The sequence below is a fragment of the Entelurus aequoreus genome, linkage group LG19 (assembly GCF_033978785.1).
Source record: "Entelurus aequoreus isolate RoL-2023_Sb linkage group LG19, RoL_Eaeq_v1.1, whole genome shotgun sequence".
NCBI lineage: Eukaryota > Metazoa > Chordata > Actinopteri > Syngnathiformes > Syngnathidae > Entelurus > Entelurus aequoreus.
In genome coordinates, this window is record NC_084749.1 from 8298234 (window position 1) to 8415733 (window position 117500).

Sequence of the window (117500 nt, forward strand, 5' to 3'; positions counted from 1 at the left end):
ACATAGTTTGTCATTACTGGCATATTACTTAAAATAACAGGGGGATTGTTTATTTACAGATAATGTCTTCAATTCTACAGTTTTATAAACTATTTTTTTAAAAATAGAAAAATTACAGTAGAAATTTAGAGTAAATTAACCATAAAAATAGGATTTTTTTTTTACAGTGCACTGTACAAAACACAAATACAACGTTGAAACAACATGCTCTTTGACAACGTTTAATCAATGTCAGGTTCTGACGTTGATTTGACCATTGAAATTTGGTCATTTTCTAACCAAAATTCAAAAACACAAATACAACATTGAAACAACATGCTTTTTGACAACGTTTAATCAATGTTGGGTTCTGACGTTGATTGACCATTGAAATATGGTCATTTTCCAACCAATATTCTACAACACAAATACAACGTTGAAACAACATGCTTTTTGACAACATTTAATCAATGTTGGGTTCTGACGTTGATTTGACTATTGAATTTTGGTCATTTTCCAACCAAAATTCAAAAACACAAATACAACGTTGAAACAACATGCTTTTTGACAACGTTTAATCAATGTCAGGTTCTGACGTTGATTGACCATTGAATTTTGGTCATTTTCCAACTAATATTCTACAACACAAATCCAACGATGAAACAACATACTTTTTGACAACGTTTATTCAATGTCAGGTTCTGATGTTGATTGACCATTGAAATTTGGTCATTTTCCAACCAATATTCTACCACACAAATACAACGTTGAAACAACATGCTTTTTGACAACATTTAATCAATGTTGGGTTGTGACGTTGATTTGACCATTGAAATTTGGTCATTTCCCAACCAATATTCTACAACATGAATACAACGTTGAAACAACATACTTTTTGACAACATTTAATTAATGTTGGGTTGTGACGTTGATTTGACCATTGAAATTTGGTCATTTCCCAACCAATAGTCTACAAGTCAAACATAACGTTGAAACAACATGCTTTTTGACAACGTTTAATCAATGTCAGGTTCTGGTCAGGACCATTGAATTTTGGTCATTTTCCAACTAATATTCTACAACACAAATCCAACGATGAAACAACATACTTTTTGACAACGTTTATTCAATGTCAGGTTCTGATGTTGATTGACCATTGAAATTTGGTCATTTTCCAACCAATATTCTACCACACAAATACAACGTTGAAACAACATGCTTTTTGACAACATTTAATCAATGTTGGGTTGTGACGTTGATTTGACCATTGAAATTTGGTCATTTCCCAACCAATATTCTACAACATGAATACAACGTTGAAACAACATGCTTTTTGACAACATTTAATTAATGTTGGGTTGTGACGTTGATTTGACCATTGAAATTTGGTCATTTCCCAACCAATAGTCTACAAGTCAAACATAACGTTGAAACAACATGCTTTTTGACAACGTTTAATCAATGTCAGGTTCTGGTCAGGACCATTGAATTTTGGTCATTTTCCAACCAATATTCTACAACATGAATACAACATTGAAACAACATGCTTTTTGACAACGTTTATTCAATATTGGGATCTGACGTTGATTTGACCATTGAAATGTGGTCATTTTCCAACCAATATTCTACAACACAAATACACATTGAAACAACATGCTTTTTGACAACGTTTAATCAATGTCAGGTTCTGACGTTGATTTGACCATTGAAATTTGGTCATTTTCTAACCAATATTCTACAACATGAATACAACGTTGAAACAACATGCTTTTTGACAACGTTTATTCAATGTCAGGTTCTGATGTGGATTTGACCATTGAAATGTGGTCATTTACCAACCAATATTCTACAACATTGAAACAACATACTTTTTGACAATGTTTAATCAATGTCAGGTTCTGACGTTGATTTGACATTGAAATTTGGTCATTTTTCAACCAAAATTCAAAAACACAAATACAACATTGAAACAACATGCTTTTTGACAACGTTTAATCAATGTCAGGTTCTGAGGTTGATTGACCATTGAATTTTGGTCATTTCCCAACCAATATTCTACCACACAAATACAACGTTGAAACAACATGCATTGTGACAACGTTTAATCAATGTTGGGTTCTGACGTTGATTTGACATTGAAATTTAGTCATTTTCCAACTAATATTCTACAACACAAATCCAACGATGAAACAACATACTTTTTGACAACGTTTATTCAATGTCAGGTTCTGATGTTGATTGACCATTGAAATTTGGTCATTTTCCAACCAATATTCTACCACACAAATACAACGTTGAAACAACATGCTTTTTGACAACATTTAATCAATGTTGGTTTCTGACGTTGATTTGACCATTGAATTTTGGTCATTTTCCAACCAATATTCTACAACATGAATACAACATTGAAACAACATGCTTTTTGACAACATTTAATTAATGTTGGGTTGTGACGTTGATTTGACCATTGACATTTGGTTATTTCCCAACCAATAGTCTACAAGTCAAACATAACGTTGAAACAACACGCTTTTTGACAACGTTTAATCAATGTCAGGTTCTGGTCAGGACCATTGATTTTTCGTCATTTTCCAACCAATATTCTACAACACAAATACGTTGAAACAACATGCTTTTTGACAACGTTTAATCAATGTCAGGTTCTGACGTTGATTTGACCATTGAAATTTGGTCATTTTCTAACCAATATTCTACAACATGAATACAACGTTGAAACAACATGCTTTTTGACAACGTTTATTCAATGTCAGGTTCTGATGTGGATTTGACCATTGAAATGTGGTCATTTACCAACCAATATTCTACAACATTGAAACAACATACTTTTTGACAATGTTTAATCAATGTCGGGTTCTGATGTTGATTTGACCATTGAAATTTGGTAATTTTTCAACCAAAATTCAAAAACACAAATACAACATTGAAACAACATGCTTTTTGACAACGTTTAATCAATGTCAGGTTCTGAGGTTGATTGACCATTGAATTTTGGTCATTTTCCAACCAATATTCTACCACACAAATACAACGTTGAAACAACATGCTTTGTGACAACGTTTAATCAATGTTGGGTTCTGACGTTGATTTGACATTGAAATTTAGTCATTTTCCAACCAATATTCTACCACACAAATACAACGTTGAAACAACATGCTTTTTTGACAACGCTTAATCAATGTCAAGTTCTGAGGTTGATTGACCATTGAGTTTTGGTCATTTTCCAACAAATATTCAACAACACAAATACAACGTTGAAACAACATGCTTTTTGACAATGTTTAATCAATATTGGGTTCTGACATTAATTTGATCATTGAAATTTAGTCTTTTTCCAACCAATATTCTACCACACAAATACAACGTTGAAACAACATGCTTTTTGACAACATTTAATCAATGTTGGTTTCTGACGTTGATTTGACCATTGAATTTTGGTCATTTCCCAACCAATATTCTACAACTCAAACATAACGTTGAAACAACATGCTTTTTGACGACCTTTAATCAATGTCAGGTTCTGACGTTGATTGACCATTGAATGTTGGTCATTTTTCAACCAAAATTCAAAAACACAAATACAACGTTGAAACAACATGCTTTTTGACGACGTTTAATCAATGTCGGGTTGTGACGTTGATTTGACCATTGAAATGTGGTCATTTCCCAACCAACAACGTGGATCCAACGTTAGACGTCAACGTTGTCTCAATTTACAAAATTTTGCAACGATGTTTCAACGTCAGTTTTAAAGGACATGTACGTACAATCAACGTTGCATCAATGTCTTGTGGGAATTTATTATTTGGTATCATAATTTTATTAAAAGGTTTTTAAAACCTTGCATAGGTAAAAACATATTTTTAAACATTGATTCTTATCCCCAAAAATATAATAAAATAAGAATGTTTCAATGGATTGCATGATAATAATGATAATGATAACGAATAGATGATGACGTGAACATGAGTTAGTACATTCACAGTCACAGATTAGTTGTTACAGTATTTTATAAAGAGGAAGGGGATTCGCGTGGCCCCATTCGTCGTGGTTTACCTGACACATGAAACGTGACAAATTGGGCCGCGCACACTTTAGTTGCGAGATGGCCGTCGAGTGCTGAACATATTAAAATGTGTTCGACCTCAGCGTCAGCTGCTGTGTCGAGTGGCGCTTTCCATCATTTTCAGCAGACCGCATTGCAAAACCTGAGCCCCTCCCCCACCGTACTTCATGTGTTGTATGTACAGTGTCAGACTCTTGCCCTCCATCAACTGTCACTGTGCTTTTAATTAAAGCAATTTGCTCCGGGAACAAAATGGCGGGCGACACATCGGGGAATAAAAGTGTGTTTGTGTGTGTGTGTGTGTGTGTGTGTGTGTGTGTGTGTGTGTGTGTGTGTGTGTGTGTGTGTGTGTGTGTGTGTGTGTGTGTTCCTGTATTTCTACCCTCCTTGAGACGTGACAATCATTGGTACTTTAATCTTTAATCTTAATGAAGAAGGAAAAGTATCTTCCATATGAGGAGGTGTGAACAAGTGATGACATCAATCATGGTCCCAATAACATTGCATCTCATTTAAAAGTGCTCCCCCTCTGGTCAACATGTAAAATAACAAGTGTGTGTAAGAAATTGAAATGCGCCCCCTTTGGCCAAAATGAATAAAACAAAATAAATAAATATAAATATAGAGACATACTGTAATAACTTGAAGTAAATAATGAAGATTAAAAACCAATTACAGACAAAAAATAAATAAAAAATTGTCTTTTTCTTTTTCTCCCCCTCTGGTCAACATATGAAATAACAAGTGTGTGTAAGACATTGAAATGCGCCCCCTTTGGCCAAAATGAATAAAACAAAATAAATAAATATAAATATAGAGACATACTGTAATAACTTGAAGTAAATAATGAAGATTAAAAACCAATTACAAACAAAAAATAAATAAAAAATTGTCTTTTTCTTTTTCTCCCCCTCTGGTCAACATATGAAATAACAAGTGTGTGTAAGAAATTGAAATGCGCCCCCTTTGGCCAGAATTAATCAAATAATTATGTATATAGAGACATACTGTAATAACTTGAAGTAAATAATGAAGATTAAAAACCAATTACAAACAAAAAATAAATAAAAAATAGTCTTTTTCTTTTCCTCCCCCTCTGGTCAACATATGAAATAACAAGTGTGTGTAAGAAATTGAAATGCGCCCCCTTTGGCCAAAATGAATAAAACAAAATAAATAAATATAAATATAGAGACATACTGTAATAACTTGAAGTAAATAATGAAGATTAAAAACCAATTACAAACAAAAAATAAATAAAAAATTGTCTTTTTCTTTTTCTCCCCCTCTGGTCAACATATGAAATAACAAGTGTGTGTAAGAAATTGAAATGCGCCCCCTTTGGTCAAAATGTATCAAATAAATATGTATATTGCCACTCACACCGGTGAATGAATGTTGAATGAATGATAGGTGGTGGTTGGAGGGGCCGTAGGCGCAAATTGGCAGCCACGCTTCCGTCAGTCTACCCCAGGGCAGCTGTGGCTACAAAAGTAGCTTACCACCACCAGGTGTGAATGAATAATGGGTTTTTAACATGTAAAGCGACTTTGGGTACTTAGAAAAGCGCTATATAAATCCCAGGTATTATTATTATTATTATATAGAGACATACTGTAATAACTTGAAGTAAATAATGAAGATTAAAAACCAATTACAAACAAAAAATAAATAAATAAATATTATTTTTCTTTTTCTCCCCCTCTGGTCAACATATGAAATAACAAGTGTGTGTAAGAAATTGAAATGCGCCCCCTTTGGCCAAAATGAATAAAACAAAATAAATATAAATATAGAGACATACTGTTATAACTTGAAGTAAATAATGAAGATTAAAAACCAATTACAAACAAAAAATAAATAAAAAAATAGTATTTTTCTTTTTCTCCCCCTCTGGTCAACATATGAAATAACAAGTGTGTGTAAGAATTTGAAATGCGCCCCCTTTGGCCAAAATGAATAAAACAAAATAAATAAATATATATATATAGAGACATACTGTAATAACTTGAAATAAATAATGAAGATTAAAAACCAATTACAAACAAAAAATAAATAAAAAATTGTCTTTTTCTTTTTCTCCCCCTCTGGTCAACATATGAAATAACAAGTGTGTGTAAGAAATTGAAATGCGCCCCCTTTGGCCAGAATTAATCAAATAATTATGTATATAGAGACATACTGTAATAACTTGAAGTAAATAATGAAGATTAAAAACCAATTGCAAACACAAAAAATCCCCCCAAAAATAAATAAACTAAAAGCCGTCTTTTTCTCGCAACGTGTCGACTTTTTTCTTATAAAATTGGGAACAATTTCTCATATTCTTTCTGTTTCTGTAATATTGCAATATTTTCTCATGAAATTATAACTTTTTTTAATGTAAAATTATTACTTTTTAATGCAAAATGGTGACATTTGTTATATAAAATTCTGACATTTATCCGAATATTGCCAATATTGTTGTTTTTGTAAAATAGTGACATTTTTGGAGTCGCATGATGACTTTTGTCATAATTTTGCCAAGTAAAATTCAGATTATTGTTATGATATTGCCAAAATTTAAAAGTTTTCTTATAAAATTGTGACTTTTGTTGAGTAAAATTACGACTCTTTTCATAAAATTGCCAACATTTGAATCTTTTCTTGTAAAGTTGCCATTGTTATTGAGTAAAATTCCAACTTTTATCATAATATTGCACAAATGTTCAGTTTTTCTTGTAACATTTTGACTTGCGTCGAGTAAAATGACGACTTTTATTATAATACTGCCCAAATTCTAAGTTTTTCTTGTGAAATTCCAACTCATTTTTCACCACAAGCTTTTTTATATTTGCATAGTATGTATATATTATTAATGTTGTAAATACACATCTTTATATATCTAGAAAGGCTGGTCCTAAAGAGGGAGGCCTTTTTCTCAGGTCTTAAGAAGGTAACAAATACGTGTGTGTGTGTGTGTGTGTGTGTGTGTGTGTGTGTGTGTGTGTGTGTGTGTGTGTGTGTGTGTGTGTGTGTGTGTGTGTGTGTGTGTGTGTGTGTGTGTGTGTGTGTGTGTGTGTGTGTGTGTGTGTGTGTGTGTGTGTGTGTGTGTGTGTGTGTGTGGGCGTGATGCGGCTATAACCAATCAATAAAGCTGATAATGAGATCTGAGGGGTGTCATTATGGTGGCCCCTCAGGCGTGCCAAGGCTCTTCTTCCATAAAGAGCATCCTTGTCTTCCTCCTCCTGACTTTTCCACTCAATACAAACATTTACTTCTCTCCCATGTGTCCTGATAACTAGCTTGTTTTTTTCTCTCTCTCTCACTGAAATAGGAGTGAGAACCTGATAGTATTTATTTACCCTATTTTCCGTACTATAGGGCGCACCAGTATATAAGCCGCACCCGCTAAACGTCGGAAGATAAATATTTGTCCATATATAAGCCTCACCGGACTATAAGTCGCAGATATATATGTTGTGAAATGAGTTATTTGCACAGAAATATTTTATAAACCTATATATTTCTATAATATTTCCAAAAGGTGTCTATAACAGGGCAGTAAAATGGAAGATCCAACAAAACAGAAGTCATCGTCATGGACGCACTAGCGGCGCAAGTGATCCCGGGCGCGGCCACCGCTGCTGCTCACTGCTCCCCTCACCTCCCAGGGGGTGATCAAGGGTGATGGGTCAAATGCAGAGAATAATTTTGCCACACCTAGTGTGTGTGTGTGACTATCATTGGTATTTAACTTTAACTTAATAACAGGGCAGTAAAATGGCAGAACAAACAAAACAGAAGTCACTAGCGGTGCAAGCTAGTTTTCAATCAGAAGAGGAAGAAGAACAACAAGAACAAGAACAACAAGAACAAGAACAACAAGAACAAGAAGAACAAGAACAAGAAGGACATGAAGAACAACAAGAACAACAAGAACAAGAAGAACAAGAACAAGAAGGACATGAAGAACAACAAGAACAACAAGAACAACAAGAACAACAAGAACCACAAGAACAAGAAGAACAGCAAGACCAACAAGAACAAGAAGAACAGCAAGAACAAGAACAAGACAAAATAGAAGAAGAACAACAAGAACAACAAGACAAACAAGAAGAACCACAAGAACAAAAAGAAGAAGAACAACAAAAAGAAAAACAATAATAATAAGAAGAAGACGAACAACAACAACAACAACAACAACAACAAGAACAGCAAGAAGAAGAAGAAGAACAAGAAGAAGATGAAGAAGAACAGGAACAAGAAGAAGAACAAGAACAAGAACAAGAATAACAAGAAGAACAAGAACAACAGCAAGAACAAGCAGAACAAGAAGAAGAACAAGAAGAACAAGAAGAACCACAAGAACAACAATAACAAGAAGAACAGCAAGAACAAGAAGAAGACGAAAGAGAAGAACAAGAACAACAAGAACCACAAGAAGAAGAAGAACAAGAAGAACAAAAAGAACAACAAGAACAAGAACAAGACGAAAGAGGAGAAGAAGAAGAACAACAAGAAGAACAAGAAGAACAAGAAGAACCACAAGAACCACAAGAACAAGAAGAACAAGAACAGCAAGAAAGAAAAGAACAGCAAGAACAAGAAGAACAAGAAGAACAAGAAGAAGAAGACGAACAACAACAACAACAACAAGAACAGCAAGAAGAAGAAGAACAACAAGAAGAAGATGAAGAAGAACAGGAAGAAGAAGAACAAGAAGAACAAGAACAAGATTAAAAAGAACAGGAAGAAGAACAACAAGAAGAACAGCAAGAACAAGAAATAGAAGAAGAAGAATAGCAAGAATCATTGGTACTTTAACTTGAACTTAATAACAGGGCAGTTAAATGGCAGAACAAACAAAACAGAAGTCACTAGCGGTGCAAGCTAGTTTTCAATCAGCTAAACAGACTTAATAATTAACTGAATTTAATGAGGAATTTGAGAAAAAGTGAAACAATACAAAAAGAATGTAAGTTAATAATACTAACACAGACACTCGTAAACATGTTAGCATATTAGCTAATGCTAACGACGCTTGCTTGGTTTTATTAGGATGACTCGTACAAACATGCATGACTCCAGACGTCACACACGGGACGCTTTAGTGAGTGTGAATAGTTTTAGTTATATTGCAAAACTTACAAACGTTGCTTGGAGCGACCAATGAAGAATCTATACGAGTAGAAACGCTATGGACGGCCAGAAGACGGAACAGCGCTTGCACTTCCGGTTGAAAGCTCGGTCTAAACAGAAGGGAATGCAGGCACGTCAGACAAAAGGTGCTACAGTGCTATTACCATGTGGTGTAAGTGTGTGTGTGTGTGTGTGTCTGTGTGTGTGTGTGTGTGTGTGTGTGTGTGTGTGTGTGTGTGTGTGTGTGTGTGTGTGTGTGTGTGTGTGTGTGTGTGTGTGTGCGTGCGTGCGTGCGTGCGTGCGTGCGTGCGTGCGTGCGTGCGTGCGTGCGTGCGTGCGTGCGTGCGTGCGTGTGTGTGTGTTGGGGGTCAATTTCATGGCATGCTTGAAATCTCTTCACTCTTCCCCGAGGCTCGGAGTCCCCGAAGGCTGTAATCCATCCCATAATGAGCGGCGACAGGATGGATGGCGACCAAAACAGAAGAAAGGAGCTAAAGTGATGGCGCTCGCTACATGAAAGTCATCAACACCCGCGGGAATAAGAGTTGGTGTGTCGCCACTGACCTTGCCAGGGCCACGTCCCTTGTGTAGCCCTTTGTGTGTGTGTGTGTGTGTGTGTGTGTGTGTGTGTGTGTGTGTGTGTGTGTGTGTGTGTGTGTGTGTGTGTGTGTGTGTGTGTGTGTGTGTGTGTGTGTGTGTGTGTGTGTGTGTGTGTGTGTGTGTGTGTGTGTGTGTGTGTGTGTGTGTGTGTGTGTGTGTGTGTGTGTGTGTGTGTGTGTGTGTGTGTGTGTGTGTGTGTGTGTTGCTAGATTGTACGATGCCGGCGTAGGACAGAAGTGTTAATGATGATTTTATTCTGCCTTGCCGAGTCAGCACATTTCAATGCAAACACACACACTGTGCCTGAGTGGAATATTTGGAGCTTGAAATCCTCGAAGAAGAAGAAGAAGAAGAACAACCAGATGAAGAACAAGAAGAGGAGGAAGAAGAAGAACAAGAAGAACAAGAAGAAGAACAAGAAGAGGAAGAAGAAGAAGAACAACAACAACAAGAAGAACAAGAAAAAGAAGAAAAAGAAAAAGAAGAAGAAGAAGAAAAAGAAAAACAAGAAAAAGAAAAAGAAAAAAGAAGAACAAGAACAAAAAGAACAAAAAGAACAGCAAGAAGAACAAGAAAAAGAAGAACAAGAACAAGTAGAACAAGAACAAGAACAAGAAGAACAGCAAGAAGAACAACAACAAGAAGAACAAGAAAAAGAAGAAAAATAAAAAGAAGAAGAAGAAGAAAAAGAAAAAGGAGAAAAACAAAAACAAAAAAAGAAGAACAAGAAGAAGAAGAACAAGAAAAAGAAGAAAAAGAAGAAGAAGAAGAAAAAGAAAAAGAAGAAAAAGAAAAAAAGAAGAACAAGAAGAACAAGAAGAACAAGAACAAGAAGAACAAGAACAAGAAGAACAAGAACAAAAAGAACAGCAAGAAGAAGAACAACAAGAAGAAGAAGAAAAAGAAGAAAAAGAAAAAGAAGAAGAAGAAAAAGAAAAAGGAGAACAAGAAAAAAAGAAGAAGAACAAGAACAAGAAGAACAAGAACAAAAAGAACAGCAAGAAGAACAAGAACAAGAAGAAAAAGAACAAGAACAAGAAGAACAGCAAGAAGAACAACAACAAGAAGAACAAGAAAAAGAAGAAAAAAAAAGAAGAAGGAAAAGAAAAAGAAGAAAAAGAAAAAGAAAAAAAGAAGAACAAGAAGAACAAGAACAAAAAGAACAGCAAGAAGAACAAGAACAAGAAGAACAGTAAGAAAAACAAGAACAAGAACAAGAAGAACAACAACAAGAACAGCAACAACAAGAAGAACAAGAACAAGAACAAGAACAAGAAGAACAGCAAGAAGAAGAAGAAGAAGAAGAAGAAGAAGAAGAAGAAGAAGAAGAAGAAGAAGAACCAGATGAAGAACAAGAACAAGAACAAAAAGAAAAAGAAAAAGAACAAGAAGAAGAAGAAGAAGAGAAAGAAGAAGAACAAGAACAACAAGAAAAAGAAGAAGAACAACAACAAGAAGAACAAGAACAACAAGAATAGCAAGAACAAAAAGAACAAGAACAAGAACAAGAACAACAAGAACAGCAACAACAAGAAGAACAAGAATAACAACAACAAGAACAACAAGAACAGCAACAACAAGAAGAAGAACAATAAGAACAAGAACAAGAACAAGAACAACAGCAACAACAAGAAGAACAAGAACAGCAACAAGAAGAAGAAGAAAAATAAGAACAAGAACAAGAACAAGAACAACAGCAACAACAAGAAGAACAAGAACAAGAACAAGAACAACAAGAACAGCAACAACAAGAAGAAGAACAAGAAGAACAAGAAGAAGAACAACAGCAACAACAAGAAGAACAAGAACAAGAACAAGAACAACAAGAACAGCAACAACAAGAAGAAGAACAAGAAGAACAAGAACAAGAAGAACAGCAAGAAGAAGAAGAAGAAGAAGAAGGACAAAAAGAAGAAGAAGAAGAACAGCAAGAACAAGCATTGTAGCTCATTTTGGATCATTTAAACCATGAACATTCATGTCTCTATCTTGTAAGTATATCAACTCTTCTGCAGGAATGTTCTAGTTATTATTATTTGTGTTTCCTCTTTCTTTTCCTTTGCAAACCTGTCAAAAAGTCAGACTGATTTGCAGGTGTGTCATTTGTTGTGAGTTCATGCACTGTGTTGCTTTTGTTGTTTGAACAAGGTGATGTTCATGCACGCTTCATTTTGTGCACAATGGTAACACTTTAGTATGGGGAACATATTCACCATTAATTACTTGCTTATTAACATGCAAATTAGTAACATATTGGCTCTTAACTAGTCATTATTAAGTACTTATTAATGCCTTATTCTGCATGGCCTTATTATAACCCTAACCCTCTAACCCTAACCCTAACCCTAACCAAATAACTCTAAATTAAGTCTTTGTTACTTAGAATATGTTCCCCATGCTAAAGTGTTACCAAAAACATATAACTTTGTCTTGAATTTGAAAAAAAACAACAATTAATTTTTCACTAAAGAAGGGTTGGGTGAATGCGCATAGGAAACTGCTGGGGTTCGGTACCTCCAACAAAGTTAAGAACCACTGCCGTAGAAGAAGAACCTCTTCTTCTACGGAGGAAAATGCATTTGGCGGCTGCTTACCATAGTTGCGAGACCTAAACTTTATGAAAATGAAGTTTAGGTTTGTTGTGGCTCAATATTGGTCCATATATAAGGCGCACCAGATTATAAGGCGCACTGTCAGCTTTTGAGAAAATTGGAGGTTTTTAGGTGCGCCTTATAGTGCGGAAAACACGGTAAATTTCCCCAAAATATGCGACTTATACTCCAGTGCGACTTATATATGTTTTTTTTCCTTCTTTATTATGCATTTTCGGCCGGTGCGACTTATACTCCGGAGCGACTTATACTCCAAAAAATACGATAGTCAGGATGGTAAATAACAACAATGGAGCCCAAATGCAGGGTCTGATGGACAAATGTCGCTGGGAGCGCCATCAGCCATACTTGTCAACCTTGAGACCTCCGATATCGGGAGGGGGGGGGGGCGGGGGGGCGTGGTCGGGGGGGGCGTGATTGGGGCGTGGCTAAGGGCGTGGTTAAGAGGAGAGTATATTTACAGCTAGAATTCACCAAATCAAGTAAGTGTATGAAATACTTGACTTTCAGTGAATTCTAGCTATATATATATATATATATATATATATATATATATATATATATATATATATATATATATATATATATATATATATATATATATATATATATATATATATATATATATATATATAATTTTTTTATTTTATTTTATTATACATATAAATAAAATACTTGAATTTCAGTGTTCTGCAGGCTATCCAGTAGATGGCAGTATTGTCCTGTTTAAGAGTGTCACAACATTGCTGTTTACTGCAGACAAACTGCTTTACGGTAGACTAAACGTGACTGCTGTTGATGTGTGTTGTTACCGCGCTGGGAGGACGTTAATGAAACTGCCTAACAATAAACCCACATAAGAAACCAACAACTCTCTCTCCTTGTTGTGCACTCTACTCTCTAAAAGCCGTAGATGTTATGACGTCATTGGGCCGGCAAGCTGTTTATATTGTGGGAAAGCGGACGTGAGAACGGCTGTCCCCACTCAGGTCCGCATTGAGCTGGAGGGGGCGTGGCCTCCAGCTCCGGCTGAATACCGGGAGTTTGTCGGGAGAAAATCTCTGCCGGGAGGTTGTCGGGAGAGGCGCTGAATACCGGGATTCTCCCGCTAAAAACGGGAGGGTTGGCAAGTATGCATCAGCGCACTAAAGAGCAGACGCCGCTGAAGACCACCCATTAAATATTCAGAGTTGCCTTAACGCTGGCGGTAGGAATGCAAAAAAAAGGAGATAAGCAAGCATTTTTTGATATTTTCCTCTCAGTTTTTAATTTCCTCCCTTTGCATATTTTATCATAAGACCTCTCGCCTCCTTCCTTAATCTGCCCCCCTCATCTTACTTCCTGCCCTCGCCGCTCTCCATCACGCCATCTGACTTTAATAAGCTCCACAGCAGAATAGGAGCCATTCATCACGAGGCCCGGGACATTGCCTTGCTGCACATTTCATAGGCCAGTAAGCCTAATGCCTCTATTTAGTCCAGCGGGCCGGTCCGGGACCATCCGTCACGGGCCCGAGTGTCACGCACTCTGTGATCCGCAACCCGCTTCTTGGTAAACATGGCCTGAGACACTTGTTGAAAGGACGGACGAGAGGCGTTTACTGACCATCCAAACAGGTTTCCAGAGGTTTACTGACCATCCAAACAGGTTTTTAGCCGACATGTTGAAGGCCCGGAAATGAGTGTCGCTAATGGAGGCTTTAAGGAGGTGTGAAGGCGGAGTGGGAGCCAAAGTCTGCAGGGACAAGGAAGTCAAACAGCATTCATGCATGGCTTGGAAATGACTGAAATTATTCTTTCAGGCCTTGTGGGGACCCTCGGGAGGATGAAATGTGTCACCAGGACTTTGGTGCACCTCGGCTGCAAAGACCACTTTCTCATGAATGTGTTTGAAGGTGTTGGTCACACAAGAACCTGACAGTGGAACTTTAGATTGGAAAAGGTGGAGAGAGAGAAGAGGATGAAGAAGAAAAGGAAGAGGTGGACAGAGAAGTGGGAGATGGAATGAAGAGGAAGAAGAAGATGAAGAAGTAAATCAATGGAAGAGGAAGGAGGATGACAATGTAGAAGAGGAAGAAGGGAGGGATAGGAATATGTGGAGCAAGGGGATGAATAAGTGGAAGACAAAGAGGGAGAAGTGGAAATAGAAGAAGAAGAAAAAAACTGAAGAAAAAGAAGATGATTATAAAGTAAAAGAAGAAGATGATGACGACGAAACAGACAAAGGGGAAGAAGTAGAAGAAGAAGACTAAGAAGAAGAGGAAGAGGAGGAAGAAAAGAAGAAGAAAAAGAAGAAGAAGAAGAAAAAGAAGACAAAAACGAAGAAGATGAAAAAGAATAGTAAGAAATAAACAAGAAAGGGTCTGAGGTCTCAGCACACTCCACGTGGGTCTGTTCCTCCACTCTCATCTCTTCATTCACGCGTGTTACGAGTCCTCGTCCTTTTCACGCCGCACTCGTGAATCACCTTCGCCTTTCTCTCGCCCGAGCGGCTGGAAGGAAGTCTTCTCTCGCAAGCTCATCAGCCGCCCCGCCTTGCCGAGGACCGAGAACAATAAGAACTCCCAGATTCCTCCCAGGACTTGCGGAAGATTAGATCTTAATGATTAAATGTCCACAGTCTACCTGGAAGCACTTGGCGGCTGTGACTGATAGGAAGTAGTGGCAGCGTGGAAAGGTAATCCACCTGGACTTAAATCTTCATTACCGCCATCGATAGGCTGGGAAGAACCAGCAAGCCATCCTGGTCGTCCTTTGGCCCCAATCCTCATCCTGATTTAGTCCCAAGGATGAATTGCCACCTTTGGTACAGCCATCTGTCACGTGGTCTGCACACGGGACCTTTTCAACCACATGCCGGACTTAAGTCAGGATCTCTGCTAAGGTTTTAATTCGGGGCAAGAACTGAATCATGGATCCAAAGTGAAAATGGGACTGACAGACTACGACAAATAACTTCAAAGGACTTTACACTGAGTCAGAACTGGGGATGGGGACCGTTCGCATTTGAACCGATACAGTACCTGGGAATCGACGCCGGTCCTCAACAGTACCAGTTTCCGGTACTTTTGTGGTTGTTAATACATATTCATCCTTTTTGATAGTAAAATGTTTATTGCAACATTTACAAATGAGCTGATTATGCTAATTGCTGTCCAGCTAAATCTTGTTTTATTCTCACATTTCTTATTTGCAAGTACAACATTAAAGTTAAGTTAAAGTTAAAGTACCAATGATTGTCACACACACACTAGGTGTGGTGAAATTTGCCCTTTGCATTTGACCCATCCCCTTGCTCACCCCCTGGGAGGTGAGGGGAGCAGTGGGCAGCAGCAGTGGCTGTGGTGATTTAACCCCCAATTCCAACCCTTGATGCTGAGTGCCAAGCAGGGAGGTAATGGCTCCCATTTTTATAGTCTTTGGTATGACTCGGCCGGGGTTTGAACTCACAACCTACCCATCTCAGGGCGGACACTCTAACCACTAGGCCACTGAGTAGGGCCTCGTGGTTAATTAAGTTGCAAGTCCAAGACATTAGGTGGCAGTAGTGTTCTGGGCTGTTGGTTAGTCACTTCTGTTTTTGCTAAAGTTAGTCTTTTGTTGCACCCTAAAAAGTGTTAATACTGTAAGTATTGCACTTATTACGCATCAGCTGTTTGATGGCAACGCACATTTTAGTTGTAGTTTCCATTAACAAATTTGGAGGTGTTGAAATCGCTTTGTAAAATCACTAATGCTAATCCGTAGCATGTCAATAGGAAAGCCAATGTAAATTAGCATCAAGCTGGTACATTTTTAGACGGATTTAGCTGGATTTGACATAAATCAATGCCCAGAAGGACCGGCGAGATTACATCGCTGACAAAAAAAATACCGGATTCGATACTTTAATGTTTTGTTTTTTTAATGTTTTGGTTCAACTGCTCAAAAAAATGCTGTAAGAAAGAAAAAAAATCGATTCACATCTGATATTTTATTCTTATTTATTACGTTTCTAAAAAAAAATCCTAATTTTTAAGAATCACTTTTTAAAAATATGTTTAAGTCTTTGCACCTTCCATTCATTCGTTTTTCAATACGAAAACCAATATTAAAGAAATGAAACAATTTATTTTTTTCAATATTTGTTTCCAAACCCAAAATGAACTAATGGATAAGGGATCATTTAATTTTCCGGTTTTGTTCACGTTTGTAAAATAGACAAAACGGATAACGGGCAAATAACTAGTTACTTGCCAATTGCTATTTGTTACACGCGCCGCACCCTTGACATCGCATCGCGCCCCCACAGGGAGTCCCGCTCCACTATTTCAGAAGAACTGAAGTAACGTAATAATAATGTACAACATTGACCTCAACTCGGGATTTGAAATCCTTTTTGGATCTAATTGCCGTCTTCCCGTCTCATTAGATCCATCATGCACAATGAGCCTAGTTACCGAAGAGGGAAAGCTGGTCAACAAGTCTGGGAGAACATTAACAATTTTCATAACTTTGGGTCCTGGATAGCAGTTAAAAGAGCAAATATTTATAGTTATGCTAACTCCCACAATCAGAGTAGTGGGGACATGAGTTTTCAGGCGATGTGCTCGGAGGGTCATACCTTTCCCTAGGACTGGTTCGGCCTAGGCTGGGTAGCAGAAGGATTGGATAAGAAGGACACTGCCGGTTCTTCGAGGTCAAGACAGGAGTGCGACAGGGTTGTGTTCTATCGCCAATTATCTTCAACTACGCCATTGACTACACGCTCAACACAGCGTTCCAGGATTATACGGACGTAGATGTCGTGAAAGGGGTCGTGGTGCAGACGACGTCGTCCTGATAGGATCCACAAGTGGCGAGGTGCAAGGTGCTCTTGACAATCTGCACAATGCCGCTACCGCGGTTGGTCTCAGAATCAATGTAGCCAAGTCAAAGGTGATGACACCATTGATCCCAGCAGATGCCAGGCACCCAATCTCTCTTGAGGGTGTCGACCTGGAGGACGTGGAGTCCTTCGCCTACCTTGGGTCATTGATGGTTCCGACAGGACAGGGTGCAGCTGAAAACGTGTGTTGCAGAGTTGCTACAAGATCTGCTTTCGGGTGTCTGTGGGACAGAAGGGAGATCGCCTTGGTGACCAAAGGAAAATCTACCCGGCCATTGTTCGAAGTATCCTCCTCTATGGCCAGGAAATGCAGCCTATTAGGGTAGCTGATCAATGAAGGCTGGAGGTCTTCGACAATGACGGCCTTCGCCGCATCCCTCGGAGCTGAAGCATTGATCTTGTACTTACCGCCTGTCTCTGACAACGCCTGAATCTACAACCTCTTCCTTCTCTGATGTTGCAACGGTGATTAAAATGGTTTGACCATGCGGTTCGACAGCTGGAGGGTGAGATAGTTTGCGATGTATTCCTCCTACCCCCACTGCTTCACTGGCACAAGCACGTTAGACAGTTGAAGACCCGGGAAACGACAATTGAGGATGACCTCTCCGAACTCTTGGGTCTGCAGGTGGTCGGCCTGCGTCGGTGGAACCGAGATTGATTCGCCATCTCCTACGACCTCACACAGAACCGTCGTGTGTGGGCCGCCATGGTTTGCGATGTTGTCAGGGCCAGAAAGTACCAGACAAGACAAGAAGACACTGCTGGTTCAGAGCCCAAACTTTACAAGTCATGCTCGTAACTAAAAGCAAACAAAAAGCAGAGAGACAGCTTGTATTTTAAAATATTCATAAGTTGGGGTATTATATTAGCATGGATCCACTGTGCTCATCTTCAGGAGATCAAATTCTCGGTCAAGGTCTCCTGTTAATGTGGTAGATTCAGCAAAAAACTCCAACGTTTTGTTTTGTCCTTTTTTGTCAGCAATGTGCTCATCCTGCTGTAATAAATTCCCTTCTCAATGTTTTGTCAGCTCTGTGATCAACGAAGGCTGGAGGTCTTCGACAATGACGGCCTCCGCCACATTCTTCTGCGCCAACGCATTGATCGTGTACCTACCGCCTGTCTCCGACAACGGCTGAGTCTACGGCCTCTTCCTTCTCTGTTGTTGCAATGGCGATTAAAATGCTTTGACTATGCGGTTCGACGGCCGGAGTGTGAGATAGTTCACAATGTCTTCCTCCCATCCCCACTGCTTCACTGCACGTTAGACAGTTGAGGACTCGGGCAACGACGATCAAGGACGACCTCTCCAAACTCTTGGGTACTGCATCGGTGGAACCGAGATTGGTTAACCATCTCCTGCGACCTCAAACAGAACCGACTTGCGTCGTCCGCTATGGTTCGGGATGTTGTCAGGGCCAGAGAGGAAGCATTGATCGTGTACCTGAATCTACAGCCTCTTCCTTCTCTGTTGTTGCAACGGCGATTAAGATGGTTTGACCATGCGGTTCAACGGCCAGAGGGTGAGATAGTTCACGATATCTCCCTCCCACCCTCACTGGCGCAAGCCTGTTAGACAGTTGAAGACCCGGGCAATGGCGATCAAGGACGACCTCTCCGAACTCTTGGGTAAGCAGGTGGTCGGCCTGCGTCGGTGGAACCGAGATTGGTTTGCCATCTCATACGACCTCACACAGAACCGTCGTGTGTGGGTTCGCGATGTTGTCAGGACCAGAAAGGAAGCCGGCTCAACCCGCCCAGGGTGAATGCCGTCCCAAGACAAGACAAGAAGACACTGCCAGTTCAGAGCCCAAACTTTACAGGTCATGCTTGTAACTTAAAGCAAACAAAAAGCAGAGAGCCACAGCTTGTATCTCAAAATATTCATAAGTTGGGGTATTGTATTAGCATGCATCCACTGTCCTCATCTTCAGGAGATCAAAATCTTGCTCAAGGTCTCCTGTTAATGCGGTGGATTCAGCAAAAAACACTTACTGCCTTAAACTCCAACGTTCTGTTTTGTCCTTTTTTGTCAGCAAAGTGCTCGTCCTGCTATTTTTGTCCGTGATGTGTAATGTTTATTGTTTGAATGTACGGTCAGTGAAAATGAATTTCCCCACGGGGACCAATAAATCTCAATCTAAATCTAATCTAATAAACTCCCTTCTCAATGTTTTGTCTGCTCTGTGATCAATGAAGGCTGGAGGTCTTCGACAATGACGGCCTCCGCCACATTCTTCTGTGCCGACGCATTGATCATGTACCTACCGCCTGTCTCCATTGACGCCTGAATCTACGGCCTCTTCCTTCTCTGTTGTTGCAACGGCGCTTAAGATGGTTTGACCATGCGGTTCGACGGCCGGAGGGTGAGATAGTTCACGATGTCTTCCTCCCACCCCCACTGGCGCAAGCCTGTTAGACAGTTGAAGACCGGGGCAATGACGATCAAGGACGACTTCTCCGAACTCTTGGGTAAGCAGGTGGTCGGCCTGCGTCGGTGGAACCGAGATTGGTTTGCCATCTCCTACGACCTCACACAGAACCGTCGTGTGTGGGTTCGCGATGTTGTCAGGACCAGAAAGGAAGCCGGCTCAACCCGCCCAGGGTGAATGCCGTCCCAAGACAAGACAAGAAGACACTGCCAATTCAGAGCCCAAACTTTACAGGTCATGCTTGTAACTTAAAGCAAACAAAAAGCAGAGAGCCACAGCTTGTATCTCAAAATATTCATAAGTTGGGGTATTGTATTAGCATGGATCCACTGTCCTCATATTCAGGAGATCAAAATCTCGGTCAAGGTCTCCTGTTAATGCGGTGGATTCAGCAAAAAACACTTACTGCCTTAAACTCCAACGTTCTGTTTTGTCCTTTTTTGTCAGCAAAGTGCTCGTCCTGCTATTTTTGTCTGTGATGTGTAATGTTTATTGTTTGAATGCACGGTCAGTGAAAATGAATTTCCCCACGAGGACCAATACATCTCAATCTAAATCTAATCTAATAAACTCCCTTCTCAATGTTTTGTCTGCTCTGTGATCAATGAAGGCTGGAGGTCTTCGACAATGACGGCCTCCGCCACATTCTTCTGTGCCGACGCATTGATCATGTACCTACCGCCTGTCTCCGTTGACGCCTGAATCTACGGCCTCTTCCTTCTCTGTTGTTGCAACGGCGCTTAAGATGGTTTGACCATGCGGTTCGACGGCCGGAGGGTGAGATAGTTCACGATGTCTTCCTCCCACCCCCACTGGTGCAAGCCTGTTAGACAGTTGAAGACCCGGGAAATGACGATCAAGGACGACCTCTCCGAACTCTTGGGTAAGCAGGTGGTCGGCCTGCGTGGGTGGAACCGAGATTGGTTTGCCATCTCCTACGACCTCACACAGAACCGTCGTGTGTGGGTTCGCGATGTTGTCAGGACCAGAAAGGAAGCCGGCTCAACCCGCCCAGGTTGAATGCCATCCCAAGACAAGACAAGAAGACACTGCCAGTTCAGAGCCCAAACTTTACAGGTCATGCTTGTAACTTAAAGCAAACAAAAAGCAGAGAGCCACAGCTTGTATCTCAAAATATTCATAAGTTGGGGTATTGTATTAGCATGGATCCACTGTCCTCATCTTCAGGAGATCAAAATCTCGGTTAAGGTCTCCTGTTAATGCGGTGGATTCAGCAAAAAACACTTACTGCCTTAAACTCCAACGTTCTGTTTTGTCCTTTTTTGTCAGCAATGTGCTCATCCCGCTGTAATAAATTCCCTTCCCAATGTTTTGTCTGTGCGGGCGTGACTGCGGGCCAAAAGTTAATGGCCTTGTTTGACACTCCTCCAGACAACTTATGAAGCAGCACATGTCTGCTGAGGAGCAGCCAGATATTTACAGCCAGGCTGCATCTTCTGCACGGGCTAATAAGGCCACTAAATCCAATGACTTATCAGACCGGCGGACGGGAGAGGTAAGCAAGCCGAGCCGCCATGGAGGGTGGCCAGAGACGCTGGCCGATCGATACAAACAACATTTGCATCCATTGTTTAGCCTCCTCTCAGCAGAATAGTCGCTCTCGTAAACTATCTGCTCGCCGCAATTAGACTCCGCGCTGTTTGGACGGACCAACGGGATGTTGATGGAAATGAACATTTGCCCGCGATTGGATTAAAAGTATTTATTTTAGCAAAAAGAAAAAACTTGGGTATTAAAACTGAATCTGTTCGTTTGGTTTTGTCTTCAGGGTGAACAGGCAGACTTGGAGCACTTAGAACTGTTGGAACAAACATCTTCCCCACAGAAAATACATTTTGCTCCGACAAATAAAAAACTAGCGCAAGCAAACATTGGAAGAAAGTTTCGGCGTCACGTTACCTCATCGAAAAACTGCATTTTTGGCGGGGTTAGAAAGCATGTTGGACAGTGCAAAATCTTCACACTAAAGTTTGAGTACCGTCAATTCCGGACTGTAAGTTCCTTTTCTTTGAACCCTGCGGCTTATAAAAAGGTGCGGCTAATTTATGGATTTTTCCTCGCTGACAGCCGTTACACAAATCATTTTCATAAAACACATGCAAAGACACTTCAAAGATAAGTTATTGTTTGTGCTATGGCGCTACCTTTTGCTGCTGGGTAAATGGGAATTCCTGCTGTTTAAAGCTTTGAACCAGAAGTAGAAAATACCATTCCATCTTTTATCCGTTCATATCGTTACTACTAGTATGGATTCTCCATTCATCACTCCAAGCAATGTTTGTAAGTTTTACAATATAACTAAAACAATTCTTACTTTCTGAACCGTCCCCATGTGGTGACGTCTGTAGGAGTCTTTTCATGCACATTTGCATGTGCTATTGTAATGTAATTATGCTAGCGCCGTTAGCATTGGCTAATATGCTAACAAGTTTAAAAGTGTCTGTAATAGTACGTTTGTATTATTATCTTACAATGGCATTCTTTTTGTATTGTTTCAGTATCGTAAATTCACCAAAACATCACAGTGGAGTTATTGAGTCTGTTTAGCTGATTGGAGAGCTAGCTTGACTTCTGTTTTGTTTGATCCGCCGTTTTACTGCCGTGTTACAGACACTGTTTGTTAACAATTAAGGTATGTAAATAAACATTTACAAAATATTTCTGCGTGAATAATTAATTTCACAACGTATAAATCTGCAATTTATAGTCTGGTGCGGCTAATATATGGAAAAATCATGTATTCTAAAATTTAGTGGGTGCGGCTTGTATACCGGTGTGTTCTATAGTCTCAAAAATACGGTAATTGACAACGGCGTGGAGCCCTTTTGAAGCATAGTTTCGAAAGAACATGACTATTTCACTCAAGTCATTTTAATTCACTTTTTCAAATTATTTATTCTTGATTTTGTTTAGTTCTATTTATTTATTTTATACTTGTATTTTGTCATCTGTTCTTAATCATAGTTCTTAATATTTGTACGGCTCCTTTGATTGTGTTTTTTTCACCTGGTTCCTCTGTATTCAGAGAAGCGCGTTATAAAAAAAATTTGATAAGGTCAGCAAATTTCTTGAAATTGTAAGATTTAAACATTTTTTTTATGGGTTTCGGTTATTTGGGATCACCCCCGTACACTGCAATAACTGAGGTTAAATATCTGAAATTATGGTAAGAAAAATTAGTACCTTTGACAACAACTAAATCATCAAAAATGCCAACAAACTCAAAATAAGGCACAGCCTGGTGTGACAAGCTGTGACATTAAATTAACAATATGATTAGCCTGAGGGGCTGGACAAAATGTAAAAAAATAAAAATAAAATAAAAAGTTGCTCATTATAAAGTTCCCGGCCAGTGTATATTTTATTCATTGAATTTTATTTTTATAAGTGGGGATTGAAAAATTAATATATATATATATATATATATATATATATATATATATATATATATATATATATATATATATATATATATATATATATATATATATATATATATATATATATATATATAAAATGTATATATATATATATATATATATATATATATATATATATATATATATATATATATATATATGTGGGATTTTGGATCATCTAATTAAGACATATATATATATATATATATATATATATATATATATATATATATATATATATGTATGTATGTATATATATATATATATATATATATATATATATATATATATATATATATATATATATATATATATATATATATATATATATATATATATATATATATATATATATCAATGTTTTGTTTTGTTTTATTTTATTTTGAAACAAAAAATAATTTAAATTGAAAAGGAAAATTATTAAAAGATTTGTTTATTCAAATTTTATTTTTAAACACAAAATATAAAATTTAAATAAATTAATGAAAAATATTTAAATATTTAAAAATATTTTAATTTTCTTTTGAAACAAAAAATAAATTAAATTGAAAAGCAAAACAACTAAAATATTTCTTTATATGAATGTTATTTTTAAACATAAACAATTAATCAAATAAAAAAGAAAAACAACTAAAACAATTGTTGATATGAATTTTATTCTTCAACACAAAAAATAAAATAAAAGAAAAATTACTGGTTTATTGGAATTTTATTTTGAAACAAAAAATAAAGCAAATCAAAAAGCAAAACAACTAAAAATGTTGTTCATATGAATTTTATCCTTAAACAAAAAAAAATACAATATGAAAAAAAACACTATTTTATTTGAATTTTATTTTGAAACATAACAAATTAAATCGAAAAGCAAAACAAGAAAAAGTATTGTTTATGTGAATTTTATTCTTAACTACCCCCCAAAAAAAGTAAAAAAAAAACAAACTTATTGGTTTATTGGAATTTTATTTTATGTAAAAAAAATGTCGTCTATGTTTTGATGTTATTATTGTGTAATTATTCATAACCCGCCACATAACATAATCAATCAATCAAAGTTAAATTATATGGCAAGTGTCTCAAAGGGCTGCACAAGCCACAAATGATAAAAACTATAACAGTAACATTAAAAAGCGTAACGGCACAAACAAAAAAGGTGTCAGCAGAAGAATATTTGAGTATTTGCAGCGGTAACTTGACACGGCTGTGAAAGAGATGTGAGGACGTGGCGGTGACGCGCATGAGTGCACACACACGGAGAGAGACACGGGCGTTACATTTGCAGAGTAATGTGGGGCCTGGGAGTGTCGGCACGTCCCGCACGTGTCGGGACGCCCACGCCGCTGATCAGAGCCCTCAGAGACATTACTGCCGCATTAATGACCCTCGCCTGCATGCTCAACAAGCTGCTATCTTCCTTCCTTGCATCAAAAGTCAGACCATTTTGTTGTATTTACTTTTTTCACAGCTCTCTGTTGACGAAACTTGAGTGATGATATGGCAAATAACTTGAAGTAAATAATGAAGATTAAAAAACAATTACAAACATACAATTCAACAACAACAACAAAAATGAACTTTTTTCTTATAAAATTGGGGGAAAAAATTCATGTTCTTTTTGTTTCTGTAATATTGCAATATTTTCTTTTTTTTATGTCAAATTATTACTTTTTACGGCAAAATGGTGAAATTTGTCATATGAAATTCTGACTTTTATCAAAACTTTGCCAATTTTTTTGTTGTTTTTGTAAAATAGTGACATTTTTTGAGTAAAATTATGACTTTTGTCATAATTTTGCAGAGTAAAAATCTGATTATTATTGTAATATTGCCAACATTTTAAAGTTTTCTTATAAAATTGTGACTTTTGTCGAGTAAAATTACGACTCTTTTCATAAAATTGCCAAAATGTGTAACTTTTCTTGTAAAATTCCGACTGTTATTGAGTGAAATTCCAACTTTTATCATAATATTGCGCAAATGTTCAGTTTTTCTTGTAAAATATTGGATCGCGTTGAGTAAAATGACGACATTTATTATAATACTGCCAAACATATGAAATAACAAGTGTGTCTAAGAAACTGAAATGGCCGAAATTAATTAAACAAAAATAAATAAATATGTATTTAGAGACATGCTGTAATAACTTGAAGTAAATAATGAAGATTAAAAAACAATTACAAACATACAATTCAACAACAACAACAAAAATGAACTTTTTTCTTATAAAATTGGGGAAAAAAATTCATGTTCTTTTTGTTTCTGTAATATTACAATATTTTCTTTTTTTTTATGTCAAATTATTGCTTTTTACTGCAAAATGGTGAAATGTGTCATATGAAATTCTGACTTTTATCACAACTTTGCCAATTTTTTTGTTGATTTTGTAAAATAGTGACATTTTTTGAGTAAAATTATGACTTTTGTCATAATTTTGCAGAGTAAAATTCTGATTATTATTATAATATTGCCAACATTTTAAAGTTTTCTTACAAAATTGTGACTTTTGTCGAGTAAAATTACGACTCTTTTCATAAAATTGCCAAAATTTGTAACTTTTCTTGTAAAATTGCGACTGTTATTGAGTGAAATTCCAACTTTTATCATAGTATTGCACAAATGTTCAGTTTTTCTTGTAAAATATTGGATCGCGTTGAGGAAAATGACGACATTTATTATAATACTGCCAAACATATGAAATAACAAGTGTGTGTAAGAAACTGAAATGGCCGAAATTAATTAAACAAAAATAAATAAATATGTATATAGAGACATTACTTGAAGTAAATAATGAAGATTAAAAAACAAATACAAACATACAATTCAACAACAACAACAAAAATGAACTTTTTCAAACAATGTGTCGACTTTTTTCTTATAAAATTGGGAAAAAAATGTTAAGATCTTTTTGTTTCTGTAATATTGCAATATTTTCTCATAATTTTTTTTATGTAAAATTATTGCTTTTTACTGCAAAATGGTGACATTTGTCATATAAAATTCTGACTTTTATCACAACTTTGCCAATTTTTTGTTGTTCTTGTAAAATAGTGATATTTTTAAAGTAAAATTATGACTTTTGTCATAATTTTGCAGAGCAAAATTCTGATTATTATTATAATATTGCCAAAATTTTAAAGTTTTCTTATAAAATTGTGACTTTTGTCGAGTAAAATTACGACTCTTTTCATAAAATTGCCAAAATGTGTAACTTTTCTTGTAAAACTGCGACTGTTATTGAGTGAAATTCCAACTTTTATCATAGTATTGCACAAATGTTCAGTTTTTCTTGTAAAATATTGGATCGCGTTGAGTAAAATGACGACATTTATCATAATACTGCCAAACATATGAAATAACAAGTGTGTGTAAGAAACTGAAATGGCCGAAATTAATTAAACAGAAATAAATAAATATGTATATAGAGACATGCTGTAATAACTTGAAGTAAATAATGAAGATTAAAAAACAATTACAAACATACAATTCAACAACAACAACAAAAATGAACTTTTTCAAACAATGTGTCGACTTTTTTCTTATAAAATTGGGAACAAAAATTTAAGTTCTTTTTGTTTCTGTAATATTGCAATATTTTCTCATAATTTTTTTTATGTCAAATTATTGCTTTTTACTGCAAAATGGTGACATTTGTCATATAAAATTCAGACTTTTATCACAACTTTGCCAATTTTTTTGTTGTTTTTGTAAAATAGTGACATTTTTTGAGTAAAATGATGACTTTTGTCATAATTTTGCAGAGTAAAATTCTGATTATTATTATAATACTGCCAACATTTTAAAGTTTTCTTATAAAATTGTGACTTTGGCGAGTAAAATTGCGACTGTTATTGAGTGAAATTCCAACTTTTATCATAATATTGCACAAATGTTCAGTTTTTCTTGTAAAATATTGAATCACGTTGAGTAAAATGACGACTTTTATTATAATACTGACAAACATATGAAATAACAAGTGTGTGTAAGAAACTTAAATGCGCCCCCTTTGGCCAAAATTCATAAAACAAAAATAAATAAATATGTATATAGAGACATGCTGTAATAACTTGAAGTAAATAATGAAGATTAGATATCAATTAGAAAAAATAAAATAAAATAAAATAACTAAAGGCAGTCTTTTTCTCACAATGTCTCGACTTCTTTCTTATAAAATTGGGAACAATTTCTCATATTCTTTCTGTTTCTGTAATATTGCAATATTTTCTTGTAAAATTATAAATATTTTATGTAAAATTATGACTTTTTCGCTGCAAAATGTTGACATTTGTCATATAAAATCCTGACTTTTATCACAATATTGCAGATTTTTTTTGTTGTTCTTGTAAAAGTGACATTTTTTGAGTAAAATGATGACTTTTGCCAAAATTTTAAAGTTTTCTTATAAAATTGTGACTTTTGTCGAGTAAAAAGCGACACACAGTCAATTTGAAAAATCCCTCCTTTTTGGGACCACCCTCATTTAATTGACAAAAAAATCCTGACTTTTGGAGCAATGTTCACAGCTCTCTGTTGACGGGACTTGAGTGATGTATGAAAATGAGATAAGCGCATATGACTTTGGCCGCCAGACGCCGAGCCGTATCAGATATCAGATATCGGATGAAAACACTGTTAGGCTTTATGAAAGCAATAAAAGGGAGCGCGTCCTCAGCCGAAGGCCAGGGGAAACATTCAGCCCTTACAAACGCAACTACAGCATCAGCAGGCGAGGTCTGAATCCAAACTAAAAGTGTCGATTTAGCGAAAAGAAGCCCCTCTCGCCCAGAAAGGAGCGCGGCTGCTTCTTCAAAACAGATAAGGAACTGGCCAAAACAGCTCTGTGAGCCGACAAACAAGAGCCCTTAAGACAGGGGTGTCAAAGTCGTTTTCATTGAGGGCCACATTGCAGTTATGGTTGCCCTCTGAGGGCCGCATTTTAACAATGAGTAATATATGAATATACATGTACAGTATATACTGTATAAATATAATACATTAACAATATTTTTTTTTTTAGGGATATCCGATAATGGCTTTTTGCCGATATCCGATATTCCGATATTGTCCAACTCTTTAATTACCGATACAGATATCAACCGATACCGATATCAACCGATACCGATATATACAGTCGTGGAATTAACACATTATTATGCCTAATTTGGACAACCAGGTATGGTGAAGATAAGGTCCTTTTAAAAAAAAAAAAAAAAAAAAAAAATAAGATAAATAAATTAAAAACATTTTCTTGAATAAAAAAGAATGTAAAACAATATAAAAACAGTTACATAGAAACTAGTAATGAATGAAAATGAGTCAAATTAACTGCTAAAGGTTAGTACTATTAGTGCAGTGGTCCCCAACCACCGATTGGTACTGGGCCGCACAAGAAATTAAAAAAAAAATAAATTAAAAAAAATAATAATAATTTATGAAATCAACATAAAAAACCCAATATATACATTATATATCAATATAGATCAATACAGTCTGCAGGGATACAGTCCATGATTGTATTTCTTTATGAAAAAATAAATAAATAAAAAAAAAAACATTTTTTAATTTCACAGTCTACAATTTGATTGATAATTTGCAGGGATGTGCGATAATGGCTTTTTGCCGATATTCGATATTCCGATATTGTCCGACTCTTAATTACAGATACCAATATCAATCGATACCGATACATACAGTCGTGGAATTAACACATTATTATGCCTAATTTGGACCACCAGGTATGGTGAAGATAAGGTCCTTTTTAAAAATAATAATACAATAAAATAAGATAAATAAATTAAAAACATTTTCTTGAATAAAAAAGAAAGTAAAACAATATAAAAACAGTAACATAGAAACTAGTAATGAATGAAAATGAGTAAAATGAAGTGTTAAAGGTTAGTACTATTAGTGGAGCAGCAGCACGCACAATCATGTGTGCTTACGGACTGTATTCCTTGCAGACTGTATTGATATATATTGATATATAATGTAGGAAGCAGAATATTAATAACAGAAAGAAACAACCCTTTTGTGTGAATGAGCGGGAGTTTTTTTGGGTTGGTGCACTAATTGTAAGTGTATTTTGTGTTTTTTATGTTGATTTAATAAAAAAAAACACACAAAAAAAAACGATACCGATAATTTCCGATATTACATTTTAAAGCATTTATCGGCCGATATTATCGGACATCTCTAATTTTTTTACATAAGCTGCAAAAACAATATAAAAAAATGCTACTTTAAAAACTGTCAGCTCAGTCACCAGAATTGTACAGTAAAGGCAGAAGGGTTTTTTACAGCATATAAAAAAATGGAATAAAAGGAATGGTATAGAAAAACAATACCACTGTTTTTAGCGGTAAAATTCAAGCAATAGAACTTACTTTAAAATATTGTTGTTTTAATGTTTATTTTTAAAATATTTGTAATGTTTTAGTGTCTTACTTTATATGGAAAAAACAGTACCAAAGTTGATTTTACGGTGTAAAAAAAAACTCAGTCGGCGGAATTTAACCGTAAAATCTACGGTCAATTTTACAGTCTACAATTTGATTGATAATTTGTTTTGAAATCATAAGTCAAGCAGATATTTAAGTACAGTATTTATCTTTATTTTAACAACACGTAGTTTTGGAATACATGATAATATAATATTTTGATTTGGATAATATTGCATTTTAAAATATATGCAATTGCAGGCAGTACCTGATTTTTACTGTCAAAAGGGAAAGAACAAATATATTTAGTAAGAAAAGATGAAGCATTTTATTAACTCCTATTATTTCCAGGCTTTCGCGGGCCACATAGAATAATGTGGCCCTTGAGTTTGACACCTGCGCCTTAAGACGAAACAAAGAATTTACTGGCGGACATAAGATAAAAGCAAAAGAGGTCACCAGAAAAAAAAAACATGCTTTAAACGTGACTATGGATTAAAAAAAGAACACTTAAAAATATCTCATTCTCAAAACTACTAGATTTTTCAAGTTTAGTTTGCTAACGTTAGCATAAAAATGTGTCTCGCGTAATTCGGATTTTTAAATGCAATTCATCCCAAAATTGCACGTTCTAGTTTTTTTGTCTGTGATATTGTACTTCTTACACTTCTTTTTTTTTTTTTTTTTTTTCAATTTGTCGCACTTTTATTATTATTATTTTTATCCTGCAAATTTTTTAAAACTTTTTATTCGACCCCTTTTACCGTATTGCATTTGCACTATCTCGTTTAGCACATTCATTGTTTATGTTTTTTATTTTTTATTTTATTTTTTATTTTATTTTTTTTTGCTCCATGCTTTTTTAACCTGTAAAGCACTTTGGTTCAATCTAAAAGTTGTTGAAAACCTGCTATATAAATAAAGTTGACTTGACTTGACTTGACTACACGCCGGCTGTTTGATTGTGAGGTGCATCTCAGTTGTGGGTTTCATTCGCAGAATTGGAGGTGTTGAAATCGCCATGTAAAATCGCTCATGCTAATACTAGCCTGTCTATGGCGAATCCAGTGTAAAATAGCATCGGGCTAGTGCTTTGTGAAAGGCTGAGCCTTGTTGTACTTTTCAGCAGCTTTTTCTTTCTTTGTTGGCAACATTACGTAGCGGCAGTTTGCTACAAACACGCATGTTTGCAACAAAGGTATTGACATATGGTCAACTTTGATTTAAAAGTAGAAAAGTAACAAATTCGGTACCATCCTTAATCAAGTGTCTCTGCGGCAGCCAAAGTTTATTGAGTTGGGATCATATACCATCTTTTACGGACTTTAGAGTGCATCGGTAGATAAGCCACGCCCACTACATTTTCGAAGAAAAACAAATGTTTCCATATACAAGCCGCACCGGACTATAAATCACAGATATATATACGTTGTCAAATGAGTTATTTACACAGAAATATTCTGTAAATGTTTATTTACATACCTTAGTTGTTTCCAAACGGTGTCTGTAACAAGGCAGTAAAACGGGTGATCAGACAAAACAGAAGTCATGGTCATGGACCCATTAGCTCCAGAAGCTAGCTCTCCAATCCGCTAAACAGACTCAATAACTCCACGGTGACGTTTTGGTGAATTTACTGAGGAATTTGTGAAAGTGAAACAATACAAAAAGAATGCAAGTTAATAATGCTAACACAGACACTCGTAAATGTGTTAGCATATTAGCTCATGCTAACGACGCTGCATGAAAACACTCCTACAGACATCACACGTGGGACGGTTTAGTAAGTAAGAATTGTTTTAGTTATATTGTAAAACTTACAAACGTTGCTCGGAGCAATTAATGGAGAATCCACATGAGTAGAAACGCTATGGACGGCTAGAAAGCGGAACAGCCCTTGCACTTCCGGTTCAAAGCTTTAAACAGCAGGAAACACTGTCACGGTTCACTCAGCTGCACTTGCAGTGAGCAAACTCGTCCAAAAGATGGCGCCGTGGCACAAACAATAACATTTCAGTGTCTTTGCATGTGTTTAGTTACACTGTTTTTAACTTTTAAACCTCCTTTTATCAAACTGATTAATCCTTAAGATAATGTTTGTAAAAAATATATATTTTACCTTTGTTTTAAATATGTTTTAGTTTCTGTTTTGATATGTGTTTTGTTTGTGGTGTACAGCTATTTGTTTATCAACAGTGGTTGTTTTTAAAGGGTTTTACAAATAAAGTTTGGTATGGTATGAAAACTATTTGAAATTACGGCTGCCAGCGAAGAAAAATCCTTAAGTGAGTCGCGCCGCTATGTGAGCCGCAGGGTTCAAAGCGTAGGGGAAAACAATGTACAGTAATGGTATTGTAACGCCATGTTGCAATTAACATAATTTGCATGTTTTGCTCCTTGCCAGACTTGAAATGACTTCATGAGAGGGAAGCGGGAGACAGGGGGAGATGTTACAGTTGTTGGGTTTCCCTCATTGAAATGACTTCATGAGAGGGAAGCGGGAGACAGGGGAGATGTTACAGTTGTCGGGTTTCCCTCATTGAAATGACTTCATGAGAGGGAAGCGGGAGACAGGGGAGATGTTACAGTTGTTGGGTTTCCCTCATTGAAATGACTTCATGAGAGGGAAGCGGGAGACAGGGGAGATGTTACAGTTGTCGGGTGTCCCTCATTGAAATGACTTCATGAGAGGGAAGCGGGAGACAGGGGAGATGTTACAGTTGTCGGGTTTCCCTCATTGAAATGACTTCATGAGAGGGAAGCGGGAGACAGGGGAGATGTTACAGTTGTCGGGTGTCCCTCATTGAAATGACTTCATGGGAGGGAAGCGGGAGACAGGGGAGATGTTACAGTTGTCGGGTTTCCCTCATTGAAATGACTTCATGAGAGGGAAGCGGGAGACAGGGGAGATGTTACAGTTGTTGGGTTTCTCTCATTGAAATGACTTCATGAGAGGGAAGCGGGAGACAGGGGAGATGTTACAGTTGTTGGGTTTCTCTCATTGAAATGACTTCATGAGAGGGAAGCGGCGGACAGGGGAGATGTTACAGTTGTTGGGTTTCCCTCAGACGACAGTTAGAAGATGTAAAGTAGGGCACTCGCTTAAAAGGAAGTGACACTCTATTGTGTGGAGTGTCATTTGTGTCACGAGAAGAGCATCACGCTTTGACGCTCACAAGTACTTTCCTTCACGCCGATGCTTCCATACGTTTCACGGCGTCTTCGTTTTATTCTGCTCCGTTTTTTAGTCGGGGAAATGTTGTTGTTGTCACTCAGCTGACGTCTGAGAGCAGCTGCCAGCTTGATGGCCGACCTCAGCCTGACGTCTGCTGAGACCAAGTGTGACACTTCTGTGGCCCACTTCTGTGCCCTGTCACACCCCCCGCGTGTGTGTGTGTATGTTCTTGTATTTCTACCCTTCTTGAGACATGAAGGAAAAGTATCTTCCATATGAGGAGGTGTGAACAAGTGATGACATCAATCAATAACATTGCATCTAATAGACAATGTCTCATTTGTGGTGACATCTATCAAAATGAGGGTGGTCCCAAAAAGGTGGGATTTTTCACATTGACTGTGTGTCGCTTTTAAAAGTGCTCCCTCTCTGGTCAACATATGAAATAACAAGTGTGTGTAAGAACATGAAATGCACCCCCTTTGGCCAAAATTAGTCAAAACAAATAAAATAAATATGGAGGTTAATTTGTTTTAATTACAAAAGATTTTACCAAATTTATGCCACTGAATTTTTTGCTTTTGAGTTTTGTGAAATGATGCTGACAATGACATTGAATACAAATGTATGAACAAAATGTGTTTAAAAATGCAGTTTGTTAAAATAAAATAAAATTCAGTGTAAAAAATATTCATTTCTTTAGAACTTTTAAAAGTTTTTAATTATTTTTTTACACTACATTTTCATACACTGAATTTTACAACGCTGTTGTAACAAACTCTATTTTTTAAACGCTCATTAAATTAAAACAAAAAAAGTGAGCAAAATGTATTTAACATACTCTGATGTAAAAAATAAAATAAAAAAAATAATCAGTAACTTTAAATGAGTTTAAAAAAAAAACATGGAGGTTAATTTGTTTTTATTACAAAAGATTTTACAAAATTTAAGTAACTGAATTTTTTGCTTTTGAGTTTTGTGAAATGATGCTGACAATGACATTGAATACAAATTGGTGAGCAAAATGTGTTTAAAAATGCAGTTTTTAAACAATGATTTTTTCAACACTACATTTTTATACACTGAACTTTATAACACTATTGTAACAAACTGTATTTTTAAACAAAATTAAATACATTAAATTAAATCAAATTAAAAAAGTGAGCAAAATGTATTTAACATACTCTAAAGTTTTTAAAAAAATGCAGTTTGTCAAAAAAAAAATTTAAAATTCAGAGTAAAAATATTCTTCGCTTGAAAACGTTTTTAATATTTTTATACATTTACTTTTTTTACACTACATATTTATACAGTTTTAACAAACAATTGTATTCAATGTAATTCTCAGCATAATTTGAGGTTAAAAAAAAAAAAAGTTAAATCATTTCACTAACTTCAAACACCGAAAAATCAGTTACATAATTCAGTGTAAAAAAATAAAAAGTTTTTAAAATAACGACACAAATTAAGCTCCATAACCAATAACAAAAATATATTATTCAGAGGCGGGTCACACTGACAAGATTGAAAAATTTGCAAACAAAAAAACAATTCATAACCCAAAAAATTAAAATACTTAAAACAAAATTTTTTGTTGTGGAATTATTTTTTAATTGGACATTCTTTTTTATATTTTTTTGCAATTTTTTAATGTTGTGTAAAAAGACATATTTGATCCTAACAGTACATTTAAAAAGGATGGAAATCGGGGATTATGTTGACTATTCCTAATAAATACAGACTTTATTATTTGGGACGTCCTTGATTGTGCTGGAGGTCTTTTCTCATGTGGAACTCTTCCTCTAAATGGGCATCAGGGTGTCCTGCACCTTAGTGAGCTTGGCACTCTAACGCCCTCTGGTGGGCGGCAGAGGAAGACGTCAGCCAGGCTGGTCCTCCCACATCCAGGCCTCCTCCTTCACGTCTGCTGCAGGTTCCAGAAGGTCCTCCTCCCCGGACTAGAGAGTCTTAGACTTAGAGGATCTGTTCTGTGCTGGAGGCGGAGATGTCCAGGAGTCTCCAGGCGGCGTGCGGGTTGAGTTCCTCTTGGTCTCGACACAGCGCCCACACGTACATCATCTTCAGGACTTTCTCCTGGCAGGAGGAAACCACAACATGACTCTCAACCTTCACGGACCTGTCCTCGTTCCATGGATCTCAAATCCCTTAAACAGTTCTCCCGCTTCTTTGAGCCCAGGGGGGTAAGAAACCGTTTGTTTGGGGCTGAAAAATCACGTAGCCTACACATATATTTATAATACATATTTCATTATTATAATTGGATATTAAAAGTATGTGAACGTTGGACTCCTACTTTGTTTAAAATATGTTTTATTGCCATAAAAACATAACATTTGTTTTTATAGCAAAAACATAAAAATATGCAATATTTTCCCCAAAACATTTTTTTCATGTTTTATGCCATTTTCCAAAGAAAACCCTGTTTTATATGGTAAAACATAAATTATTCAATATTTTCCCCGAAACATTTGATGTTTTATGCCATTTTTTTTCCAAAGAAAACCCTGTTTTATGGCAAAAACATAAAATATGCAACATTTTGTTTTATTTCATTTTTCCAAAGAAAATTCTGTTTTTTATGGCAAAAACATTAAATATGCAATATTTTCCCCAAAACATTTTGTTTGACATTTTTCCCAAGGAAAGGCTTGTTTTTTATGGCAAAAATATAAAATATGCAATATTTTCCCCCAAACATTTTGTTTCATGCCATTTTTCAAAAGAAAACCTTTAAATATGCAATATCTTCCCCAAAACATTTGATGTTTTATGACATTTTTTCCAAGGAAAGCCCTGTTTTTATGGCAAAGACATAAAATATGTAATATTTTCCCCACATTTTGTTTTATGCCATTTTTTCCAAAGAAAACTCTGTTTTTTACGGCAAAAACATTAAATATGCAATATTTTCCCCAAAACATTTTGTTTATGACATTTTTTCCAAGGAAAAGCCTGTTTTTTATGGCAAAAATATGAAATATACAATATTTTCCCCCAAACATTTTGTTTTATGCCCTTTTTTTCCCCAAAGAAAACCCTGTTTTGTGGAAAAAACATAAAAAATGCAATATTTTCCCCAAAGCAATTTTTTATGCTCTTTATTCCAAAGAAAACCCTGTTTTTTATGGCAAAAATATTAAATATGCAATATTTTCCCCAAAACATTTTATGTTGTATGCCATTTTTTCCAAAGAAAACCCTGTTTTTATGGCAAAGATATAAAATATGTAATATTTTCCCAAAAACATTTCATGTTTTATGCCATTTTTCCCCAAAGAAAACCCTGTTTTATGGCAAAAACATTAAATATGCAATATTTTCCCCAAAACATTTTGTTTTATGCCCTTTTTTTCCAAAAAAAAACTGTTTTATGGCAAAAACATTAAATATGCAATATTTTCCCCAAAACATTTTGTTGTATGCCCCTTTTTTCCAAAGAAAACCCTGTTTTGTGGAAAAAACATAAAACATGCAATATTTTCCCCAAAGCAATTTTTTATGCCTTTTTCCAAAGAAAACCCTGTTTTTTATGGCAAAAATATTAAATATGCAATATTTTCCCCAAAACATTTTATGTTTTATGCCATTTGTTCCAAAGAAAACCCTGTTTTTATGGCAAAGGTATAAAATATGTAATATTTTCCCAAAAACATTTCATGTTTTATGCCATTTGTTCAAAAGAAAACCCTGTTTTTTTATGGCAAAAACATTAAATATGCAATATTTTCCCCAAAACATTTTGTTTTATGCCCTTTTTTTCCAAAGAAAACCCTGTTTTGTGGAAAAAACATAAAATATGCAATATTTTCCCCAAAGCAATTTTTTATGCTCTTTATTCCAAAGAAAACCCTGTTTTTTATGGCAAAAATATTAAATATGCAATATCTTCCCCAAAACATTTTATGTTTTATGCCATTTTTTCCAAAGAAAACCTTGTTTTTATGGCAAAGATATAAAATATGTAATATTTTCCCAAAAACATTTCATGTTTTATGCCCTTTTTCCCAAAGAAAACCCTGTTTTATGGCAAAAACATTAAATATGCAATATTTTCCCCAAAACATTATGTTTTATGACATTTTTTCCAAGGAAAACACAGTTTTTTATGGCAAAAACATAAAATATTCAATATTTTCCCCAAAACATTTTGTTTTATGCCCTTTTTTTCCCCAAAGAAAACCCTGTTTTGTGGAAAAAACATTAAAAATGCAATATTTTCCCCAAAGCAATTTTTTATGCTCTTTATTCCAAAGAAAACCCTGTTTTTTATGGCAAAAATATTAAATATGCAATATTTTCCCCAAAACATTTTATGTTGTATGCCATTTTTTCCAAAGAAAACCCTGTTTTTATGGCAAAGATATAAAATATGTAATATTTTCCCAAAAACATTTCATGTTTTATGCCATTTTTCCCCAAAGAAAACCCTGTTTTATGGCAAAAACATTAAATATGCAATATTTTCCCCAAAACATTTTGTTTTATGCCCTTTTTTTCCAAAGAAAACCCTGTTTTGTGGAAAAAACATAAAATATGCAATATTTTCCCCAAAGCAATTTTTTATGCCCTTTTTTCCAAAGAAAACCCTGTTTTTTATGGCAAAAATATTAAATATGCAATATTTTCCCCAAAACATTTTATGTTTTATGCCATTTTTCCAAAGAAAACCCTGTTTTTATGGCAAAGATATAAAATATGTAATATTTTCCCAAAAACATTTCATGTTTTATGCCATTTGTTCAAAAGAAAAGCCTGTTTTTTTATGGCAAAAACATTAAATATGCAATATTTTCCGCAAACCATTTTGTTTTATGCCCTTTTTTCCAAAGAAAACCCTGTTTTATGGAGAAAAAAAACATAAAATATGCAATATTTTCTCCAAAATATTTTTTTTCATGTTTTATACCCTTTTTTCCAAAGAAACCCATATTTGTTTATGGCAAAAACATAAAATGTGCAATATTTTCCCCAAACATTTGATGTTTTATGCCATTTTTTCCCAAGGAAAACCCTGTTTTTTATGGCAAAAACATAACATATGCAATATTTTCCCCAAAACATTTTTTTTCATGTTTTAAGCCCTTTTTTTTCTAAAGAAAACCCTGTTCTTTATGGCAAAAACATACCCCCAAAATTGTTTATTTATGAAATGTTTTCCTCCTTCCTTGTTTACTTCTGTGACGACCTCCTTAAAGTTTTGTAATCAATCAGAAATATCAAGCAGCTAAAATGTACCAAACATCGATTAAGTGCAGAGAAATTGTTTTGCATTTTCCCATCATGCATTGCATGGAATTTAAATGTGTCTTTATTACAAAATAAAAAAAATTTTGACACTGAATTTATGTAACTGATTTTTATGCGTTGGAATTTTGTGAGCTGAATGTCATTTATTTCCAAAAAGTCTGAGACAGGATGGATTGCTTCAGTCTTAATTTACCAGTCTTGAGTTTTAATGCAATTCATATTTTTACACTGATTTTTTTTTTACACTATATTTAAAAAAAATATTTACACAATGAATTTTAAAACGGATTTTTAAAACACACATTTTGCTCACAATTTTCTATTTAGCATAATTTAACGTACTATAAAAAATAAGTTGTGTAATTGGGTGTCATTTTGAATTATGTGTTGTGTTTGGACATTTTTTGGGATAATACATATTCACATTCAGTGAGCAGGTTGTGACTTTCTGGGTTGTTGTTTTTTGCGCCATGACTGGGGAAGGTTGTTTGGATTGGGTCATATATAAAAATGCTGCGCAATTCATGGTCAGTAACTTGAATTGTTGACGTTGTCAGCAAGATGGCATCCATCTTCTTCTGGATTCTGTCAGGAACAACGAGTCTCCAACACGGTCGGTCCTGGGCTAGTTCTCTCAGCTGGTTTTTGCTTCAACATCAACACTTCTGTGCCAAGTCACTGACTTTCCTCTTTCCTTTTGGGGTTCCAGTCTGATGCCTGCTTAGTGATGTTGGATCTAAGTCCATCCCAACCGGATTCTGATTGATTCTAGCCCGCAGGTCCCGATTTGAAAAAACTTCCGGCCATCGGATCTGGATCAGGTTTCTGTTGACGAAGGACTGAAACTTTTTGGTGGATGGTTCCGTAACTCGCCATGTCTCCGAGCCCGACAGCACGCCATGGTTTGGACACCCCTGACCGATTGAGCCTTGTCCAAAGTGTGTTGGATGAGAAGTGTCCCTCCAAAGTGTGTTGGATGAGAAGTGTCCCTCCAAAGTGTGTTGGATGAGAAGTGTCCCTCCAAGGTGTGTTGGATGAGAAGTGTCCCTCCAAGGTGTGTTGGATGAGAAGTGTCCCTCCAAGGTGTGTTGAATGAAAAGTGTCCCTCCAAGGTGTGTTGGATGAGAAGTGTCCCTCCAAGGTGTGTTGGATGAGAAGTGTCCCTCCAAGGTGTGTTGGATGAGAAGTGTCCCTCCAAGGTGTGTTGGATGAGAAGTGTCCCTCCAAGGTGTGTTGGATGAGAAGTGTCCCTCCAAGGTGTGTTGGATGAGAAGTGTCCCTACAAGGTGTGTTGGATGATAAGTGTCCCTCCAAGGTGTGTTGGATGAGAAGTGTCCCTCCAAGGTGTGTTGGATGAGAAGTGTCCCTCCAAGGTGTGTTGGATGAGAAGTGTCCCTCCAAGGTGTGTTGAATGAGAAGTGTCCCTCCAAGGTGTGTTGGATGAGAAGTGTCCCTCCAAGGTGTGTTGGATGAGAAGTGTCCCTCCAAGGTGTGTTGGATGAGAAGTGTCCCTCCAAGGTGTGTTGGATGAGAAGTGTCCCTCCAAGGTGTGTTGGATGAGAAGTGTCCCTCCAAGGTGTGTTGGATGAGAAGTGTCCCTCCAAGGTGTGTTGGATGAGAAGTGTCCCTCCAAGGTGTGTTGGATGAGAAGTGTCCCTCCAAGGTGTTGTTCTGACTGAAAGACCTGCGTGACACAAAGACTTGTCCCTGACGCACTAGAATAGACGATGATGCTGATTGATGAGATGAAGTTGTTGTTGAGGGCCGACGATACAAACAGGAGCCAAAGGACTAAAGTGTCATTGTCTGCTGGCGGGGACACAACTTCTTACACTTTTCTGATTACTTGCCTTGCTGTTTATTGTCTTACCTTTAAATAAACATTGTTTTCACTACAGGACGTACCAGTTTATTGTCTTACCTTTAAATAAACATTGTTTTCACTACAGGACGTACCAGTTTATTGTCTTACCTTTAAATAAACATTGTTTTCACTACAGGACGTACCAGTTTATTGTCTTACCTTTAAATAAACATGGCTTTCACTACAGGACGTACCAGTTTATGGTCTTACCTTTAAATAAACATGCTTTTCACTACAGGACGTACCAGTTCTCTTCTTACGTGATTTACATTTTAGTGCCCAACTTATACTTCATTCATAGCCAAAGAAATACCTCCATCAGGGGTGTCCACACTTTGGCCACTGGGGGCCACACACTGAAAAATGAAAGCATGCAGGGGTCATTTTGAAATGTTCAATTTTCAAAAGGCTGTCCTCACTTTTGGTGAACACTAAAGATCCTGGGGACCCAAAAGGGTCTCAGTCATTAAAGGGTTGAAAATAAATCCCTTTCCACACCTACATACCCATAGATCAACTATCCATTTTTTCATGTTTTATGCCATTTTTCCCAAGGAAAATCCTGTTTTTTTACGGCAAAAACATAAAATATGCAATATTTTTCCTAAAACGTTTTATGCCCTTTTTTCTAAAGAAAATATTTTTTTTCAAGGCAAAAACATAAAATATAGAATATTTTCTCCAAAACATTTTTTCCAAAGAAAACTATGTTTTATGGCAAAAACATAAAATATGTAATATTTTCCCTACAACTTTTTTTGTATGTTTTATGCCCTTTTTTCTAAAGAAAATTCTGTTTTTTATGGCAAAAACATAAAATATGAAATATTATCCCCAAAACATTTTTTCCAAAGAAAACCGTTTTATGGCAAAAACATAAAATATGTAATATTTTTCCGAAAACATTTTTTTTAATGTTTTATGCAGTTTTTTCTAAAGAAAATCCTGTTTTTTATGGAAAAAACATAAAATATGCAATATTTTTCCTAAAACATTTTATGTTTTATGTCCTTTTTTCTAAAGAAAATCAATTTTTTTAAGGCAAAAACATAAAATATAGAATATTTTCTCCAAAACATTTTTTCCAAAGAAAACCATGTTTTATGGCAAAAACATAAAATATGTAATATTTTTCCTAGAACTTTTTTTTTTAATGTTTTATGCCCTTTTTTCTAAAGAAAATCCTGTTTTTAAAGGCAAAAACATAAAATATACAATATTTTCCCCAAAACATTTTTTCCAAAGAAAACACCGTTTTATGGCAAAAACATAAAATATGTAATATTTTCCCTAAAACATTTTTTTTTGTTTTATGCCCTTTTTTCAAAAGAAAATTCTGTTTTTAATGGCAAAAACATAAAATATGAAATATTATCCCCAAAAAATGTTTTCCAAAGAAAACCGTTTTATGGCAAAAACATAAAATATGTAATATTTTTCCTAAAACATTTTTTAAAATGTTTTATGCCCTTTTATCTAAAGAAAATCCTGTTTTTTATGGAAAAAAACATAAAATATACAATATTTTTCGTAAACATTTTTTTAATGTTTTATGCCATTTTTTCTAAAGAAAATCATGTTTTTATGGCAAAAAAAAAGTATGCAATATTTTCCCCAAAACATTTTTTCCAAAGAAAACCCTGTTTTATGGCAAAAACATAAAATATACAATATTTTTCCTAAAACTTTTTTTTTATGTTTTATGCCCTTTTTTCTAAAGAAAATCCTGTTTTTTAATGGCAAAAACATAAAATATACAATATTTTCCCGAAAACATTTGTTTATGTTTTATGCCCTTTTTTCTAAAGAAAATCCTGTTTTTTTATAGTAAAAACATAAAATATACAATATTTTTCCTAAAACATTTTTTGTTTTATGACCTTTTTTCCAAAGAAAATCCAGTTTTTAAGGCAAAAACATAAAATATACAATATTTTCCCCAAAACATTTTTTCCAAAGAAAACCCTGTTTTATGGCAAAAACATAAAATATACAATATTTTTCCTAAAACTTTTTTTTTATGTTTTATGCCCTTTTTTCTAAAGAAAATCCTGTTTTTTAATGGCAAAAACATAAAATATACAATATTTTCCCCAAAACATTTGTTTATGTTTTATGCCCTTTTTTCGAAAGAAAATCCTGTTTTTTTATAGTAAAAACATAAAATATACAATATTTTTCCAAAAACATTTTTTGTTTTATGACCTTTTTTCCAAAGAAAATCCAGTTTTTAAGGCAAAAACAGAAAATATACAATATTTTCCCCAAAACATTTTTTCCAAAGAAAACCCTGTTTTATGGCAAAAACATAAAATATACAATATTTTTCCTAAAACTTTTTTTAATGTTTTATGCCCTTTTTTCTAAAGAAAATCCTGTTTTTTAATGGCAAAAACATAAAATATACAATATTTTCCCCAAAACATTTGTTTATGTTTTGTGCCCTTTTTTCAAAAGAAAATCCTGTTTTATTATAGTAAAAACATAAACTATACAATATTTTTCCTAAAACATTTTTTGTTTTATGACCTTTTTTCCAAAGAAAATCCAGTTTTTAAGGCAAAAACATAAAATATACAATATTTTCCCCAAAATATTTTTTCCAAAGAAAACCCTGTTTATGGCAAAAACATAAAATATACAATATTTTTCCTAAAACTTTTTTTTTTATGTTTTATGCCCTTTTTTCTAAAGAAAATCCTGTTTTTCAATGGCAAAAACATAAAATATACAATATTTTCCCCAAAACATTTTTTCCAAAGAAAACCCTGTTTTATGGCAAAAATATAAAATATGTAATATTTTTCCATAAACATTTTTTTTAATGTTTTATGCGCTTTTTTCCAAGGAAAATCCTGTTTTTTTTACGGCAAAAACTAAATATGCAATATTTTCTCCAAAACATTTGTTTATGTTTTATGCCATTTTTTCTAAAGAAAATCCTGTTTTTTTATAGTAAAAACATAAAATATACAATATTTTTCCTAAAACATTTTATGTTTTATGCCCTTTTTTCTAAAGAAAATCCAGTTTTTAAGGCAAAAACATAATATACAATATTTTCCCCAAAATATTTTTTCCAAAGAAAACCCTGTTTATGGCAAAAACATAAAATATACAATATTTTTCCAAAAACATTTGTTTAGGTTTTATGCCCTTTTTTCTAAAGAAAATCATGTTTTTTATGGCAAAAACATAAAGTATGCAATATTTTCCCCAAAACATTATTTCCAAAGAAAACCCTGTTTTATGGCAAAAACAAAATAAGTAATACAACTTTTTTTTAATGTTTTATGCCCTTTTTTCTAAAGAAAATCCTGTTTTTTAATGAAAAACATAAAATATGCAATATTTTCCCCAAAACAGTTGTTTATGTTGTATGCCTTTTTTGCTAAAGAAAAACATGTTTTTTATGGCAAAAACATAAAATATACAATATTTTTCCTAAAACATTTTTTTATGCTTTATGCCCTTTTTTCCAAAGAAAACCAAGTTTTAATTATGGCAAAAACTTAAAATATGCAATATTTTCCCCAAAACAAAATGGAATATTTGATGTAAAGTCATTATATCCTTAAATAGATCAATAATTCATAAAAACATTACTTTTTAATTCATTATTATTAAAAACATTTTTTTTTGACTAAAGGTCTCGGAGATCCAAAAGGCTCTTACTCATAAAAGTGTTAAAAATAAGTCATATATTATTTTTGTCTTTCAACACTTAACTGTTTAAATCAACACACACAACACATGGAATGCATTTAAAATATATATTAATATATATACAGTATATATATAAATATATATATATACACAGAATATACTTGTATATATATATATAAATATATATACACATTGTGTGTGTGTGTGTGTGTGTGTGTGTGTGTGTGTGTGTGTGTGTGTGTGTGTGTGTGTGTGTGTGTGTGTGTGTGTGTGTGTGTGTGTGTGTGTGTGTGTGTGTGTGTGTGTGTGTGTGTGTGTGTGTAACTTACAGGGTCACCCTCCACCACTACTCCTTTGGTGTTGCGTATGACCATCACTAACTGAGCCTGGAAGGTGATGATGAGCACAGGACCCTGGTCCATCATCTTCCCCATGGCCAGCTGGGGAAGACAACCACACACACAACAATATTTACAGGCAACGCTGTCGAAGTGGAGGCACGTACATAAGAGCGCCCACAAAACGGCGCATCCTGAAGCGACTTGAAGATCATCCATGCAACATTTTGACCAAACCACCACCATTACATGTTATGTAGACCAGTGTTTTTCAACCACTGTACCGCGGCACACTAGTGTACCGTGAGATATTGCCTGGTGTGCCGTGGGAAATTATGCAACTTCACCTAATTGGTCCAAAAAATATTTTTTGCAAATCAATAATTATAATCTGCAAATAACGTGCCGTTGCGGTGTAGAACTCGGCAGGGTAACCACATAGTACTCCATGTCAGTAGGTGGCAGCAGGTAGTTATTTGCTTTGTAAAAGTCAGAATGTGTCGGGTGAGACGAGGATGGTTTGTTGTGATCCCAATGTGCAGACCACAGCGGGAGGCAGTGTGCAGGTAAAAAGGTATGTGACGCTTAAACCAAAAATGAACGAAAGGGAACGGGAAAGGCACTGGCTATGTAAAACGAAAGTAAAACTGAATTGGCTACAAAGTAAACAGAAACAAAATGCTGGACGACAGCAAAAACTTACGGCGTCCACAAAGTACATCCGTACATGACATGACAATCAACAATGTCCACACAAAGAAGGATAGCAACAACTGAAATATTCTTGCTTGCTAACACAAAGGAGGTGCGGGGAATAGCGCTCAAAGGATAAGACATGAAACTGCTACAGGAAAACACCAACAAAACAGGAAGGGCCACTAAAATAACAGCGCAAGACAAGAACTAAAGCACCACACACAGGAAAACACCAACAAACTCAAAATAAGGCACGACGACCTGGTGGAGTTTCATTTTTTTAACATTTTCTGCTGGTGGTGTGCCTCCGTATTTTTAAATGAATAAAATGTGCCTTATCGATTCTATACCAAGTAGTTACAGGATCATACATTGGTCATATTCAAAGTCCTCATGTGTCCAGGGACGTATTTCCTGACTTTATAAACATAATATGAACTTGAAAAAAGATTTTGTGAAGATAAAAAATATCTACGTAATCATAGTAGTATCGACTAGATACGCGCTTGTACTTGGTATCATTACAGTGGATGTCAGGTATATGGCGTTTGTTTACATTGTGACGCCGGTGAGCTATTGTATCCTCCTACGGTGTGTAGTGAAGCATGTTTAGCGATTCCTCGTCCTCCAGTGATAATGGTACTTGTAAGAAACATACTTTATTTGCCGATTGCGGATGTATGTTTGCTGCTACCTAGCTATCCATGTCTTAAAGCACCTCTTCCAGAGGGTGTTTCAGTGTTATAACCTCACCTTTACCTTCAGTTTTTAGACCAAAATGCGTCCATTCTCCCTTTTCTGTCTACACACTGTGTCTGCTTGTAAGTACTCTGTGTGTGTGCGCTGCCGAACATGCTCCTCTGCTCGTAAAACCAGCATTGTCACGCTGTCATGCCCGGGAACCGGTACTTTTCAAACAGTATAGTACATTTTATTTTTTTTCCACAAAACAGGTTTTCTTTGGAAAAAAGGGCATAAAACAAAATGTTTTGGGGAAAATATTGCATTTTTATGTTTTCGTCATAAAAAAACTGGGTTCCTTGGAAAACATTTTTTATAAAACATATAATGTTTGGGGAAAATATTGCATATTTAATGTTCTTGCCATAAAAAACAAGGTTTTCCTTGGAAAAAATGTCATAAAACAATGTTTGGGGAAAATATTGCTTATTTAATGTTTTTGCCATAAAACAGGGTTTTTTTTGTGAAAAAGGGCATAAAACATGAAATGTTTTGGGGAAAATATTACATATTTTATGTCTTCGCAATAAAAACAGGGTTTCCCTGGGAAAAAATGTCATAAAACAAAATGTTTGGGGGAAAATATTGCATATTTAAAGTTTTTGCCATAAAAAACAGGGTTTTCTTTGGGAAAAAATGGCATAAAACACAATGTTTGGGGGAAAATATTGCATATTTAATGTTTTTGCCATAAAAAACAGGGTTTTCTTTGGGAAAAAAATGGCATAAAACACAATGTTTGGGGGAAAATATTGCATATTTAATGTTTTTGCTATAAAAAACAGGGTTTCCTTGGATAAAATGTCATAAAACATAAAATGTTTTGGGGAAAATATTACATATTTAATGTTTTTGCCATAAAACAGTTTTTTTGGGGGGGCTTAAAAAAATTAAAAGTTTTTGGGAAAATATTACATATTACATATTTTACGTTTTTGCCATAAAAAACAGGGTTTTCCTTGGAAAAAATGTCATAAAACATATAATGTTTGGGGAAAATATTGCATATTTAATATTTTTGCCATAAAAAACAGGGTTTTCTTTGGAAAAAAAATGGCATGAAACACAATGTTTGGGGGGAAATATTACATATTTAATGTTTTTGCTATAAAAAACAGGGTTTCCTTGGATAAAATGTCATAAAACATAAAATGTTTTGGGGAAAATATTACATATTTAATGTTTTTGCCATAAAACAGTTTTTTTGGGGGGGGCTTAAAAAAATTAAATGTTTTTGGGAAAATATTACATATTTTATGTTTTTGCCATAAAAAACAGGGTTTTCCTTGGAAAAAATGGCATAGAACATGAAAAAAATGTTTTGGGGAAAATATTGCATATTTTATGTTTTTTCCACAAAACAGGGTTTTCTTTGGAAAAAAGGGCATAAAACAAAATGTTTTCGGGAAAATATCAAATATTTTATGTTTTTGGCATAAAAAACTGGGTTTTCCTTGGAAAGAAATGTCATAGAACACAACATATTTGGGGAAAATATTGCATATTTAATGTTTTTGCCATAAAAAACGTTTTTTTTGGAAAAAAAAATGGCATGAAATGGGAGAAAATATTGCATATTTAATGTTTTTGCTATAAAAAACAGGGTTTCCTTGGATAAAATGTCATAAAACATAAAATGTTTTGGGGAAAATATTACATATTTAATGTTTTTGCCATAAAACAGTTTTTTTGGGGGGCTTAAAAAAATTAAAAGTTTTTGGGAAAATATTACATATTACATATTTTATGTTTTTGCCATAAAAAAACAGGGTTTTCCTTGGAAAAAATGTCATAAAACATATAATGTTTGGGGAAAATATTGCATATTTAATGTTTTTGCCATAAAAAACAGGGTTTTCTTTGGAAAAAAATGGCATGAAACACAATGTTTGGGGGGAAATATTACATATTTAATGTTTTTGCTATAAAAAACAGGGTTTCCTTGGATAAAATGTCATAAAACATTAAATGTTTTGGGGAAAATATTACATATTTAATGTTTTTGCCATAAAACAGTTTTTTTGGGGGGGCTTAAAAAAATTAAATGTTTTTGGGAAAATATTACATATTTTATGTTTTTGCCATAAAAAACCAGGTTTTCCTTGGAAAAAATGTCATAAAACATATAATGTTTGGGGAAAATATTGCATATTTAATGTTTTTGCCATAAAACAGGGTTTTTTTTGTGAAAAAGGGCATAAAACATGAAATGTTTTGGGGAAAATATTACATATTTTATGTCTTTTCAATAAAAACAGGGTTTTCCTGGGAAAAAAATGTCATAAAACAAAATGTATTGGGGAAAATATTGCATATTTAAAGTTTTTTGCCATAAAACAGTTTTTTGGGGGGGGGGGCTTAAAAAAAATTAAATGTTTTGGGGAAATTATTACATATTTTATGTTTTTGCTATAAAACAGGGTTTTCTTTGTAAAAAAAATGGCATGAAACACAATGTTTTTGGGAAAATATTGCATATTTAATGTTTTTACTATAAAAAACAGAGTTTTCCTTGGAAAAAATGTCATGAAACATACAATGTTTTGGGGAAAATATTGCATATTTAATGTTTTTGCCATAAAAAAACAGGGTTTTCTTTGGAAAAAATGTCATAAAACATGACAAAAATGTTTTGGGGAAAATATTGCATATTTTATGTTTTTGGCATAAAAAACTGGGTTTTCCTTGGAAAGAAATGTCATAGAACATAAAATATTTGGGGAAAATATTGAACTTTTATGTTTTTGGCATAAAAAACTGGGTTTTCCTTGGAAAAAAATGTCATAAAACATATGTTTGGGGAAAATATTGCATATTTAATGTTTTTGCCATAAAACAGGGTTTTCTTTGGGAAAAAGGCCATAAAACATGAAATGTTTTGGGGAAAATATTACACATTTGATGTCTTTGCCATAAAAACCTCAAAAAAAGGTTGAAAAACACTGATGTAGACCACAAGGAAGTATTTTACATTTAGAAAAAAAATCATAATTAAAGCTGCAAGCAGCGATGGACGGGACCGACTTTGAGGGCTCATAAAATCCAAACCGGAGCACTAATTAAAACTCTTTCATCAACTTTCAATCAGAAGGGTTCAATCTCTCTCCTGTGCTAATTTGAAGCCGACACCACAAACGCGCTCAGAGGAGATAATGTTTGAAAAAAGGTGACTGTTTTTACTCAACTTTTGTTTTGAAGGGGGAATTGCAAACTTCCTGTTGATTTTTGCTGGGGGTTGTCAGTGTATGAAATCTAGGTCTAAGTGAAACCTACATAGAGGTTTTTGTTTCATGTCTCTACGACATTCCTACTGGGAGTTAGGGGCTGTTTTGTCTGTGTTTTCTTCCTAGGGGGCGCTAGAGCGCAATTTTGAGTTTTTTTATTCGATCGCAATTTTCGCCAGTCCTGATGTGTGTGTCCAATCTGGTGAGTTTTGAAGCATGTTAAGGGGGTCAAATTACAGCTCAAAGAGGCGGGGGTATAATAATAAAACGCTAGAAATACAACAGGGTCCTCTGTCCCAAAGGGACATCGGTCCCTAATAATATGACCCCTTTAATGCGCCTTATAATCTGGTGCGCCTTTTGTATGAAAACAGACCTGACTAGACCCGCTCATCGGCACTGCGCCTTATAATCCGGTGCGCCCTATGGTCCAGAAAATACGGTATATCTGCAAATTTATTTTCAAATATAGTGTGTGTGGCTTATATACCGATGTGTTCCATAGCCCGGAAAAAAGGGTAATACCTATAAGAGGGTGTCTGAGCATTATTATCTTTGAGAGATAGATGATTTGATAGCGCTCTTGCAGAGAAATAGTGAGATGCATGGTGATAAATGTGATCTCACAAGGATGGATATGCTTGGCTCCCTTTGCAATACTGCCATTCTGTGCAATTACCTTCCAGAAGGATTCACGTTGCCAGCGGTGATGACCATCTGTGGGAGATTTGGGGCACGCCACTGAGGAGGGCTGATTTTAGCAAAAAGGATCAAGCTGCAGTTCCTATTCTACTTTTCCACCAACGTCCTAAAGCTTTGAGTAATTAACTATCCCCCCGCAACGATCCAACGGGTCCACTTGTGTTCTAAACACGCTGGGATGAGCGGGCCATGGGCCAGTACGCTAAACTACGTCGGAGGGCGGTGACTTACGTCAATGCTGTCGATATCCAGGATCTTGGAGTGGAACTGAAGCCCCATGGCCTTGGCTTGCTGGATGGGGTGTGCCAGCTGACTGTACGTCTTCGGGGCATGGGGGAAAAAAACACAAGGTGTCACGGCCGTACAGAAGCGTAATGCTGTCCACGCACCAAACAACTGGACTTACCGCTTCATAACACCAGTCCTTGAGCACCTCCAGCTCGCCTCGGATCATTGCCTGCATGGAGAGAGAACAGTGCTCAAGTGTTAAAGCATCTCTGCAAACTCATAGAGTCCTCGGAAAAATAAAAAATAAACAATAACAAGGAAATGCACTAAGAGAGCGCAGACCTCCGCCAGGCTCTAATAGTAAAATATACTTTGAAAAAATCCCTGCATTCAGACTAGGCTTGTTCCGATATCAATATGTATTTCGATACTATTCTAACTAAAGGGGACCACAAAAAATGGCATTATTGGCTTTATTTGAACAAAAAATCTTATGGTACATTATCTGTAGTCCATAACGCTGATTGTTCAGATTTAGTCTAGACCTGGCTAGACCTGACCATGTGCATGAACTGATGAAGCCTGCTCAAATGATATTCAATATTTTCCCCAAAACATTTTGTTTTATGCCCTTTTTTCCAAAAAAAACCCTGTTTTGTGGAAAAAACATAAAATATGCAATAATTTCCCCAAATCATTTTTTTCATGTTTTATGCCATTTTTTCCAAAGAAAACCCTGTTTTTTTATGGCAAAAACATTAAATATGCAATATTTTCCCAAAAACATTGTATGTTTCATGACATTTTTTCCAAGGAAAACCCTGTTTTTTATGGCAAAAACATTAAATATGCAATATTTTCCCCAAAACATTGTGTTTCATGCCATTTTTTTCCAAAGAAAACCCAGTTTTATGGCAAAAACATAAAATATGTAATATTTTTCCCAAACATTTAATTTTTTTAAGCCCCCCGCCCCCCAAAAAAAACTGTTTTATGGCAAAAACATTAAATATGTAATATCTTCCCCAAAACATTTTATGTTTTATGACATTTTATCCAAGGAAAACCATGTTTTTTATAGCAAAAACATTAAATATGCAATATTTCCCCCCAAACATTGTGTGTCATGACATTTTTTTCCCAAAGAAAACCCTGTTTTTTATGGCAAAAACTTTAAATATGCAATATTTTCCCCAAAACATTTTGTTTTACATTTTTTCCAAGGAAAACCCTGTTTTTATGGCAAAGACATAAAATATGTAATATTTTCCCCAAAACATTTCATGTTTTATGCCCTTTTTCCCAAAGAAAACCCTGTTTTTATGGCAAAAACATTAACTATGCAATATTTTCCCCAAACATTATAGGTTTTATGACATTTTTCCAAGGAAAACCTTGTTTTTTATTAAATATGCAATATTTTCCCCAAATATTTTATGTTCTATGACATTTTTTCCAAGGAAAACCCTGTTTTTATGGCAAAGACATAAAATATTCAATATTTTCCCCAAAACATTTTGTTTTATGCCCTTTTTTCCAAAGACAACCCTGTTTTGTGGAAAAAACATAAAATATGCAATATTTTCCCCAAAACATTTTTTTCATGTTCTATGCCATTTTTTCCAAGGAAAACCCTGTTTTTATGGCAAAAACATAAAATATGTAATATTTTCCCAAAAACATTTAATTTTTTTAAACCCTTTCCCCCCCAAAAAAATACTGTTTTATGGCAAAAACATTAAATATTTAATATTTTCCCCAAAACATTTTATGACATTTTATCCAAGGAAACCCTGTTTTTTATAGCAAAAACATTAAATATGCAATATTTTCCCCAAACATTATATGTTTTATGACATTTTTCCAAGGAAAACCTTGTTTTTTATTAAATATGCAATATTTTCCCCAAAACATTGTGTTTCATGCCATTTTTTTTTCCAAAGAAAACCCTGTTTTATGGCAAAAACATAAAATATGTAATATTTTTCCCAAAACATTTAATTTTTTTAAGCCCCCCCCCCCCCAAAAAAAAAACTGTTTATGGCAAAAACATTAAATATGTTATATTTTCCCCAAAACATTTTATGTTTTATGACATTTTATCCAAGGAAAACCCTGGTGGTTTTTATAGCAAAAACATTAAATATGCAATATTTCCCCCCAAACATTGTGTTTCATGCCATTTTTTCCCCCAAAGAAAACCCTGTTTTTTATGCCAAAAACTTTAAATATGCAATATTTTCCCCAAAATTTGGTTTTATGACATTTTTTCCGAGGAAAACCCTGTTTTTATGGCAAATACATAAAATATGTAATATTTTCCCCAAACCATTTCATGTTTTATGCCCTTTTTCCCAAAGAAAATCCTGTTTTATGGCAAAAACATTAAATATGCAATATTTTCCTCAAACATTATGTTTTATGACATTTTTTCCAAGGAAAACCTTGTTTTTTATGGCAAAAACATTAAATATGCAATATTTTCCCCAAATATTTTATGTTCTATGACATTTTTTTCCAAGGAAAACCCAGTTTTTTATGCCAAAAACATAAAATATTCAATATTTTCCCCAAAACATTTTGTTTTATGCCCTTTTTTCCAAAGAAAACCCTGTTTTGTGGAAAAAACATAAAATATGCAATATTTTCCCCAAAACATTTTTTTCATGTTCTATGCCATTTTTTCCAAGGAAAACCCTGTTTTTATGGCAAAAACATAAAATATGTAATATTTTCCCAAAAACATTTAATTTTTTTTAAACCCTTTCCCCCCAAAAAAATACTGTTTTATGGCAAAAACATTAAATATGTAATATTTTCCCCAAAACATTTTATGACATTTTATCCAAGGAAAACCCTGATTTTTATAGCAAAAACATTAAATATGCAATATTTTCCCAAAAACATTGTGTTTCATGTCATTTTTTTCCAAAGAAAACCCTGTTTTTTATGGCAAAAACTTTAAATATGCAATATTTTCCCCAAAACATTTTGTTTTATGACATTTTTTCCCAGGAAAACCCTGTTTTTATTGCAAAGACATAAAATATGTAATATTTTCCCCAAAACATTTCATGTTTCATGCCCTTTTTCCCAAAGAAAACCCTGTTTTATGGCAAAAACATTAAATATGTAATATTTTCCCCAAACATTATATGTTTTATGACATTTTTTCCAAGGAAAACCCTGTTTTTTATGGCAAAAACATTACATATGCAATATTTTCCCCAAATATTATATGTTTTATGACATTTTTTTCCAAGGAAAACACAGTTTTTTATGCCCTTAACATAAAATATTCAATATTTTCCCCAAAACATTTTGTTTTATGCCCTTTTTTCCAAAGAAAACCCTGTTTTGTGGAAAAAACATAAAATTTACTATACTCTGTCATGACAATGCTGGTTTTACGAGCAGAGGAGCATGTTCGGCAGCGCACACACACGGAGTACTTACAAGCAGACACAGTGTGTAGACAGAAAAGGGAGAATGGACGCATTTTGGTCTAAAAACTGAAGATAAACGTGAGGTTATAACACTGAAGCACCCGATGGAAGAGGTGCTTTAAGACATGGCTAGCTAGGTAGCAGCAAACATACATCCGCAGTCGGCAAATAAAGTAAGTTTCTTACACGTACCATTATCACTGGAGGACGAGTAATAGCTAAACATGCTTCACTACACACCGTAGGAGGATACAATAGCTCACCGGCGTCACAATGTAAACAAACGCCATATACCTGACATCCACTGTAATGATACCAAGTACAAGAGTGTATCTAGTCGATACTACTATGATTACGTAGATATTTTTTATCTTCACAAAATCTTTTTTCCTTTTTTTAAAATTGATATTATGTTTATAAAGTCAGGAAATACGTTCCTGGACACATGAGGACTTTAAATATGACCAATGTATGATCCTGTAACTACTTGGTATAGAATCGATACCTAAATTTGTGGTATCATCCAAAACTAATGTAAAGTATCAAAAAAGAGAAGAATAAGTGATTATTTCATTTTAACAGAAGTGTAGATAGAACATGTTGAAACAGAAAATAAGCAACAGTAAATGAACAAGTAGATTTATAATCCATTTTTACAGTTTGTCCCTCATAATGTAGACAAAATGATAGGTGTATAAATGACACAATAAGTTACTGCATACGTCAGCAGACTAATTAGGAGTCCTTGTTTGTTTACTTACTACTAAAAGACAAGTTGTCTAGTATGTTCACTATTTCATTTAAGGACTAAATTGCAATAATAAACATATTTTTAATGTACCATAAGATGTTTTGTTAAAATAAAGCCAATAATGACCATTTTTGTGGTCCCCTTTATTTAGAATAGCATCGAAAGGTATCGAAAAGTATCGAAATACATTTTGGTACCGGTACCAAAACATTGGTATCGGAGATCTGCCATACCTCTAAAATATTGGGGATGATGTCACGCTCGCACTGCTTGAGGAAAGAATCTTTGTCGAAGGAGGGGTCCGCCTTCAAAATCTCGGTCAGCACCTCGGACATCTCGGTCTTGGAGAAGAGTCCGCCTGGATGAGAAACATGCGGCATTTAGCAATAATGTGGTGATGAACCATTCAGAGGCATGCAGACCCAGGTCATCTATTAGCATTCAAGCTAACTTCATCCGAGCCAGTGAGGGACGTGATTTACTGAAACTCCATACTGTAAATACTTCAGGGTTTCCCTTGGTACAGGCGTGTCAAACTGTTTTTTAATTGAGGGCCACATCGCAGTTATGGTTGCCCTGGGAGGGCCATTTTTACCAGTGAATAATATACAGGCGAGCAGACAAGAGCTGTCTTTGATCTTACCAATCAAAAGGCTTGAAAAACTCCACTGTGTAGGATGGGAAGCGACATGAAGGTGTCGGTTTCTTTGATTCATTGTAATCCACAGGAAGATTTTGTCTAGAACCGAGATCTACAAAGCGGAGAGGAAGCAGGGCCTGACTCTTCTCCAGGCACCTTTTCTTTGAACTGTTTTGTGACCAAAGGCAGCGGCTGTTTACGACCCCCCTTCCTTTAGAAACAGCTGTTGCCATGTAATCAGGGAAAGTCCAAATAAAAGAGGAGGCGTACACTCTTTCGTCAGAGCGTGGGACGGCACTGTGCAAGGGTACAGTGTCTACGCGTTTCTCCTCATTGAGCCAAATGTCATTCTGTCTCTGTTTGATTCCTTGCTTCTTGTCTTGTTTAATAGATGTCGTCAGTGTTTGAACCTGACAAAAAGGATTTGCAAATCATTGCATTCTGTTTTTATTTACCATTTGCACAACGTGCCAACTTCACTGGTTTTGGGTTTTGTATTTATATTAGCAATAGATAATTCTATGCTCATAAGTTTATGTACCCTGGGAGAATTTATGATTTCTTGGCCATTCTTCAGAGAATATGAATGATAACACAAAAACCTTTCTTCCACTCATGCTTAACGGTTGTGTGAAGCTATTTATTGGCAAACAACTGTGTTTACTCTTTTTAAGATCAAAATGACAAAAGAAAGTACCCAAATGACCCTGATCAAAAGTTTACATACCACAGTGACTTTGATCTGATAACATGCACAAAAGTTGACACAACCCGGTTTGAATGGCTAATCAAGGTTCCAATCCTGTTTGTTTGTAATTAATGTGTGTGTATAAAAGGTCAGTGAGTTCCTGGGCTTCTGACAGACCATTGCATCTTTCATCCAGTGCTGCACAGATGTTTCTGGATTCTGAGTCATGGGGAAGGCAAAATAATTGTCAAAGGATCTGCGAGAAAAGGTAATTGAACTGCATAAAACAGAAAAGGGGTATAAAAAGATATCCAAGGAATTGAGAATGCCAATCAGCAGTGTTCAAACGCTGATTAAGAAGTGGAAAATGAGGGATTCGGGTAGACAAGCAAAGATTGCAGCCACAACTCCCAGGAAAATTGTTCGAGATGCAAAGAAAAATCCACAAATAATTCAGCTGAAATACAGGACTCTCTGAAAAATTGTGGTGTGGCTGTTTCAAGATGCACACTAAGCAGGCATGTGATTTGACCACAATGAAAAAGACTGAAAAAACTTCCGGGGCCAGGGCGGTGCCCTGGTGGGGGGGACAAGGGGGGCAATGCCCCTCGAAGCTCCTGGTTTTTCACCAATTTAACATGCTAAAACTAACAAAGACAGCACCATTTGAAGAAAATATTTTAGTGTTTAAAGACATGAAAACATCCTTAATAGAACATACATAACCCAATTATCCTAATGAATCACTGTATATGGTTCAGTCCCATAAAATATTCAATATTTTCCCCAAAACATTTTGTTTTATGCCCTTTTTTCCAAAGAAAACCCGGTTTTGTGGAAAAAACATAAAATATGCAATATTTTCCCCAAAACATTTTTTTCATGTTCTATGCCATTTTTTCCAAGGAAAACCCTGTTTTTATGGCAAAAACATAAAATATGTAATATTTTCCCAAAAACATTTAATTTTTTTAAACCCTTTCCCCCCCCCAAAAAATACTGTTTTATGGCAAAAACATTAAATATTTAATATTTTCCCCAAAACATTTTATGACATTTTATCCAAGGAAACCCTGTTTTTTATAGCAAAAACATTAAATATGCAATATTTTCCCCAAACATTATATGTTTTATGACATTTTTCCAAGGAAAACCTTTTTTATTAAATATGCAATATTTTCCCCAAAACATTGTGTTTCATGCCATTTTTTTTCCAAAGAAAACCCTGTTTTATGGCAAAAACATAAAATATGTAATATTTTTCCCAAAACATTTAATTTTTTTAAGCCCCCCCCAAAAAAACTGTTTTATGGCAAAAACATTAAATATGTAATATTTTCCCCAAAACATTTTATGACATTTTATCCAAGGAAAACCCTGGTTTTTATAGCAAAAACATTAAATACGCAATATTTCCCCCCAAACATTGTGTTTCATGACATTTTTTCCCCAAAGAAAACCCTGTTTTTTATGGCAAAAACTTTAAATATGCAATATTTTCCCCAAAAAATTTTGTTTGACATTTTTTCCAAGCAAAACCCTGTTTTTATGGCAAAAACATAAAATATGTAATATTTTCCCCAAAACATTTCATGTTTTATGCCCTTTTTCCCACAGAAAATCCTGTTTTATGGCAAAAACATTAAATATGCAATATTTTCCACAAACGTTATATGTTTTATGACATTTTTCCAAGGAAAACCTTGTTTTTTATTAAATATGCAATATTTTCCCCAAATATTTTATGTTCTGACATTTTTTCCAAGGAAAACCCTGTTTTTATGGCAAAGACATAAAATATTCAATATTTTCCCCAAAACATTTGGTTTTATGCCCTTTTTTCCAAAGAAAACCCGGTTTTGTGGAAAAAACATAAAATATGCAATATTTTCCCCAAAACATTTTTTTCATGTTCTATGCCATTTTTTCCAAGGAAAACCCTGTTTTTATGGCAAAAACATAAAATATGTAATATTTTCCCAAAAACATTTAATTTTTTTAAACCCTTTCCCCCCAAAAAAAGTACTGTTTTATGGCAAAAACATTAAATATTTAATATTTTCCCCAAAACATTTTATGACATTTTATCCAAGGAAACCCTGGGAGGACAAGGGGGGCAATGCCCCCCGAAGCTCCTGGTTTGTCACCAATTTAACATGCTAAAATTAACAAAGACAGCACCATTTGAAGAAAATATTTTAGTGTTTAAAGACATGAAAACATCCTTAATAGAACATACATAACCCAATTATCCTAATGAATCACTGTATATGGTTCAGTCCCAACAGTATTTAGTCACTAATATTTACATCTTGTGTTCATTTCACATCCACATTGATCAGTGTTATTATCTACACTTTATTTACAGTATTACCACATTACTTCAGTTCATGTAATGTAAACATTTCATTCTTTTCGCCAAAATAAGATATACATTTATGAAAATAATTAAACATGTTTAGTATTGTTTACTCATATTTGAAAATAGGAAATAATAATAATGTGAGGACACTGACATATTGCATGAAACAAGTGTGAAAATATTTACCTTCAAGATTGTTACACCACTGACAATAGTTTCAACAGACTACATAAGAACTTAATATTACAAAATAGTATTATATGCAAATTTATTTCAAATAAATTGTTAACTGGAATCAATAATGCGACTCTTTGAATTTCTGTAATCTCATAATATATTTTCACGTGGCTTTTTCTTTTTACAAAAACCCTTTTATATTTCGCTAAGCAATAATTGGTTAATATTTAAAACAAACATGCGTATGTCGCAAGCAAATATTTTTTTAGCTTACCTCATTATTAACAACCCTGTCTGCAACTGAAGTGGGTGGATCTTTCCTTTCCATGTCTACGGCAGTTGTCGATGTAAACAAAAGATGAAGTCCGGAAGGTTTGCTCACTTTCGGTTGACATCCAAAAGTACCAGCTAGTGAAAAGTTGGTTTTCCTTGCTTCAAATTGTTTCATATGTTTTTGGCGTTTCGCATGTACTTCCAAAGCCTTGAAACCTCGTGATCCATAGTCAATATTATCATGACACCACGTGCACAAAACCTTTCCGGGACGATCGATTTTCCGAATAAAATCACCAAACAAAGTCCTAACTTTCTTCTTCCCAACAGTATCAGTGATTTCCCTTTCCCTCCAGTCCCATCGGAACTTATTTTTGACATGTTTATCAATTTCTTTTACTCATAAAGCGTCCTTTCTCTCGAGAACCGACATCGTTTACATATGGAAAATGGCCGTAATAACCATTATGAATGATGACGTTATTAACGTCATTAGGGATGTCCGATAATGGCTTTTTGCCGATATCCGATATTCCGATATTGTCCAACTCTTTAATTACCGATACCGATACTGATATATACAGTCGTGGAATTAACACATTATTATGCCTAATTTGGACAACCAGGTATGGTGAAGATAAGGTCCTTTTTTTTTTTAAATTAATAAAATAAAATAAGATAAATAAATTAAAAACATTTTCTTGAATAAAAAAGAAAGTAAAACAATATAAAATCAGTTACATAGAAACTAGTAATTAATGAAAATTAGTAAAATTAAGTGTTAAAGGTTAGTACTATTAGTGGAGCAGCAGCACGCACAATTATGTGTGCTTACGGACTGTATCCCTTGCAGACTGTATTGATATATATTGATATATAATGTAGGAACCACAATATTAATAACAGAAGGAAACAACCCTTTTGTGTGAATGAGTGTAAATGGGGGAGGGAAGTTTTTTGGGTTGGTGCACTAACTGTAAGTGTATCTTGTGTTTTTTATGTTGATTTAATAAAAAAATCAAATAAAAAAAACAAAAAACGATACCGATAATAAAAAAAACGATACCGATAATTTCCGATATTACATTTTAAAGCATTTATCATCTCTAAACGTCATCATTCATAACAGATGTCCTGATTGGTCACAAGGAACATATCGACCAATCAACTACGGCGTAATATAAACTACGTTTCGAATCTTGATTTAGGGTCGGAAAAAAAAACGGAGAATACGGGAGATAATTTATTTATTTTTCCAGAGATTAAAAGAGACGGAATTCCGACTTTAGACGGAAAAATCACATGCCTGACTAAGGTGGCACTTGAAGAAAAATGGGCTGCATGGTCGAGTCGCCAGAAGAAAGCCATTTCTGCGCAAATGTCACAAAGTATCCCGCTTACATTACGCCAAACAGCACAGAGACGAGCCTCAAAACTTCGGGAACAAAGTCATTTGGAGTGATGACACCAACATTTTACTTTTTGGCCACTCGACCATGCATATGTAAACTTTTGATCAGGGTCATTTGGGTACTTTCTTTTGTCATTTTGATTTAAAAAGAGTAAACACAGTTGTTTGCCAATAAATAGCTTCACACAACCATTAAGCATGAGTGGAAGAAAGGTTTTTGTGTTATCATTCATATTCTCTGAAGAATGGCCAAAGAAATCCTAAATTCTCCAAGGGTATGTAAACTTATGAGCACAACTGTATTTTTCATCAGCTCCAAACTCTGTACTAAAAATCAATCGGAACGACACACAATGTCATTTCAATCGAACAGTTCTTCCGTAAAGCCTTCCATCCCGTGCTTCTTAAGCCCCGCAGTGTCCTTAAAAATGGCATACACATGCTAAAAACTTAAAACCTGTCAATCAGACCTTACAATGGAACGCCACTGCTGGCATGGGACCGTGGACGCGAAGGTTGAATCCAGCCGACACGGCACTTCTATTGTGCCTCTCATGGCAAGCGCTCACCTATGAGGTCGGTCATCTTGTCAGTGACGGCCCGCGATGCTCGAATGAAGGCGTTGTCGCTCTCGTCGTACTTCATCTTCATTTCGAAGAACCCTGCAGCGGGGATGGCGGAGGAGAATAGATGATCACAAATGCACCCCCACAGGGACTTACTCCATCATGATGTTCCCACTCTTCACACTCCACAGCCGCAACATTAGGTACACCTGCGCCGTCTTATTTCCGGAGCTAGTAACACACTGTGCTTATTATTATTATAATGTAGCATCCTACTGAGAGAGGTTTTCATTTCATGATCACAATATGGCAAACATCCATTAGTATAATGTCTTTTAAACAGATTTAAAGTTCAACCATAAATCGCCTGAATGCTGAAACTATTCCAACAGGAAATGGCAACTTCAGTAGAAATTGCCTGAAAAAGCTGAAATGCTAACAGTTAGCACGCTAGCCAGAAAGCAAGAAATATGACAGTTAGCATGTGTCAATTACCGACATATGACTGAGGTGTATGCCTTAAAAAATTGCTAAAAAAGATAACAGCTAATGGTATGCATGCGTAACGTGTGAAAATATATGACCGAGGCATACACGTGCAAAAGTAGCTAAAAAGCCAGCATGTTAGAACACGTGTGTCAAACTCAAGGCCCGCGGGCCAGACGTGGTCCTCCACATCATTTTATATGGCCCGCAAAAGCCTGGATATAATATGTGTCAATAAAAGACCTTTTATTTTATTTACTTTCTTACTAAAAGGTATTCGTTTTTTCTCTCCATTTTGACAGGAAATAAAAGAGTGTCCAATATTGCAACAAGTACCGTATTTTCCGCACCATAAGCCGCAGCTAAAAACCACAATTTTTCTCAAAGGCTGACAGTGCGGGTAATAACCCGGTGCGCCTTATATATGGATTAATATTAATATTTATTTTCATAAAGTTTAGGTCTCGCAACTACGGTAAACAGCCGCCATCTTTTTTCCCCGTAGAAGAGGAAGCGCTTCTTCTTCTACGGTAAGCAACCGCCCCCATAGAAGAGGAAGCGCTTCTTCTTCTACGGTAAGCAACCGCCCCCATAGAAGAGGAAGCGCTTCTTCTTCTACTGTAAGAAACCGCCAAGGTGAGCACCCGCCCCCGTAGAAGAAGAAGCGTGCGGATATTACGTTTCATTTCATTTGTGTGTTTCTGTAAAGACCACAAAATGTCTCCTACTAAGAGACACGCGTACAAGGTTCCACTGACTTTTGATATTCATGTGAACCGCACTGTGGATACAACGGGAGCACGTACGGTGAATATTCGCACCACGGGGAATGAGAAGTCGTCCTACTGTGGTTAGCTTGCCATGCTAACGGCCAGAAACTTCCACCCACGGTGATATTCAAAAGGAAGACCTTGCCAAAAGAGAACTTTCCAGCCGGCGTCATCATAAAAGCTAACTCGAAGGGATGGATGGATGAGGAAAAAATGAGCGAAGAGACCTGGTGACTTTTTTCACGCAGCTCCGTCCCTGTTGATCTACGACTGCATGCGCGTCCACATCACAGATGGTGTCAAAAAACAAGTGAAGCACACCAAAGAAGAAGAATTCGAGGGATTTGTGGATGAGTAATAACTTCAGAAAGTGAGCTTTAAATGTTTATTTTGTGTGTTGTGTGACATTAACGTATGAACAAACGTTGAGTTATTGATGTTGCTATTGCTCTGCACTATTTTGAGTGTTACTATTTTTGTGATTGCACATTTGCACATTACATTTTGGGAGTGAACAGAGTTGTTAGAACGCTGGTTTGTAATATATTATTAAAGTTTGACTGACCTATCTGACTGTTTTTTTTGACATTCCCTTTAGCGTAGCGTAGGGGCGGCTAATAACACGGGGCGGCTAATAGGTAAACAAAGTTTTGAAATATGCCATTTATTGAAGGTGCGGCTTACAACACGGGGCGGCTTATGGTGCGGAAAATACGGTATTAAATTATCTAACTTTTTGTTGGAATAATTATGTGTAAGTTATGCTTAAAGGCCGTTGCTATAGTTATTATCAATTGTGCTCAAGTTGTACTTTTCTATATGCGCAAAGGGGACAACTTGCAAATCCAAGATTGCGAGTCGCCTCGTATCAGTGTTGGTGTCCAGAACATCGAGTACCGTGACGCAGACAAAGCAGAGACAGGGCGATATCACGAGTGTCAGCACATTTGCATTTCTGAATAATCATACTGTATATTGTGTCTAACTGGGGCTGCTAAAATGACCCCACTTCCTTCAGAAGCAGCCTCAGTGATGTAACCAGGGACCATACTTGCCCACCTTGAGACCTCCGATATCGGGAGGGGGAGGGGGGGGCGTGTTTGGGGCGGGGGTCGTGGCTAAGGGCGTGGTTAAGAGGAGAGTATATTTACAGCTAGAATTCACCAAATGAAGTATTTCATATATATACAGTGGGGCAAAAAAGTATTTAGTCAGCCACCCATTGATTGTCAATGGGTGGCTGACTAAATACTTTTTTGCCCCACTGTATATATACAGGTAAAAGCCAGTAAATTAGAATATTTTGAAAAACTTGATTTATTTCAGTAATTGCATTCAAAAGGTGTAACTTGTACATTATATTTATTCATTGCACACAGACTGATGCATTCAAATGTTTATTTCATTTAATTTTGATGATTTGAAGTGGCAACAAATGAAAATCCAAAATTCCGTGTGTCACAAAATTAGAATATTACTTAAGGCTAATACAAAAAAGGGATTTTTAGAAATGTTGGCCAACTGAAAAGTATGAAAATGAAAAATATGAGCATGTACAATACTCAATACTTGGTTGGAGCTCCTTTTGCCTCAATTACTGCGTTAATGCGGCGTGGCATGGAGTCGATGAGTTTCTGGCACTGCTCAGGTGTTATGAGAGCCCAGGTTGCTCTGATAGTGGCCTTCAACTCTTCTGCATTTTTGGGTCTGGCATTCTGCATCTTCCTTTTCACAATACCCCACAGATTTTCTATGGGGCTAAGGTCAGGGGAGTTGGCGGGCCAATTTAGAACAGAAATACCATGGTCCATAAACCAGGCACGGGTAGATTTTGCGCTGTGTGCAGGCGCCAAGTCCTGTTGGAACTTGAAATCTCCATCTCCATAGAGCAGGTCAGCAGCAGGAAGCATGAAGTGTTCTAAAACTTGCTGGTAGACGGCTGCGTTGACCCTGGATCTCAGGAAACAGAGTGGACCGACACCAGCAGATGACATGGCACCCCAAACCATCATTGATGGTGGAAACTTTACACTAGACTTCAGGCAACGTGGATCCTGTGCCTCTCCTGTCTTCCTCCAGACTCTGGGACCTCGATTTCCAAAGGAAATGCAAAATTTGCTTTCGTTTCCACCATCAGTGATGGTTTGGGGTGCCATGTCATCTGCTGGTGTCGGTCCACTCTGTTTCCTGAGATCCAGGGTCAACGCAGCCGTCTACCAGCAAGTTTTAGAGCACTTCATGCTTCCTACTGCTGACCTGCTCTATGGAGATGGAGATTTCAAGTTCCAACAGGACTTGGCGCCTGCACACAGCGCAAAATCTACCCGTGCCTGGTTTACGGACCATGGTATTTCTGTTCTAAATTGGCCCGCCAACTCCCCTGACCTTAGCCCCATAGAAAATCTGTGGGGTATTGTGAAAAGGAAGATGCAGAATGCCAGACCCAAAAACGCAGAAGAGTTGAAGGCCACTATCAGAGCAACCTGGGCTCTCATAACACCTGAGCAGTGCCAGAAACTCATCGACTCCATGCCACGCCGCATTAACGCAGTAATTGAGGCAAAAGGAGCTCCAACCAAGTATTGAGTATTGTACATGCTCATATTTTTCATTTTCATACTTTTCAGTTGGCCAACATTTCTAAAAATCCCTTTTTTGTATTAGCCTTAAGTAATATTCTAATTTTGTGACACACGGAATTTTGGATTTTCATTTGTTGCCACTTCAAATCATCAAAATTAAATGAAATAAACATTTGAATGCATCAGTCTGTGTGCAATGAATAAATATAATGTACAAGTTACACCTTTTGAATGCAATTACTGAAATAAATCGAGTTTTTCAAAATATTCTAATTTACTGGCTTTTACCTGTATATATATATATATATTTTTTTTTAAATTTTATTATACATATAAATAAAATATTTGAATTTCAGTGTTCTGCAGGCTATCCAGTAGATGGCAGTATTGTCCTGTTTAAGAGTGTCACAACATTGCTGTTTACTGCAGACGAACTGCTTTACGGTAGACTAAACGTGACTGCTGTTGTTGTGTGTTGTTACCGCGCTGGGAGGACGTTAATGAAACTGCCTAATAATAAACCCACATAAGAAACCAAGAACTCTCTCTCCTTGTTGTGCACTCTACTCTCTAAAAGCCGTAGATGTTATGACGTCATTGGGCAGGCAAGCTGTTTATATTGTGGGAAAGCGGACGTGAGAACGGCTGTCCCCACTCAGGTCCGCATTGAGCTGGAGGGGGCGTGGCCTCCAGCTCCGGCTGAATACCGGGAGTTTGTCGGGAGAAAATCTCTGCCGGGAGGTTGTCGGGAGAGGCGCTGAACACCGGGATTCTCCCGCTAAAAACGGGAGGGTTGGCAAGTATGCCAGGGACCTCACAAATAAATAGAGGAGCACGTGGGCTGTGCCTTAGAGCGGGGTGGGAGATTGTAACTGAGCGTGCAGTCCCAAACGTCTCTCCTCATTGAGCTAAATTGAACTCTGCCTCTGCATGATTCCTTGCTTCTTGTCTGTTTAATAGATGTCATCAGTGTTTGAACCTGACACTTTTTTTATTGAAAATTCAAATAAATACTTAAATATTTGCTTAACTTATGATTTCGAAGCACGTTTTCCATCAACGTGTACACCATAAAAGTGACTAATGATTTTACTCTAATATTTACGGATGTTTTTACAGCATGTTACTGTAAGTTGAAAAAAAGCAACCAAGGTTTTTTATTTTTACAGTAAAACTGAGCTGTCAGTTTTTTGTTTTTTTACTGTAAAATCCACGGTTGATGTGTTCACGGTGTATTACTGTAAATGGAATAACGGTACCACATTTTATTATAGTAAAAAAAACTGGCAGCAGAATTGCCAAAATACAAAATGTTTCTATTTACAGTAATATGTTGTGAAAGAAAAAAATAATAATAATAAAAATGGATGGATGGATGGAATAATAAAAGAAAACACCATATATTTTACAGTAAAAGTCTGGCAACTAAGCTTTTCGAATGGGGAAAAATGTGTCAGAATAATTGTATCTAAGTTATCACAAAACTTTCTGTTTTAATGAGTTCCCGGCGAGCAGACAAAAGCTGTCTTTGATCTTACCAATCAAAAGGCTTGTAAAACTCCACTGTGTAGGATGGGAAGCGACATGAAGGTGTCGGTTTCTTTGATGTATTGTAATCCACAGGAAGATTTTGTCTTGACCCGAGATCTACAAAGCGGAGAGAAAGCAGGACCTGACCCCCTTCCAGGCACCTTTTCTTTGAACTGTTTAGTAACCAAAGGCGACGGCTGTTTACGACCCCCCGTCCCTTTAGAAACAGATGTTGCCATGTAATCAGGGAAAGTCCAAATAATCTTTCGTCAGAGTGTGTACAAGGGTACAGGTCTATGCGTTTCTCCTCATTGAGCCAAATTTAATGCTGTCTGTCTAATTCCTCGCTTCTTTGTCTGTTTAATAGATGTCATCAGTGTTTTGAGCCTGACAAATGTCCCAGAAAATGTGGAATTCCTGGAAAAGTGAAAATAAAACGGAGGAAAAGTAGGGTGTAATAATAATAATTAGAGTACTATGAACCTTATTAGGTGTACCTGATGTTGTGGAATACCATTCAAAAGGAGGACAACTTACTGTTGAAGACCATATTATTGTCTTTGAAGTCCTTCCACTGCTGGTACCATTTGGAGTCCCTGTGGAGTACCACGCCCGTAGCTTCCCTGAAAGAACACACACACACACAACCTCGCAGTGTCAATAAACACCAAAGTCCAGAGAGGACGTCATGGCTGCGGTGGTGTGGTCAGTTTGTCCGCTCACGCACTCGTTGGCTTCATAGACCTTGTTTTCATCCGCCGGCCCCTTCGAGGAGAACTCGCTCCGCTTCCTGAGTCTAGCGGGAGGCCGGTAGGGGCCGGTGTGGCCCAGGTCGCCGATCTCTTTCTTCACGCTCTCCATACCCTGAATGAGGTCAACAAAGTAAGAATGACCGCAAAAATGGAGAGGATTGATCTCATTTCGAAGGTTGCATTGTCACCTGCAGCAGGAGTCATTACTGTACGTTTGTCTGGCTGGCAGCTAGTCGGTAAAATTACTTATGGGCAGATTTGAAGGAAATGTCACAACAACTTTAGTGTGTGCGTATGCCACCCCCACAACAAGTCAATAAAGTTCCACCTAGGGCAGACCTGGGCATTCTGCGGCCCGCGGGCCGCATCCGGCCCTTTGTGCGTCCCTGTCCGGCCCGTGTGAGGCCAATTATAAATTACAAAATAAATTTTAAAAAGTATCTATGTCGAGTGTGCAATACAACGGTGCTGCTTTTGTTTTGAAAATCGTTATTTGTATTACTTCCGTGTGGACGTATGCATGTGCGTGATTGTGAGTGAATGTGAACAGCTGCAATAACAAATCACAAAATAAAGTTGAAAAAACATCTATGTCGTGCGCGCAATACAACTGTGCTGCTTTTATTTTGAAAAGTATTATTTATGGGCGTATGTCCGTGTGTAACCTGCGAGTGAAGGTGCACATGCAGCGACAATTTTGCACGGTTTACACCCGAGACGCTAAAAAGAGAAAAGTTGATGAGGAATGGCGTGTTTCCAACAAGACATGGACTGCCAAGCAACGTTCCCTCTAAGGTGCGCGCCTGCGCAATTGCGCACTGCTCAAGCGTCCGCTGCGCGCAGCAAATATATGCCGCGCACCAAATCAAATCCCATGTGAATTCTAAACAAAATAAACATATTTATTCTATGTAATTTTGCAATGCAGCTTTGAGTGACAGTGACAACAAGTGGCCCGAACGGTGTTCGTCAACACCGTTCAATTGAACACCGTTCAATTATTGTAACGTCTATCGAGATGCTTCGAGGACAGGAATTATATCGATCACTTTATTGAGCAAAACTGTTTATATTCGGACATAACCACACCAAAAACATGAGTTTGCACACTTCTATCTCGAAAAACTAGTCATTTTCTGCCGTACAAACCAGGCCAAAACCAACTTGTCATCTGTCACCAACACGCATAGCACTAAACCACTGGTGCGTTTATGGCCACACAAAAAGTCGGACAACTCAAACACCACACAAAGTTACACTATGACTCCTCAGTCATACGTGTGCTTATTTTACTGTCATTTATTATTAATGTTAATTTATTTATATTAGTCATGGAATGCTGTTACACACACTATGTTGAAGTATTACTATTATTATTAATTATTATTATTATTATTATTATTTATCTTACGGTATATATCAAAAATAATAATGTGTGTAATACACAAAATAATAGCAAAATTTAATTGAAATATTGTCGATGTGGCCCTCCAGCAGTGCTCGGGTTGCTCATGCGGCCCCCGGTAAAAATTAATTGCCCACTCCTGACCTAGGGAGTTACAAACCCCGTTTCCATATGAGTTGGGAAATTGTGTTAGATGTAAATATAAACGGAATACAATGATTTGCAAATCCTTTTCAAGCCATATTCAGTTGAATGCACTACAAAGACAACATATTTGATGTTCAAACTCATAAACTGTATTTTTTTTTTGCAAATAATAATTAAGTTAGAATTTCATGGCTGCAACACGTGCCAAAGTAGTTGGGAAAGGGCATGTTCACCACTGTGTTACACGGCCTTTCCTTTTAACAACACTCAGTAAAGGTTTGGGAACTGAGGAGACACATTTTTGAAGCTTCTCAGGTGGAATTCTTTCCCATTCTTGCTTGATGTACAGCTTAAGTTGTTCAACAGTCCGGGGGTCTCCCTTCTGCTATTTTAGGGCTCATAATGTGCCACACATTTTCAATGGGAGACAGGTCTGGACTACAGGCAGGCCAGTCTAGTACCCGCACTCTTTTACTATGAAGCCACGTTGATGTAACACGTGGCTTGGCATTGTCTTGCTGAAATAAGCAGGGGCGTCCATGATAACGTTGCTTAGATGGCAACATATGTAGCTCCAAAACCTGTATGTACCTTTCAGCATTAATGGTGCCTTCACAGATGTGTAAGTTACCCATGTCTTGGGCACTAATACACCCCCATACCATCACACATGCTGCCTTTTACACTTTGCGCCTAGAGCAATCCAGATGGGCTTTTCCTCTTTGTACCAGAGGACACGACGTCTACAGTTTCCAAAAACAATTCGAAATGTTGACAGAACACTTTTCCACTTTGCATCAGTCTGTCTTAGATGAGCTCGGGCCCAGCGAAGCCGGCGGCGTTTCTGGGTGTTGTTGATAAATGGCTTTCGCTTTGCATAGTACAGTTTTAACTTGCACTTACAGATGTAGCGACCAACTGTATAGTTACTGACAGTGGTTTTCTGAAGTGTTCCTGAGCCCATGTGGTGATATCCTTTACACACTGATGTCGCTTATTGATGCAGTACAGCCTGAGGGATTGAAGGTCATGGGTATTCAATGTTGGTTTTCAGCCTTGCTGCCTACGTGCAGTGATTTCTCCAGATTCTCTGAACCTTTTGATGATATTACGGAGCGTAGATGGTGGAATACCTCAATTCCTTGCAATAGCTGGTTGAGACATGTTGTTCCTAAACAATTTGCTTTGTTGACAAAGTGGTGACCCTCGCCCCGTCCTTGTTTGTGAATGGCTGAGCATTTCATGGAAGCTGCTTTTATACCCAATCATGGCACCCACCTGTTCCCAATTAGCCTGTTCACCTGTGGGATGTTCCAAATAAGTGTTTGATGAGCGTTCCTCAACTTTCTCAGTCTTTTTTGCCACCTGTGCCAGTTTTTTTTAAATTAGTAGCAGGCATCAAATTCCAAATGAGCTAATATTTGCAAAAAATAACAAAATTTACCAGTTCGAACGTTAAATATATTGTTTTTGCAGTCTATTTAATTGAATATAAGTTGAAAAGCAGTGCATGAATCCAAACCTGTGAGATGGCTTTGAAAGCACCGGTCTTTCCCAACATCTCCCCGCTCTTGGAGACCGTCTCTGCTGAGGTCTTGGCAGTTTTAGCCGCCTCTTCCATTCCCTCCTTGATCTTCTTCCCGATGTCCGTGCGACTGACCTCCTCCAGGCCCTGGTCAGGCACAAGAACACATCCCGGTGAGCCGTCTCAGACCACCTATTGACCGTGTGACACTCCCGGTATTTACCTCCTTTACTGTGTCTGAGAGGTTCTCCAGCTTCTTCTTCAGAACCTCTGAGGTCCTCACCGTTTCAGACTCAATAGTTTTCTACCAAGGCACAAAGCTTTAGGAACAACACCATTGTAAAAGGCAGCGTGTGAGAGCAAATACTGACATATTTCCTGCGCGCTTGCCTCAAAGCGTCTGACTCCTCCAGTTTTTTGGCTTCTTCGCGGAACTTTTTGATGTTTTCTCTCATTTCCTTGTTTTTGCCCATCTCCTGCTTCAGGTTGTCCAGGAATTCGCCGAGGAAACCCTTTCTTCCCGCGCCCCGCTCCCCCGACAAATATCTCACCTGAAGACGTGAGGACTGTGGCACCTTTCACAAAAACACAGAAGAACATAAGCAGCAGGCACAAGATTGTATGTTTTATGCCCCATTTTTCCAAAGAAAACCCTATTTATATGGCAAAAACATAAAATATACAATACTTTCCCCGAAACAATTTTTTCATGTTTTATGCCCTTTTTTCCAAGGAAAACCCTTTTTTTTTTTTTTTTTAATGGCAAAAACATTAAATACGCAATATTTTCCCCAAAACATTTTTTTCATGTTATGCCCTTTTTTCCATGGGTAACCCTGTTTTTTATGGCAAAAACATAAAATATGCAACATTTTCCCCAAATTTTTTTTTATGTTATATGCCCTTTTTCCCCCCAAAAAATCTGTTTTTTTATGGCAAAAAAATAAAATATGCAATAATTTCCCCAAAACATTTTTGTAATGTTATATGCCTTTTTTCCCCAAAGAAACCCAAGTTTTTTTATGGCAAAAACAAAAATGATGTAATATTTTCTTATGGCAAAAACATAAACATTTTTATATTTTTCTTATGGCAAAAACATAAAATATGCAATATTTTCCCCAAAACATATTTTTTATATTTTATGCCCTTTTCTCCATGGAAAAACCTGTTTTTTATGGCAAAAACATAAAATAAGAATTATTTTTCCCAAAACATTTGATGTTTTATGAAATTTTTTCCACGGAAAACGTTTTTATTGCAAAAACATTAAATATGCAATATTTACCCCAAAACATTTAGTTTTATGCCCTTTTTTCCAAAGAAAACCCATTTTTTTGTGGCAATAGCATAAAACATGCAATATTTTACCCCAAATTTTTTTTTCATGTTTTATGCCATTTTTTCCAAAGAAAACCCTGTTTATATGGCAAAAACATAAATTATGCAATACTTTCCCCGAAACATTTTTTTCATGTTTTATGCCCTTTTTTTCCAAAGAACACCCTGTTTTTTAATGGCAAAAACACAAAATATGCAATATTTTCCCCCAATTTTTTTTTCGTGTTTTATGCCCTTTTTCCATTGAAACCCCTGTTTTTTATGGCAAAAACATAAAATAAGCATTATTTTCCCCAAAACATTTGATGTTTTATGAATTTTTTTCCACGGAAAAACGTTTTTTATTGCAAAAACATTAAATATGCAATATTTACCCCAAAACATTTTGTTTTATGCCCTTTTTTTCCAAAGAAAACCCTTTTTTTGTGGCATCAGCATAAAAAATGCAATATTTTACCCACATTTTTTTTTTCATGTTTTATGCCATTTTTTCCAAAGAAAACCCTGTTTATATGGCAAAAACATAATATATGCAATACTTTCCCCGAAACATTTTTTTCATGTTTTATGCCCTTTTTTCCAAAGAACACCCTGTTTTTTAATGGCAAAAACATAAAATATGCAATATTTTCCCCAAAATTTTTTTTCATGTTTTATGCCCTTTTTCCATGGAAACCCCTGTTTTTTATGGCAAAAACATAAAATAAGCATCATTTTCCCCAACACATTTGATGTTTTATGACATTTTTTCCACAGAAAACCGTTTTTATGGCAAATATGCAATATTTACCCCAAAACATTCAGTTTTATGTCCTTTTTTATAAAGAAAACTCTGTTTTTTGTGGCAAAAGCATAAAATGTGCAATATTTTCCCCAAAACATTTTTTTCATGTTTTATGCCATTTTTTCTATGGAAAACCCTGTTTTTTATGGCAAAAACATAAAATAAGCATTATTTTCCCCAAAACATTTGATGTTTTATGAAATGTTTTCCACGGAAAAACGTTTTTATTTCAAAAACATTAAATATGCAATATTTACCCCAAAACATTTTGTTTTATGCCCTTTTTTCTAAAGAAAACTCTTTTTTTGTGGCATCAGCATAAAAAATGCAATGTTTTACCCACATTTTTTTTTCATGTTTTATGCCATTTTTTCCAAAGAAAACCCTGTTTATATGGCAAAAACATAATTTATGCAATACTTTCCCCGAAACATTTTTTTCATGTTTTATGCCCTTTTTTTCCAAAGAACACCCTGTTTTTTAATGGCAAAAACTCAAAATATGCAATATTTTCCCCAAATTTTTTTTTCGTGTTTTATGCCCTTTTTCCATTGAAACCCCTGTTTTTTATGGCAAAAACATAAAATATGCAATATTTTCCCCAACACATTTGATGTTTTATGAGATTTTTTCCACGGAAAACTGTTTTTATGGCAAAAACATTAAATATGCAATATTTACCCCAAAACATTCAGTTTTATGCCCTTTTTTCTAAAGAAAACCCCGTTTTTTGGGGGCAAAAGCATAAAATATGCAATATTTTCCCCAAAACATTTTTTTAATGTTATATGCCCTTTTTTCCAAAGAAAACCCCGTTTTTTTTTATATGGCAAAAACATAAATTATGTAATATTTTCTTATGGCAAAAACATAAACATTTTTATATTTCTCTTATGGCAAAAACATAAAATATACAATATTTTCCCCAAAACATATTTTTCATGTTTTATGCCCTTTTCTCCATGGAAAACCCTGTTTTTATGGCAAAAACATAAAATAAGCATTATTTTCCCCAAAACATTTGATGTTTTATGAATTTTTTTCCACGGAAAAACGTTTTTATTGCAAAAACATTAAATAGGCAATATTTACCCCAAAACATTTTGTTTTATGCCCTTTTTTCCAAAGAAAAACCCTTTTTTTTGTGGCAATAGCATAAAACATTTTTTTTTCATGTTTTATGTAAATTTTTTACAAAGAAAACTCTGTTTATATGGCAAAAAACAAAAATAGGCAATACTTTCCCCGAAACATTTTATTCATGTTTTATGCCCTTTTTTTCCCCAAAGAACACCCTGTTTTTTAATGGCAAAAACATAAAATATGCAATATTTTCCCCCAATTTTTTTTTCATGTTTTATGCCCTTTTTCCATGGAAACCCCTGTTTTTTATGGCAAAAACATAAAATAAGCATTATTTTCCCCAACACATTTGATGTTTTATGACATTTTTTCCACGGAAAACCGTTTTTATGGCAAATATGCAATATTTACCCCAAAACATTCAGTTTTATGTCCTTTTTTATAAAGAAAACTCTGTTTTTGTGGCAAAAGCGTAAAATATGCAATATTTTCCCCAAAACACTTTTTTCATGTTTTATGCCATTTTTTCTATGGAAAACCCTGTTTTTTATGGCAAAAACATAAAATAAGCATTATTTTCCCCAAAACATTTGATGTTTTATGAATTGTTTTCCACGAAAAAACGTTTTTATTGCAAAAACATTAAATATGCAATATTTACCCCAAAACATTTTGTTTTATGCCCTTTTTTCCAAAGAAAACCCTTTTTTGTGGCAATAGCATAAAACATGCAATATTTTACCCAAATTTTTTTTTTCATGTTTTATGCCATTTTTTCCAAAGAAAACCCTGTTTTTTTTTTTAAGTTAAAGTACCAATGATAGTCACACACACACTAGGTGTGGCGAAATTATTCTCTGCATTTGACCCATCACCCTTGATCACCCCCTGGGAGGTGAGGGGAGCAGTGAGCAGCAGCGGTGGCCGCGCCCGGGAATCATTTTTTGGTGATTTAACCCCCAATTCCAACCCTTGATGCTAAGTGCCAAGCAGGGAGGTAATGGCTCCCATTTTTATAGTCTTTGGTATGACTCGGCCGGGGTTTGAACTCACAACCTACCCATCTCAGGGCGGACACTCTAACCACTTCTTACATATTCCTTATTTTCAATAGTTCATCGAAAATATCAACGAGCAACGATGTCGACTGATATAAAACACTTATACCGTGGTACAGTTTTTAGCCAGCCCGTGGTACGACACCCAATCAGACAGAAGCCCACCTTGGCTCGTGCAAAAATAGTGACTTATCAAACGTTCCTACCTGGGAAGAACTGGAGGGAAAGTTCCGTATCCTGAAGACATTTGCTCTGTTGTGCAGCAGCAAGATATTGGAGGGGCACGTCGCAGAATATTTCCTTAAACATATCTGACGAGAGAAAAAAATATATATATTATTAGCCTGACTCTTCAGTATGTGCACTTTTAAACGTGTAACACAGGATGTAGAATTGGACAATAAACATTCAGTCCGAGGGTGTCCATAAAGAAACGTTGAAAAAGGCACTTTGATAGTAAAAACAGTGTAAATTGTGTCATTGTTGAATATATAAAAGGGGAAAATATCTAAATCCATTGCTATTCTTTATAAAGTAAGACACATACTTAATAAGACATGTCTGCATATGTTCTATTATTCTTTTATTTCTCCATATTTAACATATTGTGTTGAAGTTTGGGGAAATGTTTATAAAACAAACATAGACCCAATAATTAAAATTTAAAAAAGGGTCATTAGAATAACACACAAAGCGTGCTACTATGAACATACCAATCCATTATTTAGAAGTTATAATGTGTTAAAATGTTCAGATATTGTGTTTTTAAAAGCAATGGAAATGATGTTTGGAGTAAAGAACAACAGCTTGTATTCTTAGGTTATTTCAATTAAGAGGAGATAACTATACTTCACGGGGGATATTGATTTTTGAAATAGGTAAAGTAAGAAGGAATATAAAATACAAATGTATTTCCCCTCAGTGCTCAGCTCAGTGATGAGTTGAAGACATGTAGTTCTTTGTTAAGGTTTAAGAAAACCTTGAAAGGTGAAATAATTGAAAATTATAAAATATAATAATAATAATAATAATAGATTTTATTTAGGGATGTCCGATAATATCGGCCTGCTGATATTATCGGCCGATAAATGCGTTAAAATGTAATATCGGAAATTATTGGTATCGGTTTTTTTATTATCTGTATCGGTTTTTTGTTTGTTTGTTTGTTTTTTGTTTTTGTTTTATTAAATCAACATAAAAAACACAAGATACACCTACAATTAGTGCACCAACCCAAAAAACCTCCCTCCCCCCATTTCTTTCTGTTATCAATATTCTGGTTCCTACATTATATATCAATATATATCAATACAGTCTGCAAGGGATACAGTCCGTAAGCACACATGATTGTGCGTGCTGCTGCTCCACTAATAGTACTAACCTTTAACAGTTAATTTTACTCATTTTCATTAATTACTAGTTTCTATGTAACTGTTTTTATATTGTTTTACTTTCTTTTTTATTCAACAAAATGTTTTTAAATTAGTTATCTTATTTTATTATTATTTTTAAAAAGTACCTTATCTTCACCATACATGGTTGTCCAAATTAGGCATAATAATGTGTTAATTCCACGACTGCATATATCGGTTGATATCGGTATCGGTTGATATCGGTATCGGTAATTAAAGAGTTGGACAATATCGGAATATCGGATATCGGCAAAAAGCCATTATCGGACATCCCTAATTTTATTTGTAAAAAGCACTTTACATTGAGTAAACAACCTCAAAGTGCTATAGTGTATTAAAAAAAAATATTAAAAAAATAAAAAGATAATACAAAATAAAAACTAGAACAGCCAAATAGCTAAAACTAGTATGCATATATCTAATAAAAGGCTTTTTTTTTTAAAAGAAGGGTTTTTAAGCCTTTTTTAAAAGCATCCACAGCCTGTGGTACCCTCAGGTGGTCAGGGAGAGCGTTCCACAGACTGGGAGCAGCGGAGCAGAAAAAATATAGTTACAATTACTTTCATCCCATTGATTATTTTAACGTTAATGTTCCAGGTAATCTTATTTCCAGTGAAGGTATACGATAGGCAAATATATGCTTTGGCTTCAGCCTATTCCTTTTTTCGGTCATTCTTTTTTATTTTATTTTATTTTCGTGTGTAAATGTGTATGATTGTTAAATATGTCCGTACTGTTAAACTGCTCACACAAAATGGTTGGTTATGTAACCCAGTGTTTTTCAACCTTTTTTGAGGCAAGGTTCTAGCGGGAACTCTCGTTCAACCCTTTTTCGATTACGCATGCACCTCCTGGTACCCTAGCACCTCCAAATCCCTCAAATCTAGACTCCAAACATCCCAGAACAAGCTAGTCAGGTTACTTCTAGACCTCCACCCCAGATCAGACCTCACTCCTACCCACTTCTCCAAAGTGGGCTGGCTCAGGGTGGAGGACAGAGTTACACAACTTGCACTGAGCCTAGTCTATAAAATCCGCTACACCTCCCTGATACCGAAGTACATGTCAAACTACTTCCTTAACGTAAATGACCGCCATAACCACAACACCAGGGGGAGCTCCACTAACCACGTTAAACCCAGATTCCGATCTAACAAAGGTCTTAACTCATTCTCCTTCTATGCCACATCAATGTGGAATGCACTCCCAACAGGTATAAAAGAAAGGGCATCTCTATCCTCCTTCAAAACCGCAATAAAAGTTCACCTCCAGGCAGCTACAACCCTAAACTAACACCCTCCCCGGATTGCTAATAATCAAAAATAAACAATCAAATGTAGATACTTTTTCTTATGCCTTCTGATCTCTCTCTCTCTCTCTATCCACTACTTGCTGTCCATATCCTACCCCCCACCCCCTCCACACCCCTGATTGTAAATAATGTAAATAATTCAATGTGATTATCTTGTGTGATGACTGTATTATGATGATAGTACATATCTGATAGTATATATCTGTATCATGAATCAATTTAAGTGGACCCCGACTTAAACAAGTTGAAAAACTTATTCGGGTGTTACCATTTAGTGGTCAATTGTACGGAATATGTACTTCACTGTGCAACCTACTAATAAAAGTCTCAATCAATCAATCAATCAATCTTGGCATTGTGTTTGGGGCAAAAAAAAAGCACGAGTTGGGGGGCAGAAATGGCCCCTGCGCCGTGTTTTGGACACCAATAAATAACTGTAAAATAATATTTTTTATTTAAAGTGTATACATTATTATTTAGCGGCGACTTTTGTTAGATAATCGCTAAATGTAGCCAATCACGTTGGCATGCTACAGTGTACGGTTCGTCATCTCAGTGTAAAAAAAAAAAAAACAGACCACCGAAAGCAATTGCATACATTTAGAATTTTAAGTAAATGTCCAATTATGAAATGAAGTGTTTTAAGTGTTTATTGAACGCAAACACGAGCCGAGCACTCACCTGATAACACTGACACAAGGGGGACGCCATCTTGAGTGTAGTGACGTTTGACCTTCTTCCGGTATGGACCTTCCATGTTCCGAGGGGAGGGGCTTACTCCTGATTGGGTAACAATTTGCGAGGGGGAGGTTCTGGGTGATGATTGGATAATATGGTACGGTGGGCGGGTCTTCAGTGTCCATTCATTCAAGGGCGTTTTGAATGTTAATTCAGCATAAAAAAAAGTCGATTTACATTCTTAATTACTAATCTAAATCGTTCCAGAACTTTCAAAAAATAATAAATTGATCTTTTTAAAACGTATGTATTTTTTGAAAGAATTATTTGATATTACCTGATTGGGTAACATTTTGCGGGGGGGGGGGGGGGGGGGAAGGTTCTGGGTGATGATTGGATAATATAGTACGGTGGGCGGGTCTTCAGTGTCTATTCATTCAAGGGCGTTTTGAATGTTAATTCAGCATAAAAAAAAAGTCGATTTACATTTTTAATACTAATCTAACCCGTTCCATAACTTTCAAAAATCAATACATTGATATTTTCAAAATGTATTTTTTGTAAGAATTATTTCATGTTACCTGATTGGGTAACATTTTGCAGGGGGGGGTGGGGGGAATCAATAAATTGATATTATCAAAATGTATGTATTTTTTGTAAGAATGATAGAATGTTACCTGATTGGGTAACATTTTGCGGGGGGAGGTTCTGGATGATGATTGGATAATATGGTACGGTGGGCGGGTCTTCAGTGTCCATTCATTTAGGACGTTTTGAATGTTAATTGAGCATAAAAAAGTCGATTCTTAATACAAATCTAAATCGTTCCATAACTTTCAAAAATCAATAAATTAATGTTTTCAAAATATATTAAAAAAAATTTAAGAATATTAATTTAAAATAAAATAAAAAAATGTAGGCCATCTCCATTCAACCACCTTTTTTTTTTTTTTTGTAAAGGTTTCATAATTGTTGTACCAAATACATCGCGATAATCGATTTGAAGAGAATCTTGTTGAATCAGATCCAATCTTTATGTGCCCAAAGATTCACACACCTACTATTGACCCATTCTACACTGCTATACATCCCATAATACACAGGTGTCAAACTCGAGGCCCGGGGGCCAGATGTGGCCTGAAAGATGTGTTAATAAAATCCTTTTTTTTTAACTAAATGCAAATAATTATTTCCATTTTGACAGGAAAAAATGCATATCTGTTATCTAGTCATGCCAAATATTAGTGTATTACAAAATTGTTAGTAAAGATAACAGTTTGTACATCTAATAATGAAGTGCATAGGAAATGGTGTAATATGAGGTGATTACTTGTACACATTTATAGCAATGCTGTCAAATGTATTTTTTTAAAAATCGGATCAGGTTGAATTTTGATTAATCACAGGTTATTGCCCGCATGCATAACTTTAAAAAAGCAGCCCTCTGAAGGCAGCCATCACTGCCATGTGGCCCTCAATGAAAAAGAGTTTGACACACCGGCCATAGTACAAACACAGGTGGAACAATCATCTTATTTCATCAAACTGTAAATACGACATGTGTGAGCAATGGAAGGACAAGACAGCCAAGACAATCATTGGTTTATTATCAAAACACTTTGAAGACAAAGCAGACAGGTGAAGGATGTCGGAGGAGAAATTTGGTCTCTAAAAAAAGTCAAATGTACAAACTAAAATCTGCTACACTAACTAAAACAATTTCACTGTTACAAACAAACCGAGTGAAGGTGGACAGGCTGGCAAGAAACTTCCGGTCATAATGTAATGGGCATCAGTGACTAAACGAAAGGTCAGCTGCAGAAACTTATGCATTCCTATCAATCCTGACGTCGATTTCTCTTCCGTTCAGGCGGTAGCCATTCATGGTGCGGCAGGCGCGGTCGGCGGTCTCCGGGTTGTCGAAGCGGACCACGCCGCAGCCCTTGGACTTGCCGTTCTCCATCTTGATATCGGCATACTGCACCATACCTGCAAAGAAACCACGCACAGGAATGTCAACACAAAATTAAAGCTGCAAGCAGCGATGGACGGGACCGACTTTGACGGCACATAAAATCCAAACCGGAGCAGTAATTAAAACTCTTTCGTCAACTTTTAATCAGAAGGGTTCAATCTCTCTCCTGTGCTAGTTTGAAGCCAACACGACAAACACGCTCAGAGGAGATAATGTTTGAAAAAAGGTGACCGGTTTTTACAAAACTTTTGTTTTGAAGGGGGAATTGCAAACTTCCTCTTGATTTTTGCTGGGGGTTGTCAGTGAATGAAATCTAGGTCTAAGTGAGACCTACATAGAGGTTTTTGTTTCATGTCTCTACAACATTCCTACTGGAAGTTACAGGCAGTTTTGTCTGTGTTTTCTTCCTAGGAGCAGTTTTGTCTGTGTTTTCTTCCTAGGGGCGCTAGAGCACAATTTTGAGTTTTGGGGTTGGGTTTTTTTATTAGATCGCAATTTTTGCCAGTCCTGTTGTGTGTGTCCAGTTTGGTGAGTTTTGAAGAATGTTAAGGGGGTCAAATTATAGCTCAAAGAGAGAAAGGTGACTGTTTTTACAAAACTTTTGTTTTGAAGGGGGAATTGCAAACTTCCTGTTGATTTTTGCTGAAGGATGTCAGTGTATGAAATGTAGGTCTTAGTGAGACCTACATAGAAGTTTTTGTTTCATGTCTCTACAGGCAGTTTTGTCTGTGTTTTCTTCCTAGGGGGCGCTAGAGCGCAATTTTGAGTTTTGGGGCTAGGTTTTTTGATTAGATCGCAATTTTCGCCAGTCCTGATGTGTGTGTCAAGTATGGTGAGTTTTGAAGCATGTTAAGGGGGTCAAATTACAGCTCAAAGAGGCGGCGGTATAATAATATTAAAACCTTACAAATACAATAGGGTCCTCTGTCCCAAAGGGACATTCGGTCCCTAATAAATGGCACACAATGGACAATTGTCTTACCACATGTATTGAATGCATCCTTCAGCATCTTCCAGGTGAAGTCAAATGGCAGCTACAGACAAAAAAAGACAAAATGTTAGCCATGTACCGAGTCAGAAAAGCTGGGATGTAAGACGCAAGGCCTGAGAAACGCACATTTCGAACAAAGATCTGGCATCCCTTTCTGAGGTTTCCTGCTCCTGCACCAGGGCCTCCTGCTCCAGCATTTCCAAAGGAATTGCCACCAAATCCACGATCCAAGTCAGCGGAACGATCGAACTGACCGACACCACCGGATCCCATCCTGTCCATTCCGGAGCTCATACGATCCAGGCCGCTGGACGGGAAGCGGTCAAGACCGCCAGCGGAGCCCATGCGGTCAAAGTTGCTGGGCATTCTGTCAAGCCCGGCGCTGCCCATGCGATCCATGCCCATCGGGGCGCCATAGTCCAGACCTGCACCCATGCGATCCAAACTAGAAGGGCCCAAGCGGTCGAACCCGGTTGGGCCGAGGCGATCCATGCTGGAGCTCATGCGGTCGACACCTGTGCCCAGCCTGTCCAGACTTGGCCCGAGCCGGTCCATACCAGAGCCCATGCGGTCAAAGCCAGAGCCCATCCGGTCCAAGTCGGACGGGCGGTCAATTCTGTCCAGGCCCATCCTATCCAGGCTTCCTATGCGATCCATGGTTGATCCCAGACGGTCCATTGCAACGTTCATGCGGTCCATACCCATGGAATTTCCTGAGCATCGTGGGAAAAGTCAAGAGAAAGTGTTACGGGTGGTAAACCTGGGCCGATATTCGACAAGTCAATTAACAGAACAATAAATGAAAACAAACTCGATTAAGTTTGCTAGCCAGCATGTGTTGTTGCAGGCTACAGGAGGCAGAGACCTCTGCAGCAGCGTTTGTACGACATCAGGGGTGAACACACTTTTCCAGCAGACGAGCTACCTTTTTAATGACCAAGTATGCGCCTGCCTAGAATTACCGTCGGGTCAAACTCGTTTCGCAAAATATTATTTTTATTAGCGCATGTCTAGAATTACGCCGGGTCAAACTCGTTTCGCTAAATAATTAGCATATGCCTAGAATTTCCGCCGGGTAAAATTCGTCACGTCACGAGTGACACTTCACCTGTCATAATTTTCAAAATGGAGGAGGCTGATTTCAATAATTTAAAATCACATAAAGAAGATAAAGAGCTACTCAGTAGGATTTAAGGTCCAAGCTATTGAATATGCTAAAAAGAACAGTAAGCAGCTATGTTTTATTAATATACCGTAGCTGCGTGTGTCAAATATGAGTCATTAAATGACTCCCGCCTCCTGGTGGTAGAGGGCGCTAGTGATCCTTCTACCATAACACATCGTGAGCATAACACATATAGATTCTCTTCTTCCATGAAGACAAGAATATAAGTTGTCGTATTACCTGATTCTGATGACTTGCATTGATTGGAATCAGACAAGATTCACAGTAGTGCTGACAACTTCCACATTTTCGACTTTACATTGAGGAGGGAAAAAAAGTCTTCCTTTCTGTCCAATATCACATTGAAGTGGTTGGTTTTGGCATCTTGTTTGTCCAGCTTCCATATTCGTTTTTATACACGTTACAAGAAATTACATTGACGGCAAACTCCGTGGCTTACTAGCATGTTTGCGGTAGCTTTCGGAGACTCTTATTTTGTTAGCGCAGGCAGGATGGAGCAGCGGTTTTATTGTGAAGACAGGAACTGTGCGGTCAATCTTTAGGCTTTTGACGGGAGGTATGGTTGAAATAAAAACTCGCCTTCCTGATGGTCATTTTTTCCTTCACACTGAGCTGGCATTTGACAAGGTCCTCAGGTGCCGCGAATGTCAATCAAGTGACGTCATAATGAAGATTTATAAACGCTAATTTTTAGGTCTACTTTTTCAAAGCCTGGCTGGCGGTTAAGCTCGCGATCAACGTAATGGGCACCCCTGTACTACATGCACAAACAATAGTAATGATAAACAGTGTAAAGCTCCCGACGGTTAGTATTACCATATTCAATTAAAAATGATGAAACGACTAGCTATCTTAAATGCTAGCATTAAAACAAGAGTCTTTCCCCATTAAAAAAAACATGTCACACCACAATCTAAACATATACATACAATGTCTAAACAACTATCATACATTATTCAGATTGAACATAAAAGCTATGTTGCCTGCACAGTGTTTGACACAGTCCAGTATCCAGTTGAAACGGATGCCTTTAACAGTGACATGCGCGACGTCACAAACTGGAAGTGAAACAGAGTCATCCCCCAATTTGCATTTATTTAGAAACATTCTACAAATTAAAATGGAAGATAATATTTAAACACAAGATAAAATAATATGGCTGTAGTATTAGTACAATCTTTAATGTCTATGTATTTTGTTTAATTAAAAAAAGATTGTGCAAATTCAACAATACCGCATTATAATAACCGCAATCATTTTAGTCACAACAACTTTTGGTCGTGGCCTAACAAGGACAGAACCTCTTGTATTGCTTTTGGTTGTGATTTTTAATGAAGTATAAAATTCTGCTAACAGAGCATATTTAAATTTTGTTACTTAATTTGGATATTTAGAAGCGCACATTCTAATTACGAGATATGCAAGTGTATCGCATTTAAAAGTGCATACTTGCATTATTATTACCGTATTTTTCGGACTATAAGTCGCAGTTTTTTTTCATAGTTTGGCCGGGGGTGCAACTTATACTCAGGAGCGACTTATGTGTGAAATTATTAACACATTACCGTAAAATATCAAATATTATTATTTAGCTCATTCACGTAAGAGACTAGACGTATAAGATTTCATGGGATTTAGCGATTAGGAGTGACAGATTGTTTGGTAAACGTATAGCGTGTTCTATATAACATGTAAAGCGACTTTGGGTACTTAGAAAAGCGCTATATAAATCCCAGGTATTATTATTATTATTATTATTATATGTTATAGTTATTTGAATGACTCTTACCATAATGTGTTACGTTAACATACCAGGCACCTTCTCAGTTGGTTATTTATGCCTCATATAACGTACACTTATTCAGCCTGTTGTTCACTATTCTTTATTTATTTTAAATTGCCTTTCAAAAGTCTATTCTTGGTGTTGGCTTTTATCAAATACATTTCCCCAAAAAATGCGACTTATACTCCAGTGCGACTTATATATGTTTTTTTCCTTCTTTATTATGCATTTTCGGCCGGTGCGACTTATACTCCGGAGCGACTTATACTCCGAAAAATACGGTACATATTATTTTATTAGTGGGTAATTTGGTCACTTATCTGCAATTTCCAGGTCAATATATTGTCGGGCTAAATTACAGCCCAGACACTGGTTTTATTGCCACATAGCCTTTTTTCCCCTGGGAAATCAAAAGTATACCTCGATCAAAGGAATCTCCAAAACTGCTGCGAGACATGCCCATCTCATTTCGACCAAACTCCCGGTCGAAACCGCCACCGATCCCCCGGTCCATATCTGACAACGCAAGATAGGAAAGCATTAGTCATGAATTCATTCCGCTCTGCTTTTGAAACGGTTAACTTGTCCGTACCATTTATTCTGGACATACCGGAAGAGCCGTAACGGTCCATGTTGTGCATTCCCCCAAAGTTGTCAATTCCTTAAAAGATGGAGAAAAAAAAAGGTCAGACAACCTTGGAATGATTAAATATTAGAGGAATAAAAGATGAGCAGAACATAGGACATACCTCCGCTCATTCGATTTCCCATGCTGCCATAGCCCATTCCATCCCCTCCTGGAAATACAAAGGCAAATTTGTGAGCAACGGACTTGACTGGACTCCTAATTTTTCTTACCGTACATTTCTACTTTTTCCCCTACATTTTGAACCCTGCGGCTAACAAAATAATGCGCCTAATTTATGGATTTTTCTTAGCTGACAGCTATAAAGTAAAGCATTTTCATTAAACACATGCAAAGACCCTGAAATGGTGTGTTTGTGCGATGGCGCCATTATGATTGAGTTTGCTCACCGTAGGTGATGCTTGGTGAATCTGCAAGTGTTTCCTGCTGTTCAAAGCTTTGAACTGGAAGTACAAGTGCTGTTTGTAAGTTTTACAATATAACTAAAACAATTCTTACTTACTAAACTGTCCCGTGTGTAGGAGTGGTTTCATGCATATTTGTACATGCTTTCGTGATGTAATGATGCTAGTGTCGTTGGCATTACCTAATTAGCATACACGTTTACAAGTGTTTGTGTCTGTATTATTAACCTACAATGGCATTCCTTTTGTATTGTTCCAGTTTCACAAATTCCTCAGTGAATTCAGAAAAACGTCACCGTGGAGTTATTGAGTCTGTTTGCTGATTGGAGAGCTAGCTTCCGCAGCCAGTGGGCCCATGACCAAGAATTCTGTTTTGTTTGATCAGCCGTTTTACAGACACCATTTGTAAACAATTAAGGTATGTAAATAAACATTTACAAAATATTTCTGAATAACTCACTAAATTCACAACGTAAATGTAGGTGGCTTATATTCCGGCTAATTTACAAAAAAAAAGTTTATAGTTATAAAAATTCAGTGTATGCGGCTTTTTCCCGGTATGCGCTATAGTCTGGAATATATGGTAAATAAATCACATCTAATTACCTCCGGCACCCATGTTACCCATTGCACCGCCGCCGCCTCCTCTATTGAGTTGGTTAGCATCAATGGGCTGGCCACCAGGCCCCAAACCCAATCCGATACCACTCAGGCCACCTGGGTAAAAATGGCTTTGTTTACACAGGGTCATGCAACTACACTTGACATCAGGACGCAAGAGCTAGTTTAACACTTGCTTAAAAATCATATACTTACGAGGAAGAGAAGAACCTCTGTCAGGTGGTCCAAAATCTTTGGGCATTGACTTTTCGTCCTGGCAAAATAAAGACACAAAAACGTATTTGAAAGGTAATTCAATTCTCGGGCCATTTAAAAGATCGTAACTGGACTGTTACTTTTGTCTTTGAAGATGTTTCGCCTCTCATTTGAGGAGGCTTCATCAGTTCATGCTCGTAGACTTAGATTGGTCAGATCTAGACTAGCAGTTGGTGCCAAATATTTAGACTTCAAAAACCAGGAGGGTGTGTCTGGGCAAGGATGGTTTCGCTACTGATGTATAGGCACCTAACATGACTCTCACCAGATCCTTGTCGTTCGCTGAGCTCCACACATGAATCTGGGAGTTCTCATTCTCAATAGGAGAAGTATTTCAGAAGGCAGAAAATTGTATGTGATTGGATAAACCACTTATCCGTTATCTTGAATGACGTGCTACTTCAACCACTAACATCGAAATAAACCCGTGACACTGATGAGAGCGGCGCTGGGAAATCAAAACCCGGTCAGAAGTGCCAAAACATCCTTGCCACCAATAAATGCCTTCAAAACCCTTCTCTGCTCATCTTTTAAATAATTATTATTCGATCGATGTAGTAAAACAGTTGCAATAGCACAATCAATGGCAGCACACGACTCCTTGCTCCGTGCCGCCATTGTTGTTTGAATCAAACAGTCCCTTCGGCGCTACGTCACATCTATGAAATCCCGCCCGGCAATCCTGATTGGCTCATTATTTTTTGCTATCTGGAAGGAGTTTGCAATGCCTTCGAGCCCAGACCCTTGTGTTGAGCTCAGCAAACTACAAGGGTCTGGCGAGAGTCAGGGTAATTGGCACCAGCCGCTAGACTAGATCTGACTCACCTAAGACTAAAACTAGATCTGACCAATCTAAGTCTATGAGCATGATCAGATGAAGCCTACTTGGATGAGAGGCGAAACGACTTCTAAGACAAACCAAGCTGTCCAGTTGCAATCGATAGAATGCCCTGAGATTACAATGACTTGGATGCATGAAAACATCCATAGACATAATCCAATCCTGAAGAATGTGTATACAATATGGTTAGTTAACCTACCAGTTTTACGTGCATGATCCGGTTGAACAACAGTTGTCCATTCAACATGGCTGTGCAAATCGTTAGGGAAAACAGACTGGAGATATGTGGACTCAGTGAACATGTACATTAAATGAGTGTTCTGAACTAATCGACGAGTGAGCGTTTTGCAAGGATACACACAGCTTGGACGGCTTCAATGGGCAGGTCAAACGTTACTGTGCCCATGCCTCTGCTCTTGCCCTCCTTGTCCTCCAGAATGTCCGCCCTCATAACCATGCCGGCCATGCCGAACACCTCCTTCAGCTTCTTCCAGCCCACCTTGTAGTCAAGCTGCCGGCAGACAAGCGCAGTGCTCAGACTTGCACACACAAGACGAGTCAGGTCTACTTTTAGTCAATTTACATTTGCAACAAACACTGTGTTGCCGATCCGTCCCGCTTGCAGGCCATGGATAACCTCCATGGGAATGCTGGGGTTGTTCATCAGGCTGGGAGGGATGTTCACCATGGGGCCATTTGGTGCAGGGCCCATTCTATCCATTCCTCCCATGCCACCTTGGGGGCCTCCGCTCTTGCTGGTTTCTCTCAGAGCGATCACACCATCAGGGTCCTAAAAGAAGACAAGGACAACGGTCATTGTTGACGACCACATAAAAGGTTATCCAGGTTCCTGTGGCTTACCTCCTTCACTTTCAGGGGACGCCCATTGAGGTTGTGCTTGTTGACCTTCTCCACAGCTCTCCTCATCTGTTCCTCGGTCCTGAACTCAACCACACTGGCAGAGCACGAACAATCAATGAGTCTACTTTGATTGATAGCAATGTCATGCTATGAAATATCCTAACAGGGGTGTCCAAACTTTTCCGACGAGGGCCGCAAACAGAAAAAGTTGAAGGCTGTAGGGGCCACTTTGTACTTTTCTGTACATTAAAGATCCTAAAACCTGTCATGATCCCACGTGACAAGTTATTGATTTATGGTAACACCCGAATAAGTTTTTCAACTTGTTTAAGTCTGGGTTCACGTTAATCAATTCATGGTTGGTTTGAGTGCTGGCTCTGTCACCTGTCAGGATGCTTTTCGGGACTGGATTATTTTTGCTTTGTACCGCAACGTTGTACCTTTGCGCTTCAAACCTATGTGTTCCATTTGTGCACGTCCCATCTTTGATTTTGTGTTACTTGCAATTCCTTAAAAAGAGGGCTTTTTCTTTTGCACTTGCCTACATCTCTGCACGCTGGGCTACATACATAAATCGAAACGTAACAGAAACCAATATAATAGAGTTTAATCAATTCTTATTTTTTATTAAAGTTGGGGTACTTGAATCTCGTGTCACTGGGCACAAATCAAACTGCAAATCCCGCTGCCCACTCTGTGCACCTCGCTGATAGTCCCTCCCAGTGCACGGAATCACACATAGTTGTTGACAGTCTGAAGTTGCATCCAAGGATCCCCTAGTTCATATTTTGTTGCAGAAAATAAGTGACTATCGGTAACACACGTCGCCACACAAAAGGATACACACAAAATATATGAAAATTGAACATTACATAACCTGTCTAGAAGGAAAACAGCCAGACCTTTTTGGGGTTTTCACTATATATCGCGTCAGCCAATGAGAAGTCTCTTTTGTGGGCTCTGATCACCCTTCTATCTAAATCCTGCGATTGGATCTGGAGGGGTTGACTGCCACAAAGACAAATGATTTTTTGATTGTATTGTACCATATGTCCCGGCAAGAAATCTGCGTTCAAAGAACTCCGGCTTATTAGTGATTCCCAGAGCCCAAAAAAAGTTTGCGGGCTATAGAGCGTTTTCTATTCGGGCTCCAATACTATGGAATGCCCTCCCGGTAAAAGTTAGAGATGCTACCTCAGTAGAAGCATTTAAGTCTCATCTTAAAACTCATTTGTATACTCTAGCCTTTAAATAGACTCCCTTTTTAGACCAGTTGATCTGCCGTTTCTTTTCTACTCTGCTCTCAACCCGGGGTGGACCGCTAGCCTGTCCATCGGATGGGGACATTTCTACGCTGCTGACCCGTCTCCGCTCGGGATGGTTCCTGCTGGCCCCACTATGGACTGGACTTTCGCTGATGTGTTGGACTACTTATGTCAGACCCACTCGACATCCATTGCTTTTGGTCTCCCCTAGAGGGGGGGGGGGGGTTTACCCACATATGCGGTCCTCTCCAAGGTTTCTCATAGTCATTCACATTGACGTCCCCCTGGGGTAAGTTTTCCTTGCCCGTATGTGGGCTCTGTACAGAGGATGTTGTTGTGGCTTGTACAGCCCTTTGAGACACTTGTGATTTAGGGCTATATAAATAAACATTGATTGATTGATTTTGGGGTTTTATTTACTAAAATACTTAATTATAAGACATGACAACACACAGACGTATAATTTTTTCCGAAATGATTACTGTTACGATAAACTGTATGATATTAATGTGTTTTTTTTTTGTTAAACAATATAACTTGGATTCCACAGCTTTAATATTGGCGTCGTTATTACATATAAGCTTCAGCACACTCAAAAATCTTAGCGTATATGGCATTAAATCTGTGCATATCTTCATCAAACACCATGTAGAAGACGCTCAGGTAAGGATATTGGGCTGGTTCAATTTTTGTTTGTTTTCCCATCAAAAATTAGTTTTTTTGGTCTGCAAAAGGTTTTGCGGGACAATAAAAACACGAGCTGCTTTGGACACCCCTGTCGTATAAGAAATGAAGTTACTTACGCACAGCCCTTGGTTGATTGAAGAACACACCACAACCCGGAATATTCAAAAAACAAATACATTCAAATTAGAATATTCCTATTTGACAAGATTTTACAAAAATATTGATTGAAAGTGAAATTCATGCACATCAACTTTAAAAGACTACAACAAGCATACAACTTTGGCCACAACTCTCCAATAACAAAACAGAGTGGTAATGTTTACAGAAGTTATGTATTTCCAACATCCAAGAGAGGAAATCCACAGTGAAATTGGATTCCCCAACAATGAAATATTGGAAGTTACTATTTCAGGGAAAACCTTTGTTCAAAAAACAAAATATTGTTAAGTCCTGCGACCGCCACTTGCACACTACACCTTCTTTAGGTCTTTAGAAGAAGACTCCAGCAACCAAAAGGTACATTTGTATGCTACTGCTATCTCAAGATTGGCTACGAAGAAAAGCTGAAGTCCTTAAAGAGCATCAATCCTAAAATGACCACAGGCGACACCACAAAGAACATGCCTCCGACATGTCCACATCTCATCCCCTCTAGTCAGGTTGCGCAATCTGAACAAATGCCCAGCAATGAAGAGAGAAAACCAAAGCTGACAAACACAGGTTTGCCAAGGATATTTCAAAAGGTTGTGTTTATATATGTTTTTGCACTTACCCTTGATTTGCCTTCTGCGTCCATTAAGTGTTCCACGTACGTTACATCACCCACTACAAATCAGATCCCAGACGACACACACCAAGGGAGAGAAGCCGAGAGAACAATTGGGGTTTAGAGTGGGAACAAGAAAGGTGGCCGGTGACAGTGAGCTCGGACGAGCAGTCCTGAGCTTCCCTCCAGCACCTCTGTCGCATCACAATATGGTACAGGTCTACAAAAAGCAAACAAAATGTACTTCTTACTAAGTCCTTTTTTAGGATTCCCTCAAAAGCACCAAAAGCAATGGACTAAGGCCATACACCTTTTCCATAGGCCTTCCCATTAGGAAAAAACACCTTCCACTTGCTAATTGACAAAATTGATTTTAAGTTTGCAAACCTTTAAAAAAAAAAACCCCATTGCTCACTTCAGTGCAAACCTGTGTGCACTTTGACACCAACGCCGCAATCCCTTTGTCCAACTGCTGAGCCTTCGTGAACACGATGACTACGCGGACCACAGCCTCAGCGTAAATAATGTTGTGGGGAAGAGCAAATTAGTCTTTTCCAAACGTGTTGTCTTTGAACTGTTTAAAGTACACAATAATAGGAAGGAATTTAGATAGAAACCACATCTTCACTCCTGATCCCGCACCTGTTCAGCAAATGGACCAAACCTCTAGAGACAAGGACAATGAGTAGTAAGAAGCCGTTTCATTTTGTAGACCTGTACCCCAGACAACCCCAACACACATCTTTGCTTGGCACAACATGGAGATCTGCTGAGAAAAACAGTTTGCTTGTCAAGGGCACACCTAAAAGAAGAAAATAACATTTAACTCCACAGTCAGATAGCACAAACAAATACCAGACAGACCCTCTAATGTAGTACTCTATGACTGCTTCAGAACATGCTTGTATGAGCTCCAGGAGTTGATCATTACAAAAACATACATATTTTAGAAAAACCCACATTTGGGGAACCCTGCAATCCAATGTATACATTTGAGAGGGGACGTTAAACATAGTCCCAGGCTCTTTCTTTAGTTTCTTCATTTTTCTGGAAGTTTTAAAAATGAATTCATGAAAAGTTGAGCAAAAATTGCACGTGTGAGGGAGCAAGACAGATATTCTGTCACAAAACTGTAGAAATCATCGCATTAACACAAACCACTGGGTATTTACTCCTTCGTCAAAAGCTTTGACTTCTTCAACACCATGGGCGCTTTAAGCAAAAAACGTGATCGTTCTTCTCTCCGACATCCAAGGCCACAGTCTGTGTGCAAGCCTCCAAATCTTTGGCTGACCAAAAAAGTATGAGGACCCTCCTTTCACTACCACACAAGCTCTCCAACAATGTAAAAATACATCTCAATCCCTCTTTAAAAAGCTGTAGCGGTCCAATAAAAAGACTCCGAGGTACCATTGTCTGCTTCAACAATGCGGACTGGGTGAATGAGCCCGCCGATCTACAAAACCTTACCTTTCTCCTTCATCAGGTCTTTAAGGGATTGCCATTTGACATCGTAAGGGATGTTGCTGACAAAAACCCGGTATCTCTTGTTCACATTTCCATAGGGCTCGAAGCGGCCGCCTCCGCCTCTCTTTTGGGGCCTCTCCTTGCGGCTGATGCTGCCCTTGCCGTTCAGTTCTCTGTGTAGGAAAAAGCACAACTTTAAAAACACAAGATCCACTACTCTACATTGGCCGCTAGCTGGATATCGGCAGTGGTCACTCAGTCCATCTTACGCCTGATCGCTGATTAGCGACCAGACCGCTTGTTCAGTACATCACCACTATACAACATGGTGTCTAGTATTACAATACTGATGACCTCGAACAGGTTATCCAGGGTAAAACCCACCTAACCTTATCCTTGTCCACACACACACAATGGTCGCTTAAGACCCCACACACCTGAGCCATCATAAATTAATCAAATCTTTATTGGACATATTAAAAGTAAACAATGTGACAAAGAACGTTTGACAACAATCAATCTAGAGATTTAGCTATCTGGTCAGGACACTCCTCACTGTTTTGCCTTCACCTTCATTGTCCATTCCTTTTTGGTGACTTTGTATACTCTGGACCTGGACGTTGAGTCCGCGACATACATGGCGGACAATAACTGATACAGTCTGCTTTGCCAGTCCACGACATTGGTCTTAGTGTTTTTTAAATGTAAAGTGTTTTTTAAACTTAAATATAACAAAAAATATATATGTATCGCTGGAATCGTCTTTACACGACCAGTCTGATAATCGTGGCTTCAAGTAAACCATTTAATTTTTGAAATTTTACACACATACCTCTTCCAAGTCAGTTATTTTGCACACGACTACTGTAATCAATACGTAACGTTAACCACAAACCTCTTTCAAGTCAGTTTTTTTACACACATTACTGTAATCATTACGTAACGTTACCCACAAATCTCTTTCAAGTCGGTTACTTTTACACACGATTACCGTAATCGTTACGTAACGTTAACCACAAACCTCTCTCAAGTCAGTTATTTTACACACGATTACCGTAATCGTTACGTAACGTTAACCACAAACCTCTCTCAAGTCAGTTATTTTACACACGATTACCGAAATCGTTACGTAACGTTAACCACAAACCTCTTTCAAGTCGGTTACTTTTAACACACGATTATGGTAATCGTCACGTGACTTTAACCAAACGCGGCCTGGTATCCGCCTAAGCGTTAAAGGAAGAACACCAGGAAGCTTTAAGTCGTGTAAGAACGTAATACACGATGTCGAACTAAATTAACGGTGTCTTAATGGAATTGTACACTTAATTGTGGATTACTTATCGGTTAGGCGATAATTACTTACGCAAGGCCAAACAGCCCCAAAATGGCGGCGCGACTTTTCTAACGTTAAACAACGACACACAAAGTAAAAACATGTACATTCCGTTCATTACAAATAAAGTATTGTTGCAAAATGTCACTAAGCACACGAGTAACATTCATTTTTATAATGTTTAAAAATGCCGCCAAATGGTCACAAGGCCTAGCCGTTAGCTGCTAACTAGGCTAACAAAGGAAGGTTAATGAATGGACTTTCACCCTTGCAGCTTCGGCTGTTGCACCGGTGCCTGCTGCTCCTCCGATGCCTTCTCGGAAACATGCTCGCTCTGGTCGTTGGACATCTTCTTTTCAATGTGTTTAATAACAAGACAATTCGTTTAACGTGTCTTCAAGTAAGCTAATGACCAAACGCTAATAACGAGTGCGCACCACCTCTTGAAAATGGCGGAGGGAAATTCCTTTCTGAATAGGGCGGAAGTAGCTTTTTTTTGTAAAGGAGTTTACTTCCGGTTCTTTAAAACAATAAGAGTGTGGCTGCTTCGGTCAATGAATTTTCTTTTCATGAATGGAAATCCGAAAACATTTTTTATCTGAATTTGGTCCGTGTACTTTCCGTTCATTCTATTTCCAATTCTGAAACGCAAATCAAAAAACAAAACTAGGGCTGTTTTTCGATGTTTTTTTTAAATGTTATATATAGCAGATTTTAAAACACACGAAAAGGGTTGATTTTCATTAAAATATTGCCATAAAATAGGATTTTGTGCGTTTTAATTTTTCCGGATAAACACAAAAATCGAAAAAAAAATTCATCCGAAAATGCTAAAATGCGTGGTTATCTGTGCGATGACAAATTTAACCGGAAGCAGTATTTTAACTTTTCTTTTGCGTTTAGCATATTTTTAGCATAACGGTAACATATTTGTTTAGCAGGCGTCCTTTTGTCGTTTTTAAAAAAGTGTCATTAAATAACTTTTGTTTCAGAAATGAAAATAGAAAAAATGGTCCGAATTTGTTTTTTGACTAAACGCTAATAACGAGTGCGCACCACTTCTTGAAAATGGCGGAGGGAAATTCCTTTCTGGGTAGGGCGGAAGTAGGGTTTTTGAAAGGGGTTTACTTCCGGTTTTTTAAAACAATAAGAGTGTGGCTGCTTGGGTCAATGAATGTTCTTTTCATTAATGGAAATCCGGAAAAAAAAACACGGTTGGTTTATTTGAATTTGGTCCGTGTACCTTCCGTTCATTTCATTTCCAATTCTGAAACGCAAATCAAAAAACAAAATTAGGGCCGTTTTTCGATTTTTTTTAAATTATATGGCAGATTTTAAAACAAACAAAAAACGGTTGATTTTCATTCAAATATTGCCATAAAATTGGATTTTGTGCGTTTTTCCTGTCATGGATTTTAATTTGTCCAGATAACACAAAAATCGAAAAAAATGTTCATCCCAAAATGCAAAAATGCGTGGTTATCTGTGCGATGACAAATTGAACCGGAAGCAGTATTTTCAACTTTTCCTTTGAGTTTAGCATGTTTTTAGCATAACGGTAACATATTTGTTATAGCAGGGACAAGCGGTATAGAAAATGGATGGATGGATGGGTCATTAAATAACTTTTGTTTCAGAAATGAAAATAGAAAAAATGGTCCGAATTAGTTTTTTGATTTGCATTTAAGAATTTGAAAAAAAAATTTTAAGATGAACAAGCGCTTGAAAATGAACGGACACGTTCATTTTCAAGCGCTTGTTCATCTTAAAATATTTTTTTTAATGGTTTTGGTGTTGAAAAGCAATGACTAAAACAAAAAACAGTTTGATTCTCATTTTATATTTGATAAAAGAAAAATAAAATCCCCTGTTAACAGAAATGGAAAAACAGACTGGATGTTTTTTTTTTCATATTCTGACACCGGAAGTTTTAGTTTTCAAAGTAAAAGCGGGAATACCACGGTACCCGTGTGCTTGGCTAAAATGTATTTGGAGCTGAGCCCTACACTACACATAAATTAATTTAGACATTTCACATTTTTCCAACCAATATTCGACAACACAAATACAACATTGACACAACATGCAGGGATTAATAAAGTATTTCTGATTCTGATTCATGTCTCAAGAAGGGTAGAAATACAAGAAAACACACACACACACATTTGTTTGAATTGTCCTTGTTATTTTTTCATGTTTTCGAATGTTTGTAAATGTTGAACTTCATAAATAAAGATATAAAAAAAGGCAAAAACCCCCAAGGTATCCCAGGTGAATTATGTAAATGTTTGATGTTTGGTTTTATATGTTGTGTCAAGTATTAGTTATGACTTTTATTTGACTTGTGACTTTTTATATCATAATTAAGTCTTTTCAATCTCATCATTTGGACTTTTTATTATCATAATTATGATGACGTTTTTTTTTTTTTTTATATAATTACAACTTTCTTATATCATAATTTCGACCATTGTATCTCATAATATCGACCATTTTATCTCCATCCATCCATTTCCTACCGCTTGTGCCATAATTTCGAATTTTTAACACGCAATTATAACTTTTTAAATCTCATAATTATGAATACCATTCGGATTTTTTTTTTGTGTGTGAATAAACGGGCAATTCATACAGATTAACATAAATATTTCCAAATATCGCTACTAAATATATACTTTTTAAAGCAGTAATGTAATATTGTCAACCTAGCCCCGTCCATCTGGTGGCGCTATTTCGAATGTGTAACCGTTTGTAATCTTCCCCCACAGAAAAACAAACTACTTCCGGGGCAAAACCGGAAGTACTTGTTAGCATTGTGACGAACCGGAACAATAGCAGTGGATATTAAAACATATATTTGTGTACCTTAGACAATTCTTTAAATGTAAATTCAACTTAAAGTTAAACCTTAAACAAATAACAAAAATCTGTTGTTGCTCCCAGCTCTTCTACGGTTCTGTTTTCAATGTGCTTCCGTAATGATGTTATCGTTAGCATGTTGCTAACGACAGCACGGAATGAATGATTGTTTACACGCGAGTTTTTGTTTCAAAGTTGTTTAAAGCAGAGAAGTCATGACTACCGGGGCTGATGTGAGGGATATTCTGGAGCTGACAGGAGGGGACAATGACGGGCCAATCAGTAAGAAGGACCTCATCAACTCGGACAAGGTGAGAAACATCCATCCATCCATTTCCTACCGCTTGTCCCTTGCAGGGTCTTAAATCAAAATTTAAGCTAATACTATCACACTTAACTTTGTTTTTAATGCACGATGCATGGTTGATTCAAAAAGTAGTTAAAAACAAACCAAAACAAAAAAATGCAGGGAGTCTCTTTGTCACAGTAACAGCTCTTATAGAGTTGAATAATAAAACAATTTAAAAAGTATAAATAAAATAGCAACCTGAAGTTTTGTATCTCTGCCAAACAACCTGAAATAATATATATTTCTTAAAAACCTCAGCTGGGATTGATGACATTATTCCAAATTCAGTGTTTACATTATTAGACTGTTTGCAGGCTCATCACCTAGCAAATTTCATGCAAAATAGAACAAGTTTTTAAGACATTGTCTTATATAAAATGTATAAAATGTTATGTACAGATCATCAAAATATTTATTTTAGTATAAATATCGTAGGTTACATTATTAATGTATTCATCAGGGCATGATTGTAACTATCCCCATTTTGTATTATTATGCATTTTTAGGCAGCCTACACACACACACACACACACACGCATGCACACATTTATATACTGTAGCAATATCTACACAATATTTAAGGGATAAAATCTCGCACAACTTTGCTTTGCTGTTTTGCAACTTCTCAAGTGGCACAAACTATTCTCTGTCCTTTTCATGTGTTCATGACTGAATTTAGTTTGAGTTATTTAATCTCTCTATCAATCACACAACCATGCTTCTACTCTAACGGATTGTTTCCATGTATACATACACACACACACAAAAAAAAGCTGATACTGATTAAAAAAAGACCTTTGCCCATATATGTCAAAATGCCTAATATCAGCGTCGATAATCGGTCGATCCCTAATTCTGGTACTGTATTTTCTGGACTATATAGTACACAGGCATATAAACCACACCCACTAAATTTTTGAAATAAATATTTTTCCATATAGTAGCTGCACTGGATTTATAAGCCGCAGATATATATGATGTGAAATGAGTTATTTACACAGAATTATTTAGCAAATGTTTATTTACATACCTTAATTGTTTCCAAACGGTGTCTGTAACACGGCAGTAAAACGGCTGATCAAACAAAACAGTCATGGACCCGCTAGCTGCGGAAGCTAGCTCTCAAATCAGCTAAACAGACTCAATAATGCCACAGTAACGATGAATTTACATTAAAAAATTAATACAAAAATAATGCCTTTGTAAATTAATACTGCTAACACAGGCACTCGCAAATGTTCATTACATTATGACAGCATGTACAAATATGCATGAAAACACTCCTACAGGCATCACGCATGGGACGGTTTTGTAAGTGTGAATTGTTTTAGTTATATTGTAAAACTTACAAACATTGCTTGGGGTGATGAATGAAGAATCCATACGAGTAGAACGCTATGGACGGATAGAAGATGGAATGGCACTTCTATTGCCGGTTGACAGTGCTAAAAATTGAGTACTGCAGCACCTGCACTAAGTGAACTCGTCCAAAAGATGGCGCCGTGGCATAAACCATAACACACCTTTTCAGTGTCTTTGCTTGTTTTTTTGTGTGTGTTTTTTAAACTATTTGCATTATTATGGTTGTCAGCAAAGAATAATCCATAAATTAACCACAGCGTTTTATTAGCCACAGGTTTCAAAACGTAGTAGCTTATAGTCTGGAATTTACGGCATTTATAATATGTACACAAATATGTTATTAGAAATGCATTTTGTGAAGATGCCCAATCGAAAGACAATCTGTTTACATTTTTTCCCCTATCCTAGAAAAAATCCAAGAAGACAACCGAAACTCTGACCTTCAAGAGGCCGGAGGGAATGCACAGAGAAGTCTACGCTCTGCTGTACTCCGATAAAAAGTATGGATTTTTCCTCCGCTTAATTGTGCATTCAAATTGTGTTTTCATCAGTGGCTTGTTGAGCTGGAATTAGGGATGATGTTTGATAAGAAATTATCGAGTTCGAGTCTATTATCGAATCCTCTTATCGAACCGATTCCTTACCGATTCTCTTATCGAGTCCAGATGGGTTGTTGTATATGGAAAAAAACACAATATTTGGTTTAACAAAAGCTCACTTTTATTATATAAGAAAACTATTTAATCTAATAAATAAATAAATATTGACTGTTACCCCCCTAAAAAAAAATTAAAAAAAATATATATATATTGACTGTTGTTACCCAAAGTATATAAAGTGGGATTTTTCAGAAAAACAAATATATACAGTAACACAAAAACAACCTGTCTCTGTGATCACTATAGGTGTATAAATAATAATATAGTGTTAAATAAAATCAGTCCCTTGGGCACACAACTGGAAATAATACAGCTTTCCAAAAAGTGCAATTCTGCTGCTATTTGACATAACTGTTTGTTATGATGCTTTGACATTTTTGCACTTTAATTCTTTATTGAAAGAACATTCTATGAAGAGAAAAGTTGTTTGCAAATGTGGTTACAATGCTAAAAAAATGAAAAGTTAAAGCTAAAAAAAGAAATACACTTTATTGAGTTAACATTATTTCTTTATAGGGGGAAAGATGTTATGAGCTAGGGAATATAACAACTACACTACCCATCATGCAACGGGAGTGACGAGCATACGTGGTTGCCCCGAAAAGTGTTGTTGCATGTCGCCACCCGTGAAAGTAAACGTCAAGAACTCAGCCAACACGCCTCGTCTGCATTATTTATAATTAGACAGACAACACATATACAGTGTGATTTTGTTTTGTTTACAAGGAAAGAAAAACAAAAGTTAAAAAAGGGAGATGTGTTGTATATATATGTATGTGCTGCGGTTGTTTTAAGAAGGTTGCGACAGCTGCCGTAAAGGAGGTGCGTTGCTAGCCTGGTTGCTATGTTTCCGGTTGGTCGTAAAAGTGTTGGTCATGTGTTTGTACCCTGCTCGAATCTCTCAGTAAAGTTATTCATTGGATTATACCTTTTGTTTTGAACTTTATTACACCTTGGAGCGCTTTTTCCCGTCCATTTTTCCCTGATTTCGCTATCTGCGCCTAATGACTGAGCTACGTGACGCCATTTCTTGATTGATGTCTCACAGAGCATTTCTGGTCGGGACGGGATTCGTTCCGAGGGATTCGAATAAAGAACCAACTCTTTTTCTTTACTATAGTGGTCTCGATAATGGGTACCAGTTCTCAAAAAGGGATTCGAGTCCGAGGACTCGGTTCTTTTCTTATCGAACAACCGGGAAAACCGGTTTCGAGTATCATCCCTAGCTGGAATGGATCTTACCAATGAGTGCACTTTCCACCCAGACAGTGTATGGTGGTTTGTCATTCTTTAAAACGCAGGCAGAAAATCACACGCATTTCAACCCAGCAAACATAAGACGTTGATACAACGTTGATTATAAGTACATGTCCTTTAAAACGGACTTTGAAACATCCATCCATCAACAACGTTGCAAAATAGTAGTATTTGTAAATTGAGACAATGTTGGTGTCTAGCGTTGGATCCACATTGTTTGTTGGGAAATGACCAAATTTCGAAGGTCAAATGAACATCAGAACTCGACATTGATTAAACGTCAGTAAAAAGCGTGTTGTTTCAACGTTGAATTTGTGTTGTAGAATATTGGTTGGAAAATGACCAATTTCAATTACCTTCTATGTAACTTATTTTCCCTTTAGTTACCTTTAATTTACCTCTTCTGATTGTCTCTTACATTGTTGTACATTCTATATTCCCTTTTACCATTTTGTACTTACTTTTTTCCTTTCTATTTACTTTCTTTGACCATTGCCTTGTTTTACCGTCTATATTCTCTTTTTGCCTTTTGTTTACCTTTTTATTCTACCTTATTTTACCTTCTATTTAACTTTTTTGACTGTATTTTACTTTGTTTTATCCTCTTCTTCTACTTTCTATATAATATTTACCTCGTATTTACTGTTATATTTTCTGTTTACCTTTTTTTAAACTTTTTATTTACCTTCTATTTTACCTGTTTTTCCCGACATATTCCTTCTTTTACATTTTTACTTGACTTTTATTTACATTTATTTACCTTCTTTTAACAATTATGTATCTTATTTGACTTTTTATTTACTTCTTTTAATTTATTTATTAATTCTTCTACGTTTTATTTACCTCCTATTTACATTTTTTTACTACATTTGCCTTCCATTTATCTTTTTTATTAAATTTTTTATTTTATAAATCTTTTTATTTACCTTCTATCTAATTTATTTTACCCTCTATATTCCTTCCTTTACCTCTTATTTACCTTCTATCTACCTTTTATTTACTACATTTACCTTTTTGTGCCTTCTATTTATCTTTTTTACATTTTCTTTTAATTTATTTTAACCTCTATATTCCTTCTTTTACCTTTTTATTGACTTATCATTTGCCTTTATTTACATAATTTTACCTTATATTTCCCATATTTAACCTTTTATTTACTACCTTTACCTTCCAGTTACCTTTTTTTAACCCTTTTACCTTGTTTTTGCATTTCTTTACTTTATTTTATCTATTATTTAAATTTTTTCACCTTTTATTTACTACTTTTACCTCTTATATTCCTTCTTCAACCTTGTTCTTTGCCTTATTTTACCTTACATTTCCACCTTCTTTTATTACCTTCTATCTACCATCTTTTACCTTTTATTCAACTTCCTTTATGCGGTCTGGATTTTTATACATTCCCATTAGTTACGTTCATATTCATATATACACCAGTGTAGTCTTGAGTGTACAGTATATTCATCAGTGTACTCCTGAGAGTGTACAGTATATTCATCAGTGTACTCCTGACAGTGTACAGTTTATTCATCAGTGTGCTCCTGAGAGTGTACAGTATATTCATCAGTGTACTCCTGAGAGTGTATATATTTACCATTCAGGTGTTTTGAGCCTTGGCTTCTGTCGCCCCGTAGAGATGCGCCCCCACTGCTGCCAAGCGACACCACCCAGGGCTACAGGACGGTCAAAGCCAAGCTGGGCTGTAAAAAGGTCCGTCCCTGGAAGTGGATGCCCTTCACCAATCCAGCTCGAAGAGACGGCGCCATATTCCACCATTGGCGGCGGGCGGCAGAGGAGGGCAAAGACTACCCTTTTTCCCGCTTCAACAAGGTGGACTTGACTTGTTGTCCGCACCCAGAAGATGTCGCTGTTTCCCTCCATGACATAAGCGGTATTCTCCCCTTCCTCCTTCTTCCCTGAACAGACGGTGCAGGTGCCCGTGTACTCGGAGCAGGAGTACCAAGTGCATCTCCATGACGACGGCTGGACTAAAGCGGAGACGGACCACCTCTTTGATCTGTGCAAGCGCTTTGACCTGCGCTTTGTTGTAGTACATGACCGATACGACCACCAGCAGTACAGAGTAACCACCCTCCTCACATTATGCATGATATCTGATTTTAACCGATAAGCAATAACCTATTTATAACTAGAACCTTTTGATGTAGATTTAAGTGCACCCTGAGGTGAGAGTCAAACAAAGATGGATTTGATTTGAAAGAGCAACTTTCAAACTTTTTGCACTTCTCAAACTTTCCAAAAATTTGCGGCTGGCTTTGGCGTTTCAGGTGGCTGATAAAAACTGATGTGTTGGAGCACAATTTTCCTTTTGTATTGGGGCTGCAGCCATCGATTATTTCAGCAATCGAATAATAGCTCAATTTTTTGTTTGATTAATCGAATAAGCCGATAAAACACACTTTATAGTCTCAATGGGTATTTTAGGGAAAATAGTTGCAATAAGCAAATATTTTTCTACTTAGCATTACTTTTAATACCTTCTTTTACCTTCTACTAGTCTTATTTTAACTTCCATTTAACTTCTATTTGTCTTTTGGCTTTTATTTATCTTTTTTTAATGATCTTTTATCTTTTTTTTTAACCTTCTATTTACCTTCTTTTACCTTTTTATTTACCTTCTACTAGTCTTATTTGAACTTCCATTTAACTTCTATTTGTCTTTTGGCTTTTATTTATCTTTTTTAAATTATCTTTTATCTTTTTTTTTAACCTGCTATTTACCTTCTTTTACCTTTTTTATTTACATTTAAATTTTCCCTTTACCTTGTTTTACCATCTTTTACCTATTTACAGTCTAATCACCATCTTTGAGCTTTTTTTTTACCTTCTATTTAACTTGTTTTACTTTCTATTATCTTTTATTTACTTTCTAATCACCTGCTTTTACCTTTGTTTACTTTCTTTGACCTTCTGTTTAGCATCTTTTACCTTGTATTTGATTAATTTTACCTCAGTTTACCTTTTATTTACTATATAATCATCTAATTTGACCTATTTAGATTATTTTCTTTTATTTAAATGTTACCTTATTCTACCTTTGATTTACCATTTACCCTATTTTACGTCCTTTACCTTTTAATTAACTTTTTTTAACCTTTTATCTTTTATTTAACTTTTTTTTAACCTTCTTTTGCTTTTTATTTACCCACTATTATACCTATTTTACCTTATTTTACCATTTATTTACTTTATAATCACCTTCTTTGACATTTTATTTGCATTCTATTTCTTTTATTTATTTACATTTGAACTTTTATTTACCTTCTATCTACCTTTTACATTATTTTATTATGTATTTAACTTGTTTTAGCTTTGTTTACTTTCTATTTACCTTTTTTTTTTACCTTTGTTTGCCTATTTTTGACATTAAACATTTACTTTCTTTTACCTTCTATTTACCCTTTACCGTATTTTACCTTCTATTTAACTGGTTTTAACTTCTTTTATGTGGTCCGGACTTCAGAAATATTTATTTGTTCCACTCATTAAAATTTTATTTGAAGCAACAGATTATGAATTGAAGCTTTTTCCTATTTGAACTAATCAATTTAATAGATTAATCGTTGCAGCCTTACATTGATTTAAGGTAATAATTCCTCATATAATTATAATAATTATATTGTTTAAGGTTACGAATAATTGCAGTCAGTCAGCTTCTGTTTGAACTTTCAGAAACGATCCATAGAGGACCTCAAAGAACGCTACTATGGTATTTGTGGGAAGCTGACCAAGGTTCGTGCGGCTTCAGGGGCCGAGCCCAAGATCTACATCTTTGACGCCGGTCATGAAAGGCGGCGAAAAGAACAACTGGACAAGCTCTTCAATCGTACACCAGAGCAAGTAAGAGTTCTTTTTTGACACTTAATGGAAGAACATTTCTGATGACTGAAGGATTTCCTGCTAAACAAGGCACTGGTCTGGAAAAAGACCCCAAACACCAGAAAATGGTGTTGACCTGCTGTTAGCAATGTAAGCCAGCTATATTTGTTTAATTCAGCAGTCACACCCAGGTTGCACTTCTGTTGTCTGGCCTGTAGGTGGCAGAAGAAGAATACCTCATCCAAGAACTGAGGAAGATTGAAACAAGAAAGAAGGACCGAGAGAAGAAAGCCCAGGACCTGCAGAAGCTCATAAAAGCAGCCGACACCACCACAGAGTTGAGACGAGCGGAAAAGAGAGTTTCCAAGAAGAAACTTCCACAAAAAAGAGAAACGGAGAAGCCGGTAAGCGCTCGCGGTGTCAATTTGATTGATTGATTGAGACTTTTATTAGTAGGTTGCACAGTGAAGTACATATTCCGTACAATTGACCACTAAATGGTAACACCCCAATAAGTTTTTCAACTTGTTTAAGTCGGGGTCCACTTAAATTGATACATGATACAGATATATACTATCATATATACTATCATCATAATACAGTCATCACACAAGATAATCACATTGAATTATTTACATTATTTACAAAATTCACACCAGTCTTTGTTGAACTTGATTGCCAGTACAGTAATATTCATACCATGGTATTTTTACAAAACCCAAAACCATTGAAGTTGTCACGTTGTGTAAATGGTAAATAAAAAGAGAATACAATGATTTGCAAATCCTTTTCAACTTATATTCAATTGAATAGATTGCTAAGACAAGATATTTAATATTCCAACTATTTTTATTTTTTTTTTGCAAATAATCATTAACTTAGAATTTAATGGCAGCAACACATTGCAAAAAAGTTGTCAGAGGGGCATTTTTACCACTGTGTTACATGGCCTTTCCTTTTAACAACACTCAGTAAACGATTGGGAACTGAGGAGACACATTTTTGAAGTGGAATTCTTTCCCATTCTTGCTTGATGTACAGCTTAAGTTGTTCAACAGTCCGGGGGTCTCCGTTGTGCTATTTTAGGCTTCATAATGCACCACACATTTTCAATGGGAGACAGGTCTGGACTACAGGCAGGCCAGTCTAGTACCCGCACTCTTTTACTACGAAGCCACGCTGTTGTAACATGTGGCTTGGCATCGTTTTGCTAAAATAAGCAGGGGCGTCCATGATAACGTTGCTTGGAGGACAACATATGTTGCTCCAAAACCTGTATGTACCTTTCAGCATTAATGGTGCCTTCACAGATGTGTAAGTTACCCATGCCTTGGGCACTAATACACCCCCTATACCATCACACATGCTGGCTTTCCTTTTCCTCTTTGGTACCGGAGGACACGGCGTCCACAGTTTCCAAAAACAATTTGAAATGCGGACTCGTCAGACCACCGAACACTTCTACACTTTGCATCAGTCCATCTTAGATGAGCTAGGGCCCAGCGTAGCCGGCGGCGTTTCTGGGTGTTGTTGATAAATGGCGTTCGCTTTCCGTAGTAGAGTTTTAACTTGCACTTACAGACGTAGCGACCAACTGTAGTTACTGACAGTGGTTTTATGAATTGTTCCTGAGCCCATGTGGTGATATCCTTTATACACTGATGTAACTTTTTGATGCAGGGATTGAAGGTCTGTAATATCATCGCTTACGTGCAGTGATTTCTCCAGATTCTCTGAACGTTTTTTATGATATTACGTACCGTCGATGGTGAAATCCCTAAATTCCTTGCAATAGCTGGTTGAGAAATATTGTTCTTAAACAATTTGCTCAGGCATTTGTTGACAAAGTGGTGACCCTCACCCCGTCCTTGTTTGTGAATGACTGAGCATTTCATGGAAGCTGCTTTTATACCCAATCATGGCACCCACCTGTTCCCAACTAGCCTGTTCACCTGTGGGATGTTCCAAATAAATGTTTGATGAGCATTCCTCAACTTTCTCAGTCTTTGTTGCCACTTGTGCCAGCTTTTGTGACACATGTTGCAGGCATCCAATTCCAAATGAGCTAATATTGGCAAATAATAACAAAGTATTCCAGTTCTATCGTTAAATATCTTGTCTTTGCGGTCTATTCAATTGAATGTAGGTTGTAATGGATTTGCTAATCATTGTATTCTGTTTTAATTTACCATTTACACGGTTTTGGGGTTTGTAAATACTCACGGGCAAGAACAGAGGTCTTCAGCAGAAGTGTCTTTAAATGTTTGGTTGTGCCTTTTAAAATATATATTTTTTCTATATTCCCCCCACAATTTTTCAACAAATAAAGCTAAGCCTCCAATCCCCCTGAGAACTCTCAGGTAAACAAAACCTTTAGGACACATTTTTATAAGTAAAGAGTTGGTCAGTCTGGGGGTCCTTGCCTTGGCCTGGAGAACATTGAGGAGAACTTGTGGTATTAAGTTTATTCCCAGACTCCTGTATGTTGAAGTTTGTCTACCTTTTCAGGCCCTGCCAGAGACCACAGGCATCAAATTTCCAGATTTTAAATCTTCTGGAGTTACACTGCGTAGCCAGAGGGTAAGTACTGCTGCTCCACGTGTTTATTATTCCCTCTCAAATAGTGCCACTGCCCTTGTTTCTGCTCTAAAACATGCAACTTATTGTCATTATGTAACACATGTAGGGCTGCAACTAACGATTAATTTGATAATCGATTAATCTGTTGATTATTACTTCGATTAATCAAATTAATAATCGGATAAAAGAGACAAACTACATGTCTATCCTTTCCAGTATTTTATTGAAAAAAAGCAGCATACTGGCACCATACTTATTTCGATTATTGTTTCTCAGCTGTTTGTACATGTTGCAGTTTATAAATAAAGGTTTATAAAAAAATTAAAATGCATAGCATAGATCCAACGAATCGATGACTAAATTAATCGCCAACTATTTTTATAATCGATTTAATCGATTAGTTGTTGCAGCCCTTAATACATGACATAAGAAAATACCAAACGAGATCCACCGATTATCGGCGCCAATAGTTGGCGTTTTGACATACAGTATATAGGTATCTCTTTTTTTTATTCCTTCTATTTACCTTCTTTTTACCTTTTATTTACATTTGATTTCCCCTTTACCTTGTTTTACCATCTTTTACCTATTTACATTCTAATCACCATCTTTTAACATTTGTTTTACCTTCTATTTAACTTGTTTTACCTTCTATTATCTTTTATTTATTTCTTTTTTTACCTTTGTTTACTTTCTTTTAACTTCTGTTGACCATCTTCTACATTCTATTTCATTAGTTTTACATTATTTTACCTTTTATTTACCTTTTAATCATTTCATTTTACCTATTTAGCTTATTTTTTATTTTACCTTTGATTTACCCTTTACCTTATTTTACATCCTTTACTTTTTTTAACCTCTTATCTTTGATTTATTATTTTTTTAATATCTAATTTTACTTTTCATTTACCTACTATGTTACCTGCTATTTAACCTGTTTTACCTTATTTTACCATGTATTTACCTTATAATCACCTCCTTAGACCTTTTATTTGCCTTCAATTTATCTTATTTTATTTATTCACATTTTTGATTGATTGATTGAGACTTTTATTTGTAGGTTGCACAGTGAAGTACATATTCTGTACAATTGACCACTAAATGGTAACACCCCAATAAGTTTTTCAACTTGTTTAAGTCGGGGTCCACTTAAATTGATTCATGATACAGATATATACTATCATATATACTATCATCATAATACAGTCATCACACAAGATAATCACATTGAATTATTTACAATATTTACAATCAGGGGTGTGGAGGGGGGGGGGGTAGGATATGGACAGCAAGTAGTGGATAGAGAGAGAGAGAGAGAGAGATCAGAAGGCATAAGAAAAAGTATCTGCATTTGATTGTTTACATTTGATTATTAGCAATCCGGGGAAGGTGTTAGTTTAGGGTTGTAGCTGCCTGGAGGTGAACTTTTATTGCGGTTTTGAAGGAGGATAGAGATGCCCTTTCTTTTATACCTGTTGGGAGTGCATTCCACATTGATGTGGCATAGAAAGAGAATGACTTAAGACCTTTGTTAGTTCGGAATCTGGGTTTAACGTGGTTAGTGGAGCTCCCCCTGGTGTTGTGGTTATGGCGGTCATTTACGTTAAGGAAGTAGTTTGACATGTACTTCGGTATCAGGGAGGTGTAGTGGATTTTATAGACTAGGCTCAGTGCAAGTTGTTTAACTCTGTCCTCCACCTTGAGCCAGCCCACTTTGGAGAAGTGGGTAGGAGTGAGGTGGGATCTGGGCTGGAGGTCTAGAAGTAACCTGACTAGCTTGTTCTGAGATGTTTGGAGTTTAGATTTGAGGGATTTGGAGGTGCTAGAGTACCAGGAGGTGCATGCGTAATCGAAAAAGGGTTGAACGAGAGTTCCCGCCAGAATCCTCAAGGTGCTTTTGTTGACCAGAGAGGAGATTCTGTAGAGAAATCTCGTTCGTTGGTTAACTTTTCTGATTACCTTGGTTGCCATTTTATCACAGGAAAGGTTAGCCTCTAGAATGGAACCTAGGTATTTGACCTCATCTTTCCTGGTGATAACAATGTCACCCACTTTTATGGTGAAGTCATTGACTTTCTTAAGGTTGATGTGGGACCCAAACAGGATGGATTCTGTTTGACATTTTATTTGCCTTATATACCGGTACCTTCTTTCTATACCCTTTACATTATTTTATTATCTATTTAACTTGTTTTACCTTTGTTTACTTTCTATTTACCTTTTTTGTTACCTTTCTCTGCGTTCTTTTTACCTTCTTTTACCTTTACTTTCTTTTACCTTCTATTTATCCTTTACCTTACATCTAAACTGTATACTATTCACGTTTAGCCAACTTTTACTGCAAATGAGTATCTGCACCAAATATCGGTTATCGGCCTCCTTAATTACAAATAATCACATCGGTATCGGCCTCGAACAAGCCATATCGGTCGATCTCTAAGAAATACGTACATATGACAAAAATGTATTCCTGTATGTAAGAGTTGTCATTTAGAAAGCAGGAGTGATGCAGACTTTTCAATATTTGATTTTGTCATCCCACTGAACATCTCGAGAGTTTCATCATGACGTGACACCGCAGCCAGAACGTTTGACTTCCACTTGCTCCGCCTCATTAACACGGCCATGATTAATTCTGCCGCCGACGTGCTCGTATTTGTCAGAGCCAGCAATGGGGTCCCTTATTCATCTCCAAGACTGATGAGCAGCCCCCGCTCTCTATGGGAAATGCATTAGGGCCAACTAAGGAGCGGACTTCCCCTGCAGCTAATCAGTCAGACAGAGCTCCGTGAAGAACCACGTCTGGATCTGGCCCGCTGAAGTGCATTCCATGCCAGTTAACAGTGTTTGTTTACCCACATGTCCGACCTGAAACTACGTCCCTTGTCACGCTCACTCTGTCTTTTCGTGGCGTTGCAGATGAAACTGCCGAGCTCGGTGGGCCAGAAGAAGATCAAAGCGATTGAGCAGATCCTCGCCGAGCAAGGAGTGGGTGAGTGACACGTGTCATATGTAGATGTACAACAACACTCTTAATTATTCACCTTTTACTGTTATTGAGCACTTATGTACAAAACCCAAAGCCAGTGAAGTTGTCACGTTGTGTAAATGGTAAATAAAACAGGATACAATGATTAGCAAATCCTTTTCAACTTATATTCAATTGAATAGACTGCAAAGACAAGATATTTCATGTTCACACTGGAAAACTTTGTTATTTTTTGCAATTATTAGCTCATTTGGATTTTGATGCCTGCAACATGTTTCAAAAAAGATGGCACAAAAGACTGAGGAAGTTGAGGAATGCTCATCAAACGCTTATTTGGAACATCCCACAGGTGAACAGGCAAATTGGTAACAGGTGGGTGCCATGATTGGGTATGAAAGCAGCTTCCATGAAATGCTCAGTCATTCACAAACAAGGACGGGGCGAGGGTCACCACTTTGTCAACAAATGCCTGAGCAAATTGTCCGAAAGTTTTAAGAACAACGTTTCTCAACCAGCTATTGCAAGGAATTTAGGGATTTCACCATCTACGGTCCGTAGTATCATCAAAACGTTCAGAGAATCTGGAGAAATAACAGCACGTAAGGGGCAAGGCCCGTGACCTTCGATCCGTCAGGCGGTACTGCATCAAAAAGCGACATCAGTGTGTTAAGGATATCACCACATGTGCTCCGGAACACTTCCGAAAACCACTGTCAGTAACTACAGTTGGTCGCTACATCTCTAAGTATGGTTAAAACTGTACTATACAAAGCCAAAGCCATTTATCAACAACACCCGGAAACGCCGCCGGCTTCGCTGGGCCCGAGCTCATCTAAGATGGACTGATGCAAAGTGGAAAAGTGTTCTGTGGTCTGACGAGTCCACATTTCAAATTGTTTTTGGAAACTGTGGCCGTCGTGTCCTCTGGACCAAAGACAATGCCAAGCCACATTCTGCACGTGTTACAACAGCGTGGCTTCGTAGTAAAAGAGTGCGGGTACTAGATCGGCCTGCCTGTAGTCCAGACCTGTCTCCCATTGAAAATGTGTGGTGCAATATGAAGCCTAAAATACCACAACAGAGACCCCGGACAACATAAGCTGTACATCAAGCAAGAATGGGAAAGAATTCCACTTCAAAAATGTCTCTCCTCAGTTCCCAAACCTTTACTGAGTGTTGTCAAAAGGAAAGGCCATGTAACACAGTGGTACAAATTCCCCTGTGACAACTTTTTTGCAATATGTTGCTGCCATTAAATTCTAAGTTAATGATTTTTTGCAAAAAAAAATTAGGTTTCTCAGTGTGAACATGAAATATCTTGTCTTTACAGTCTATTCACTTGAATATTGCAAATCGTTGTATTCTCTTTTTATTTACCATTTACACAACGTGACAACTTCACTGCTTTTGGGTTTTGTAAATGCTCCAATGGACGCCTCTATTGATTTAATTGTCTCCAAAAACGAGAATTAATACACAAGACAGTTTTACCATATTTTCCGGACTATACATTGCAAATTTTCGGGGGGGAAAAAACGTTTTTCCATATATTAGCCGCACCTGATTATAAGTCGCAGATATATATGTTGTGAAATTAGTTATTTACACAGAAATATTTTATAAATGTTTATTTACATACCTTAATTGTTTCCAAGCGGTGTCTGTAACACACTGCTTCTCAATTATCTTCCCCGTAGGAAGAAGAAAATATTTTGTGCCCCCCCCCCTACTCTTCGCCGCTACTACAAATAACATAATTTGTCCTTAAAATTGTTATAAGTACACCTCAGCATAACATTGTATCCTTACTTACATTAAATAAAACAAACAAAAAAAGAAAACAATAAATAACTTAATTAACATTGTGTTGTTTTTTTAATTCTTATTTAAACTATGACAATTTTTTGACCGACTTGAACCATTTTAAACTGAAAAATAAAGTTAATTAAACTCAATGAATAATGTATTCAAATTTGATCAGCAACAACAATTTAGGAGCACTATAACTACAAAACAAAAATTAATAAAACCATTTGTTCTGTTTTTATATTTTTTATTTTAATTTTATTTTTTTTAATCAAAATGACAAAGTCAAGATTCATGGCTACAATGAGCAGGTTTTGTAGTGCACAGCTTTTGGAAGCGGGGTTTAAAGCATGATAGTGTTCACATGACGTGAATTTTTAATACTGGGTTTAACTAGCTTTTTTTATCTTATGTTGTATTTTTCCTTTGTATAATGTTTGGTAATGTATATATTCTTTGTATTTTTATTTTGTATGCTCCTATATGGACCCCAGGAAGACTAGCAGTCGCCTTGGCATCAGCTAATGGGGATCCATTCAATAAACAATAAACAATAGTGTATGATACTGATGAAACATGTTCCTCCTCCCTGGCATCGCACCGTGCCCCCCCCCCCCCCCCCAGAAACTGCAGTAAAACGGCTGATCAAACAAAACAAAAGTCATGGTCATGGACCCACTAGCTGCGCAAGCTAGCTCTCCAATCAGCTAAACAGACTCAATAACTCCACGGTGACGTTTTGGTGAATTTACTGAGGAATTTGTGAAACTGGAACAATACAAACAGAACGCCATTGTAAGTTAATAATACTACCACAGACACTCGTAAACGTGTTAGCATATTAGCTAATGCTAACGACGCTAGCTTGATTAAATTACGATAGCACGTACAAATATGCATGAAAACACTCCTACAGACATCACACACGGGACGGTTTAGTAAGTAAGAATTGTTTTAGTTACATTGTAAAACTTACAAACGTTGCTTGCAGTGATAAATGAAGAATCCATACAAGTAGAAACGCTATGGACGATTAGAAGACACAACGGCACTTCTACTTCCGGTCCACAAGCTTTTAACCGTAGGAAACGCTTGCAGGCAGTCACCCAGCAGCACCTGCAGTGAGCGAACTCGTCCAAGAGAGGGTCGCCGTACCACAAACAATAACACACCATTTCAGTGTCTTTGCTTGTGTTTAATGAACACTATTTGCATTATGGCCAACAGTGAAAATAATCAATGAAATCAGCCGCATTGTTTTATAAGCTGCAGGGTTCAAAGTAGGGTTGTACGGTATAACGGTACTAGTATAGTATTACGGTAATAATGAATTAAAAATGGTACTATCCTCTGTTTGAAAAGTACCGGTTCCCAGGGATGACGGTGCATCGTCACGTCATGACATTGCTGGTTTTGCGAGCAGACACACACAGAGTACTTACAAGCAGACACAGTGTGTAGACAGAAAAGGGAGAATGGACGCATTTTGGTGTAAAAAGTGACGATAAAGGTGAAGTTATAACACTGAAACACCCTCAGGAAGAGGTGCTTTAAGACATGGCTAGCTAGCTAGCAGCAAACATACATCCGCAGTCGGCAAATAAGGTAAGTTTCTTACAAGTACCATTATCACTGGAGGACGAGGAAGAGCTAAACATGCTTCACTACACACCGTAGGAGGATACAATAGCTCACCGGCGTCACAATGTAAACAAACGCCATGGGTGGATCTACACCTGACATCCACTGTAATGATACCAAGTACAAGAGCGTATCTAGTCGATACTACGATGATTACATCAATATTTTTTATCATCACAAAATCGTTTTTCCTTTTTTTTAAATGTATATTACAGTGTTTCCCACACATTAATTTATTTGTGGCGGCCCGCCACGAAAGAATTACGTCCGCCACAAATAAAGTAAAACATTTTAAAAAAAAAGAAAATATATATATATATTTTTTTGTCCTTTCCAGCTTCTCAGGCAAATCATATAGTTGATGTAGATGCCCATATCGGCTGTTCAGATTTACTTTACAAAAGAGAAGTGTAGGATACTTCTCTTGTTGCCTTATTTGTATTTGACCACTACTGTTTTCTGTTTATTTGTTACTGACTGTGGCAGGACACCTCTGCCTCTGTTTCACTTTATGTTGCTGGTAAATAATATGGTTGTAGTAGTAGGCTAAAGTTAAATGATTTAGTATGCACTAATTAAAGGGGCAGAGCTTTAAGAGATATTTATTTTTATATTTTATAAGATATATTTTTTGTAAGAACCACAATTAATAAATATATTTCAGTGAATAACTTATTGTTCAAATCTGTATATAAATATGTACATAAAGTGTTGTAATTATATTGTAAAATGGATGGATGGATGGACGTTTAAAACAAAACTGTTATTATTAATTAGTAAGTATACATTTTTTGAGCCTTTTTAGAGAAAATCATATCATTGTAGTAAATTATGCTAATTACTCGATGATGTCATGGTGACCACACCCCCACCGCCACAGGTATCTTGGCAGTTTATGGGAAACACTGTATTATGTTTATAAAATCAGGAAATTCGTCCCTGGACACATGAGGACTTTGAATATGACCAATGTATGATCCTGTAACTACTTGGTATCGGATCAATACCTAAATGTGTGGTATCATCCAAAATAATGTAAAGTATCAAAGAAGAGAAGAATAAGTGATTATTACATTTTAACAGAAATGTAGATAGAACATGTTGAAACAGAAAATAAGCAGATATTTACAGTAAATGAACAAGTGGATTAATAATACATTTTTACAGTTTGTCCACTCATAATGTTGACAAAATAATAGGTGTATAAATGACACAATATGTTACTGCATACGACTAATTAGGAGTCTTTGTTTGTTTACTTACTACTAAAAGACAAGTTGTCTAGTATGTCCACTATTTTATTTAAGGACTAAATTGCAATAATAAACATATGTTTAATGTACTCTAAGATTTTTTGTTCAAATAAAGACAATAATGACATTTTTCTGTGGTCCCCTTTATTTAGAAAAGTGCCGCAAGCTATCGAAATACATTTTGGTCCCGGTACCGGTACTAAAATATTGTTATCGGGACAACCCTAGTTCAAAGTGTAGAAAAAAGGAGCAGAGTTTATGGTATATTACATTTTCTTTGAGAGCCACGTTTTTCCCCCACTTATTAGGGTAAAAAAATATAGTTGTTATTGTTAAAATGATTGCCATTTTTTTGGCACAGACCTCAACCCGATGCCCACAGAAGAGATCGTGCAGATGTTCAACGAGCTGCGCAGCGACCTGGTGCTGCTCTACGAGCTGAAGCAGGCCCACAGCAACTGCGAGTACGAGCAACAGATGCTGCGTCACCGCTACGAAGCCCTGCTGAAGGCCGGCGGCGGAGGAGCGTGCGGCGGCGGGATGACCACAGCTTTGCCGCAGGCCGGCGACGGCGGCGCCAACAACATGACGGCGTCCACTCCGCTGGGTGAGGCGTGGCCCAACACGGATGACATCAAGGTGGAGGCAAAGGAGCAGATCATCGACGTGGTGGGAGCGCCCCTGACACCCAACTCGGTGAGTCACTGGTTCTGTCACCAGGGTTGGGTACCGGAACCGGTACTTCTTTATATTATATATATATTTTTTACTTTTATTTTATTAATTTTTTTGTTATACTTGTTCTTACGGAAAAAATATTAGAAAAAAAAATAAATCCCCCATGTCCCTTTAGGGGCTCCGTATGTTCTCAATGGAAGTTGATATTTCCTCTTATTATTATTTTTTTCTGCCATCTGCGTGTGAATGGGTGAATGTGATGTATAATGTGAAGTACTTTGGGTATCATTCCAGGTGTTGTAAAACGCTATATAAACAGAGACCATTTACCAACTAAATATTTATTTTTGATTTTTCACTTATTCTCTATTTAAATGCATTTTTTTAATGTTTATATGTATTACTAGTTTTGTAATAAATTAACTTTGTATGTACCTATGTAGATATTGCACCAAAAAGCAGACATTTGCAGCTAGAATAGTCATTTACCACATTAGCAATGTATAGAGTGTATTTCTTTAAAGTTAAGACTAGTTTAAAGTTATCTTCATTGAAAAGTACAGTGCTTTTCCTTCAAAAAAAAGGACATTTCAATGTGACCCCAAACTTTTGAACGGCAGTGTATATAAAAAAATTCCCGGATTTCCGAGAATTCCCAGTTTAGGGACAATTTCTCCATTCAAAATGAATGATCCATTTTTCAAATTTCCACAATTCCACACATTTAACTCATCCTGGAAATTCAAACAAGCATTTTTCTATGTTCAACACAAAGTAAAGTGATTTTTGTTGGAGTTAATTGGTTTTGGGCGTGACTGTGGTAAATGAATGTATGCGAAATACAAATTAAAAAAAATAAAATAATAATAAATAATTTATTTTATTATTTGTTAATTGTATAAAGAATTATTATCCAAAAAAAAATAGAAATAAAAAAATAAAATAAAATTATAAATAATTTATTTGATTAATTTTAATTTATTAACTGAATAAAAAATGATTGTCCAAAAAATAGAATCTGGTCCCCGGGCCTTGAGTCAGACCACCTGCGTTTTAGCTGATCAGAAGCCTGAGGTGGGGAACTGGGACTGGCACGTGTTGCAGTGTGCACTGCGAGTGAAGTGGACTTACTCCCAGTCCAACCTTGACCAGATTGTGTCATTTATCACCTTCCAGCGCAAACGCAGAGAATCAGCATCCAGCTCTTCCTCGGTGAAGAAGGTGAAGAAGCCCTGATGAGGACTGATGCAAGGTGTGGGAGGGCCAAGGAAATGTGAGGCCTGAACAGGAGCGACACGGCACAGGCGTCACACACACACACACGCACACACACACACACACAACTTCTCCGCCGCTAATGGCAACTAGCAGACCGCCCAGCCCGCTCGCCACGGTGGGGACAAAAGGCGACGACTGAGTGACATTTCATTCCATTACCGCTCTTCTCCCGGCTCCGGCCTATGTTGGGCCGTTAGATGAGGCCGCATCAAGTGCGAATTGCTAATGGCGACGCGGGGGAAGAAGATGGGCACGGCGCAAGTAATTGAAATGAATTGGAAGGAAAGCGGCGGCTCCAGGAGCGGGAACATTATAATCCACCACGCTCCTGAGGGAAGTTTTTTTTGTTGCCTAATAATGTTGTTTAGTCCATCTACGTCAGGTCACATGACCACGCTTCAGTCCACGTTTCAATAAACCTGCCTTTGTTTAACATCCCACAATAGCACTGTCACTTTTTATTTGAAGGTAGAATCACGACTCCCTCGCCTTATGTGTCAAGCTACTAAAGACTTCATTACTATGATAATTAAGCAGCCGTCAGTGTTGCTTGGCACCATCGTGGGAACGTAATTACTCCCCCCCCCCCCCCCCCCCCAATAATTCTGCTAATTGCGTGTCAATGATGTCGTTGAGCCTATGTTGACATTATTTCTATGCAAATTAGAAACGTCTTGACCCAGAAGAAAGGGTCAACTGTGAATACAGTTCCAATCAGACGTGTACGTACGCTCATGGTGGGAAAAAACGCCATATCCATTTTACCTTCTTAATGATATACACCGCATCCCAAAAGTATTCACAGCGCTTAACACTTTCCACATTTTGTTATCTTACAGCCTTTATACAAAAATAGGATGAATTCATTTTTGTCCTTAAAAATTCTATACACAATACCCCACAATGACATTGTGAAGATTATTTTTTATTTTGCAAATTTATTGGAAATAAAAAACAAAAAAATCGCATGTACATTGCACCCAAAAAGCACTCACAACTTTTTCTACATTTTGTTGTTAGTCTTATCCCAAAATTAAAGAAATTCATTTATGCCCTCAAAATTCTACACACAATACCCCGTAATGACATTGTGAAGATTTTTATTTTATTTTACAAATTTATTAAAAATAATAAACAAGCCTGTAAAGTGCACCCGGAAAGCATTCACAACTTTCCCCACATTTTGTTATGTTAGTCTCATCCCAAAATCAAATAAATTAATTTTTGCCCTCAAAATTCTACACACAATACCCCGTGATGACATTGTGAAGATTTTTATTTTATTTTACAAATTTATTGAAAATAAAAAACAAGACTGTAAAGTGCACCCGGAAAGCATTCACAACTTTCCCCACATTTTGTTATGTTAGTCTCATCCCAAAATCAAATAAATTAATTTTTGCCCTCAAAATTCTACACACAATACCCCGTAATGACATTGTGAAGATTTTTATTTTATTTTACAAATTTATTGAAAATAAAAAACAAGACTGTAAAGTGCACCCGGAAAGCATTCACAACTTTCCCCACATTTTGTTATGTTAGTCTTATCCCAAAATTAAAGAAATTCATTTATGCCCTCAAAATTCTACACACAATACCCCGTAATGACATTGTGAAGATTTTTATTTTATTTTACAAATTTATTGAAAATAAAAAACAAGACTGTAAAGTGCACCCGGAAAGCATTCACAACTTTCCCCACATTTTGTTATGTTAGTCTTATCCCAAAATTAAAGAAATTAATTTTTGCCCTCAAAATTCTACACACAATACCCCATAATGACATTGTGAAGATTTTTTATTTTATTTTACAAATGTATTGAAAACAAAAAACAAGCCTATACAGTGCACCCGGAAAGCATTCACAACTTTTTCCACATTTTTTTATGTTAGTCTTGTTCCAAAAATGGATACAATACATTTTTTCCCTTAAAATTCTATACACAATACCCCAAAATGTCATTGTGAAAAGTTATTTTTTTAATACATTTTGCAAATTTATTAAAAATAGTAAACAAAAAAATCGCAAGTACAGTGCATCCAGAAAGTATTCACAACTTTTTCCACATTTTGTTATGCTACAGCCTTATTCTTAAATGGAATAAATGCACTTTTGCCCTCAAAATTCTACACACAATACCCCATAATGACACTGTGAATTTTTTAAAAAAAAATTTAAATTTTGCAATTTTAATGAAAATAAAAAAAACTAAAAAAATCTCCTGTACAGTGCACCCGGAAAGCATTCACAACTTTTCCACATTTTGTTATGCTACACCCTTATTCCAAAATGGAATAAATTCATTTTACCCTCAAAATTCTACACACAATACCCCACAATGGCATTTTGAAGATTTTTTATTTTGCTAATTTATTGAAAATAAAAAACAAAAAAAATAGCATGTACATTGCACCCAGAAAGCCTTCACAACTTTTCCCACATTTTGTCATGTTAGTCTTATCCCAAAATGAAAGAAATTCATTTCTGCCCTGAAAATTCTACACTCAATACCCCATAATGACAATGTGAAAATATTTTTTTCTACTAAATTTTGCTAATTTTTTAGAAATAAAAAACTAAACAAATCGCCTGTACAGTGCACCCGGAAAATATTCACAACCCTTTCCACATTTTGTTATGTTACAGCATTATCCAAAAATATAATACATTCATTTTTGTTCTTTAAATTCTACACTCAATACCCCATATTAACAATGTGAAAAGTTTTTTCTCTACTAAATTTTGCTAATTTATTACAAATAAAAAACTAAACAAATCGCCTATACAGTACATCCGGAAAGTATTCACAACTTTTTCCACATTTTGTTATGTTAGTCTTATCTCAAAATGAAATAAATTAATTTTTGCCCTCAAAATTCTACACACAATATCCCGTAATGAAATTGTGAAGATTTTTTTATTCTATTTTAAAAATGTATTGAAAATAAAAACAAGCCTCTACAATGCACCTGGAAAGCATTCACAACTTTTCCCACATTTTGTTATGTCTTCTCCAAAAATTAAATAAATTATTTTTTGCCCTCAAAATTCTACACACAATATCCCATAATGACAATTTGAATATTTTTTTATTCTATTTTACAAATTTATTGAAAATAAAAAACAAGCCTCTACAATGCATCCGGAAAGCAATCACAACTTTTTCCACATTTTGTTATGTTAGTCTTATCCCAAAATGAAATAAATAAATT

At 36.4% G+C, this 117500-nt stretch overlaps 3 protein-coding genes across 7 annotated transcripts; 1 reads left to right on the forward strand and 2 right to left on the reverse strand.

Moving 5' to 3' along the window:
* Nucleotides 1–34209: 34209 nt before the first annotated feature.
* On the reverse strand, nt 34210–76765 carry LOC133634841 (mitochondrial import inner membrane translocase subunit TIM44-like). Its single transcript, XM_062027478.1, has 13 exons — nt 76653–76765; nt 73454–73558; nt 69353–69556; nt 69205–69285; nt 68979–69128; nt 65880–66016; nt 65690–65775; nt 59788–59880; nt 53901–54025; nt 49649–49699; nt 49474–49563; nt 43871–43981; nt 34210–34837 (listed from the first exon to the last, which is right to left on the reverse strand). The coding sequence occupies exons 1-13, from the start codon at nt 76680–76682 to the stop codon at nt 34718–34720; spliced, it is 1383 nt and encodes a 460-aa protein (XP_061883462.1). The 5' UTR covers nt 76683–76765; the 3' UTR covers nt 34210–34717.
* A 1469-nt stretch (nt 76766–78234) lies between these two features.
* On the reverse strand, nt 78235–92212 carry LOC133635053 (heterogeneous nuclear ribonucleoprotein M-like). Of its 5 annotated transcripts, none has more exons than XM_062027790.1 (16): nt 92000–92212; nt 90401–90570; nt 88281–88989; nt 86213–86306; nt 85935–86141; nt 85709–85862; nt 85551–85600; nt 84451–84508; nt 84241–84351; nt 83620–83673; nt 83334–83381; nt 83195–83245; nt 83005–83100; nt 79742–80328; nt 79607–79658; nt 78235–78638 (listed from the first exon to the last, which is right to left on the reverse strand). In XM_062027790.1, exons 3-16 carry the CDS (start codon nt 88340–88342, stop codon nt 78475–78477), a joined length of 1788 nt encoding a protein of 595 aa, XP_061883774.1. In that variant the 5' UTR covers nt 88343–88989; nt 90401–90570; nt 92000–92212; the 3' UTR covers nt 78235–78474. The 5 variants fall into 5 exon arrangements, with proteins under 5 accessions (XP_061883774.1, XP_061883772.1, XP_061883776.1 ...); XM_062027788.1 differs by having other exon boundaries at nt 83177–83245; nt 92000–92211; XM_062027792.1 differs by lacking the exon at nt 83620–83673.
* Nucleotides 92213–94519: 2307 nt separating this feature from the next.
* Nucleotides 94520–114717, forward strand: dmap1 (DNA methyltransferase 1 associated protein 1). The gene is made up of 10 exons (XM_062027479.1): nt 94520–94903; nt 96712–96803; nt 99854–100049; nt 100144–100302; nt 101913–102080; nt 102278–102463; nt 104568–104639; nt 107559–107631; nt 112690–113024; nt 114183–114717. The coding sequence occupies exons 1-10, from the start codon at nt 94808–94810 to the stop codon at nt 114240–114242; spliced, it is 1437 nt and encodes a 478-aa protein (XP_061883463.1). The 5' UTR covers nt 94520–94807; the 3' UTR covers nt 114243–114717.
* The last annotated feature ends 2783 nt before the right edge of the window (nt 114718–117500 follow it).

Excerpts from the sequence above, each read along its gene's own strand:
- LOC133635053 (XM_062027788.1), bottom strand. The coding sequence starts at position 88,342 with ATGTATTTGTTTTTTGAATATTCCGGGTTGTGGTGTGTTCTTCAATCA. Across the intron at positions 84,509-85,550 it reads GGATCATGCACGTAAAACTG|GACGAAAAGTCAATGCCCAA; the intron begins GTAGGTTAACTA and ends TTATTTTGCCAG. Across the intron at positions 80,329-83,004 it reads TGGAGATTCCTTTGATCGAG|GAAATTCCATGGGTATGGAC; the intron begins GTATACTTTTGA and ends CACGATGCTCAG.
- LOC133634841 (XM_062027478.1), bottom strand. The coding sequence starts at position 76,682 with ATGGCGTCCCCCTTGTGTCAGTGTTATCAG. Across the intron at positions 69,286-69,352 it reads GGCAAGCGCGCAGGAAATAT|AAAACTATTGAGTCTGAAAC; the intron begins GTCAGTATTTGC and ends GTGCCTTGGTAG. Across the intron at positions 66,017-68,978 it reads CTTTCAAAGCCATCTCACAG|GGTATGGAGAGCGTGAAGAA; the intron begins GTTTGGATTCAT and ends GACCTCATTCAG.
- dmap1 (XM_062027479.1), top strand. The coding sequence starts at position 94,808 with ATGACTACCGGGGCTGATGTGAGGGATATTCTGGAGCTGACAGGAGGG. Across the intron at positions 96,804-99,853 it reads CTGCTGTACTCCGATAAAAA|AGATGCGCCCCCACTGCTGC; the intron begins GTATGGATTTTT and ends GTCGCCCCGTAG. Across the intron at positions 107,632-112,689 it reads CCTCGCCGAGCAAGGAGTGG|ACCTCAACCCGATGCCCACA; the intron begins GTGAGTGACACG and ends TTTTTGGCACAG.